This window comes from Lactuca saligna, chromosome 2 (assembly GCF_052625555.1).
Source record: "Lactuca saligna cultivar CGN05327 chromosome 2, ASM5262555v1, whole genome shotgun sequence".
Taxonomy (NCBI): Eukaryota; Viridiplantae; Streptophyta; class Magnoliopsida; order Asterales; family Asteraceae; genus Lactuca; species Lactuca saligna.
In genome coordinates, this window is record NC_136418.1 from 68,675,610 (window position 1) to 68,790,093 (window position 114,484).

At 39.3% G+C, this 114,484-nt stretch overlaps 2 protein-coding genes across 2 annotated transcripts; both read right to left on the minus strand.

The window, feature by feature from the left end:
* Positions 1–35,476: 35,476 nt before the first annotated feature.
* LOC145029802 (zinc finger BED domain-containing protein DAYSLEEPER-like) lies at positions 35,477–35,836 on the minus strand. The gene has a single exon (XM_078978260.1). It carries the CDS (start codon positions 35,834–35,836, stop codon positions 35,477–35,479), a length of 360 nt encoding a protein of 119 aa, XP_078834386.1.
* A 2,496-nt stretch (positions 35,837–38,332) lies between these two features.
* LOC145029803 (uncharacterized) lies at positions 38,333–101,903 on the minus strand. The gene is made up of 9 exons (XM_078978262.1): positions 101,398–101,903; positions 100,936–101,303; positions 100,787–100,881; positions 99,888–100,532; positions 99,372–99,629; positions 99,282–99,301; positions 99,082–99,226; positions 98,889–98,976; positions 38,333–38,604 (listed from the first exon to the last, which is right to left on the minus strand). Exons 1-9 carry the CDS (start codon positions 101,901–101,903, stop codon positions 38,333–38,335), a joined length of 2,397 nt encoding a protein of 798 aa, XP_078834388.1.
* Positions 101,904–114,484: the final 12,581 nt, after the last annotated feature.

Genomic DNA, 114,484 nt, shown 5'->3' on the forward strand with positions numbered 1-114,484 from the left:
TTTTGTTCTGTTCTACTTGAAGTTACGGATCACGACGGTTCGGTATACTTGTATACTTTTGAAAATACTTGTAGTTTGAAGATACTTTTAATTCAGAGCACTTAGGCCCTTTAGTGTTTATAGTTTTATACCATGTAAGGTTTGGTATACTTCATTCACTATAAACAAGGGCTCTGATACTAATCTTTCACATACGGTAACCAGCATTTAGGAAAGTATGGGACTTTCCTGGGAAACCTTGTACATAACCAGGTCTAACAGGAATACATCTTTTACGTACGGTAACAAACATTCAGGAAAGTATGGGACTTTCCTGGGGAAACATTTACATAACCAGAAAGGATAACAAACCGAATAACTTTACATCTTTCACAATTGGTAACACAATTAGGAGAGTATGGGACTTTCCTGGAAATACATTGGTACATAACCAGAACAGTATGTCAATCCAGATAACCTAACTATACACCTTTACAAGAGAAAACATGTTTTTTAGTGTACAACTTTACTTTACATGTTGATAAACGATAACCAACCTTTTTAAGAAAATATGGGATTTTCTTGGTGCATAACATTTCAGAAATAGAAAGGAAACTTGAACATTTTCACAAATAAAAACCGCTTATGAACTCACCAGCGTTATGCTGATTTTTCAAAACGCTTGTGTTCTCAGGTCAGCGTTAGAACAGGTACCCGAAGATCCTTTTTGTTAGAAGACGGAGTACTCAGAAGACCCATTTCATTTTGTTCACATATATATATATATATATATATATATATATATATATATATATATATACTGTGTATCACAATTGTACAAACTTTACTTTTGAAACAACTGTAAAACTTTTCATTATGTAATGTAATGGTTTAATATTCTTGGAAATATGGTTTGGAAACCATGGGACTACTGTCCCTTACTAAATACAGTATAGTTTGATATTCTTTGAAATATAGATTGAAAACCATGGGACTTCCGTCCCGTACTAGATATAGATTCAAAAACCATGAGATTATCATCTCGTATTAGATATAGTTTCAAAACCATGGGACTACCATCCCGTACAAGATATAGGTTGAAATCATGGAATTATTATCCCGTACTAGATATAAGTTAAAGACCCTACGACTACGATCCCACATTAGATATAAGACCAATAGACTGAGAACCATGGGACCATCATCCCGTACTAGACTGTCACACCCCGAAAACCGAAGGCGGAAACATTTCCGGGGTTGACTCCACGTTGAGTATCAAATCCAATGCACATAGTAAGTTAAGTAAAACAACCATTACATTACATAAGAAAAGTTTTACAGTTGTTTCAAAAGTAAAGTTTGTACAGTTGTGATACATAATATATATATATATATATATATATATATATATATATATATATATATATATATATATATATATATATATATATATATATGAACAAAATGAAACGGGTCTTCTGAGTACTCCGTCTTCAAGCAAAAAGGATCTTCGGGTACCTGTTCTAATGCTGACCTGAGAACACAAGCGGTTTGAAAATAAGCATAACACTGGTGAGTTCATAAGCGGTTTTGTTTGTGAAAATGTTCAAGTTTCCTTTCTGTTTCTGAAATGTTATGCACACCAAGAAAAATCCATATTTTCTTAAAAAGGTTTGTTATTGTTTGTCAACATGTAAAGTAGAATTGTACACTGAAAACATGTTTACTTTTTGTGAGAATGTATAGTTGGGTTATCTGAATTGACATACTATTCTGGTTATGTACCAATGTATTCCCAGGAAAGTCCCATACTTTCCTGATTTGTATGTTATCAATTGTAAAAGATGTAAAGTAAGGTTATCTGATTTGTTCCCTTTTCTGGTTATGTAATGTTTTCCCAGGAAAGTCCTGTACTTTCCTGAATGTTGGTTACCATATGTAAATGATGTATTCTTGTTAGACCTGGTTATGTACAAGGTTTCCCAGGAAAGTCCCATACTTTCCTGGATGTTAGTTACTATATGTAAAAGATGTTTTCCGAATACGTAGTTATGTTCAATGTTTCCCCAGGAAAGTCCCATACTTTCCTGAATGCTGGTTTCCAATGTGAAAGATGTATACTAGAGAACTGGTTATCTTGTGAATTGTATAAGGTTGTTCATTATTACCATAAGTAAATCTCTGTTATCCTAATTGCGAGTTCCATAACCATACAATGGACTAAACCTGTGGCAATAAGTAGTCCACATACTTATAACTTTCGCCACCCTTGAACCAATTCGGTTCGGCTATAGCTAGCAGCCAGGTGTGGGGTAGTCAGCCCCGTATAGATCTCTACACTCAAGTCACGCTCTCTAAATGTCACACCCCGAAAACCGAAGGCAGAAACATTTCCGGGGTTGACTCCACGTTGAGTATCAAATCCAATGCACATAGTAAGTAAAGTAAAACAACCAATACATTACATAAGAAAGTTTTACAGTTGTTTCAAAAGTAAAGTTTGTACAGTTGTGATACATAGTATATATATATGAACAAAAATGAAACAGATCTTCATGTACTCCGTCTTCTAGCAAAAAGGATCTTCGGGTACCTGTTCTAACGCTGACATGAGAACACAAGTGGTTTAAAAATCAGCATAAAGTTGGTGAGTTCATAAGCAGTTTTTGTTTGTGAAAATGTTTCAAGTTTCCTTTCTGTTTCTGAAATGTTATGTATACCAAGATGTCACACCCCGAAAACCGAAGGCGGAATACATTCCCGGGGTTGACTACCGTGTTGAGTATCAAATCCAATGTACATAGTAAGTAAAGTAAAACAAGCATTACATTACATAATAACAGTTTTACAGTTGTTTCAAAAGTAAAGTTTGTACAGTTGTGATACATAGTATATATAGACAAAATGTAACGGGTCTTCATGTACACCGTCTTCATGCAAAAGGATCTTCAGGTACCTGTTCTAACGCTGACCTGAGAACACAAGCGGTTTGAAAATCAGCATAAAGCTGGTGAGTTCATAAGCGGTTTTGTTTTACGGAAATGTATCGGTTTCCTTTCTGTTTCTGAAATGTTATGCACACCAAGAAAATCCCGTATTTTCTTAAAAGTTGGTTATTGTTTCACAAATGTAAAGTATAGTAAGTTTGTACACTGAAAACATGTTTACTCATGTGAAAATGTATAGTTGTTTATCTGACTGGTTAAACTGTTCTGTTTACTATCATGTGTTACCAGGAAAGTCCCATACTTTCCTTATTGTATGTTACTACTTGTAAAACATGTAATGTTATCCATTCAGTAACTCTTTCTAGTTATGTAAGTATTACCTAGGAAAGCCCCATGCTTTCCTGCATGTATATATCTTATGTAAACGATGTGAAAGATGTAAAAGATGTAATCGTGATTAGATTCCATGTTTTCCCCAGGAAGGTCCCGTACCTTCCTGAATGTTAGTTACAGTAAGTAAAAGATGTAAAAGATGTAAACGATGTATAAAGAAATCCATTATTACTGTAAGTAAATCTCTGTTATCCTAATTGCGAGTTCCATAACCATACAATAGACTGAAACCTGTGGCAATAAGTAGTCCACATGTGGCAATAAGTCGTCCACATACTTATGACTTTCGTCACCCTTGAACCATTTCGGTTCGGCTGTAGCTAGCAGCCAGGTGTGGGGTAGTCAGCCCCGTATAGATCTATACACTCAAGTCACGCTCTCTAAATACCAGAGATTCTGGTTATGGGTGTAGTCCTCCACTCGCGTAATCCAGGTGGAGTGTTCTCCGAGGACGTGTCTCCAATCGTACCGGAATAACAAATTTACTAGTAATAATATGAAAGTCCTCCACTCGCGTATGTGCGTGAAGTGTTACCGAGGACAAAACAGTGTACGGGTATTATATTCAAATGTTTTAATATCATGCCTTTAACTGATAAAATGTGGAAAACCATTTGTGAAATACATGAAAAACATACTAGTTTAAAGACTTATTTCACAAATATATATGTTACGTGATTTGTATGTTCGATCTGTTATCAGTTGTAGTCATCAGTTATAAAAGCATAAGAATATGAAACACACATTTGAAAACATGTTATGAGTACAAGAATTTCCTTGTACTTTGCTTGTGTTCCCCCCCTGAAAATAGTGAAAACAGTGAAAAAGGGTAGGGGTATGAACTTACCGGACTCGGAAACGTGTCGGTTTTGAATGCTAGATGTCGGTTCGGGGTTTGATTACTCGCGATGACCCTATGTAAAATGATATAATGTCCATACATATACAATTAGAGATACATTCACTAATCATATGGAACATTACACTCCAATGAGGTTAAATATCTCAAAACGAGCGTTTGGAGGGACCCGGGTGACATCTTTGGATTTGTAATGACACAAGGGACTTGGGACTTGAGTTTACTCCCCATAAGTAAACATTTTAAAGAGTTTACAACAATGGAACACCCACATACATGAGTTTACGGCCGTAAACTCATGTGGGTGAGGTTTTGGTGTTTTAAGGGCTCCATTGGACTTAGGGATTGCTAGGAATGATTATCTAAACACCTTGGAACACTTGAAATGGATTTAAGACACTTAAAACATGAGTTTACGGCCACACTCATAGAGTTTACGGCCGTAAACTCACAATGGCTAAGAAAAATTGTTTTAAGCTACTTAGGGCAATCACATGTGATTCAAACTAATTTTCTAAGCTTTGTTATGAATTTAGAACATCAATTAAGACCTTTGTTGGAGTTTACGGCCTAGAGGAATGTTCTAAGGCCGTAAACTCTCTTTTACCTTTGAAAAAGATAGTTTTTGGTGCTTAAAACAATCACATGTGATTCTAGAATTTTATACAAGCCATTTGGGTGTGTTGGATGCATCTTAAACATTGTTTTATGAGTTTACGGCCAAAGAGTATGCTCCTAGGCCGTAAACTCTCATAAATCATACTTTTGTTGTGTTTCAATCCTTTAAACCATTTTTAGATGCATCTAGATTTTACCACAAAGCCATAGATTGAGTTTGGAAGCATTTGGACATGTATATAGGCCTTAAATCACCCTTTTAGAGGAGTTTACGGCCCAAGAGAGTGTCTTGGCCGTAAACTCTTCTTTGTTACACAAAATTCAAGTTTAAAGTGTTCCAAGTCTAGATTAGCAAGTCCAAGGTTTATGTCTAAGTCCCAACTAGGTTTTGGAAGGGTTAAATGGCTTAAATACCCCTTGTATATGAGTTTACGGCCCAAGAGAGTTCCTTGGCCGTAAACTCACTTTTGTCCTTCTAAATCCATGTTCTACATGTTATAAGTTCATCCTTTTAAGCCCTTAAGCCATATCTAGTGTCCAACTATGCAAAGGAAGGGTTTTAGGGCTTAAAAACCCTTGAAATGTGAGTTTACGGCCCATGAAGGTTCCATGGCCGTAAACTCATGAATGTTGGTCTAATTCATGTATTAAACTCGAAATTGGATGCCAAATATGTTATAGATTAAGGCTAGGAAGGTACCTTAGAGATTGGAAGCCCTAAATTTTGAGTTTTGATCTCTTAAACTTGGATTAGGAGAGAGGTGGGTAATGTTTAGTGATAATTTGACCAAAGGCTTCAAATGAAGTCCTAAACACGTTTATATAGTGTTTAAGTTTTGGACACGGTGGAATTTTTACCCGATACCGGCGTTAGACGGGGTTTTTGGTCGTACCCGATTGAGTTACCGTAACCCGATACGGTAAATTCTAGAATTATTCCGATCACTAGAGTTGAGTGTTAAAATGATTTCTAAATGTATTAAGACACCCATTAAGTCATTTTAAATGTGTACTAATTAATGAATTAATTAAACTGAGAAATCGGAAATCGGAAATCGGAACGACGATCGGTTGCGCGAAAGAGTTACATTGAAATGATGCAGAAATTTCGGGTTGCTACATTATCCCCCCGTTAGAGGGAATTTCGTCCCGAAATTCAAGTTTAGAACATAAGACAAGATACAAATCATGGATAAGAAAAGAGTTGTGGATACTTCTGTTTCATTGAGTCTTCCCGTTCCCAAGTGAATTCCGGTCCCCGCTTGGCATTCCAGCGAACCTTCACTAACGGGATGCGACTTTGTTTTGTACATTTGACTTCTCGATCCATGATTTCGATCGGTTCCTCCACAAAGTTGAGGTTTTCATTGATCTCGATCTCGTCTAAGGGAATTGTTAGAGTTTCATCGGATAGGCACTTTTTAAGATTTAAAACATGAAAGACAGAATGAATGTTACTGAGTTCGTGAGGTAAATGAAGTTTATAAGCAACTGGACCAATCCTGGAGAGGATCTCAAAGGGTCCAATGTACCTCGGATTAAGTTTACCACGCTTGCCAAAGCGTACAGTGCCTTTCCAGGGCGAGACTTTCAACAGGACACGATCTCCAACCTGGAATTCTAGTGGTTTCCGACGATTATCAGCGTAACTCTTTTGACGATCACGTGAGGCTTTCAGTCGGTTACGGATTTGAATGATCTTTTCGGTGGTTTCGCGGATGATTTCAGGACCAGTGAGAGCACTGTCGGGGACTCGGCTCCTGGCTAACTGTGTATCCCCCACCTCGGCCCAGCACAGAGGAGATCTGCACTTACGACCGTATAGGGCTTCGAACGGAGCAGCCCTAATGCTGGTGTGGTAACTGTTGTTGTATGAGAATTCGATCAAGGATAGGTGTATATCCCACGACTTTCCAAAGTCAATGACACATGCCCAAAGCATGTCCTCCAGGGTTTGGATTGTTCTCTCACTCTGTCCATCGGTCTGAGGATGATACGCCGTGCTCATATCTAATTTGGTTCCAAGGGCTTTCTGAAGAGATTGCCAGAATCTGGAGGTAAACCTACTATCTCGATCAGAGATAATGGAAACAGGTACTCCGTGTAGCCGCACTACCTCCTGGATGTAGATTCGCGCGAGTCTCTCCATCTTGTATGATTCTTTGATCGGGATGCAGTGAGCGGATTTTGTCAAACAGTCGACAATTACCCAAATGGTATCGTACCCACTAGAGCACTTGGGTAGTTTGGTGATGAAGTCCATAGTAATCATCTCCCATTTCCATTCGGGAATCTCGGGTTGTTGGAGCAGACCTGAAGGTTTCTGATGTTCGACTTTGACTTTGGCGCAAGTCAGACACTTGCCCACGAATATAGCTATCTCAGCTTTCATGTTTGGCCACCAGTATTGTTTCTTGAGATCCAGATACATCTTGTCCGAACCTGGGTGAACAGAGTATTTGGTTCTATGTGCTTCCTCCATGACTAATTCCCTGAATCCACCAGATTTGGGAATCCAGATTCGATTCATGAAACAGTGAACTCCGTCACCTCTGATCTCAAGTTTCTTTTCCATTCCTCTCAAGGTTTCATCTGACACATTTTCGGGTTTGAGGGCTGCATACTGAGCTTCTCGGATTTGCGTAGGTAAGTTGGAATGGATGGTCATCGTCTGGTTCTTCACTTTGTGGCTTGTACTATCCTTTCGGCTAAGGGCATCTGCTACCACATTGGCCTTGCCGGGGTGGTAACGGATTTCACACTCATAGTCACTGAGTAATTCTACCCATCGCCGTTGCCTCATGTTTAAGTCTTTTTGATTAAAGATGTGCTGAATACTCTTGTGATCAGTGAAGATTGTGCACTTGGTTCCGTAGAGATAATGTCTCCAAATCTTCAATGCAAAGACTACTGCTCCTAGCTCCAAGTCGTGTGTGGTATAGTTGACTTCGTGTGTTTTCAGCTGTCTAGAGGCATAGGCAATCACCTTTCCTCTTTGCATAAGCACACAGCCCAAGCCTTGATTAGACGCATCGCAGAAGACAATGAAGTCCTCTGTCCCTTCAGGCAGAGATAGAACAGGCGCGCTGCATAAGGCCCTCTTCAACGTTTGGAATGCAGTTTCTTGCTTATCACTCCAACAAAAGGGTACACCTTTCTGTGTTAGAGTGGTTAACGGTTTGGTGATTTTGGAAAAGTTCTGAATGAATCGTCGATAGTAGCCGGCGAGACCCAAGAATTGACGAATTTCCGTGGGCGTTTTCGGTGCCGACCAACTCTCTATCGCTTTAATCTTGGAAGGATCTACATGAATACCCTCCTCGCTTACTACATGACCGAGGAAAGTTACCTTCCGTAACCAGAATTCACATTTGGAAAATTTTGCGTAAAGCTTTTCGGATCTAAGAGTTTCTAACACTAGCCTCAAGTGCTGTTTATGGTCTTCTTCACTTCGGGAGTAGACGAGGATGTCATCAATGAACACGATAACGAATTTGTCTAAGAAAGGACGGCACACCCGGTTCATCAGATCCATGAACACAGCCGGTGCATTGGTTAGACCGAAGGGCATCACTACAAACTCGTAGTGTCCATACCGAGTCCTAAAAGCTGTCTTGGGAACATCATTCTCCTGGACTCGTAACTGATGGTACCCTGATCGAAGGTCTATCTTAGAGAAGTAACTGGCTCCCTGGAGTTGATCGAAGAGGTCGTCTATTCTTGGAAGAGGATATCGGTTCTTAACGGTTAACTTGTTCAGCTCACGGTAGTCGATACACATCCGAAAGGATCCATCTTTCTTTTTGACAAACAGAATCGGAGCTCCCCAGGGTGAGGAACTCGGTTTAATGAATCCTTTACTGAGCAACTCATTGAGTTGACTGGATAACTCCTACATTTCTGCGGGAGCTAAGCGATACGGGGATTTTGCTACGGGAGTAGCTCCAGGAATTAGGTCAATATGGAACTCGACCTGACGTTCGGGAGGAATCCCTGGAAGTTCTTCGGGAAACACATCGGGAAAGTTACAGACTTCGAGAATGCTTGCGAGGTCTCTAACTTCTTGTTTCTCGTTGATCACATGAGCTAAGAATGCAACACACTCCTTTCGAAGGAGCTTTCGAGCTTTGATGCAAGAAATGATATGAAGGTTGGAACTGGGTTTATCGCCATAGATTACGAGAGTTTGATCCGAAGGAAGATTGAGACGGATAGCTTTTTCGTAACAAAGAATGTCAGCATGATTGGGACTCAACCAATCCATGCCAATGATAACATCAAAGCTCTTAATGGAAACGGGCATGAGGTCTATAGGAAATGAGTGATCATTTAGGGTGAGCGTACAACCTATGAATACGTCGATAGCGCTTTCTTTCTCACCATTAGCCATCTCGACAGTAAACGTTTCAGTTAGTGGTTGGGGATTTGATTTTAGATTACGTTTGAATGCATGACTAACAAAGCTCCTTTCAGCACCCGAATCAAAAAGAATACTAGCATGTGAATTGTCGAGAAGGAACGTACCCGAAACAACAGTGGGATCAGCAACTGCTTCCTCCCGTCCCATGGTTAGGACCCTTCCAGTGTTACCAGCAGTTGACTTCTTGGGACAATCCCTTTTAAAGTGCCCAACTTCGCCACAGTTGTAGCAGGATTGACTGACACCTGCTCCCGATGATTGGTTAGCTGATTGAGTAGGGGTTCTACAGTATCGAACTGTGTGCCCTTTCTTACCACAGTTGGAGCAAGACAATTCTCGACAGGGACCAGGATGATGGTGGTACTTACACTTGTCACACAGAGGAAGGTTACCAGCATATTTACTGGTAGGAGTTGAGGTTGTGGATCCCATAGCAGAAACAACAGCAACAGGAGTAGCAGTAGCAGCATGGACTGCTACCGTTTGTTGTTTCTTAGATGATCCTTCAGAAGATTGACCTTTCTTCTTTTTCCAGAATTTCCTCTTTTCACCACTCTTTTGAGTCGGCTCAGAAGTGGTAGTGATTTCCTTGACATCGTCGTTGTGATCAATCAGAATTTGTGCTAGGGTCTTGGCACTATCATAGGTATCCGGACGAGCAGCCAAAACATGACTCTTTATTGGTTGAGATAATCCCCAAACGAACCTTTCGATCTTTTTGTTTTCAGGAGTGACTAACCCCGGGCAGAGAAGTGCGAGATCATCAAAGCGGGAAGTATATGCAGCAATGTCGGAACCTTTCATCTTCAAGTTCCAGAGCTCGTGCTCTAATTTCTGCATTTCACCACGGGGGCAATACTCAGCAATGAGAAGTTCTTTCATGGCTTCCCAGCCCATGGCATTGGCTACGGGTAAGGTCAGAGATTTAACTCGGCCATTCCACCAAGTCAAAGCTTTATCCGCGAAGGTACAGGCTGCAAATTTGACTTTATCGGATTCCGCACAAGCACAGATTTCAAAGATGGACTCGATTTTCTCGAACCATCGAGATAAAGAAATGACACCTCCAGCGCCATTAAAGGATGTTGGTTTCGCATTCATGAAATCCTTATAGGAACCCCCTTTTTGGTGTCCCTGGCTACCCTCAGGGTTTTGAGATTGAGTACCACCACCCAAACCACTAGGGTTCATTTGTGACATAGCTGCTACTATTGCAGCTGTCATCATTGTCTGAACTGATGCTAGGTCAAACTGGGGAGGAGGTGGCGGCGAAGAAGGATTGTCGTTGTTCTTTGAGCTAGGTCTCTTTCGGGGAGGCATCTTGATCTAATAAGATCAAGGAAAATAGGATGGTAAGTCCTCTACATTGAATCGATAGATATGACAGTTATATGATTCGAGTAAGCGATAAAGGAGGAAAGAGTTATCAAACAGATAATTTATCGCTAAGAGTGATCACCGAGAACTACTCGAATGAGGATTATTACAGATGATTGGAATCGAGAAATACTCCCATAGTATTTCATGAATTGTTACGACAATGATTCGATGTTTGGGATATTAGGGTAAGTTTTAGGCATGCCACATACCACAGTCACTCCCAAGCACATGTTGGTCGTGTCTCGAATGAATATAGTTGGCCAGGCCATATTGATCCTAGACACGACTACATAACTGCCCAGGTTTAACCGTAGTACACAACACCCATTTACTTATGTTCTGTTCTATTTGTGGTTACGGATAGCGACGGTTCGGTATACTTGTATACTTTTGAAAATACTTATTTTTTTGAAGATACTTTTAATTCAGAGCACTTAGGCCCTTTAGTGTTTATAGTTTTATACCATGTAAGGTTTGGTATACTTTATTCACTATAAACAAGGGCTCTGATACCAATCTGTCACACCCCGAAAATCGAAGGCGGAATACATTCCCGGGGTTGACTACCGTGTTGAGTATCAAATCCAATGTACATAGTAAGTAAAGTAAAACAAGCATTACATTACATAATAACAGTTTTACAGTTGTTTCAAAAGTAAAGTTTGTACAGTTGTGATACATAGTATATATAGACAAAATGTAACGGGTCTTCATGTACACCGTCTTCATGCAAAAGGATCTTCAGGTACCTGTTCTAACGCTGACCTGAGAACACAAGCGGTTTGAAAATCAGCATAAAGCTGGTGAGTTCATAAGCGGTTTTGTTTTACGGAAATGTATCGGTTTCCTTTCTGTTTCTGAAATGTTATGCACACCAAGAAAATCCCGTATTTTCTTAAAAGTTGGTTATTGTTTCACAAATGTAAAGTATAGTAAGTTTGTACACTAAAAACATGTTTACTCATGTGAAAATGTATAGTTGTTTATCTGACTGGTTAAACTATTCTGTTTACTATCATGTGTTACCAGGAAAGTCCCATACTTTCCTTATTGTATGTTACTACTTGTAAAAGATGTAATGTTATCCATTCAGTAACTCTTTCTAGTTATGTAAGTATTACCTAGGAAAGCCCCATGCTTTCCTGCATGTATATATCTTATGTAAACGATGTGAAAGATGTAAAAGATGTAATCGTGATTAGATTCCATGTTTTCCCCAGGAAGGTCCCGTACCTTCCTGAATGTTAGTTACAGTAAGTAAAAGATGTAAAAGATGTAAACGATGTATAAAGAAATCCATTATTACTGTAAGTAAATCTCTGTTATCCTAATTGCGAGTTCCATAACCATACAATAGACTGAAACCTGTGGCAATAAGTAGTCCACATGTGGCAATAAGTCATCCACATACTTATGACTTTCATCACCCTTGAACCATTTCGGTTCGGCTGTAGCTAGCAGCCAGGTGTGGGGTAGTCAGCCCCGTATAGATCTATACACTCAAGTCACGCTCTCTAAATACCAGAGATTCTGGTTATGGGTGTAGTCCTCCACTCGCGTAATCCAGGTGGAGTGTTCTCCGAGGACGTGTCTCCAATCGTACCGGAATAACAAATTTACTAGTAATAATATGAAAGTCCTCCACTCGCGTATGTGCGTGGAGTGTTACCGAGGACAAAACAGTGTACGGGTATTATATTCAAATGTTTTAATATCATGCCTTTAACTGATAAAATGTGGAAAACCATTTGTGAAATACATGAAAAACATACTAGTTTAAAGACTTATTTCACAAATATATATGTTACGTGATTTGTATGTTCGATCTGTTATCAGTTGTAGTTATCAGTTATAAAAGCATAAGAATATGAAACACACATTTGAAAACATGTTATGAGTACAAGAATTTCCTTGTACTTTGCTTGTGTTCCCCCCCCTGAAAATAGTGAAAACAGTGAAAAAGGGTAGGGGTATGAACTCACCGGACTCGGAAACGTGTCGGTTTTGAATGCTAGACGTCGGTTCGGGGTTTGATTACTCGTGATGACCATATGTAAAATGATATAATGTCCATACATATACAATTAGAGATACATTCACTAATCATAAGGAACATTACACTCCAATGAGGTTAAATATCTCAAAACGAGCGTTTGGAGTGACCCGGGTGACATCTTTGGATTTGTAATGACACAAGGGACTTGGGACTTGAGTTTACTCCCCATAAGTAAACATTTTAAAGAGTTTACAACAATGGAACACCCACATACATGAGTTTACGGCCGTAAACTCATGTGGGTGAGGTTTTGGTGTTTTAAGGGCTCCATTGGACTTAGGGATTGCTAGGAATGATTATCTAAACACCTTGGAACACTTGAAATGGATTTAAGACACTTAAAACATGAGTTTACGGCCACACTCATAGAGTTTACGGCCGTAAACTCACAATGGCTAAGAAAAATTGTTTTAAGCTACTTAGGGCAATCACATGTGATTCAAACTAATTTTCTAAGCTTTGTTATGAATTTAGAACATCAATTAAGACCTTTGTTGGAGTTTACGGCCTAGAGGAATGTTCTAAGGCCGTAAACTCTCTTTTACATTTGAAAAAGATAGTTTTTGGTGCTTAAAACAATCACATGTGATTCTAGAATTTTATACAAGCCATTTGGGTGTGTTGGATGCATCTTAAACATTGTTTTATGAGTTTACGGCCAAAGAGTATGCTCCTAGGCCGTAAACTCTCATAAATCATACTTTTGTTGTGTTTCAATCCTTTAAACCATTTTTAGATGCATCTAGATTTTACCACAAAGCCATAGATTGAGTTTGGAAGCATTTGGACATGTATATAGGCCTTAAATCACCCTTTTAGAGGAGTTTACGGCCCAAGAGAGTGTCTTGGCCGTAAACTCTTCTTTGTTACACAAAATTCAAGTTTAAAGTGTTCCAAGTCTAGATTAGCAAGTCCAAGGTTTATGTCTAAGTCCCAACTAGGTTTTGGAAGGGTTAAATGGCTTAAATACCCCTTGTATATGAGTTTACGGCCCAAGAGAGTTCCTTGGCCGTAAACTCACTTTTGTCCTTCTAAATCCATGTTCTACATGTTATAAGTTCATCCTTTTAAGCCCTTAAGCCATATCTAGTGTCCAACTATGCAAAGGAAGGGTTTTAGGGCTTAAAAACCCTTGAAATGTGAGTTTACGGCCCATGAAGGTTCCATGGCCGTAAACTCATGAATGTTGGTCTAATTCATGTATTAAACTCGAAATTGGATGCCAAATATGTTATAGATTAAGGCTAGGAAGGTACCTTAGAGATTGGAAGCCCTAAATTTTGAGTTTTGATCTCTTAAACTTGGATTAGGAGAGAGGTGGGTAATGTTTAGTGATAATTTGACCAAAGGCTTCAAATGAAGTCCTAAACACGTTTATATAGTGTTTAAGTTTTGGACACGGTGGAATTTTTACCCGATACCGGCGTTAGACGGGGTTTTTGGTCGTACCCGATTGAGTTACCGTAACCCGATACGGTAAATTCTAGAATTATTCCGATCACTAGAGTTGAGTGTTAAAATGATTTCTAAATGTATTAAGACACCCATTAAGTCATTTTAAATGTGTACTAATTAATGACTTAATTAAACTGAGAAATCGGAAATCGGAAATCGGAACGACGATCGGTTGCGCGAAAGAGTTACATTGAAATGATGCAGAAATTTCGGGTTATTACACAAGAAAATCCCATATTTTCTTAAAGTTGATTGTTGTTTCACAAATGTAAAGTATAGTAAGTTTGTACACTGAAAACATGTCTACTCATGTGAAAATGTATAGCTTGGTTATCCGACTTGTTAAACTGTTCTGTTTACTTATCATGTATTCCCAGGAAAGTCCCATACTTTCCTTATTGTGTATTACCAATTGTAAAAGATGTAATGTTATCCAGTTTGTTACTCTTTCTAGTTATGTAAGTATTACACAGGAAAGCCCCATGCTTTCCTGTATGTTGGTTTCCAATATGAATGATGTAAAAGATGTAAAAGATGTAAACGTGGTTAGGTTCCATGTTTTTCCCCAGGAAAGTCCTGTACTTTCCTGAATGTTAATTATCGTACGTGAAAGATGTAAAAGATGTATAAAGTGGTTTATTATTACTATAAGTAAATCTCTGTTATCCTAATTGCGAGTTCCATAACCATACGATAGACGAAAACCTGTGGCAATAAGTAGTCCACATGTGGCAATAAGTAGTCCACAAACTTATAACTTTCGTCACCCTTGAACCATTTCGGTTCGGCTGTAGCTAGCAGCTAGGTGTGGGGTAGTCAACCCCGTATAGATCTATACACTCAAGTCACACTCTCTAAATACCAGAGATTCTGGTTACGGGTGTAGTCCTCCACTCGCGTATCTCTATGGAGTGTTCATCGAGGACGTATCTCCAATCATACAGGATTAACAAATTTACTAGTAATGATATAATAGTCCTCCACTCGCGTATATATGTGGGGTGTTACCGAGGACAAAACAGTGTATAGGTATTATTCAAATATCTAATGTTATGCTTTTAATTGATAAAATATGGAAAGCCATTTGTGAAATATATGTAAAACATAATAGTTTAAAGACCTATTTCACAAATATGTGTTACGTGATCTGCATGTTCAAATGGTTATCAGTTGTGGTAATCAGTAATAAAAGCATATGAAATATGAAACACACATTTGAAAACATGTTTTGAGTACAAGAATTCCCTTGTACTTTGCTTGTGTTCCCCCCTAAAAACAGTGAAAACAGTGAAAAAGGGTAGGGGTATGAACTCATCGGACTTGGAAATGCGTCGGTTTTGGATACTAAACGTTGGTTCGGGGTTTGATTACTCGCGATGTCCCTATGTGAAATGAAATAATGTCCATATATATTCAATTAGGGATACGTTCACTAATTATATGGAACATTACACTCCAACGAGGTTAAACACCTCAAAACGAGCGTTTGGAGTGACCCGGGTGACATCTTCGGACGTGTATTGGCACTAAGGACTTGGGACTTGAGTTTACTCCCCAAGAGTAAACATTTTAAGGAGTTTACAGCCATAAAACACACACATACATGAGTTTACGGCCGTAAACTCATGTGGGTGTGATTTTGAGTGTTTAATGGCTTAAATGGACATGGGGAATGTTGGAATGGATTTCTAAAATGCCTTGGAATGGATTACATGGAATTATATCACTTAAAAGGGAGTTTATGGCCAAACACTTGGAGTTTACGGCCGTAAACTCACCCATGGCCAAGAAAATTTGATTTGAGCTACAAAGGAGAATCACATGTGATTCTAGTTAATTTTCCAAGCCTTGTTATGAATTTAGAACACCATTAAACATACTTTTAGGATTTTACGGCCTAGAGGCATATTCTATGGCCGTAAACTCTCCTATACCCATGAAAAGTTAATTTTTGATGCTTAAAACAATCACATGTGATTCTAGAAATTTATGCAAGCCATTTGAGTGAATTTGATGCATCCTTTAACAAGTTTTATGAGTTTACGGCCAAGGGTATGTTCCTAGGCTGTAAACTCCTATAAATGACATTTTTGATGTGTTACAAACCCTTAAACTATTTTTAGATGCATCTAGATTTTACCACAAGGCCATTGGTTGAGTTTCAAAGCATTTTGACATGTTTAAAGGCACTTAATCCCCAATTTAATGGAGTTTACGGCCCAAGTTGGCCGTAAACTCTTGTTTGTCCCCCAAAATGTAAGTTTAATGTGTTCCAAGTCCAGATTTGCAAGCCTTAAGGTCATATCTAAGTCCCAACTATGATTTGGAAGGGTAATTTGGCTCAAAAATCCCCATTTTGAGGAGTTTACGGCCCAAGCATGCTCCTTGGCCATAAAATCATGTTCTTGGTCCCAAAACTAAATTTAAACATAAATTTGAAGGCTAAAGAGGTTGGATAACAAGTTAGGGGTGTTACCTCTTTGATTGGAAGCCTTAAATCTTTGTTTTGGACCTTTGATTATGGATGAGGAGAGAGGTTGTGAGAGTTCTATGAGAAAATGGCCAAAGGCTTCAAATGGAGTCCTAAAACACTTTATATAGTGTTTAAGTTTTGGACACGGTGGAATTCTACCCGATACCGGTGTTGGGTGAGGCTTTTGGTCGTACCCGATTAGGTTGCCATAACCCGATACGGTAATTTCTAGAAATATCCCGATCACTAGCGTTTGGTGTTAAAATGATTTCTAAATGTATTAAGATACCCATTAAGTCATTTTAAATACGTACCAGTTAATGACTTAATTAAACGGAAGATCGGAAATCGAATTTGGAAACGACGATTGGTTGCGTGAATTGTACTACGAAAGAGTTACAAGAAATGATATGGAAATTTCAGGTTGTTACACTAAATCCTAGAGATTCTGGTTACGGGTGTAGTTCGCCGAGGACGTGTCTCCAATCATACAGGATTAATAAATTTACTAGTAATAATATGATAGTCCTCCACTCGCGTATATATGTGGAGTGTTACCGAGGAAAAAACAGTGTACAGGTATTATGTTCAAATGTTCTAATGTCATGTTTTTAACTGATAAAATATGGAAAGCCATTTGTAAAATATATGTAAACATAACAGTTTAAAACTCATTTCACAAATATATGTTACATGATCTGTATGTTCAAATGGTTATCAGTTGTAATAATCAGTGTTAAAAGCATATAAAATGTGAAATACAGATATGAAAACATGTTTTTGAGTACAAGTAATCCCTTGTACTTTGCTTGTGTTCCCCCTGAAAACAGTGAAAACAGTGAAAAAGGGTAGGGGTATGAACTCACCAGACTCAGAATTGTAATGGTTTCGGACACTAGATGTTGGTTCGGGGCTTGATTACTCGCGATGTTCCTATGTAAAATGAAATAATGTCCACATATATTCAATTAGGGATACATTCACTAATTATATGGAACATTACACTCCGACGAGGTTAAACACCTCAAAACAAGTGTTTGGAGTGACCCAGGTGACATCTTCAGACGTGTATTGGCACTAGGGACTTGGGACTTGAGTTTACTCCCCACGAGTAAACATTTAAGGGAGTTTACAGCCACATAACACACACATACATGAGTTTACGGCCATAAACTCATGTTGGTGTGATTTTGGGTGTTTAATGGCTTGATTGGACTTGGGGATTGTTGGAATGACTTACTAAAATGCCTTGGAATGGTTTGAATGAATTAATACCACTTAAAAGGGAGTTTACGGCCCTAAACTTGGAGTTTATGGCTGTAAACTCTACTATGGTCAAGGATAATTGATTTGAGGTATAAGGGACAATCACATGTGATTCTAGTTAATTTTCCAAGCATTGTTATCAATTTTGGGCACCATATAACATACTTTTAGTAGTTTACGGCCCAAAAGCATGTTCTATGGCCGTAAACTCTCCTATGTTCTTGAATAATTAATTTTTGACACTTAAAACAATCACATGTGATTCTAGAAATTTATCCAAGCCTTTGGGGTGGTTTAAGGGCATCATTTCACACACTTATAGGAGTTTACGGCCCAGGAGATGTTCTATGGCCGTAAACTCACATATGTAGGGTATTTGATATGTTTAATGTCCCCAAACTATTTTTAGATGGTTCTAGGATTTACCACAAGGCTATTCGTTAATTTTCAAGGCATTTTAACATGTAAAAATGAGTTTATCCCCATGTTTGAGGAGTTTACGGCCCAAGCACATGCCTTGGCCGTAAACTCATGTTTGTCCCTTAAAATGTATGTTTAATGTGTTCCAAGTCCAGATTTGCGAGCCTCAAGGTCATATCTAAGTCCCAACTATGATTTGGAAGGGTTAAATGGGTCAAAAAAACCCTTTATTGTGTGTTTACGGCCCAAGCTTATTCCTTGGCCGTAAACACATGTTCCAGGTCCTAAATCTCATTTTGAACTCGGATTTGAAGGCCTAAGAAGTTGAATAACAAGCTAGGAAGGTTACCTCTATGATTTGGAGCCTTAATTCTTTGATTTTGGACCTTAATTTAGAGTGAGGAGAGAGGTTAGAGAGAGAGAGTAGTGAGATGAAGCCAAAAGCTTCAAATGAAGGCTTAGAACACTTTATATAGTGTCTAACTTTTGGACACGGTGGAATTCTACCCGATGCCGGCGTTAGACGAGGCTTTTGGTCGTACCCGATTGAGTTGCCGTAACCCGATACGGTAAATTCTAGAAATATTCCGATCACTAATATGGGGCGTTAAAATGATTTCTAAATGTATTAAGACACCCATTAAGTCATTTTAGATACGTACAAGTTAATGACTTAATTAAACAGGAAAAATCAGAATCGAATTTGGAAACGACGATTGGTTGCTTGAATTGAACTACAAAAGAGTTACAAGAGATGGCACGAAATTTCGGGTTGTTACATAGACATGGAAACTATAGATAGAAGGTAGATATGGAATCGAAACATAGTCAAAACCAAACCCAAAGCGATACTTTGATTAAACTTATATTAACACGTATTGTGAGTTGGGTAACCATAATGATACAACAAAGAGACTTCCTTGACGCTTGTCAGACGTCGAATGATATCCAGAAATTTGTCACCCCAGGCGTGCGCGCCTAACTGTAGCTAGCAGTTAAGGTGTGGGATTGTCAGTCCCGAATATATATATTCACAAATTCCTCGCTCTCCCTCTAGGAGACTCTAGTTACACTTCTGAGGAGGATTTACTGATCATCCATAAAGGGTAGTGACGAACTCACAAGGTAGTACTAAACTATCCACGGGGTTCTCATATGATTTCAAACATACAAAAGGTTATGAAACATAATACAGCGAATATAGATATATACAATGAAACTATCTGGCAATACATTCAAAATGAAACGGAGATAAACTAAACCGGACATATTTTATCTAATAACTTTGTATACATATCGGTACGTGATGAAACAAGAACTAAAGAACTCCAAATTATTCCCATAATAATTTGATTAATTTGGTTATTTCCTTAACTGAAATTCATATAGTTGTAGTTGATAAATCATCCCTTATGCTCAGCATAATACATAAGGGGTAATGGTATTTATAAGTTTGTCAGATATTATTTGAAATACATCAATGTTATGTATTGAAGACACTTATAGTTTGCTTGTATTCCCCCCCTGAAAACATTGAAAATCATTGAAAAAGGGTAGGGGTATGAACTCACCGGACGAGAAATGTGACGATTTCGGATGCTAAACGTTGGTTTGGGGCTTGCAAACATACGAGATTCCTATGTATAATGAAAAGATACACATTTGTATCTAATTAGGACTTAGATTACGTAATTGTTTGGGATAAACACTTCTAGTTTGGATTGTTCTCTCACTCTATCCATCGGTTTGAGGATGATACGTTGTGCTCATATCTAGTTTGGTTCCAAGGGCTTTCTGAAGGGACTGCCAGAATCTGGAGGTAAACCTGCTATCTCGATCAGATATAATGGATACAGGTACACCGTGTAGACGTACTACCTCCTGGATGTAGATTCGCGCGAGTGTTTCCATCTTGTATGATTCTTTGATCAGAATGAAGTGGGTGGATTTTGTCAAACGATCGATAATTACCCAAATGGTATCGTACCCACTAGAACACCTGGGCAGTTTCGTGATGAAATCCATGGTAATCATCTCCCATTTCCATTCGGGGATCTCGGGCTGTTGGAGCAGACCCGAGGGTTTCTGGTGTTCAACTTTGACTTTGGCGCAAGTCAGACACTTGCCCACGAATGTAGCTATCTCAGCTTTCATGTTTGGCCACAAGTATTGCTTCTTGAGATCCAGGTACATCTTGTCCGAACCTGGGTGAATGGAGTATTTGGTTTTATATGCCTCCTCCATGACAATCTCCCTGAATCCTCCGGACTTTGGAATCCAGATCCGATCCATGAAACAATAGACTCCATCATCTCTGATCTGAAGTTTCTTTTCCATTCCTCTCAAGGTTTTGATCAACACATTCTCAGGTTTGAGTGCTTCTAACTGGGCTCCTTGGATTTGCATGGGTAAGTTGGAATGGATAGTCGTCGTCTGGTTCTTCACTTTGTGGCCTGCACTTTCCTTTCGGCTAAGGGCATTTGCTACCACATTGGCCTTGCCGGGGTGGTAACGGATTTCACACTCATAATCACTGAGTAGTTCTACCCATCGCCGTTGCCTCATGTTCAAGTCTTTCTGGTCAAAGATGTGCTGCAGGCTCTTGTGATCAGTGAAGATCGTGCACTTGGTTCCGTAGAGATAATGTCTCCAAATCTTTAATGCAAAGACTACGGCTCCTAGCTCCAAGTCATGTGTGGTATAGTTGACCTAGTGTGCTTTTAGTTGTCTTGAGGCATAAGCAATCACATTTCCTCTTTGCATAAGCACACAGCCTAAACCTTGATTAGACGCATCGCAATAGACAACGAAGTCCTCTGTCCCTTCGGGCAGGGACAGAACAGGCGCGCTGCACAAGGCCCTCTTCAACGTTTGGAATGCAGTTTCTTGTTTATCACTCCAACAAAAGGGTACACCTTTCTGTGTTAGAGAGGTTAAAGGTTTGGCGATTTTGGAAAAATTCTGAATGAATCTCCGATAGTAGCCGGCGAGACCCAAGAATTGACGAATTTCTGTAGGTGTCTTCGGTGCTGACCAATTCTCTATCGCTTTAATCTTGGAAGGATCCACGTGAATTCCCTCCTCGCTTACCACGTGACCGAGGAAAGTTACCTTCCGTATCCAGAATTCACACTTGGAGAATTTCGCGTATAGCTTTTCGGATCTAAGGGTCTCCAACACTAACCTCAAGTGTTGCTTGTGGTCTTCTTCGCTTTGGGAGTAGACGAGGATGTCGTCAATGAACACGATGACGAACTTGTCTAAGAAGGGAGGGCACACCTAGTTCATCAGATCCATGAACACAGCTGGTGCATTGGTTAGATCGAAGGGCATCACTACAAACTCGTAGTGTCCATACTGAGTCCTAAAAGCTGTTTTGGAAACATCATTCTCCTGAACTCGTAACTCATGGTACCCTGACTGAAGGTCTATCTTTGAGAAGTAGCTGGCTCCCTAGAGTTGATCGAAGAGGTCATCTATTCGCGGAAGAGGATATCGGTTCTTAACGGTCAACTTGTTCAGCTCACGGTAGTCGATACACATCTGAAAGGATCCATCTTTCTTCTTGACAAACACTACCATAGCTCCCCAGGGTGAGGAACTCGGTCTAATGAATCCTTTACTAAGCAACTCATTGAGTTGACTGGATAACTCCTGCATTTCTGCTGGAGCTAAGCGATATGGAGACTTTGCTACGGGGGTAGCTCCAGGAATTAGGTCAATACGGAACTCGATCTGACGCTCGGGAGGAATTCCTGGAAGTTCTTTGGGAAACACATCTGGAAAGTTACAGACTTCGGGGATGCTCGCGAGGTCCATAACTTCTTGTTTCTCGTTGATTACATGGGCTAAGAATGCAATGCACTCCTTTCGTAGGAGCTTTCGAGCTTTGATGCAGGAAATAATACGAAGATTGGAACTGGGTTTATCGCCATAGATTACGAGAGTTTGATCCGAGGGAAGGTTAAGACGTATGGCTTTTTCGTAACAAAGGATATCAGCATGATTGGGACTTAACCAATCCATGCCAATAATAACATCAAAGCTCTTAATGGAAACTGGCATGAGATCTATAAGAAATGAGTGGTCATTTAGGGTAAGCGTACAACCTATGAATACATCGTTAGTGCTTTCTTTCTCACCATTGGCCATCTCGACGGTAAACGTTTCAGTTAGTGGTTGGGGATTACGTTTTAGATTACGTTTGAATGCATGACTAACAAAACTCCTTTCAGCACCCGAATCGAAAAGAATACTAGCATATGAGTTGTCGAGAAGGAACGTACCCGAAACAACAGTGGGATCGGCGACTGCTTCCTCCCGTCCCATGGTTAGAACCCTTCCGGTGTTATCAGCAGTTCACTTATTGGGATAGTTCCTTTTAAAGTGCCCAACTTCTCCATAGTTTTAGCAGGCTTGACTAACACTTGCTCCAGATGATTGGTTGACTGATTGGGTAGGAGTTTTACAGAATCGAACTGTGTGCCCTTTCTTACCACAGTCGGTACAGGATAGTTCTCGGCAGGGACCATGATTGGGACTCAACCAATCCATGCCAATGACAACATCAAAGCTCTTAATGGAAACTGGCATGAGATCTATAAGATATGAGTGGTCATTTAGGGTAAGCGTACAACCTATGAATACATCGTTAGTGCTTTCTTTCTCACCATTAGCCATCTCGACGGTAAACATTTCAGTTAGTGGTTGGGGATTACGTTTTAGATTACGTTTGAATGCATGACTAACAAAACTCCTTTCAGCACCCGAATCGAAAAGAATACTAGCATACGAGTTGTCGAGAAGGAACGTACCTGAAACAACAGTGGGATCGGCGACTGCTTCCTCCCGTCCCATGGTTAGAACCCTTCCGTTGTTATCAGCAGTTGACTTCTTGGGACAGTTCCTTTTAAAGTCCCCAACTTCTCCACAGTTGTAGCAGGCTTGACTAACACCTGCTCCAGATGATTGGTTGACTGATTGGGTAGGAGTTTTGCAGAATCGAACTGTGTGCCCTTTCTTACCACAGTTGGTACAGGATAGTTGTCGGCAGGGACCAGGATTGTGATGGTATTTGCACTTGTCACACAGAGGAAGATTACCAGCATATCTACTGGTAGGAGTTGGAGCTGTGGATCCCACAACAGAAGCAGCAGCAACAGGGGTAGTAGTAGCATGGACTGCTACAGTCTGCTGTTTCTTGGAAGATCCTTGAGAAGATTGACCCTTCTTCTTTTTCCAGAAATTTCTCTTTTCACCACTCCTTTGAGTCGGTTCAGAAGTGGTAGTGATTTCCTTAACATCATCGTTGTGATCAATCAGAGTTTGAGCTAAAGTCTTGGCACTATCATAGGTATCCGGACGAGCAGCCAAAACATGACTCTTTGTCGGTTGGGATAACCCCCAAATGAACCTTTCGATCTTTTTGTTTTCAGGAGTGACTAATCCTAGGCAGAGAAGTGCGAGATCATCGAATCGGGAAGTGTATGCAGCAATGTCGGAACCTTTCATCTTCAGGTTCCAGAGCTCGTGCTCCAGTTTCTGCATTTCACCACGGGGGTAGTACCCGACAATGAGGAGTTCTTTCATGGCTTCCCAGCCCATGGCATTGGCTACGGGTAGGGTCAAAGATTTGACTCGGCCATTCCACCAAGTCAAGGCCTTATCGACGAAAGTACAAGCTGCGAATTTAACTTTATCAGACTCCGCACAAGCACATATTTCAAAGATGGACTCGATTTTCTTGAACCATCGGGATAATGAAATGACACCTCCAGCGCCATTGAAGGATGTTGGTTTCGCGTTCATGAACTCCTTATAGGAACCCCCTTTTTGGTGTCCCTGGCTAACTTCGGGGTTCTGGGATTGAGGACCACTTCCTGAACCACCAGGGTTCATTTGTGACATGGTTGCCACCATTGCAGCAGTCAGGACCGTCTGGAGTGATGCAAGGTCAAATTGGGGAGGAGGTTGTGGCGAAGAAGGATTGCTGTTGTTCTTTGAGCTGGGTCTCTTTCTGGGAGGCATCTTGATCTAATAAGATCAAGAAAGAGAGAGGATGATAAGCCCTCTACATTGAATCGATAGATATGGCAGTTATATGTTCCGAATAAGCGATAAAGCAAGAAAGAGTTAGCAAAACAGATAATTTATCGCTAAGAATAATCACAGAAAGCCACTCGAATAAGGAGTTCTACAGAGGATTGGATTGAGAAATACTCCCATAGTATTTCGTGATTTGTTTACGACACTAGTTCGATGTTTGGGATATTAAGGTAAGTTTTAGGCATGTCGCACACCACAGTCACTCCCAAGCACATGTTGGCCGTGTCTCGAATGAATATAGTTGGCCAGGCTATATTGACCCTAGACACGACTACATAACTGCCCAGGTTTAACCGTAGCACACAACACCCAATTACTTATGTTGTGTTCTACTTGTGGTTACGGATCGCGACGATTGGGTATACTTTTATACTTTTGAAAATACTTGTAGTTTGAAGATACTTTTAATTCAGAGCACTTAGGCCCTTTAGTGTTTATAGTTTTATACCATGTAAGGTTTGGTATACTTTATTCACTATAAACAAGGGCTCTGATACCAATCTGTCACACCCCGAAAACCGAAGGCGGAAATATTTCCGGGGTTGACTCCACGTTGAGTATCAAATCCAATGCACATAGTAAGTAAAGTAAAACAACCATTACATTACATAAGAAAAGTTTTACAGTTGTTTCAAAAGTAAAGTTTGTATAGTTGTGATACATAATATATATATATATATATATATATATATATATATATATATATATATATATATATATATATATATGACCAAATTGAAAAGGGTCTTCTGAGTACTCCGTCTTCAAGCAAAAAAGGATCTTCGGGTACCTGTTCTAATGCTGACCTGAGAACACAAGCGGTTTGAAAATCAGCATAACGCTGGTGAGTTCATAAGCGGTTTTGTTTGTGAAAATGTTCAAGTTTCCTTTCTGTTTCTGAAATGTTATGCACACCAAGAAAATCCCATATTTTCTTAAAAAGGTTTGTTATTGTTTGTCAACATCTAAAGTAGAATTATACATTGAAAACATGTTTACTTTTGTGAGAATGTATAGTTGGGTTATCTGAATTAACATACTGTTCTGGTTATGTACCAATGTATTCCCAGGAAAGTCCCATACTTTCCTGATTTGTATGTTATCAATTGTAAAGGATGTAAAGTAAGGTTATCTGATTTGTTCCCTTTTCTGGTTATGTAATGTTTTCCCCAGGAAAGTCCCATACTTTCCTGAATGTTGGTTACCATATGTAAATGATGTATTCTTGTTAGACCTGGTTATGTACAAGGTTTCCCAGGAAAGTCCCATACTTTCCTGGATGTTAGTTACTATATGTAAAAGATGTTTTCCGAATACGTAGTTATGTTCAATGTTTCCCCAGCAAAGTCCCATACTTTCTTGAATGCTGGTTTCCAATGTGAAAGATGTATACTAGAGAACTGGTTATCTTGTGAATTGGATAAGGTTGTTCATTAATACCATAAGTAAATCTCTGTTATCCTAATTGCGAGTTCCATAACCATACAATGGACTAAACCTGTGGCAATAAGTAGTCCACATACTTATGACTTTCGTCACCCTTGAACCAATTCGGTTCGGCTGTAGCTAGCAGCCACCACTCGCATATCTCTGTAAATCTATACACTAAAGTCACGCTCTCTAAATCCCAGAGATTCTGGTTACGGGTGTAGTCCTCCACTCGCATATCTCTGTGGAGTGTTCACCGAGGACGTGTCTCCAATCATACAGGATTAACAAATTTACTAGTAATAATATGATAGTCCTCCACTCGCGTATATATGTGGAGTGTTACCGAGGATAAAACAGTATACAGGTATTATGTTCAAATGTTATAATGTCATGCTTTTAACTGATAAAATATGGAAAGCCATTTGTGAACTATATGTAAACATAACAGTTTAAAACTCATTTCACAAATATATGTTACGTGATCTGTATGTTCAAACGGTTATCAGTTGTAATAATCAGTGTTAAAAGCATATAAAATGTGAAATACACATATGAAAACATGTTTTTGAGTATAAGTAATCCCTTGTACTTTGCTTGTGTTCCCCCCTGAAAACAGTGAAAACAGTGAAAAAGGGTAGGGGTATGAACTCACCAGACTCAGAATTGTAACGGTTTCAGTCACTAGATGTTGGTTCAGGGCTTGATTACTCGTGATGTTCCTATGTAAAATGAAATAATGTCCATATATATTCAATTAGGGATACATTCACTAAGTATATGGAACATTACACTCCGACGAGGTTAAACACCTCAAAACAAGCGTTTGGAGTGACCCGGGTGACATCTTCGGACGTGTATTGGCACTAGGGACTTGGGACTTGAGTTTACTCCCCAAGAGTAAACATTTAAGGGAGTTTACAGCCACATAACACACACATGCATGAGTTTACGGCCGTAAACTCATGTTGGTGTGATTTTGGGTGTTTAATGGCTTGATTGGACTTGGGGATTGTTGGAATGACTTACTAAAATGCCTTGGAATGGTTTGAATGAATTAATACCACTTAAAAGGGAATTTATGGCCCTAAACATGGAGTTTACGGCCATAAACTCTACTATGGTCAAGGATAATTGATTTGTTGTATAAGGGACAATCACATGTGATTCTAGTTAATTTTCCAAGCATTGTTATCAATTTTGGGCACCATATAACATACTTTTAGTAGTTTACGGCCCAAAAGCATGTTCTATGGCCGTAAACTCTCCTATGTTCTTGAATAATTAATTTTTGACACTTAAAACAATCACATGTGATTCTAGAAATTTATCCAAGCCTTTGGGGTGGTTTAAGGGCATCATTTCACACACTTATAGGAGTTTACGACCCAGGAGATGTTCTATGGCCATAAACTCACATATGTAGGGTATTTGATATGTTTAAGGTCCCCAAACTATTTTTAGATGGTTCTAGGATTTACCACAAGGCTATTCGCTAATTTTCAAGGCATTTTAACATGTAAAAATGAGTTTATCCCCATGTTTGAGGAGTTTACGGCCCAAGCACATGCATTGGCCGTAAACTCGTGTTTGTCCCTTAAAATGTATGTTTAATGTGTTCCAAGTCCAGATTTGCGAGCCTCAAGGTCATATCTAAGTCCCAACTAGGATTTGGAAGGGTTAAATGGGTCAAAAACCCCTTTATTGTGTGTTTACGGCCCAAGATTATTCCTTGGCCGTAAACACATGTTCCAGGTCCTAAATCTCATTTTGAACTCGGATTTGAAGGCCTAAGAGGTTGAATAACAAGCTAGGAAGGTTACCTCTATGATTTGGAGCCTTAATTCTTTGATTTTGGACCTTAATTTAGAGTGAGGAGAGAGGTTAGAGAGAGAGTAGTGAGATGAAGCCAAAATCTTCAAATGAAGGCTTAGAACACTTTATATAGTGTCTAAGTTTTGGACACGGTGGAATTCTACCCGATGCCGACGTTAGACGAGGCTTTTGGTCGTACCCGATTAAGTTGCCGTAACCCGATACGGTAAATTCTAGAAATATTCCGATCACTAATATGGGGCGTTAAAATGATTTCTAAATGTATTAAGACACCCATTAAGTCATTTTAGATACGTACAAGTTAATGACTTAATTAAACAGGAAAAATCGGAATCAAATTTGGAAACGACGATTGGTTGCTTGAATTGAACTACGAAAGAGTTACAAGAGATGGCACGAAATTTCGGGTTGTTACATAGACATGGAAACTATAGATAGAAGGTAGATATGGAATCGAAACATAGTCAAAACCAAACCCAAAGCGATACTTTGATTAAACTTATATTAATATGTATTGTGAGTCGGGTAACCATACTGATACAACAAAGAGACCTCCTTGACGCTTGTCAGACGTCGAATGATATCCAGGAATTTGTCACCCAAGGCGTGCCCGCCTAACTGTAGCTAGCAATTAAGGTGTGGGATTGTCAGTCCTGAATATATCTATTCACAAATTCTTCGCTCTCCCTCCAGGAGACTCTAGATACACTTCCGGGGAGGATAAACTGATCATCCATAAAGGGTAGCGACAAACTCACAAGGTAGTACTAAACTATTCACGGGGTTCTCATATGATATCAAACATACAAAAGGTTATGAAACATAATACAGCGAATATAGATATATACAATGAAACTATTTGGCAATACATTCAAAATGAAACGGAGATAAACTGAACCGGACATAGTTTATCTAATAACTTTGTTTACATGTCGGTACGTGATGAAACAAGAACTAAAGAACCCCAAATTATTCCCATAATAATTTGATTAGTTTGGTTATTTCCATAACTGAAATTCATATAGTTGTAGTTGATAAATCATCCCTTATGCTCAGCATAATACATAAGGGGTAATGGTATTTATAAGTTTGTCAGATATTATTTGAAATACATCAATGTTATGTATTGAAAACACTTATAGTTTGCTTGTATTCCCCCCCCCCCCCCCCCTGAAAACATTGAAAATCATTGAAAACGGGTAAGGGTATGAACTCACCGAACGAGAAATATGACGATTTCGGATGCTAAACGTTGGTTCGGGGTTGCAAACGTACGAGATTCCTATGTATAATTAAAAGATACACATTTGTATCTAATTAGGACTTAGATTACTTAATTGTTACGGACAAACACTTCTAGTTGCGGAAACACCTCATTTCAAGTGTTTGGAAGGACCCGGGTGACATCTACGGACGTGTAATGGCACTAGGGACTTGGAATTTGAGTTTACTTTCCACGGCCGTAAACTCATGGTGGGGTGTTTTTGGTTGTTAAATGGCTTCATATGACTAGGGAAAATTTGCTAGGATTAAATCTAAGGCCTTGGAATGGATTGACTTCACATAGGGACCATTTATTGGAGTTTACGACTATAAACATGGAGTTTACGGCTGTAAACTCTCCCATACATAGAATCCTTAATGTTTTTGGTCCTTAAACAATCACAGGTGATTCTAATTATTTTTCCTAGCCTTGTATGGATTTTTGAGGGACTTTGGACAAGGTTTTTGGAGTTTACGGTCCATGAACACCCCTCATGGCCGTGAACTCCCTTGATGTGTGATTTAATATGTTTTAAGGTCCAATACTTGTTTGTAAACACTTCTAGAATTTATTCCAAGGCTTTAGGTGTGTTAAAGTGGCATTTTAACACATTTAGAGGAGTTTACTCCCCAAGAACATTGAGTTTACAACCCAAGCATGTGCCTTGGCTGTATACTCCCATTTACTCCTCAAAATTTATGTTCAAGGTGTTCCAAGGCCAAATCCATAATTCTACAAGTCGTATCTAAGCCTTGTTGGTGTTTTGGAAGAGTTTAAGGGCATAAAAACACCATTTATATGTGTTTACGGCCCAAGCATGCTCTAGGGCCGTAAACACATGAACAAGGCTCTAAATCATGGTTCAAGGCTCTAAATCCTGCTGTTGTACCCGTCATTGGTTCCTCAGCTCAAGCACCTATTACCGGATATGCCGGTGTTCTCCCGTGGTGTAACCAGTGCAGTTACCACCACTATATCCCCGGTCCCTGTCGTATAAAACTTTGCAAAAATTGTGGCCAAGAGGGTCACCTTGCGCGGAATTGTAGAGCACCAACAAACCAAGCTCCCGGAGCGGGCATCAGTCAGGTCTATTATGGTTGCGGAAAGGTCGGGCATTATAAGAGAAACTGCCCCAATGCAACAACAGCTGGCAACTCTGGAAGAGTCTTAGCTATAGGACAAGGTGAGACAACCACCGATCCCACAGTTGCCTCAGGTATATTCCTTTTCGACAACCATTTTACTTGCAGTTCTTTTTCAACTCTAATCTAGAAAGATAAACTGTTATCTATTCATTCGAATCTCTCCATAAATGTAGAACTTTTTGAAATCCTCATTAGGATTGATCCCGTAGCCTACAAACTTCGATTAACCTCGAAACTTAGAAACATTCCTATGGTACTTCACGTCTCGGTCTTTTATAAATATCTACTCAACGAAACCAAGACACGTCTTGAAAGTGAGGGTTCGCTGGAACATCAAGCGGAGACCCGATTCCACTTGGAAGCGTAAAAACCTGAAACAGTAGACTCATCCTCGATTCTCTTTTCAACTTGCAAATTGAGTTCGAATCTTTGAATTTCGGGACGAAATTCCCTCTAACGGGGGGATAATGTAACAACCCGAAGTTTTCCATCGTCGAAAACTTGTTCTACCCGTGAAATTTCGTCGTTAGTCGATTCGTTTCATTCTCGCTTTGGGTTAAACTAATTAAATTTATATGTTTATTATAATTGAATGAGTGTCCAAACCTCTTGGAACTCATGAAAATAACCCAAAAGTATTCATTTCAAAAAGTTAGAAATATTCCCATCGGGTGCGACCTAAAGCCCCATTTAATGCCGGTATCGGGTAGAATTCCACCGTGTCCAAGTTTTGGGAACTATATAAACGTGTTAAACCTTTCATTTGAAGCTTTTTCCTTCTCTCTCTACTCTCTCTCTAACCTCTCTCCTAAAATCCAAGATTAAGGGTCCAAAACTCAATTTTAAGGTCTCAAATCCTTAAGGAACCTCGTGTGTTTGCAAGCCCCGGACCAACACTTAGCATCCGAAATCGCCACATTTCTCATCCGGTGAGTTCATACCCCTACTCTTTTTCAACTGTTTTCACTGTTTTCAGGGGGGAATACAAGCAAAAGTACAAGGAAATCTTGTACTTAAATTTATTGTTTTCAGATTAATCATTTTCATTTTGTATGTTCTAATATCAATAACTGTGTTTATCAAATAGTTCGAATTACGAATTTAGCTTTCAAACTAATCATAGATTTCTTAATAAAATGTTCTAATCTAAACTATATTTCATAATCCACGAATAATTTATACTAATTTCCAATTATAACTAATTACGAATACGAATACGAACACGAAACTATAACTAGGAATAGAACGAATACGAAGCTATAACTAGGAATAGAACGAATACGAAACTATAATTAGGAACAGAACGAATAACGAAACTACAACTAGAAACAGAATGAATAACACATCTATAAGTAGGAACAGAATAGATAACGAAACTATAATTAGGAACATAACGAATACGAATACGACTGCGAATACGAATAAGACTGCAAATACGAATACGACTGCGAATAGTAATAGGAGTAGGAATAGGGAAAACGAATACGAATACAAATACGAATAGTAATAGGAGTAGGAATAGGGAAACGAATACAATTACGAAAACGAATAAGAACACGAATATGAAGATATGTATCTAAGTATATTTCGAGATAATACCATTAGGATATCAAAATACCTAGTTAATATAATAGGTACGAAAGGAAATAAATCAGTATATCTAAATTCAATAACTAAAATTACTTTTAGGAAAGTACGGGACTTTCCTAGGGAAACGTTACACAACTAAAAAGTAGTAATAAACCAGATAACTATGTATCTTTCACAATTAGTAATATACCTTCAGGAAAGTATGGGACTTTCCTGGGATCATAGTTAAACATAACTAGAATCGTGTAATTTAACAATCAACTAACCTTCTCTCTTAAGAAAATATGGGATTTTCTTGGATAACAACTTTTCGATAAACTAAAGGAAACTCGTACATTTTCACAAAGAAAACATCTTATGAACTCACCAGCTTTATGCTGATTTTCAAACTGCTTGTATTCTCAGGTCAACATTAGACAGGTACCTAGCGAATCTTTTGGAGAAGACAAAGCGTACAGAAGACTCATCTTTACTTTTGTTCATATGATATATGTGTAACACTTGTAACGCTTACTTTTGAACAAATGTAAACTTTGATATGTAATGTAATGGTTGTTTACTTTGCTTACTATGTACATTGGATTTGATACTCAACTTGGAGTCAACCCCAGAAACATTTCCGCCTTTGGTTTTCGGGGTGTGACATTCTTATCCCTCCAACCTGCAACATCCCTCAAATTATGATCAATACAAAACATAGGAGCATCCTTCAATCCAGAGAATTTGTTAACCTAATCAACCGGCCAAGAATAAGTATCATAGTCAAGAACATCACTGACCAAAGAAGAATCACTAAACCCATTACTAACCCAGTCTCTTCTAGATATAATTGAACAAAGAATACCTAATGGGTGCCACCAATCATGCCATACAGAAGTATTCCTCCCATTTCCCATACACGAAACAATATGGGGCCTGACAATTTTCCTCACCTCCAGAACCCTCTTCCAGGTCCAACTCATACTTTTTTTTGCAAAATATCCCAAAAATTTCTATTACCAATATAATTGACTCTCACCCACTGCACCCACAGGGAATTTTTGTTATTAATCACATTCCACACATGTTTTGCTAGCAAAGCATCATTCCATTTCCTTAAATTCTTGACTTGAAGACCACCATACTCCTTAGGCTTACAAATATCATGCCAATTGACTTTAGCTTTCCCTTTGACTATCTCACCATTCGCCCATAAGAAACTTCTGCACATCTTTTCAATCTCATTAATAGTAGCAATGGGAATTTTGAAGATCGAAGCCCAATAAACATGAATGGATGTTAAAACAAAGTTAATAAGCTGCAACCTGCCAGCAAACGATAAAGTCTTACTTTTCCAATTGAAAATTCTCATCTTAATCTTCTCAATCAACTTTTTACAATCTCTTTCAAACAGCTTAGTGACACACATAGGCACACCCAAATATTTAAACGGAAATCTCCCAACATCAAAAGGAAGGATACCCAAGATAATCCTTCTCATATTAGGCTTAATACAACTAAAATAAATCTGACTTTTTTCCATACTCACCTTCAACCCTGAAACTTTTTTGAATTCATCAAGGGCATCCCTTATAATTCTGATTGAATTCCCATTACCATAAGACAAAACCAACAGATCATCAGCAAAGCATAAATGGGAAATATTGAGGGCCACATACACTTACTATGGAACTTAAAATTCTGGGAATCATCAATAAGCTTACCAAGTATAATATAGACCTGGCAATCCGTGTCTGCGTGTCGTCTATTCGTGTCAGACACGAAGTTACACGACACGAATTTGGTAAACACGAACACGACACGAATTATAAAATGTGTTTGGGATATCAAACACGAACACGACACATAAAAAATTCGTGTGACACGTGACACGACACGAATATACACGTTTTTAACCGTGTTACACGATTACATGAATAAACACAAATAAACACGAATAAACACGCTTTTAATGCATTTTTTAAGCTAGGATGACAAATTGACAATAACATGCAATAATCTTAATCCAAAGTACAAAGTACAAAGTTCAAACTCAAAATTACAATCCCAAAATATTTTCAAACAAGTAAATTACTAAATTACTAACTATTAACTGTGCCAAAGGTTGAGCTTTTAACCGAGTTAGGCTCCTCATTATCATCCAAACTGACAACTTCGTTCACCACATCACCAACAATATAATTAGCTTATCCAAATAACCAGTCTTTGGTACAAATAATTGCTTCTGTAACATCGGATTTGAGGGAGCTTCGATATTGATCAAGAACTTTACCTCCAACACTAAATGCAGACTCGGAAGCTACAGTGGAAACGGGAATAGTCAATATATCTCGTGCCATAGCAGTAAGATCGGGATATCGAACCTGATGTCCTCTCCAATATTCCAAAATATTTATCTCTGTTGTTCTTGGCATTCGGGGCTCCTCCAAATATAAGTCAAGTTCGGACTTTTTAGTTGAAACAACATACTCGTAATCAAATGAGTCGAACTCCTATTAGTAAAATGAGAACATTAAAAACCTTGAATAAATATGATAAAAAATAATAAAAAAAAACAATTTTAATTTTCCAATTTTCATTTTTCATAATAAAAAAAACATTTTTCATTTTTCATAATAAAAAATAGTTTTCATTTTTCTTAAAGAAAAAATAGTTTTCATTTTTCATAATAAAAAAAACAGTTTTTATTTTTCATAATATAAAAAATAGTTTTTATTTTTCATAATAAAAAAACAGTTTTTATTTTTCATACAAAAAACAAAACAGTTTTCATTTTTCAGATTTTAGCTTTTCGGTTTTCATTTGACGAATAAATTATTGAATGTAAAATAAATATTAAACAAAAAGTTGTACCTTCCAAGCTTCATTGACATTTATACCGCTACCAATTTCATTCAAGCTTTCGTTAGGCTCATTTACATCATTTAAAGTTGAGCCATTATTTTTCTCATTGCAGAATTACTACAATAAATTTCAAAAAGAGACGATAAAGTATCTTTCACTTCATCAAATTGACTTGATTTCTCTCCATAAATCTTAGTGTAGCCCCATTCCACAGTTTGCAACTTGTATCGAGGATCAAAAACCACAGCTAGAGCCAAAATAAGCTAAACTTGGACCAATATTTCTCAAACTTTGCAAACATCAAATCAGCCATTTTTTTAAGTCTTGCATCATTGTTGTCCCTATGTTTCTCCAAGGTCAAACGGGCCATTAAAACAGAAGAAAAATACAAGTTAGATGTAGGATATTTTGACCCAGAAAATACACAAGTAATGTCATAGAAACTACATAAAAATTTGCTAAGGACTTCAATCCTATCCCACTTGTCATTAGTTGGACAAAATCTATAATTTGAATCACTTGCTTCCAAATGAGTAAAGGTCGTACGAAAGTAAAGTGCACTTCGAAGCATGAGATATGTGGAATTCCACCTTGTTGGAACATCTTGTCTTAACCCCCGTTTTGGATCCAATCTAACTAACTTCACACAATCCACAAATTGTCGTTTGCGAGCTTGAGATGCTTTGACATACTTCACACTTTCTCTTACTTTAGAAACACAACCATCAATCTCTTTCAACCCATCTTGAACTATCAAATTTAGAATGTGAGCACAACATCTTATATGAAAAAATTGACCATCTTTAATAAGTGCTTTCCTAACATTCAATTGCAACTTCAAGATATTAACGAAAGTATCATTTGTGGAAGCATTGTCTAATGTTATGGAAAACAACTTACCTTCTATTCCCCGATCCGCAAGCATAGAGTAAACTTTTTCACTCAATGAAATTCCATTGTGGGGAGGTGGCATATCAGAAAAATTCAACAATCTTTTCTACAAAATCCAATTTTCATCAATGAAATGAGCTGTAAGGCTAATGTATCCATCAGTAGTAATAGAAGTCCACAAATCAGAAGTTAAGCAAATACGACCCGGTGCTTCCTTTAGAAACGATTTTAACTTGTTTGTTTCTTTCTTGTGCATATTCACAATATCAAATCTCATAGTGTTTCTACATATTAAATTCAAATCTTCCGACACATATTCAAACAAGTCTTTAATACCACTATAGTCCACAAATGATAATGGTAAGTTGTGCATGACAATTGCTCTTACTAACTTCTCACGAAATATATCTTTGCTGAATTTTGAGGACTTCAACATCAAAGAATCTTTATCCTTCCCCAATAACATTTGACCTACAACAAGCCTATCCGGCCTATAACATTTATTTATATGTCGTTGTAAGTTCCGGTTCCATATCTACTGTCATAGTTCTTCACCTCATCACACCACCTGCATTTTGCTCTCTTAACTCCATCTTTTGTGACAACATCATTTAATAACTCGAATACACGCCATACCGCTGATGTTTGTTTCTTCTCCCTCTTACGGGTTCCTTTCATTTTCTGATTGTCTTCTCCCTCCTTCTTTACCTCCACAATCATCATTTGAATCATCCTTAGTATGGTCATCCATCTAAAAAAAGAATTAGACAAACTGATAAAGGAAACAAAACAGCCAACCATGCCTAAAAGAGTTACAAACAGATTTATTGGGGCTTTGTCTTCCAATTTGAGTCAACTAGAAACAAAATCCTACAAAGGAAAAGATTATATAACATCCTATGGTCTTAACAGTTAACAGTTAACATCCTATGGTCTTAACAGTTTAAATAGTCAATACGTGATCAAAGGAGACAAAACAATAAGTAGAAAAATCGCAGGTTGAATCTGTGATCAAAGATTCAAAGGAAACAAAAAATAAACAGAAAATAACAAAGGAAAAGATTATATACCATGTTTGTCTTAGAAGCCATAAACTCAGAAGAAGCTATGGTGACAGAATTAAGAGACTGGTGACTCACGAGAAGTCGAGAATCAGTGAGCACTGAGCAGCTTCGATTTCACTTCAGAAGCACCGATGGCGACTTGGCGAGCGACGGTGACTCGGTGAAAGGCTAAAGGATAGGCGATTGGAGAAGCTGTGAAGGTTGTGAAGCACGAAGATGTGGGACGACTCGGCCGATGATCGTGATAGATGGCGAGCGACGATGAAGAACTCAGATAGTGATTCGCATGAGATGAAGAACTCAGACCTCAGCTAAACGAAATTGAGATAGACTGATAGAGCATGTCGGCGATTTTGGAAACGAACGATTCAATTTAGGGTTATAAACTATTTATTAACTTTTACACAATCGGTCCCTGGTATTTTATAAATATAAAATTTAACCCTAAAATATATATAAGTGTATATATATGTGTTTATACCTATTTATACGTGTCACGTGTCAACACGAATTTGTATCGTGTCTTATACGTGTCTAAACAGGTAAATTCGTGTTTGACATGTGTAAGACACGAAACACGAATTTAAAATACGTGTCAGACACGAATAAACACGAAACACAAATTTCTAAAACACATACACGGAAAACTCGTATCGTGTTCGTGTCGTGTAAATCGTGTCGTGTGTCAAATTGTCAGGTCTAGTATAATATTAAACACCTCCATAACTATAGTAAATAGGTAAGGAGATAAAGGATATCCCTGCCTAAGTCCCCTCTTTCCTTCAAAATACCCATGATCTTCACCATTAAAATTAAGCATGAACCACGGAGAAGAAACACAAGCCATAATCCACTGAACCATTACTGGATGGAACTCAAACCCCTGCAGAATTCGATTAAGAAAACTCCAATCCACCGTATCATATGCCTTTTGAATATCAATTTTTATGGTGCATTTAGGAACTCCCCTCTTTTTTTTATACCCCACCATCAACTCCTGAGCAAGGAGAATATTATCCAAAATGGATCTTCCTGGAATGAATGTTGACTGATTCTTGCTAACAATATCACCCAAACAATTTCTGATCCTGTTCACTATAATCTTACTGATACACTTATAAAAAGTATTACAGCAAGCTATAGGATGGAAATCAGAAACTTTCCTCGGAACCTCCACTTTAGGAACCAGAACAATTCTCGTAGCATTGATCCCCTTCAACAATTTACCAGACCAAAAGAATTCCCTCACAGCCTTACACACCTCCGGACCAACTATGTTCCAAGAACTTTTAAAATTTTTTGAGGAATACCCATCAGGACCAGGGGCACGATTGTCATCTATATCAAACATCGCAGCTTTGATCTCTTCATCAGTAACCACTCTAATCATATTAACAACCACCCTTCTATCCAGTTTTTTATGAAAAAAATCATCATTTAATCCCGATAACTCAGTAACATCTTTACAACCCAAAAACTTATTAAAATGAGAAACAAACTTATCCTTCATAGCCTTCCCACTAACCCATCTACCATCTTCATCGAGAACCATCTGAATACGATTGATATTACCCCTACTCTTCACAATTCTATGAAAAAACTTAGAATTATTGTCCCCTTCTTGTAACCATTTAATCTTAGCACGTTGGGCAAGAAGTTTTTCTTCATTATTACAAGCAACATTAAAATCAAAAGAGAATATTAGCATTCTCCTCCCTGATCTTGCAATCAAACGGATTAATATCAATTTCATTTTGTTTACATTCCAACTCTCTTCTTAATTGTTGAATTTAGTTCCCAGCACCCCAATGCTTATTGCAAAGCTCCCTACAATGCTTTTTAAGAATCTTCAGCTTTTGACACACTTTGAACATAAAGAAACCATCAATATTAATATCTCAAACTTCCTTAACCAAAGGCAAAAACTCCTCCTTCTTAGCAATAAAATTAGCAAATCTAAAAGAAGGTTTCCATTTCAGTTTACCAACAGGAATATTTAAGATAGCAGGACAATGATCCGAATTTCTATAAGGTTTAAAAACAGCATGGGCTAAAGGATGATCCAAAATAAATTTCAAATTGACCATAACTCTATCAAGCTTCTTCAAAAGACCCTTATTCCCAGCAGGGTTTTTTTCCAAGTAAACTGAAACCCATAAGAATTCAGGTCCTAAACTTCAATAAAATTTAAACAATCAATTTGGGCATTTTAGAACAACCTTCAGAATATTCCGATGGCTTTAAAGCAACATTAAAATCACCTAATAAACCCCAAGCTTCCTTCTTAACAACCAAGCTATGTTTCTTCAAATTATCTCATAGCAATCTTCTCTTAAGAGAATTCGAAGCAACATATATAAAAGACAAATACATGCAAAAATCAGAATCACAAGATTTAACATAACAGTGGATAACTTGCTTGGACTGAGAAATCACCATCACATCATAGAGTCTAGGATTCCAACCCACTATATGTAACATCCCGGAATAGCAAGAGTAGAGTAGAAGGACTAAAAGTGTAAATTTTGAAGGGCAACTCGGCGAGTCCATGGATGGACTCGGTGAGTAGGGTCGCGACTTTGGTCGCGAGTCAGGTGGCCTACTCGGCGAGTCCAAAGATGGACTCGGCGAGTAGCTGTTGAGTGGAGAAAACCCTAAATCCGGGGAATGAGCCCTATTTAAAGAACATTATATCCTCTCCCCAGGCTCTTTGATCCCCCTTGAAGTCCAAAAACCCTAGAAAGCATGATTGAAGAAGATTGGAGTGCATTTGGAGCTTGGGGAGGTGTTTGTTGAAGAAATCTTAAAGGAGAAGAGGCTTGGATCAAAGGGCTTTGCTTGGATTCAGGTTTCATTGCAGTTGGGGCATTCTTTTGAGGTAATATCTCGTTCTTGGGCTATCGCCCATATGGATTCATCATTTTAGGGTTTGTGGAGAGTATATCTTGGTATGTTTTGGAGTTTGGAGGTTAGATCTAAGGTTGCTACCTCAGATCTGGAATATTGAAGGCCTAGAGTGCATTAAAGTTCCTGTGTTTGAGTGCTTAGTGAAGCCATCATGTCCTAAACCCTAGCTCTAAAGTGAATAAGGCCTAGATCTCTTTGGATTCACGTAAAGTTTGCCACTTTATGTGATGGATGGGTTGTAGGAGGCTAGATCTATGTTTTGGATCAATTGCATGGCCTGGAAATACTTCTATTTGGTTTCAAGTCGGTTGTACTCGGCGAGTCACAAGGGTGGACTCGACGAGCTGCTTGAAGATAAGCTGGAACTCAACGAGTTGGATGAACAACTCGGCGAGTAGATTGAAGATATCCTTAGACTTGGCGAGTCTGTTCTTGGACTCGGCGAGTCTTGTTGAAGAGTCCCAATATTTTCTGGTTTAGTCGAGAATCGGTGAGTCAAGGGATGACTCAGTGAGTTGGGTGTGAGTGGACTTCAGAGTTGTTGGACTCAACGAGTCTCGGGGTGACTCGGCGAGTTAGGTCGCGGGTTGAGGGAAGTTCTGAGCTTGGGGACTCGGCGAGTAGAGTCAGTCAGGGGTTGACTTTGACTTTGTCCAAGGTTGACCAGTTGTCATCCAGGGGTATTTTGGAAATTAAGGATATATATTGAGTTGAGTGTTTTGGTGTTCAATGGAGGAGTTCGTGTCGGAGTTCGGAGCAGCGGGATCTTATCCTTTCAGCCGGCAGTTCGAGATGAGTTATCCTCACTATATCAATAGGGTCTACGGCACCAAGGCCGACCCTTTACCGGATGGAAATCCGGGTAGTTGTTTGTTATAGTATTGCTTAATATGGGCCGGAAGGCATTCTACGTTATGTGGACCGGAAGGTCATGGCCTGGAAAGGCGTATGTGTGTAAGTAGTATCTTGACTGAGACGTAGGGTGATATATGCTAGTGATCGGCTAGGTCGGTATCCTGGTTAGGGTAATGATATGTTATGTGATCTGCTTGATCGATTTGTTGACTACGAACTGTTATATGATTGAATGTTATGTGCACAGGGTTGTTTAGACTGGAGTTTGACCCGATATGCATGGCTGTTCTATGTTATGTTATGTTATGTATGCTTTTTTATGTTATGGGTCGGAAGGCAATATGTTATGGGCCGGAAGGCAATATGTTATGGGCCGGAAGGCAATATGTTTTGGACCGGAAGGTCGTGGCCTGGAAGAGCGTATATGTGGTTGGTATTTTGGGGGTATCTCACTAAGCTTTCGAGCTTACAGTTGTGGTAACAATGATAACAGATCCTCAAATCCCTCAAGTGCGGAAAGGAGAGGCACTATGTGAGGGATTGTCGGCAGTCAGTACCGGTTCGGGATTTGAGGATCTGTTATCATTGTTATCAGGTTGGGCACTTGAGGGTCAACTGCCCAACCTGATAACAATGATAACAGATCCTCAAATCCCGAACCGGCACTGACTGCCGACAATCCCTCGCATAATGCCTCTCCTTTCCGCACTTGCGACATGCCCCACCGGACCTACAAACTCCGACGTGGCCCTTTTTAGGTTCTTCAGGAGGCTGTGGCAAGGCAAAGGCGTGATCGTACCGTTCCTCGCGTTTATGTTTTATGAAATGGACCTGGGAATATTCTGATAAGTAATGTGTTGAAAACCTTTTTGTAATAATGTTATTAAATGAATTGTTTGGAAAAGTTTAAATTATGTTGAAATTTTTGGTCGTTACAAGTTGGTATCAGAGCCTTGGTTTGAGCGAATTGGAGGAACACTCGTGTGACTCCAGTCTCAAATCGAGGAGGATTTTAAAAAGAGAAAATAAAATGGTTTTTAAATTAAGTAAAAGGAGGACGCGAAGGTACGATCAGCTGGAGCCAGTAAGTAACCCTAAATTACCATTCGTGACATTGTTTTATTGAGCTTTGATAGAACAGCATGCTAGTGTTAGGCTAGGGATCTTCAGGATTTCATGATAATGTTGCCTGTTTTATGATGCCTGCTAGCCTAGGGTTTTCTTCTGTTGAGATTTCCAGTGTTCCTCTAGGAGTGAGGATCAAGCGCTTGCTATGAACATTTGTCGCTAGGGTGTTGTGGTAGTACTTCATACAAATATGGGTAGATGTGGAAGGTAGTATGGGCCCATACTACTGAAAGCACAGGACCCATACGCGTATCAGGGAAACCATGACCTCTAGGGTTCGGTTGAGAGTTGGTTCCCAGGATAGTGGGAAGAGTCTGAGGTTTTCTGGTATATTTTCAGTATGGAGATTTCGAGACATGCTGGGAGTGGATCTGGGTCAGGATCGGGTGCAGGAGGAGGAGTTGCGGACGGGTCAGTACCGCTCGAGGTTATCAGTCAGATGAGTACGCACGAGTTGGATGCGAGGATTCGTGAGATCCTGCATGATGAGGTTGCTTCATTATTCCGGGCTGAGCTGCCGGAACTGTTTGGGTCGATCAAGACCGCCATGGTGGAGTATTTTGATGAGTGCTATGCGGCTCTCACGGAGATGGCTGTCGCGGCGGCTACGGCGGCTGTAGCAGCGGCAGAGGGAGGAGCTAGTAGGGGTTTTCAGTATCGAGACTTCATTAATACGGAGCCTCCTACCTTTGATGGAGTTCGGGATCCGATCGTTGCTATGAGATGGTTATCAGACGTGGAGGGGTGTTTCTTCACATGTTCATGCCCTGCTGATCAGAGGGTGAGGTGTGCTCGGAACCTGTTAAGGCTCGGGGCAAAGGATTGGTGGAGATTGACCACGGGGTCATACTCGAACGCACAGAGGGCTGCAATTTCATGGGATCAGTTCAGAGAGATGTTCAGCACTCGTTATGTTTCAAGAGTCGAGAGGGAGAGGTTGGCTCAGGAGTTCCTGGAATTGAAGCAGGACACGGAGTCGGTGATGGAAATCACCAGGATGTTTACCGAGAGGGCGATGTTTTGCCCTGAGTTCGCTTCGGAGCAGGCTCAGATGTCCCGATATCTGAGTATGCTAAAGGGGGATATCGGTCAGTTTGTGTCCGTGGAGAGGTGCGAGACTTTGTTAGAGTTGCACGAGGCCGCCAGGCAGCGTGAGTTAGAGATCGAGTTACAGTTGCGTGAGCTGAGGCAAGCTCCAGTTCAGTCGCAGTCGGCGGTGAAACGGTCTAAGACCGTTGATTCCAGGATGGGAGATCAGGGCAACCACGTTTGTGGAAAGTGTGGGAGGGATCACACCGGAGTTTGTCGGTCCGGTGGGGCATGCCGCAAGTGCGGAAAGGAGAGGCACTATGCGAGGGATTGTCGGTAGTCAGTGCCGGTTCGGGATTTGAGGATCTGTTATCATTGTTACCAGGTTGGGCACTTGAGGGTCAACTTCCCACAGCTTGTTGTAGGACCGGTGCAGGCTCCAACACCGGCCATTTTGAGGATTACAGGTAGAAGTCAGGGTGGAGCGGAGCCCCCAAGGGCTTGGGGTCGTGCTTTTCAGCTTGTAGCGGAGGAGGTTAGAGCAGTGACGAACGCAGCTACGGGTCTGTTTCGTCCTTGTTGTCTTGTTTATTTATGATTATTGTGGAGTATCGTTTATCTGCTAGTCTTGATGGATGGATATGGATTTGTGTTTCGGGTTTTCGTTTGGTATCTGTGTTCCTCGAGGGTTTAGCATGGTTATGGATTGTGATTCGGGTTCTCGTTTTGGTATCCGTTGTTCCCTGAAGGTTTGGTAAGGTTATAGTTTGGTGTTTTGTGCTATCGTTGGTTATCATTCGTGAGGGTGATTAGTGGAGATATGACGTTGGTTGAATGTCGGGTAGCATCTTCAGTCTGAGGAGTGGTTAGCTGAGGAATGAGTACTTTTAAATGGTTTTATCAGTATGGAAATGTGTTTTGCGAAGGTTGCTAGTGCTAGTGGAAATCAGCCTGCGTGCAAGCATTGGGTTTTGTGCAAGATTATTTTGGGAGGTCGGTGTTAGCGGCCGGTGGTTGATAGTCAGTGCCCTAAGTGGGGGAGAATTGGAAATTCTCCGGATGATCAATAGACTTGAGAGGTTGTTTAGTTGTTTGGGTTTCGGCGGTATTCCTTTCAGCCAAGAGCAGGCTAGTATAGGTAAGTAGCAGGCGCACGGGGCGGATTACAGACCTATAGCATTGATTGTGTAGAACCTAGGATCAGGTTGGGTTCGAGTATGTATGATAGAGATAGAGTTCGGGACCCCTGAGGGGCTAGAACAATATGCAGGGGAGGATTCCTGATCCATGCATGGATCATGAAAGCCCAAAATGTGATGGATTAGTGATTACTAGTGGGCTAGAAGGTGGTTTGGGCTCAATGGTTGGGTTGTGCATGGTAACCCACAAATTCAATTAAGGTTGCATGAAGACTAGGGCAACATTTTTAAGGCTTCATAAGTGCTAAAAACGTTACTATTTGCTTCATAAAGCCTCCTAGCCGTTTTTGACACTCTTTGGTGGATTAGGGTTACACTTTAATGCTTATAATGACTCCTTAATGCTTCTTATGGCTCCTTAAGCTAGCATAGCCGTTTTTTTTTTCATTCACAAGTCTCATGGACGTTTTTTTTGTGTTCTTTCAAGAGTTACCTTAATTTCTATTTACTAGTTTTAATGAATAATTGGTTGGTTGGCTTGTAACCACCAAATTTGTAATAAAGGCTTCATATAAAGCCAAATTATGCATGGAAAAAGTAAGACACGAATTTTAATCAAAGAACCATTATTTTCACCTTGAATTATTGTTATAATTCTCAAATTATCTTGTTGGGACGTGTTCTTGACTTGATACGAACTCAATCCAATAGGTCTTGGATTGTTTTCATCGGTATACAACTTAATAGGTCTTGAGTTGTTACTATACTAATCTATCTATTTCTTTCCATTCACATATCATTTGTGGTTGCTATTCTCTCTTAATTTACCTAAACACTACCCTACTCACTAAATCAAGCCCATACACGCATCAATTCCCCGGAGGGATAACTCAGATTGATGAATGCTAGTTGAGCAGTCAGATAGACTGAAGGCCGGAAGGCGGTCCAGCCAGACGGAAAGCCCTGGAGGGCGGCCCAGATTGGCTGAGGGTTTTGGGAGTGGTCCAACTTGACTGAAGACCTGGTGAGGTGGCCCAGTCATGCTAAAGACTCTGTCGGTATTATCGGATCGGTGCGAAGTAATGAATTGAGTATGCTGCGACGTGTTAGCATCAGAAGGTCTGGCCCCAGGTATTGACCTTGAGTAGTGGTGATGGTGCATGGACTCGAGAGTCCTTGCGAGCAGATTCAGGGCATATGTGTTGCATGGATAGCGGTTATGCTATAAGGAGGCAGTGTAGCATTGGGTGAGCACCGTGGCTCTTGTCATGGTGACGAGGTGGTCAAGCGGTTTTCCTTGGTAAGGAAAGAGGGAGGAATGTAATTCCAAAGGGGAGTGCAAATTCGCGGAAGTGAAAGCGGCAGTGTAGAGTTACGATCGGAGTGGTTCGAAGGTGGTTTTCGAGCAGTGTGTGCGGCGGCGGTTGGGATGACATCATGAGGGGATGTATGTTGGGGTCGTAGAAGGGAATTCCAGGGCTGTAAAGACAAGAGGCTTGTAAGGGATGTAGATATGGAGTTTTGGATTTCCATCTTGATTTCGGTAAAGGATTTGTGTATCGGTGGTTCATCTTGAGGGATGTTTTGAGGGTCGTCAGAGTGATGGGTTTCCTAACCCAAGGGTGCTAGAGCTAGTTCAACATGTGCATTCGATTGCAAGAAGAGAACTCATGGGATTTGCTCTGAAGAGTGTGTCTTTCTGTCAGCATGAGATGGATAGAGTTGGACTCGGATCGGGGATTCGGGTGGTGTATAGTTATTTATAGCTCATATGGGTCAAGTAATGGTTGTGATTTGGAGCTGTGATGCATCATGGGTGGTACTCAGCTGTTGTGTGTGGTTATCAGAGGGTAAAGCTGGTGCCCGATTTGAGATGGTGGTCAGGACACCGCAAGGAAGGAGAAAGTGATTTCGAGTCTCGATGGGTATGCCTTGAGGGACCTGGTCCTGTTAAGGCCAGGTGGCGCGTTGTGGAAGTATTTTGAGATGAGTTGTCGTAGGCTTCGAGGACGAAGCCTAATTTAAGTGGGGGAGAATTGTAACATCCCGGAATAGCAAGAGTAGAGTAGAAGGACTAAAAGTGTAAATTTTGAAGGGCAACTCGACGAGTCCATGGATGGACTCGGCGAGTAGGGTCGCGACTTTGGTCGCGAGTCAGGTGGCCTACTCGGCGAGTCCAAAGATGGACTCGGCGAGTAGGAGCTGAGTGGAGAAAACCCTAAATCCGGGGAATGAGCCCCAAGATAATGAGTTTACGGCCCAAGCATGATCTTGGATAGTAAACTCAAGTTTACTCCTCTAAATTAATGTTCAAGGTGTTCCAAGGCTAAATCCAATATTCTAAAATTCATATGTAAGCTTCAATGGAGTTTTGGAAGGGTTTAAGGGCATAAAACCCCCCATTTATATGAGTTTACGGCCCAAGCATGCTCTTGGGCAGTAAACTCATGTTTACTCTTCAAAATCCATGTTTAAGGCATTCTAAGTCCAGTCCATTAAGCCATTAAGTCATATCTAAGCTCCAAAGGTCGATTGGAAGGGTTTTTGGGCTCCAAAACCCATTTTATGTCAGTTCACGGCCTAGGACTGTTCTAGGGCCGTAAACTCATGAATATGGTCCTATTCCATGATTTGAACTCGAATTTGAAGGCCTAAGATGTTATACTAGGAGTTAGGGTAGTTACCTTGGTGATTTGGAGCTTAAATTTGATGATTTTGGACCCTTAAACTTGGTTTGAGGAGAGAGGTTAGAGAGAGAGAGTAGAGAGATGAAGCAAAAGCTTCAAATGAAGCTTGAACATGTTTAAATAGGTCTCAAAACTTGGACACGGTGGAATTCTACCCGATACCGGCATTAAACGGGGCTTTTGGTCGCACCCGATTAAGTTTCCGTAATCCGGCGGGGACGTTTCTATAATTTCTGAAATAAACATTTTGGGCTAATTTCATGAGTTCCTAAGGGGTTTGGACACTCATTAGATTATAATAAACATATAAGTTTAAATAATTTAACCCAAAACAAAATCGGAACGAATTGATAAACGGTGCATTTTTACGGGTAGAACGGGTTTTCGGCGTTGGACAACTTCGGGTTGTTATAGATTTTGAGTACGAGGATGTGTAATAATCATAAGAAAGATGATGATACTTACTAAGTGAAGGAGAAAAGTCTTGGAGTATGCCTTGAAGTTCTTGAATTTGAGAGAGAAACATGAGAGAGTTTGGAGTGTGGTTCTTGGTGGAAAAATGAGAGAATGAGTGAAGTGTGAGGAGAGAGGAGACTTTTCTAGCCTTTGACCAAATGTGAAGTTGGAAAAAGGTGGGAAAAGTACAATGAAGTGACTAGGTAAGGGCTGATGGTGAATAGTGACATGGAGTGGGTATGGGAGTGGTTGCTTGTGTCATAATGTAAAACAAAGTCAACACTCCACCTTAATTATTCACCCATTAGATTTTATTATTTAAATAAGGATTTCCATGAAAATATGTTTAAATTATGAATATTTAGTGTCTTTTATATTAAAATATGATTTTTGGAGAAAATCCCGCGTTATAATTACGAAAAACGGGCTCAAAATGTGAAAAATATTGAAAATGGGCAAAAAATGTAAAAAATCTGAAGTTCTGGCCGGAGGTTCGGTCCTCTGATGCTTGGAACCGAGAGGAGAACAGAAAGGCCGAGATGAGAAGAGAGGACTGAGAGGAGAAGGGAAGACCGAGAGGAGAAGAGAGGACCGAGAGGAGAAGGGAAGACCGAGAGGAGAAGAGACGACCGAAAGTAGAAGAAGGAACCGAGAAAAGGGGAAGGAATACCGAGACTCGGTCTCTGTTCTTGCCGGGTTCGGCTCTCGGGTTCGGTTCCAGGTCTCGGTTCTCAGGTTTTGGCTATAGGTCTCGGTTTCGGCTAGGGTAGCGAGGTTCGGTCTCGGCTGCTGGTCCCGGTTTCGGTTCTTTGCTGCTTTCGGTCCAAGGAGTTTGGCCCTAAGAGGCTTCGGCTCCTTGAGAGGGGTTTCGACTCCTTAAGTCTGTTTTTCTCGTTTTTACCCCGTTTTAAGCTATTTTTTTGACCCGGTTAAGGGTTGGGATGGCCCGAAAGACTATAAAAAGTTTAAGGAACTTTTGAGAGAGATTTGGGAGAGATTTCATATTCTTGGAGAGATTTCTCATACAAAGAGAGATTTGGGAGAGATTTCACATACTTAGAGAGATTTCTCATACAAAGAGAGTTTTGGGAGAGAGTTGACATATGTGGAGAGATTTGGGAGAGATTCTAAATAGAGAGAGATAGAGTGAATACGATTGAGAGAGGTTTCGTGTGTGGCATTTGTGAGTGTCTGACTTCGCCACACAAGGTTCGTAAACCATGTTAAGCCTTGTTTAAGGATCTTACACACTCCCGATGAGTATGCAACATTGTTTAATCGGTTTGGCTCGCCACGTACCACAGTTTTAGGTTATAGAGATCTAGATGTTCGCACTTTTTGACTTATGATCTCTCGTTAGAATAACGAGTTGTTTAGTATTTACTTAACATAAACTCTAGTACTCACGGGCAAATTGAGTCGAACGGTTTGACTTGTTGACTTTAGTTGACTTTGACTTGACTGAAAATTGATGGTTGTCAGATCATCCCCCCCCCCCCCCCGATTAGAGGGAATTTCATCCTGAAATTTGAATTTAGGCAAGGAGTAGGCATGAATAATTGAGCCAAGAAGTGGGGATACTTCCTAATCGACTGAATCTCGCGCTCCCAAGTGACTCTAGGTCCTTGGTTAGTATTCCAGTGCAATTTCACTAATAGGAAGCGGCGTTGTTTCATCCGCTTGACCTCGGTCCATGGTCACTACGGTTCTTCCAAGAAGGTGAGGCTCTTGTGGAACTCGATCTCATCGAGGGGAATTGCAAGAGTCTCGTCGGATAGATACTTTTGTGAGTTTGGGACGTGTTGGGTAGAATGTACTTTACCAAGCTCGCGGGAGTAGATTGAAGTAGTGAGTTACAGGGCTGATTCTGACAAGAATCTCGAAAGGCATAATTATCTAGGGTATTGACTTTCCATGCTTTCCGAAGCGTACTAAGCCTTCCCAGAGTGAGGCTTCCAAAGGAATTTGGTCTCTTATTTTGATGTTCTAAAGGTTTCTCCTCCTTGCTTCTCTTCCCGGTTAAGAGTTGCTCCCTTCAGGGTCAAAGTTGGGAGGGGGTTCCATATTATACGAGAAGTTCCAAAGGAACTAAGACGGTAGGTCAGCGAGACCCAGAATTTTGGCGTATTCCTGCTAACGTCTTTGGTGCTGCCTATTTCTCAATGGTTTTGACCAATTGAAAGGGTCCTTATGAGTTTCCACCTTGATAATGATGTGTCTTAGGAATTAGACTCCTCAATTCCAAAACTCGTATTTAGGGTAATGCTTCTTTGTCGTATTGCTTCCGTGGTTTGTTGTAGCTGCTCTCGTTGGTTTCCTTCTTACTACGAGGGTAGATAAGCAAGTCATTTATAATGACAATGACGAACTGATCCTAGTAAGAATGGCATATCCTATTTATTACGTTCATGAATTCTACGAGTGGGTTGGTCCTATCCGAGGGGTATCACTTCGAACTTTCAGCATCCGCATCGACATTGGAGGATTGTCCTCGGACATCCTTCTCCAATGCTCATGACTGGTGATATCGTTCCTTGCGGTTGGTCAGCCTATTCGTCTATGCGAGGCAGATAGTAAAGGTTTCTACTGGAGATATTGTCGGGGCCTTAGAAGTCGATGGAATTACGAGCAATTTGCCTTTATATTTGAAGAATAAGACCAGAGCTTTCCAGGGTGAGAAGCTTGGTTCTTCAATTTCATTGTTGAGTAGTTCGACAGGTTTGACCTGACAGTTCTTGTAACTCGTTAGGAAGCATGTGGGTTTGGTTTATGCGACTTGGCCTTTTCGGATGGTAGGACATTCACTCGTCCTCCTGGGCGACCTTGGCCCAAAGTTCCTGGCAGGACTCGCACCTGGTTGTATCTGTCCCAAGCTTCCGTGCTTAAACCTTGTCTGTTATATGCATGACATTCCCGAAAGGTCTCCTGTAAATATTTGTGATAAGGCTTCGGGAAGTATAACACTCCTTTGGTGTGTGTTTTGGAGTTTCATAGCGAGAGATGACCCAGAGGTTCGTGCTGGATGTTTATGAGACACGAAGGTTTCGATATTCGGGAGGTTAGGCGAAGGGTCCTTTTGTAGTTGTTAAACCGGGAAGATGAGGGCTATATCAATCAAAATTGGATAACGACAACAATATCGTTTTAGATAACATGAGATAAGTTGTATTCGTAAGAGGATATCACTAGAGTGATAGAGTGTCTTGTATTTCTTTTTCGTGTGTTCCGTTTTGTTTGATGTTATGATTATTGTAGATGATTCATACCACAGTGTCTAGCAGTGGTAGCGGGTGTGTTTCGATAGCTAGTAATGATACTTGATATCATGATCCCTGACAGGGCTCCTTACGATCGAGCGGTATATGAACGTCGTATGTAAGTTGATGTTGGTGAAATTGTCGAGTGGGTGGCCTCACTCAATTCCTACTACTGGACATGGAATAGGAGTCAAGATGGAATTATTTGTCTCAAGACTTCAGTATTTTGATTATAATTAACCCCGATGTATGTACGAAGTCATCACATCTTACAAGTAATGATCCTAAGGTCATATATGAATGTCTTTGGTTTGATTTGAATAAGAGAGAGTATTTTAACTACTTTTTAGAAAGACGGTTACTTTAGTAAGCGTACCAAATTCATTACAAACATATAGTACTTAAACGTTCTTGCCGTTGGGAACATTACAAAAGTCTTAACATGGTTCCCTTGCTGCTCCTGTTGGTGTGTTCATCACACTCCTCCTACTCCTTCGTCATTCTTCTCAGTTGGACATTCTCTCTTGAAGTGTCCCGTTTCACTACATAGATAGCATACTAGGTCTACTTTGGTGCAGGTGATTGAAGGGAGGTGTTGGGTCGGGGCCTTAGAGAAACGGATGGTATGCCCTTTCTTGTTGCAGTTTTTACAGTGCATCTCTCGGCAAGCCCCATAGTGATGAAAGCATCATTGGTTGCACTTTGGGAGTGATCCCTCATATGGTCTGGCCGGTGTTTGGGTGGCAGACCCCGTGGCTAGTGTTGAGGCATGTGTCTTGACTGTTGTTGTAATGGTAGGGGTGGCCATAGGTTGTTGTCTTTTAGTGGATCTTTGAGATTGGTGGCGCTCTTTCATGTTCCAAAACTTTCTCTTCTTGTTCGTAGGTTTGTGGCTTGAGGTATTTTCGTTGGTAGACACACATTGGTGTTCTTGATTGTTACCACAATTTGTATTGTTAGTACCGCTTCCACCCCTACTGACGTTGTTTGCATTGAATTGCGCCATGACGGCTATCACGGCTGCCGTAACTGCAGCCTGAAAAGTAGCAGCGTCTATCTGTAGTGTTGGCGCCTTGCTAGTTGGTTGGTTGTCTCTAGGTGAAGACATAGCTCTGTTTCATGATGAAAAACAACTTCGTTAGTGGAAATGACTGTCTTAAGTACATCCTTACAATTTATATTTACACATATAAATTTTTGCACATTACTGTACTATTCCTACTGTTTCCGCTAACGCTCCTGAGATGGAGTTATGGCAGTAGGTAGGAGTAGGTTTCATACGGGTGTGAAGCTTTACACATCTTAGAATCATGTTTGTCCGAACACACTTGGCTGAGGATTTTTGATGGGACCCGGTGTACAAGTGCCTGAACGTTCGCACTCCATGGGTTTACGAAGGAATCACCTCTCAACCAAGGTGTTTAAAGGTGAGACGGAAATGAGTTTTTAGAATGGCTATACGTGGCGAGTTTTCTAACTAAGTTTATCTCATATCAATTTGTAACGTAATTCGGTTGTTCAGGGTGTTCTGAAAACAATTTATAACGAGGTTCTTTATATGGTAAACTCATGTATTTTAGTAGCTCTGTATCCAAGTGAAACCTTATACTTGACCCAAGCTAGGTCCTTATCATGACCTATTGATGTATGCTTAGTTATATAATTAAGGCTAAATAGACCTTCGAGTCTGTTAGGTACATCCTAAGCCCATCTTGTTAATATGACTTTAGTAATCATCGTTTGAGTGAAAATTTTGACCTCGATGCAGGTCTATCTCACATTTGTGCATGGACAGGTTTTGATAGTAACTAGATCTCTCGATTAGTATGACCACTTAATTTGTAGTGTCGTTCTTTTACCTATAATAGAGTAGTACCAATGCATACTCATGAACCTAATTTACCAGGTCTGGTGAGCGGTATGAACTCTACTCACGACGATCCATCCCTTGTGATGCCTGAGGCAAGGTCGATGCAGTCTTGTAGCTTTGCCAATCAACGCTTGGTTGTAATTATCCTCTCTTTGAATGTTGTGTGTCTACCCTATTACTCTCTTTCCTCTTCACGAGCGGCGATAAGGTCTTAAAAAGAGAGTTGGTCTCAAGAATAGTAGTCTAATTCTGAGTCACGGGTACGCAAGATGGTAGGGTTCGTAGTAGCGCGCAATTTTCTGAACTCAGATTGTAGTCGTCCTGTATTAACCCCTGATGTTCGCGATCCGCTGGGTCCTCGTCGGGAGCGCTCTGTCAGTCGGTCCCCCGTGGTTGAGGTCATAGCACCCTCGTTGGTCTCTACATGGTGGTTGTTGACATTGTTGTCGACATTCAACCCTTGATCACGATTGCCCAACGGGGCACAGGTTCGATATAGTCAAAACGGTTCGCGGAACCCTTGCTATGCATGGAGGATCGATTACCTCCAGTTCCGCTTCCGATTCTTCTCATAATTATTCACCATTCCTCGAGTTCTGATTAGGAAAGTAAGGGTCATCCGGTAAGTAGGATCTTGCTATGCTGTACTTGCGAGAATAGGAGTGGAAGAGATAATTACTAGGCATCTAACTCTATAATCAATTACTTATAGGGTGATCCTTTTTAGTTACTTCTACAATGACATAGTGCATACTAATTACATATAACAAGATACGATAGACCTTCGAATAAGTGATCCCACCCTAGGTCCACATCCAAACAAGGAAAAGGAAGTAAGGTAATGACCACAACTTCTAAGTCTATGATTTCTAAGTTATACATAACCTTAAAGTATCCACTTAGGGACTCTAGACCTATTATTAAGGATCTATTTAGTTTTCATATAAGTTATGATATTACAAAATACTCCTATAGTATTTTAAACTCATGTTTTGTTCTAATGTTCTCATTGTGGTAGTGTTGGTAAGTTTTTAGACTTGTTGCCATATCACAACTATTCTTAGGCATGTGCTAATCACTCTTCGGACCATCATAGTTGATCAGGCTATGCCACTCCCAAGACTGACCATACATCCCCGAGTTTACCTGTGATATCCAACAATCCTTACTTTTGTTTTGTTCTAGAATGATGCTGACCTTAGTATGTATGTATGCATGTATACTTTTAATAAGAAACTACTTATTTCTAAAAGTATAGTTGTTTTGAAAACTTTAAATCAGAGACTCTAGTCCCAATGCATTTATAGTTTGTATATCTTATGTGGTTCGATATACTGAGTTCACTATAAACAATGCTCTGATACCAATCTGTCACACCCCCAAACCAAGGATGGCGGAAACGTCCGGGGGTGGACGACTTCATGTAGAGTATCACAACAACGAGTATAATAGTGCTCAAAGTAAATACAACCATCGCAAATATAATTGAAAAAGTTACATCAAAGTATATGTTTACATGATTCACATCAATTAAATTATGAAACAAAATGAACTGCTTGATGAATTATCGTCCCACCTTCAAAACGTTGTTGATTTCCTGTTTAACTGAATTCCTGAGAATACAAGTAGTTTTGAAAACGTGTCAACATAAAGGTTGGTGAGTTCATAAGAGATTTCGTTAGAGAAGTAAACCGTTTTCCTTGTAAAAGCGTTAGAATATGTATCCAGAAAATCCAATATTTTCTTTAAAATCTATGTAATGTAGTCTTATAACCGAAGACCAAAATGTATAAGCAACCTCTCTTACTAATAGAAAATGATATGTGTTTAAATCGACATAAACACACTTGAATTAAATGAAATTCCTGTAAATTCTTATGTTTGTTAATACTTTATGTATATGTAGTCCTAAATCCCAGGACCGAGAAATAACAAGTATTGACCATACTTAAAGATATAAATGTGGTTTCAAATGATGTGTAGTCATAAATACCAAAACCGAAAGTGTACAATAATATCTATACTTATTGACAGAAAAAGTGATTTTAAATCGACATAAAACCCATTTAGGTTTTATAAAAATCCCGTAAACTTTATGTATTGTTATCTCCCTATGTGAGTCGCTATAATCATACTATGACTGAATGAACCTGCCACGATGTTTCTCAGGCATCGCGAAATTGAAATGACATTTGTCACCCGTAGACCTGCAGGTCCCACTGTAGCTAACATCAAGGTGTGGGGTGTCAACCCCAATATAGATCTATACACAACTATCACGTTCTCCCTCCAGGAGACTCTGATTATAACTACCAGGAATTAGATCCCGCACTCGGACGTACGGAAAGAGAATGTCTCACAATTTAGGTTAACAAGTTTACGTGTGGTGTGCCTGAGTGTGAAACCTTTTTGTATGAATGTACCCTTTTGTACGAGTATGTTATGTGATGAATCATACACTATACCTATTATAGTTTATCCAAAACATTTGTAATATATAAGAACTCTTTTATGAAAATGCATTAGTGTTACGAATCCATTAAAATATGCTTATTATAGCTTAATATACGTGTTCTATATGAATGAATAATCTTATCATGAATGAGTAAGTTTCAGTTTATGATGATAAACTAACAAGGAAACACATTCAGTATTTAGAACTTATTGTTATAGACTTTGCTCAACATAATACAAAGTGTTATGAAATTTATATGTTGTTAACTAACTTTAACCTTTCTGCGCTGTTTTAGAAAAGTCATAGAAAAATCATACGAAATCAAAAACTAGATCCATAAATTCAAAGAGTTCTTAAAATGTTTCTAGTTTACTCATAATTTTTTATCTTGATTTTTAATGACCTCTAACTTGGGTGAAAAAGTCCATAATCACATATTGGTCCGGATTGGTGTTTGAAAAGATAGGCAGTTTTGTAAAAATCACCATAAATTGTAGAAAAATCGTATGAAGATGTGAAAGTAGTGATTTTAAAGCTAAAAACTTGAACTACTTGCACCTTGTACAGTTTTGAAAACAAAAATGTTTATGTTGCCCAAAACAGTCAGTGAATAGAGTCCAACTTTTCTGATTTAAGCTGTTAGAAATATTTAGTTGTGTTCTAGTTGATTTGACTTGTATTCTCCCCCTTAAAACATAAAAAAATATGAAAATGTAGGGGTATAAACTCACCTTGAGTGATTTCAGTAGATGAGTGTTGAAGAAGAGAAGTGCTCAACTCAAGAACACTTGAAGAATCACTTGAAGATTCGAAGATCTAACAAGAATGTGATGATGTTTGTGCAGCAATCTATGATTTTGAGTAGGAGGATGTGTAATAATCATAAGAAAGATGATGATACTTACTAAATGAAGGAGAAAATTCTTGGAGTATGCCTTGAAGTTCTCGAATTTGAGAGAGAAACATGAGAGAGTTTGGAGTGTGGTTCTTGGTGGAAAAATGAGAGAATGAATGAAGTGTGAGTAGAGAGGAGACTTTTCTAGCCTTTAACCAAATGTGAAGTTGGAAAACGGTGGGAAAAGTACAATGAAGTGACTAGGTAAGGGCTGATGGTGAATAGTGATATGGAGTGGGTATGGGAGTGGTTGCTTGTGTCATAAGGTAAAGCAAAGTCAACACTCCACCTCAATGATTCACCCACTAGATTTTATTATTTAAATAACGATTTCCATGAAAATATGTTTAAATTATGAATATTTAGTGTCTTTTATATTAAAATATGATTTTTGGAGAAAATCTCGCGTTAAAATTATGAAAAACAGGCTCAAAATGTGAAAAATATTGAAAATGGGCCAAAAATGTCTAAAATCCGAAGTTCTAGCCGGAGGTTCGGTCCTCTGATGCTTGGAACCGAGAGGAGAAGAGAGGACCGAGAGGAGAAGGGTCTTAGTGGAGAAGAGAGGACCGAGAGGAGAAGGGAAGACCGAGAGGAGAAGAGAGGACCGAGAGGAGAAGGGAAGACCGAGAGGAGATGAGAGGACCGAAAGTAGAAGAAGGAACCGAGAGAAGGGGAAGGAAGACCGAGACTCGATCTCTGTTCTTGGCGGGTTCAACTTTCGGGTTCGGTTCCAGGTCTCGGTTCTCAGGTTTCGGCTATAGGTCTCGGTTTCGACTGGGGCAGCGAGGTTCGGTCTAGGCTACAGGTCCCGGTTTCGGTTCTTTGCTGCTTTCGGTCCAAGGAGTTCGGCCCTAAGAGGCTTCGTGTCCTTGAGAGGGGTTTCGGCTCCTTAAGTCTGTTTTTCTCGTTTTTACCCCATTTTAAGCCGTTTTTTTGACCCGGTTAAGGGTCGGGATGGCCCAAAAGACTATAAAAACTTTAAGGAACTTTTGAGAGAGATTTAGGAGAGATTTGGGAGAGATTTCACATTCTTGGAGAGATTTCTCATACAAAGAGAGATTTCACATTCTTGGAGAGATTTCTCATACAAAGTGAGATTTGGGAGAGATTTCACATACTTAGAGAGATTTCTCATACAAAGAGAGTTTTGGGATAGATTTGACATACGTGGAGAGATTTGGGAGAGATTCCAAATAGAGAGAGATAGAGTGAATACGATTGAGAGAGGTTTCGTGTGTGGCATTTGTGAGTGTTCAACTTCGCCACACAAGGTCCGTAAACCCTGTTAAGCCTTGTTTAAGGATCTTATACACTCCCGATGAGTATGCAACATTGTTTTATCGGTTTGGCTCGCTACGTACCACAGTTTTAGGTTAAGGAGATCTAGATGTTCGCACTTTTTGATTTATGATCTCTCATTAGAATAGCGAGTTGTTTAGTATTTATATAACATAAACTTTAGTACTCACGGGAAAATTGAGTCGAACGGTTTGACTTGTTGACTTTAGTTGACTTTGACTTGACCGAAAATTGACGGTTGTCACATCATCTATTGCGATGCATCTAATCAAGGCTTAGGTTTTGTGCTTATGCAAAGAGGAAAAGTAATTGCTTATGCCTCATGACAGCTAAAGGCACACGAGGTCAACTATACCACGCACGCCTTGGAATTAGGAGTCATAGTCTTTGCACTGAAGATTTGGAGACATTATCTCTACGGAACCAAGTGTACGATCTTCACCGACTATAAAAGCCTACAGTACATCCTCAATCAGAAAGACCTAAACATGAGGCAACAGCGATGGGTAGAGTTACTCAGCAATTATGAGTGTGAAATTCGCTACCATCCCGACAAGGCCAATGTGGTAGCAGATGCCCTTAGCTGAAAGGAAAGTTCAAGTTGTAAAGTGAGGACACTAACAATGACTATCCATTCCCAATTATCCATGCAAATCTGAGACGCCCAGATAGAAGCCCTCAAACCCAAGAACAAATCAAGCGAAGCCTTAAAGGGAATGGATAAGAAACTTGAGATCAGCGGTGACAGAGTCTACTGTATCATGGACCGAATCTGGATTCCAAAGTCCAGAGGATTCACGGAGATTGTCATGGAAGAGGCACACAAGACTAGATACTCTGTTCACCCAGGTTCGGACAAGATGTACCTAGATCTCAAGAAACAATACTGGTGGCTGAACTTCATCACCAAATTACCCAAGTGTCCGAGTGGGTACGATACCATTTAGGTAATTGTTGATCATTTGACCAAATCCGCTCACTTCATCCCGATCAAAGAGTCATTCAAAATGGAAAGACTTACGCGGATCTACATCCAAGAGGTAGTTCGACTGCACGGTGTGCCTGTGTCCATTATCTTTGATCGAGATAGCAGCTTTACCTCTAGATTTTGGCAGTCTCTTCAGAAGGCTCTTGGAAGTAAACTAGACATAAGCACGACTTATCACCCTCAGACCGACGGACAAAGTGAGAGAACTATCAAAACCCTGGAAGACATGCTTAGGGCATGCGTCATCGATTTCGGAAAGTCGTGGGACACATATTTGTCATTGATCGAGTTCTCGTACAACAACAGTTACCACACCAGTATCAAGGCTGCTCCATTCGAAGCCCTTTACGGTCGCAATTGCAGATCCCCTCTGTGTTGGGCCGAGGTAGGGCACACGCAGCTAGCCAAGAGTCGATTCCCCGACAGTGCTCTCACTGGTCCTGAAATCATCCGTGAAATCACCGAGAAAATCATCCAGATCCGAGAACAACTGAAAGCTTTACGAGACCGACAGAAGAGTTACGGTGATAACCAACGGAAACCTCTAGAGTTCTAGGTTTGAGACCGTGTCCTGTTAAAGGTCTCTCCCTGGAAAGGCATGGTATGCTTTAGAAAGCGTGGGAAACTTAATCCGAGGTACATTGGACCCTTCGAGATCCTCGCCAGGATCGGTCCGGTAGCCTATAAACTTTGATTACCTCACGAGCTCAGTAACATCCATCCCGTCTTCCATGTCTCAAATCTCAAGAAGTGTCTATCCGATGAAACCCTTGTGATTCCTTTGGACGAGATCGAGATCAACGAGAACTTAAACTTTGTGGAAGAACCCATTGAAATCATGGATCGAGAGATCAAACGTATGAAACAAAGTTGCATCCCGATAGTGAAGGTTCGCTGGAATGTCAAGCGGGAACCTGAGTTCACTTGGGAGCGCGAAGACTCGATGAAACTGAAGTATCCGCATCTCTTTCCAAATCCATGATTTGTATCTTAATTCTGAATTCCGGGATGAAATTCTCTCTAACGGGGGGGGGGGGGGGGGGGGGGGGATAATGTGACAACCTGTAATTTATCTTCCTTCACAATAACTCGTTTTCGTTAATAAAGCCGTTAAGTTCCAAAATTTTCCGTTAACTTTGTTTTAAATAAATTATTGCGACTTCTATTAATGTTTTAAAAGTGTTGGAATACATTTTAAAACATTAAAATATTTTCTATTTCATTTAGAAAATATTTAGTTTTATTTAAGTCATAAATACGACAACTTAATCGGTTGCGACCAAAAGCATCGTATAACATCGGTATCGGGTAGAATTCCACTGGGCCACAAACTCAACCCCTATATAAGGGATTGAGTGACATCATTTTGAAGCTTTTTCTCTCTCTCTAAATACTTTCTCTCACTACTCTCTCTCTAAAATCCAAAACTTAGCAAAAATCATCCAAAACAAGCTTCAAATCATCAAGGTAACTATCCTAGCTCCTAGTTTAACACCTTTTGCCTTCAAATTCGTGATTTATATGAGGAATGGGACCATAAACAAGTGTTTACGGTCTTGGAACCTTCTTAGGCCGTGAACACATGTAATGAGGGTTTTGAAGCCTCAAAACCCCTCCAAAACACTTCTAGGGCTTAGATTCGACTTAGAAACTTGCATGCATGGACTAAGGACCCCAAAATCATGACATTTGAGGTATGAACATGAGTTTATGGCCCAAGAACATTCTTGGACTGTAAACCCCCATGCATGAACCCTAAACTCCTTTTAAGGTGTTAAAAATGCCCTTAAACACCACCACAAGCTTCTAAACGTGTCTAGGACCTTCTACTTCATCATTTGAAGCACCAAATCATACAAGAGGGGACCAAACATGATTTTACGGTCCAAGAACATGCTTGGACCGTAAACCCTCATTCTTAGACCTTAAACACCTTTTAGGGTGTTAGTTTGCCCCTAAACACCTTCAATGAACTTCCATGAGTGCATATAACCTTATAACCCTTCAAGAAATGCACCAAAACATTCATAAATGGGACAAACTAGAGTTTACGATCCAAGAACATTCTTAGACCGTAAACTCATCCTCTTAGACCATAAGCTCTTCAAATGGGTGTTTAAGTGCCCTTATCACCTTAAATGGCTTGTATGTTGGACTAGAATCACATGTGATTAACCTACAAATACCAACACCCATGAATCTTGGACAAACATGAGTTTTTAGTTGTAAACTCATGTGTTTAAGGTAGTAAACTTCCCAAGAACACCTTCATAGACCGTAAACTCCAAGTCCAAGGCCATTTCAAGTTCCAGTCACTTCCTAAGCCATGGAATCAACCCTAGAACTTTCCCGTGTGCATTGTAAGACTTTTTGGCATCCAAGAACACACCACCCATGAGTTTACGGCCGTAAACACATGGGGATATATCTAGGTCTTACACATCAATAGATGTCACCCGCGTCACTCCGAACACTTGAATTGAAGTGTTTTCACGTCTCAAAGTGTATATTCATATCTAATTAGTGGTTCAAAGTCTAATTAGATACAATTGTGTATCATTTCATATTACATAGGAACCTCGCGCGTTAGCAAGTCCCGAACCGACACATAGCATCCAAACCGACACGTTTTCTCGTCTGGTGAGTTCATACCCCTACCCTTTTTCAATGTTTTCACTGTTTTCAAGGGGGGATACAAGCAAAGTACAAGGAATACTTGTACTCAAAACTAGTTGTATATGTATTGTGTTTCATATTACATATGCTTTTAACACTGATAGTCGTAACAAACAACCGTTTGAACTTACAGAATGCATTATCATATTATTTGTGAAAACATTATAAATTGTTATATTTTATATTTTCACAAATGTTTTCCCACATTATAACAGGTAAAAGCATAACATTGAACTTTGAATATGAAACTTAGAACATTGTTTTGTCCTCGGTAACACTCCATAGAGATACGCGAGTGGAGGATAGTCATTTGATCTTTCAATATTATTACTAGTAAATTTGTTATTCTTAAAAATTGGAGACACGTCCTCGGTGAACACTCCATAGAGATACACGAGTGGAGGACCACCCCCGTAACCAGAATCTCTTAGATAGGGAGCGTAACTTGAGTGTATAGATCTATACGGGGCTGACTACCCCATACCTGGCTACTAGCTACAGCCGAACCGAAAGGCTCAAGGGTGACGAAAGTCATAAGGTCATGCGGACTACATATTGCCATATTTAGTCTATTATATGGTTATGGAACTCACAATTTGGATAACAGAGATTTACTTTTTAGTAATAATGGGTTTAGTAACTAGTTTACTTTGTATTTATTAGTTTTATAAATGTGTTAAAACTAATACATTTCAGTATACATCTTTTACATTACATTTCGGGTTGGTAAACTAACATACACTTTACAAGGATAACCAGGTTTTCAGTATACATCTTTCACATTAGGAAAATATGGGATTTTCCTGGGATAACAATTAAACATAACCAGAACCGTGCAACATAACAGTTAACCAAACATTACTTTTAAGAAAATATGGGATTTTCTTGGGTCGTAACATTTTCGGAAACCAAAAAGGAAACTCGTACATTTTCAGAAAACAAAACCGTTTATGAACTCACCAGCTTTATGCTGATTTTCAAAATGCTTGTATTCTCAGGTCCACATTAGATAGGTACCCGATGATCCTTTAGGCGAAGACGGAGTACGTAGAAGACACGTCTTGCTTTTGTTCATATATATACATATGTATCACACTTGTATAACTTTACTTTTGAACAAATGTAAATTTTCATATGTAATGTAACGGTTGTTTACTTTGCTTACTATGTGCATTGGATTTGATATTCAACGTGGAGTCCGCCCCAGAAATGTTTCCGCCTTGGTTTTCGGGGTGTGACATGTTGACTTCCGGTTCAGAGTCGGAGGTATCCGAAAAAACCCTCTGCATGGTGATCATCCAAAGGGATCAGGTGATCATCTTCTGGTTCTTCATCGAGCCATCCCCCATTGCCTTGGTTTGGATAGTACGGATCGCTGGGAAGGTTGAAACCAGCCATGCTATCTACACGGGAATGGGAAAAAGAATAGTTAATAGGCGTTTAAATCTAAGATACTTATAGGATGATCGTTGTTAGTCGACCCAATACCTACATAATGCATACCAATTACATGTAATCGAGGTAGGATAGAACTTCGAATAAGTGATCCTAACTCTAAATCCACAACCAAACAAGGAATAGGAAATAAAGCAAAGATCACAAATTCTAAGTCTATAGCATCTTAATCACATGTAACCGTAGGGTATCCACTTAGCAACTATTGTCCTACACGCAACGACCCTTTTAGTTCTCACATATGTAATTTAAAGAATTGCACAATACTCCTATAGTATTCTCGTTCTAAGGTTCTTGTGGTAGTGTTGGTAAGTGTTTAGACTTGTTGCAACATCACATTCACTCTTAGGCACATACTAGTCACTCCTAGGAAAATGTAGTTGATCAGGCTACATCCGCCCAGATGTAACTATATGTCTCTAAGCCCAATTGTGTTGTCCAACAATCTCAATACTTTTGTTCTATTCTAGTATGATACTGACCCTTTGTATTTATGGATGTATATATATATATATATATACTTAGTTAAATATTTTAGTATTTATAAGTATATATTCTTGGTTAGAGTGTTTTAATCCCAGTGTGTCTATAGTTCGTATATCTTTTATGGGTTGATATACTTGATTCACTATAAACAATGCTCCGATACCAATCTATCACACCCCAAAACCAAGAACGGCGGAATGCGTTCTGGTGTGGAGGTCGTTGTCACACCCCAAAACCAAGAACGGCGGAAACGTTCAGGGGTGGAGGACGTCATGTGAAGTATCATAACAGTGTAAAGTAGTAAACAAGCAACAAAATCATCCATTGCAGTAAAAGTAAAGTTTTAATACATGTGTGTTCTTTAATAGTAATAAGACACCAAAATATGTAATCAAAATAAAAGACGGGTCTTGTCTGTGCTCCGTCTTTGCAAAACCTGGTCATCCTACCTGTCTACTGGTGACCTGAGAATACAAGTTATTTTCAAAGAGAGTAGATCAACATAAAACTGGTGAATTCATAAGTATTTAAGTGTCCTTACTCTGTTTTGGAAAACTGTTATGAATGCCATGTAAATCTTTGAATGAACATTTGATATAAGTATGAAAACCCTAGAAAATCCCATATTTCCTTCTAGTATAAAAGTAGTCTTCTACCAAGACTTGAATGTTTTGAAAGTAAAAAAGATGGTTTTTCCCCTGTATGACTACTATTAGCAATATATAGTCTACCTCATCGTTTATGTGAACGTATCACAAAATAAAAGTAATAGGGAAATTATAGCCATATAACTATTATCCTTTTGCATTAGGATAAACCAGACATCGCGACTGCCGAATAGTATTAACCTTGAACCTCCGTAGATGTTCATTTTCCTCTTTAGCTAACAGCAGGTTGAAGGAATGGTTAGTCTTGTAAAGGTACCCCTAGTATAAGTATTAACCGTAGGCATCCGTAGATGTTCATTACCTCTTTTGCTAACAGGTGGGTGTCGGAATGGTTAGTCCCATATGATATCCTTTTGTACTAGGATAGACAGAACTAATCTACACGTATAATATGTAATAGTATCTCATTATATAGTATCTAGGTACAAGTATCCATGTAAGAGGATTCAGGTAAGTGTATCTCTTCATATAGCATTTAGTATAAACTCATGAATGAACTGACTCTGGTGTAATTCCTTTGTAATAGGAATAATGTTTAGTATACCCTAAACTATCCCTATGATAGTTTACTAGAATGTATTTGTCACACCCCGAAACCCAGGGCGGAAACGTTCTCGGGCGGAGGTGACTTCATGTTAAGTATCATAACCATTGTACATAGTAAGCGAAGTAAAACACAAAACATTACATTACATAGATTCATTACATCAGTTTGAAAGTAAAGTAATACGATAATGTGATCTGCAAGTTCAAACGGTTATCTGTTATGATTGTCAATGTTAAAAGCATATGTAATATGAAAGACAACACATATAAAACAAGTTTTGAGTACAAGTATTCCTTATACGTTGCTTTTATTCCCCCTGAAAACAGTGAAAAACACTGAAAAAGGGTAGGGGTATGAACTCACCGGACGAGGAATGTGTCGACTAGGATGCTAAACGTCAGATCGAGGCTTGAAAATGTGCGAGGTTCCTATGTAATATTAAATGATACACAAATGTATCTAATTACACTTTAAATCACTAATTAGCTGAGGATATACACTTCTAGTCGCGAAAACACTTCATTTTAAGTGTTTGGAGTGACCCGGGTGACTTTTATGGACATATATGGCTTGGGTATGGAGTTTACTCTTCAAGAGTAAACTCTTAGAAGAGTTTTTGGCCCTAAACACCACATCCCCATGAGTTTACGACCGTAAACTCATGGGTGGTGTTCTTAAGTGCTAAATGGTCTTATAATATTTGAAGGATGATGCTTGGTTTGGTTCTAGGGCATTAGAAAGCGGTTTAATCAATCATATGGACCATTTGATGAGTTTACGGCCATAAACTCTCACCCACTCAATCCTTATGTGCTATGATGGTCATAAGTTAATCACATGTGATTTAAACTAATTTTACAAGCCAATGGGTGAATTTAGGGCACCATTTAACCCATTTATAGGAGCTTAGGGCCTAGGAACCCATTCTTGGGGGGTTTACTGATGTGAACTCCTAAGGGAGTTTTTTTCATCAAGTTTAAGGCTTCTAATTCGATTGTGGTTGCTTCTAGTTATTAGTCCAAGGCTTAGGAGGTGTGTAAATGGCATTTTAACACCTAAAAAGGAGTTTACTACCCATGATATGGAGTTTACGGCCCAAACATGTTCTTGGGCAGTAAACTCATGTTTACTCCCTAAATGATGAGTTTAACGTGTTCTAAGTCCAATCCAATAAGTCCTTAAGCCATATTTAAGTTCCAATGGTGGTTTGGAAGGGTTTTAAGGCTCAAACCCCCCCCCCCCCTTTATATGTGTTCATGGCCCAAGAGTGTTCCAGGGCCGTAAACACATGTTTATGGTCCTAAATCATGATTTGAATACGAAATTGAAGGCTAAGGATGTTATACTAGGAGCTAGGATAGTTACCTTGGTGATTTGGAGCTTGAAATGAGTGATTTTTGGACCTAGATCTTGGATTGAGGAGAGAGGTTAGTGAGAGTGTGAAAAGGATTCAAATAAGGCTTAAACAACTTTAAATATGGTTTGGATTTGAGACACGATGGAATTCTACCCGCTACTAACGTTAACTGAGGCTTTTGGTCGCACCCGATTAAGTTGTCGTAACCCGATATGGTCGAAACTAAAATTTTTCTAATTACTAGTTTGGGACGTTTTCATGTGTTTCTAACGTGTTTGGATATTTACGAGGTCAAAATAAAAGTCTTAACTTAAATGACCTAATCCAAAAACGAAATCGGAACAATTCGCTTAAGACGAGTTTTACGGACTGAACGGGTTGCAGCGATGGAACAACTTCGGATTGTCACAGTATTTGATGTTCATGAAGGTTTATACACCTTGCTACTCAAGAGTGTGAGAACTGAATGAAGGATGAAAGCTATCATATCAATATATATATATATATATATATATATATATATATATATATATATATATATATATATATATGAACATAAGTGTATAGATATAGTTTTGATCAAGAAGATGAAAGGGGTTTTGTAAAACATTTAACAGTTTTGAATAATAAATAACAATGACTTGATGTCATTTTATAAAACATTTCAAAAGTAATTCGTTTTATAACAAAATATTTTAAGACATAAAACCTTTTCATGTATCACATTTTGAAGTATGTGAAATCAGTTTGTTGAAAACACAGTTATAAATCACATGTGATTGAATCTATAACATGTTGTTTTCTACTTGTATACCCCCCCCCCCCCATTAAAGCATTTAAAATCATTTAAAACATTGATTAAGGGGTATGAACTCACCTGTAGATGGTGGTTTGGATGAACTGAATGATGTAGGATTTCTAGGTGTCAAGTGAAGACTTGTACACACTCAAAGATCCTAGTTAACATATAATCACACATATATGTATCCAATTAGCCTTTAAACTACTAATTGACAATGTTAAGACATCCTAGGATATGCTAAACACCTTATATAAGTGTTATAAGTCCCAAGGATTGCATCTAAGTTGTTGTAGGACAAGGCTATTGGGTTTAGGGTTCCAAAGGACCCCTTTCTTGAGTTTACTCCCCAAACACCTTAACCCATTGAGTTTTGCGGTCATAAACCCTTGAGTTTAAAGTCGTAAGCTCTTAATCTTTTGCTCATTTGATATATTGAAGCCTTACATGTCCCTTAGAAGTACTTCTACTTGATGGTTTAGTCCTTGGAAGAGATTAGGGCACCATTTCCCCCCTTTGAGGAGTTCACGGCCCTAAGACCTATCCCCTTTGTGTTTGCGGCCGTAATCTCATATGGACCATGGTATTTTTGTGCTTTCAATTCCCATACACATTAAGGTATGAGTCGAGGCTAGTTTCACAAGGAAAGGAAGGGACTAGGGCACACTTTTGGCCCTTAAAGAAGGGTTTACGGTCCAAGGTGTTCTTGGGCCGTAAACTCTTTGATCTTGTTGTTTCCTCGTGATTTCTTGATGTATAGACATATAACAAGCCCTATTATACTCTAAGATAGAAGCACTTACGATTTGGGACGAAAGACTAAAGATCCTTGAGAGAGAATCGGGTTTTTCTCTAGTTGAAAATGGAACAAATGAATAAAAATGGCTAAGGGCCATATATATACCCCATGGGGTTTACGACCGCAAACTCCATGTTTGGGTCGTAAATTCCAATTTCTTTGAGTATGGAAAGTTATTGTTGCACAATAAACCCTAGGGCATCCTCTCTCCTCGTATCTCTTAAAGTGTTAATCATAGAATACTCAAACTTATTCCAAATAGTCTGAAAATTAACAGTAACTGATTTGACTTCTATTTACTTTATATGTTGTACAGAATGGAAATTTTGGGTTATCACATCATCCCCTCATTAGAAGGAATTTCGTCCCGAAATTAAAATTTAAACAAATAAGTAGTTACTGATAACTAAGTAAAAAGATGAGGATATTTCAGTTTCATCTGATCCTCTCATTCCCAAGTGAATTCAGGTCCCTGCTTTGTGTTCCAACAAACCTTCACTATCGGGATACGGCTCTGCTTTGTATGCTTGACCTCTCGATCTATGATTTATACTGGTTCTTCCACGAAGTTGAGGCTCTCGTTGATCTCGATCTCGTCGAGTGTGATAACAAGAGTCTCGTCGGACAAACACTTTTTCAAGTTCGAGACATGGAAGGTAGAATGTATGTTACTGAGTTCACACGGTAGATTAAGTTTGTAAGCTACGGGGCCGATTCGGGCAAGAATCTCGAAAGTCCCTATGTATCTTGGATTGAGCTTCCCACTCTTTTCGAAGCGTATCAAGCCCTTCCAGGGTGAGACCTTTAGTAGAACTCGGTCGCCCACTTGGAATTCCAATGGTTTCCTTTGCTTGTCAGCGTAGCTTTTCTGTCGGTCTCTAGAGGCTTTCAATCATTCACGAATTTGAACGATCTTCTCTGTCGTTTCCCGAATGATCTCCGGACCCGTGAGAGTGCTTTCGGGAACTCATCCCTTAGCTAACTAGGTATCACCCACCTCAGCCCAGCACAGAGGGGATCTGCAATTTCGGCCATAGAGGGCTTCGAAAGGAGCTGCCTTTATGCTCGTGTGATAACTGTTGTTGTAGGAAAATTCGATAAGGGTTAAATGAGTATCCCAAGCTTTCCCAAAGTTAATCACACAAGCTCACAACATATCTTCTAAGGTTTGGATAGTTCTCTCACTTTGTCTGTCGGTCTGTGGATGGTAGGTTGTACTCATGTCCAGCCTAGTTCCTAGGGAACTTTGTAGTGACTGCCAGAACCTAGAAGTGAATCTACTATCTCTATCTGAGATAATGGATATCGGAACACCATACAGTCGTACAATCTCCCTAATGTAGGTTCTCGTAAGTTTCTCCATTTTGTCGGTTTCTTTGATGGGTAGGAAGTGTGAAGACTTGGTCAATTTGTCAATGATGACCCATATGGTATCAAGTCCACCCATTGTCTTGGGGAACTTGGTTATGAAGTCCATAGTGATCCGCTCCCACTTCCATTCTGGTATCTCCAGTTGCTGTAGAAGACCGGAGGGTTTCTGGTATTCGACCTTCACCTTCGCGCAATTAAGGCATTTACTTACGAAGGTAGCAATATCTGCTTTCATGTTAGGCCACTAGTATAACTTTTTAAGATCTAGATACATCTTATCTGAACCTGGGTGGACGAAATAACGAGTGTTGTGTGCCTCAGTCATGATCAAATCTCTGTCGCACCCCAAAACCAGGAACGACGGAAACGTTTTGGGGCGGAGGACGTCATGTACAGTATCACAACAGTGTAATATAAGTAAACAAGCAACAACATCATCCATTGCATTATAAGTAAAGTTTTGATACATGTGTGTTCTTTCATTGTAGTAAGACACCAAAATATACCATCAAAATAAAAGACGAGACTTGTCTGCTCCGTCTTCTCAAAAACCTGGCCTCCGTACCTGCCTACTGATGACCTAAGAATACAAGTTATTTTGAAAGCGAGTATCAGCTTTAAAGCTGGTGAATTCATAAGTATATAAGTGTCATTGCCTTGTTTGTGAAAATCTGTTATAAAGGCCATGTAAATCGTTAAATGAAAATGTTGTTGTACGTATGAAAACCCTAGAAAAACCCTTATTTTCTATAAGTATGAAATGTAGTCTTCTACCATGACCCGAATGTTCTGTACGTATGAAATGTAGTCTTCTACCAAGACCCGAATGTTTTGTAAGTAAAATGATAGCTTTTCCTTTCTATTGACTAGTACTAGAGTACTTAGTCTAACTCCTCGTTTATGTGAAAGTATCACAAAATAAAGTAAATAGGAAAAATATAATCATGTAAGTGTTAACCCTGGGTGACCAGGATTATCACGACATCGCCGAAGCGAAAGGTATACCCGATGAACATCCAAAGATTGCCACTCACCCTCTGTAGCAGCAGCAGGGTGGAGGGGGGTTAATCCCATAAAAACGTTAACCTAATGATCGTCCGAAGAGTTTCATCTCATCCTCTGTTGCAACAGGGAATGGAGGAATGGTTAGTTCCGTAACTCACCTCTAATATCAGAAACAACCTTAGACACCCGTAGATGTTCATCACCCAGTGTTGCTAACAGCTGGGTTCCGGAATGGTTAGTCCCGTATAGACATCCCATTGAACTGAGATAGGCAGGAAAATTTACACAGAAAGTACGAATAAATCTTCCTAATAACTCTAGGTACAAGTATCCATGTAAGTGAGTACAGGATAATGTATCTAAGTAACAGTATTCATGTATGGTATTCATGTATCATGTAAGTATATGTAAATGTACGCATGTATCATGTAATCAAATGTAAAGGTACTCATGTATCAGGTAATGTACTGGTATAGACTCATGAATGAACTGACTCTTATGTGGTTCCTTGTAATAGGAATTATGTTTGATATCTCCGTATTATCCCTATGATAGTTTGCTGGAAGGTAATTGGTTGTTCAAGTAGGTTTATACACTCTTACTACTCAAGGGTGTGAGAAACTTAATGAAAATTGTAAACTATAACATCAATACATATATAAGAACATAAGTGTACATGCATAGTTTAGTTTAATAATGTAAAATGGTTTTATAAGACATCTTATGGGTTTTGAAACAATAAGTAACAATGACTTGATGTCATTTTTGATATACATTTCAAAGGTAAAACAATTGATAACAATGCATTTTTAAGATTTAAAACCATTTCATGCATCACATTTTGTAGCATGTGAAATCTGTTAAATGACAAACACAGTTAGAAAATACATAACAATGATTTAATAACATGTTTGTTTTCTACTTGTATTCCCCCCTTTAAAGCATTTAAAATCATTTAAAACATTGATTAGGGGTATGAACTCACCTGTAGTTGGTGATTGGGATGAAATGAACGGTATCGGATTGCTAGGTGTCAAGCGAGAACTTGTGAACACACTACGATCCTAATGAACATATAATCACACATATATGCACTCAATTAGACATAATTGACTAATTGATAATGTTTAAGACATCCTAGGCATATAAACACTTTATATAAGTATTTTAAGCCATAAGGATTGCATCTAAGCTATTGTGGGACAGGGTATTTGTGTTTAGGGTTTCCAAAGGACCCTATAATTGAGTTTACTCTCTATAAACAATCACACATGGAGTTTACGGTTGTAAACTCTTGAGTTTACGGACGTAAACTCCCAAACATGTGTGTTTGGTGTGTTTTGAAGTCCCAAATGCTTTCTAGAATTGTTCTAACTTAGTGGTTAAGTCCTTGGAAGGGTTTAAGGTCTAGAAGTACTCCAATTAGGAGTTTACGGCCTCAAGGCTATTACCCTTAGAGTTTACGACCGTAAACTCTAAGAAATGTGGGTTCTAGTTGCTTTCAAGCCTCTTGCACTTGTGGGATATGTTCTAGACAATTGTTTAAAGCTAATGAGAACCCTAGGCACACTTTGGTGCCATCCTTTTGAGTTTACGGCCCAAGAACATTCTCTTGGCCGTAAACTCACTTTGATGAGTGATTTTTATGTATTTAGGTTCCTCATTTTTGTAGGAAACAATTCCATGAAGGGGTCTAGGGCTTTAGGTGTCTTGAAACCACACTTTTGTCCATTCTTATGGAGTTTACGGCCTAAGCTTCTCTTGGGCCGTAAACTCACTTTGATTTGTGTCATTTGATGTGTTTAAGACCTTATTCTACTTGGGGAATTAGCCTAGATAAAAGCCTTTAAGTCTTATAGTCCTTAAATCACCATTTAGGGTTTGAATTTGGAGTTTACGGCCTATGATAATCTAGGGCCGTAAACTCCCAAACTTGGGTGGATTTTGGTTGTTTTCTTGTCCCTAACATGCATACACATGAGTCTAAGGCTTTATCATAACGCAAAGGTCGGTTTTGGCTTCGTTTCGGGAGTTTACCGCCCAAGAACACCTTGGGGTGTAAACTCCTAGATCTCATGATTTAGCCTTCTAAATCATGTTATAAACACATATAAAGCTTTCTAACATTATTATAAAGAGTTACTCACGTTTTGGTATAAAAACCCAAAGATCCATCAGAGAGAAAATGGCTTTTCTCTAGTTGGAAATGTGAATAATGAATAAATTTGGTTCAGAAAACTATTTATAGTCCTGAAATATTTTGGCAGAAAATATTTTTATTCCTGGAATGAACTCTAATGTCCTAGAGTGATGGAATAACAGTGTTGCACAAAACCCTAGTGCACCCACTCTCCTGATATTTCCTGAAGTGAAAACCCTTATTTACTCAAACTTACGCAAAAAGTCCGAAAATCAACCTTGACTGCTATAACTTCTATTGAAGTGATATTGTTTGTACAGAATGGAAATTTCGGGTTGTCACATCATCCCCCCGTTAGAAGGAATTTTGTCCTGAAATTAGAATTTAGGCAAGGAAGTATGCACGAATGATCGAGTCGTGAGGAGAAAACTTCCTAATCGATTGGTTCTAACGCACTTAAGTGAAATCGGGTTCTTGGTTAGCATTCCAACGAACCTTCACTAACTGGCGATGGCGTTGCTTCGTCCGCTTGACCTCTCGGTCGAGGGTCACTACGGTTCTAATACGAAGGCGAGGATCTCGACGAGTGGACTTGCAAGAGTCCTAACGGAAGGTATGGTTTCTCGATCGAGATGCGAAGAGTAGGAAGTATGTTACCGAGTTCGCGGAGTAGGTCTAGTTTGTGTGAGGCACAGGATCGATTCTGATAAGAATCTCGGAGGTCCTGTCTACCTTGGATTTAGCTTTCCACGCTTTACGAAGCGTATTAAGCTATTCCCAGAGTGAGTTTATCCTAAAGAACTTGGTCACTCACTTGGTGTCACACCCCCAAACCAAGGATGGCGGAAACATCTGGGGGTGGAGGACTTCATGTACAGTATCACAACAACGTGTATAATAGTGCTCAAAGTAGAAACAACCACCATATATATAATTGCAAAAGTTACACCAAAGTATATGTTTACATGTTTCAAAAGCAATTACATTATGATGACAAAATAAATTGTTGACGATTTAACGTCCCATCCTCAAAGCGATGAAGTTTTCCTGTTTCACTGATTTCCTGAGAATACAAGTAGTTTTAAAAAGTGTCAACACAAAGGTTGGTGAGTTCATAAGAGTTTTGTTTGAAGTAGAAACCGCTTTCCCTTGTAAAATCGATATAGTTTGATTTCCAGAAAATCCAATATTTCCTTAGTTAAGTATGAATAGAAATATTCCTATATGATGCATTAATGAACCCTAGAATGACCCGTAGAGTTCCTCTATAATCGTCAAGTGTATATGAGTTATATAAGATTTAAATTAGATAAAACGTTGAATATAGTGGGTCTGCCCTAGGTCCACAACCCAACGAGGAACAGGAAATGAGGCGGGCACCACCAATTCTAGGCCAATCAAGACTAAATTCTTATATGACTCAAACATATACGCTCAACGACTATCGTTGAAGTCTAACAATTTTAGATGAAAAATAGTTTGATTTCCAGAAAATCCCATATTTTCTTAGTTATGTGTGAAAAGAAATATTCCTACATGATGCATTAATGAACCCTAGAGTAACCCGTAGAGTTCTTCTATAATCGTCCAGCGTATAAAAGTTATATAAGGTTTAAATTAGATAAAACGTTGAATATAGTGGGTCTGCCCTAGGTCCACAACCCAACGAGGAACAGGAGATGAGGCGGGCACCACCAATTCTAGGCCAATCAAGACTAAATTCTTATATGACTCAAACATATACGCTCAACGACTATAGTTGAAGTCTAACAATTCTAGAGGAAGTATAGTTTTAATATCATAATAACTTTGTATAGAGACCCGACACTTTGTATTTGTACCCATAGAGATAAAAAGGTGATTTTAAATCGACGTAAAACTCATTTAGGTTTTAAAAATAAAATCCCGTAAACTTATGGATTGTTATATCCCTATGTGAGTCGTTATAATCATACTATGACTATGTGAACCTGCCACGACGTTCTCAGTGTCGCGAAAAATGAAATGACATTTGTCACCCGTAGACCTGCAGGTCCAACTGTAGCTAACAGCAAGGTGTGGGGTGTCAAACCCAATATAGATCTATATACAAGTATCACGTTCTCCCTCAAGGAGATTCTGATTATAACTACCAGGAATTATATCCCGCACTCGGACGTACGAGGAGAAAGAGAGAGAGAGAGAGTCTCACAATATAGGTTAACAAGTTTACGTGAAATGTGTGTGAATATAAATATTTCTTGTATGAATGTACCCTTCTTGTACTAGTGCGTTGAGTGATGTATCATAAACTATACCTATTATAGTTTATCTAAAATGTATGTAATGTGTATGGACTCTTTTATGGGAATGTATTAGTGTTATGAATTTATTCAAACTATACTTTTTATAGTTAAATAATACGTGTTCCAAAATGAATGAATAATATTTAATATGAATGTCTTAGTTTCAGTTCATAATGATAAACTAACAAGGAAACACATTCAAATATTAAAACTTATGATTATACACTTTGCTCAACATAATACAAAGTGTTATGATATTTACATGCTGTTGGCAAAATTTAGCAATTTTGCCCTGTTTTGGAAAAATCATAGAAAAATCATATGAAGTCGAAAACTAGATCCGTAAATTCTGAGAGTTCACAAAATGTGTCTAGTTTGCTCATAATTTTTATCACAATTTATAATGACCTCTAACTTGGGTGAAAAAGTCCAAAATCACAGACTGGTCCGGATTGTTGTTTGAAATGATAAGCAGTTTTGTAAAAATCACCATAAATTGTAGAAAAATCGTATGGAGATGTGCAAGTAGTCATTTTAAAGCTACAAACTTGAACTCTTTGCACCTTGTACAGTTTAGAAAAAAAAATGTTTAAGAGGCCCAAAACAGTCCGTGAATGGAGTTGAACTTTTCTGATGAAGGCTGTTAGAAAAATTTAGTTATGTTCTTAGTGTTTTAACATGTATTCCCCCCATGAAAACTTGAGAAAACATGAGAATGTAGGGGTATGAACTCACCTTGAGTGATTTCAGTAGATGAGTGTTGAAGAAGAGAAGTGTTCAACCCAAGAACACTTGAAGAATCACTTGAAGATTCGAAGCTCTAACGTTAATATGATGGAGTTTGTGTAAGATATTCATGATTTGAGTAGAATGAAGTGAAATAATCATAAGGAGGATGAATTATACTTACTAAGAGTGGAAGAACACTTGAAAACCAGCCTTGAATCTCGAAATTTGAGTGGGAAAAGTTTGAGAGAAAAGTGGTGTTTGATACTTAGTGAAATGAGGGCAAATGAGAGAAAATGAGGAGAGATGATGTTTGTTCCAGCTCTAAAAACGTGGGAATGAGGGTAAATTGAGTGTGAGGGACATTGATGTGACCTAGGTAAGGTGGGGAGGTATGGCTGGTCATAGAGTGGGTGTGGGGTGGTTGCTTGTGACTTTGGATAAGGCAAAGTCAACACTCCACCTTTAATAATTCACCCATTTGATTTTTATTGTTTAAATAATGATTTTCATCAAATATGTTTAATTTATGAATATTTAGGGTTTATTATGTTAAAATATAATTTCTGGAGAAAATCCCGCTTTAAAATCATGAAAAACGGGCTTAAAATGTTAAAAATATCAAAAATGGGCTAAAAGTGGCAAATATGCGAAATCTGGCCGAGGCTCGGCCTTCTGGTGCTGAACCGAGAGAGAGGGAGGCAGCAACCGAGAGACGAAGAAGAGAAAAGGGAAGGAACCGAGAGAGGGAGGAGAGAACAGAGGGCGCGAAGAGACAGAGCGAGAAGCGAGAGAAGGTGGGGGTTCGGTTCGGGAATAAGAGGCGAGAACGTGCGAACCGAACGGACTGTAGTGAACAGTAGTGAACAGTACCTTCGGTTCGCTTAGTGAACAGTAGTTTCGGTTCGGTTCCTCTTGAGCAGGGTTCGGTTTCGGTTAGTGGTGAACAGTACCTTCGGGTCGGGTGAACAGTACCTTCGGTTCCTCCTTTTCTTGGGTTCGGTTCCTCCTGGCTCGGGTTCGGTCCTCTCACTTTCGGTCGGGTGAACAGTACCTTCGGTTCCTAAGGACCTTCGCCTCTCATAAGAGGGTTTTGGTTCCTAAGGTCCATTTTTCTCGTTTTTATCCCGTTTTAAGCCGTTTTTGACCCGGTTAAGGGTCGGAATGACCCGAATGATTCTAAAAAGTTACGGGAAGCTTTTGAGAGAGATTTGGGAGAGATTTCACATACTTGGAGAGATTTGGGAGATATTTGACATTCTTGGAGAGATTTGTCATACAGAGAGATATTTGAGAGAGATTTCACATACTTGGAGAGATTTGGGAGAGATTTCACATATTTAGAGAGATTTGGGAGAGATTTCACATTCTTAGAGAGATTTTGGAGAGATTTAACATACTTATAGAGATTTGGGAGAGATTTAACATACTTATAGAGATTTCTCATACAAAGAGAGTTTTGGGAGAAGTTTCACATACTTAGAGAGATTTCAAATAGAGTGAAGACGATTGAGAGAGGTTTCGAGTGTGGCATGTGTGAGTGTCCGGCTTCGCAATGCAAGGTTTGTAAACCCTATTAAGCCTTGTTTAAGGATCTTACACACTCCCGATGAGTATGCATCATTGTTTTATCGGTTTGGCTCGCCATGTACTACAGTTTTTAGGTTAAGGAGATCTAGTTGTACGTACTTTTCGATTTATGTTCTCTTATTAGAATAGTGAGTTGTTTAGTAAATACTGAACGTAAGTCCAAGTACACAAGGGTTAGTTGAGCTGACCGGTTTGACTTGTTGACTTTATTTGATTTTAAATTGACTAGAATTTGACGGTTGTCACATCATCCCCCCGTTAAAGGGAATTTCGACCCAAAATTTGCACTTCGAATGGGGATCCAGGGATTTAGGGGAAAGATGGGGATGACTTTTCGTAGTACCAGAATTTGATTATGGTGAGGAATAACTCGCCCGATGTCACATGATTACTACTATGCATGCTTTAATCGATGCTAGATTTAGCATATAAAGAAATTCGGGATTTAAATGTCGATGTTAGAAACACGTACTGATATTTGCGGGCAGTTCCGGAGTGGTTTCTCCCTCGGTGATTGCAAGCACCCTCCCACCACCACCGGCATCTCTTGTCCTTGGGCATTCCCTTTTAAAGTGTCCCGTTTCTCCACACTCGTAACAGGTTGGGCTTACTCCAGAGCCGGGTACCTGGTTGATGGGTCGTGCTGGTGCCTTACAGAAACGAGTAGTGTGCCCCTCTCTGTCGCAGTTTTTGCAATGCAACTTTCGGCAAGCCCCAATGTGATGGAAGTTACACTTGTTGCATTTCGGAAGTGTTCCAGCGTATGGTTTCTTGGGAGTCGGCGTGGTGAGGGTTGTGGCAGCATGAATAGCAAGGATCTGTTGCTTCTTAGCGAGGCCTTGGGTTGATTGGTCCTTCTTGTTGTCCCAAAACTTTCTTTCGTTGTTCCCTCCTCTTGCTTGGGTAAGGGTGGTTGTCATAGTGTCATGGTGGACATGATGGTCAATGAGTTGTTGTGCTAACTCCTTGGCGCTGTCGAAGGTAGTTGGTCGGCCAGCACGCTATCTTGAATTTCGGGGGACAATCCCCAGAGGTAACGCTCCAACTTTTTATCTTCCGGGGTGACCATAGCGGGACAAAGGAGTGCTAGATCACAAAATCGGTTGGTGTAAGTCGTAAGGTCGGAGCCTGCCATTCTGAGATTCCATAGTTCTTGCTCCAGCTTTTGCACTTCACCTCTTGGGCAATATTCCTTCAGCATCATCTTCTTTAAGTCCTCCCAACTTAACGAGTTAGCCACTGCAAGCGTAAGCGATTTAACTTTGCCGTTCCACCAAGTGAGAGCTCTTCCGATGAAGGTGAATGTCGCGTACTTGACTTTGCTCGCTTCAGGGCAAGCACAAATCTCAAAGATTGCTTCGGTCCTCTCGAACCATTGAATTAGTGCGAGGACACCCCCACTTCCATCGAAGGAATCGGGTTTGCCATTTGTGAAGTCCTTGTAAGTGCATTCCCTTGTGCGTCCTGCACTATCCCCGTGGTTAGGGTTTGTGGCTCCAGATCCAACACCACCAATGCTATTTGTGCCAATTTGCGACATTGCAGCTACCACGGCTGCTGTTACTGCAGCTTGGAACATTTCGGGATCAAACTGGGGAAGTGGCGTCGGAGGTGGTGGCGCTGTGCTGCCCGAAGGTCTGGGTCTTTTCCTTGGTGGCATCGTTCTGTCACGAGTTTGCAAAAAGATCAGATGGTAAGTTTCTACTAGTAAAGACAAGTCAGTTGTTATAGAATTAGATTTTTCCTGTATTATTCTTCGATTTAAGAATTCCTTATATATAGTTCATAAAGGAAGTCCATATGAATGAACTTCACGAGTTAGTGGGTTTTGTGGTCTCTCTTAGATTTTTCACGAGTGTGCTCAAGGCGATTGGTGCGGATCGTATGTATTCTTGTATTTGCATCAACCTCTGCGATACTATGGAGAGTTGTTCTATCCTGAATCTCGTTTCGGGCAACTCTATGGACTAGGATTGGAAAAAAAATTATCTGCTGAGCTTCCTTCATTTATGTTGTAGAAGCTTCGTTCTCTATTAAACAACATATGTTGGTCTTGTTCTTTGCTCCAGGTTTCCAAGCACTCTACCCAAGGAGGCGTCGGGCCTTGAAAGCCGGTCGAGGGTTGGGATTCGGAACAAGAGTCATCGGGGTTAAGTTCTCCACTTCAGGGTCGGAGTCAGAACCATCAGCATAGCCTTCAGCTTGGTGACCATCTACAGGGGTTGGGTAATCATTTTCTGGCTCCTCTCTGAGCCATTTGGTATTGTCGTGGTTAGGGTAGTACGGGTCGTCGTGTGGATGGAATCCAGCCATGATATCTTCGCGAGAAATGGGGATATAAGAAATAACTAAGCAAACATACTAATTAGCTAATTATACGATGATCTTTATCAGGTACTTCAACATATTGTTTAGTGCATACTAGTTATATGTATTCGGGACAGGATAGACCTTCGAATAAGCGACCCTAACTCTAAATCCCCAATCCAACGAGAACATGAAGTAGAGCAAAGATTTACAGATTCTAAGTCTATGACGTCCTGGATGCATAAAATTTTAATGTATCCACTAAGCAACTATTGACCTATTGATAAAGATCTATTTAGTTCTCACATATGTAATTTTAATAATGCCAACATACCCCTATGGTATTTCATTGTGGTAGTGTTGGTAAGTTTTTAGTCTTGTTGCCACATCACAACCATTCTTGGGCATATACTAATCACTCCTCGGACCAGCATAGTTGATCAGGCTATGCCACTCCCAAGACTGACCATACATCCCCAGGCTTACCTGTGATATCCAACAATCATTACTTTTGTTTCATCCTAAAATGATGCTAACCTTAGTATGTATGCATGCATGTATACTTTTAACAAAAGCCATTTATTCTTAAGGGTATAGTGGTTTTGAAATCTTGAAATCAGAGACCTTAGTCCCAATGCATTTATAGTTTGTATATCTTATGTGGTTTGATATACTTAGCTCACTATAAACAATGCTCTGATACCAATCTGTCACACCCCCAAACCAAGGATGGCGGAAACGTCTGGGGGTGGAGGACTTCATGTACAGTATCACAACAACGTGTATAATAGTGCTCAAAATAGAAACAACCACCATATATATAATTGCAAAAGTTACACCAAAGTATATGTTTACATGTTTCAAAAGCAATTACATTATGATGACAAAATAAATTGTTGACGATTTAACGTCCCATCCTCAAAGCGATGAAGTTTTCCTGTTTCACTGATTTCCTGAGAATACAAGTAGTTTTAAAAAGTGTCAACACAAAGGTTGGTGAGTTCATAAGAGTTTTGTTTGAAGTAGAAACCGCTTTCCCTTGTAAAATCGATATAGTTTGATTTCCAGAAAATCCAATATTTCCTTAGTTAAGTATGAATAGAAATATTCCTATATGATGCATTAATGAACCCTAGAATGACCCGTAGAGTTCCTCTATAATCGTCAAGTGTATATGAGTTATATAAGATTTAAATTAGATAAAACGTTGAATATAGTGGGTCTGCCCTAGGTCCACAACCCAACGAGGAACAGGAAATGAGGCGGGCACCACCAATTCTAGGCCAATCAAGACTAAATTCTTATATGACTCAAACATATACGCTCAACGACTATCGTTGAAGTCTAACAATTTTAGATGAAAAATAGTTTGATTTCCAGAAAATCCCATATTTTCTTAGTTATGTGTGAAAAGAAATATTCCTACATGATGCATTAATGAACCCTAGAGTAACCCGTAGAGTTCTTCTATAATCGTCCAGCGTATAAAAGTTATATAAGGTTTAAATTAGATAAAACGTTGAATATAGTGGGTCTGCCCTAGGTCCACAACCCAACGAGGAACAGGAGATGAGGCGGGCACCACCAATTCTAGGCCAATCAAGACTAAATTCTTATATGACTCAAACATATACGCTCAACGACTATAGTTGAAGTCTAACAATTCTAGAGGAAGTATAGTTTTAATATCATAATAACTTTGTATAGAGACCCGACACTTTGTATTTGTACCCATAGAGATAAAAAGGTGATTTTAAATCGACGTAAAACTCATTTAGGTTTTAAAAATAAAATCCCGTAAACTTATGGATTGTTATATCCCTATGTGAGTCGTTATAATCATACTATGACTATGTGAACCTGCCACGACGTTCTCAGTGTCGCGAAAAATGAAATGACATTTGTCACCCGTAGACCTGCAGGTCCAACTGTAGCTAACAGCAAGGTGTGGGGTGTCAAACCCAATATAGATCTATATACAAGTATCACGTTCTCCCTCAAGGAGATTCTGATTATAACTACCAGGAATTATATCCCGCACTCGGACGTACGAGGAGAAAGAGAGAGAGAGAGAGTCTCACAATATAGGTTAACAAGTTTACGTGAAATGTGTGTGAATATAAATATTTCTTGTATGAATGTACCCTTCTTGTACTAGTGCGTTGAGTGATGTATCATAAACTATACCTATTATAGTTTATCTAAAATGTATGTAATATGTATGGACTCTTTTATGGGAATGTATTAGTGTTATGAATTTATTCAAACTATACTTTTTATAGTTAAATAATACGTGTTCCAAAATAAATGAATAATATTTAATATGAATGTCTTAGTTTCAGTTCATAATGATAAACTAACAAGGAAACACATTCAAATATTAAAACTTATGATTATACACTTTGCTCAACATAATACAAAGTGTTATGATATTTACATGCTGTTGGCAAAATTTAGCAATTCTGCCCTGTTTTGGAAAAATCATAGAAAAATCATACGAAGTCGAAAACTAGATCCGTAAATTCTGAGAGTTCACAAAATGTGTCTAGTTTGCTCATAATTTTTATCACAATTTATAATGACCTCTAACTTGGGTGAAAAAGTCCAAAATCACAGACTGGTTCGGATTGTTGTTTGAAATGATAGGCAGTTTTGTAAAAATCACCATAAATTGTAGAAAAATCGTATGGAGATGTGCAAGTAGTCATTTTAAAGCTACAAACTTGAACTATTTGCACCTTATACAGTTTAGAAAACAAAAATGCTTAAGAGGCCCAAAACAGTCCGTGAATGGAGTTGAACTTTTCTGATGAAGGCTGTTAGAAAAATTTAGTTATGTTCTTAGTGTTTTAACTTGTATTCCCCCCCTGAAAACTTGAGAAAACATGAGAATGTAGGGGTATGAACTCACCTTGAGTGATTTCAGTAGATGAGTGTTGAAGAAGAGAAGTGTTCAACCCAAGAACACTTGAAGAATCACTTGAAGATTCGAAGCTCTAATGTTAATATGATGGAGTTTGTGTAAGATATTCATGATTTGAGTAGAATGAAGTGAAATAATCATAAGGAGGATGAATTATACTTACTAAGAGTGGAAGAACACTTGAAAACCAGCCTTGAATCTCGAAATTTGAGTGGGAAAAGTTTGAGAGAAAAGTGGTGTTTGATACTTAGTGAAATGAGGGCAAATGAGAGAAAATGAGGAGAGAGGATGTTTGTTCCAGCTCTAAAAACGTGGGAATGAGGGTAAATTGAGTGTGAGGGACATTGATGTGACCTAGGTAAGGTGGGGAGGTATGGCTGGTCATAGAGTGGGTGTGGGGTGGTTGCTTGTGACTTTTATAAGGCAAAGTCAACACTCCACCTTTAATAATTCACCCATTTGATTTTTATTGTTTAAATAATGATTTTCATCAAAATATGTTTAATTTATGAATATTTAGGGTTTATTATGTTAAAATATAATTTCTGGAGAAAATCCCGCTTTAAAATCATGAAAAACGGGCTTAAAATGTTAAAAATATCAAAAATGGGCTAAAAGTGGCAAATATGCGAAATCTGGCCGAGGCTCGGCCTTCTGGTGCTGAACCGAGAGAGAGGGAGGCAGCAACCGAGAGACGAAGAAGAGAAAAGGGAAGGAACCGAGAGAGGGAGGAGAGAACAGAGGGCGCGAAGAGACAGAGCGAGAAGCGAGAGAAGGCGGGGGTTCGGTTCGGGAATAAGAGGCGAGAACGTGCGAACCGAACGGACTGTAGTGAACAGTACCTTCGGTTCGCTTAGTGAACAGTAGTTTCGGTTCGGTTCCTCTTGAGCAGGGTTCGGTTTCGGTTAGTGGTGAACAGTACCTTCGGTCGGGTGAACAGTACCTTCGGTTCCTCCTTTTCTTGGGTTCGGTTCCTCCTGGCTCGGGTTCGGTCCTCTCACTTTCGGTCGGGTGAACAGTACCTTCGGTTCCTAAGGACCTTCGCCTCTCATAAGAGGGTTTTGGTTCCTAAGGTCCATTTTTCTCGTTTTTATCCCGTTTTAAGCCGTTTTTGACCCGGTTAAGGGTCGGAATGACCCGAATGATTCTAAAAAGTTACGGGAAGCTTTTGAGAGAGATTTGGGAGAGATTTCACATACTTGGAGAGATTTGGGAGAGATTTGACATTCTTGGAGAGATTTGTCATACAGAGAGATATTTGAGAGAGATTTCACATACTTGGAGAGATTTGGGAGAGATTTCACATATTTAGAGAGATTTGGGAGAGATTTCACATTCTTAGAGAGATTTTGGAGAGATTTAACATACTTATAGAGATTTGGGAGAGATTTAACATACTTATAGAGATTTCTCATACAAAGAGAGTTTTGGGAGAAGTCTCACATACTTAGAGAGATTTCAAATAGAGAGAGGTAGAGTGAAGATGATTGAGAGAGGTTTCGAGTGTGGCATGTGTGAGTGTACGGCTTCGCAATGCAAGGTTTGTAAACCCTATTAAGCCTTGTTTAAGGATCTTACACACTCCCGATGAGTATGCATCATTGTTTTATCGGTTTGGCTCGCCATGTACTACAGTTTTTAGGTTAAGGAGATCTAGTTGTACGTACTTTTCGATTTATGTTCTCTTATTAGAATAGTGAGTTGTTTAGTAAATACTGAGCGTAAGTCCAAGTACACAAGGGTTAGTTGAGCTGACCGGTTTGACTTGTTGACTTTATTTGATTTTAAATTGACTAGAATTTGACGGTTGTCACACTTGGAATCTCAAAGGTTCCTTTTCTTGAGTAACTTCCCAGTCAAGGCCACCCCTTGCTGGGTCAAAGTCGTACGAGTTTCTGTAGTTTGCGAAGAGTTCTGAATGAACTAAGGTGGTAGGTCGGTAAGACCTAGAGTCTGGCGAAAGAATGTCGGCGTCTCTGATGTCGATAAATGCTCAATGGTTTTTGACAAATTGAAAGAGTACTCAAAATTTCCCACACTACTAATAGTGGGTCTTAGAAATTTGACTCTTAAATTTCAAAACTCGTGCTTTGAGAACATCGTTAAAAGTTCCTCTGAAGGGAATGTTTTCCCATGGGTTCCTTCTTACTACCAGGGTAGATAAGTAGTCATTAGATGGAGAAATGACGAACTGATCCCTGTAAGAAAGGCGTACTCCACTCATTTAGCTCATGAATACTATGGGCGTATTGGTCCTATCTGAGGGGCATCACTACGGGCTCGAAGTGTCCGTATCGAGTTCGGAGGGTAGTCTTTAGGACTTCCTTCCCTAACACTCGAACTGGTGATATTCGGATCCCAGATTCATTCCTGGAAGTAGTTTCTTTCTTTGCGTTTGCTCAACCATTTTTTCTACGCACGGCAGAGATAACGATTTCAAATGAAAAAATCTCGACGGAGTCCTTGATAACCGAGGTACATACAATGCGATCCGTCATTCTCTGGAAGAATATGGCCGAGGTTCTCTAGGGTGAGAAACCTAGTTTTCTAATTCTATTTATGTGTAGTTCACTAAGTTGTCCGGACTGTTCTTGTATCTCCGTGGGTGTTTAAACTATAGGGTGATCTGTTTACGAGAGTCGTACTGGGTTCTAAGTTTGTTCGCATGACGATGCAATTACTCGTAGGCTTAAGCAGTTCTCCGTCCTGAAGTTCATATTAGAATTCATACTTGGTTCACACTCACCATTTCGTGTATACGAGTCTTATATAATTAAGGTTGAAAAGGTAGTCGAATAACTGATTCTTCTATAAGTTCATATCCCATCGGGGAAAAAGAATTTAAAGTGGAATCATCAATTCTAAACCTGTAGAAGCTTGATTATATATCACTCTTATGTATACCCTCCTTAGTGATAGATCAATCGCATGAATCCTTGTATTAAACTTGACGTACTGTACAAGTGGTACTTCAGGGATTTCTTCGGAACGAAAATAACTAAGAGGTACTCCTAGCATGAGTACTTTGGTGTTCTGATGTGATGGTTTGGCTAAAATGACATTTACTGCTAAGGAGACGTAATTATGAAGGTGGTATTGCGAGGGTCGAATTGAATCGAGTCATATGATAATGTCGGAAACATATGGGAACTAAAGACATTAAATTTGAACATAAGGCGTTACAGACAAAACACAACAGCGCAACCATTAACAAGTTACTGTACTTAGGATTTATTACAAGACTACTGCTGCGAAACAAGGTATACTACAAACGACAAGTATACGCAGCACGAGCATCCTTAAACGGACGGAATCCCACAAAAGATAAGACTCTGGTTGCACTAGTTTTGGGATGGTTCATAAGTCTGTTACAACGAAACGCCTAAATCACATTAACGTGGGTCCGGAGTAGACTCTCCTGTGGTGGTGGTTGGTAGTAGACTTTCGTCTGTGCTAACAATTGCTGCCTCTGGGCAGTTCCTCTTGTAGTGACCTACTTTGCCGCAACCGTAGCAAGTTTGGTTTACTTTGGCGTTGGGTACTTGGTTGTTCAGCCTTGTTAGGCTCTTGCAGTAACGTTGGGTGTGACCCTTTCTGTTGCAGTGTGAGCACTGCATCTCCCCACAAGGTCCATGGTGGTGAAAAGTGCATCGGATGCATTTTGGGAGATTTCCAGCATAAAGCTTGGCTGGTTTAGGGACAATTGGGATGTACGAAGGGATGGTAGTTGGAGGTGCTGATGTCGTGGCTGTGAAGGTTGTCATTGGTGGTTGTTTGCTGTTCGCCCTTCGAAGCAACTTGTCCTTAGGTTTATTCCAAGACTTCCGTTTGTTACTTGGATTGGGATGATTGTTAGCAATCCCGCTAACACTCGTGTTGTTAGCGTTCAGGTGGGTCAGAATGGCTGACACGGCAGCTGTGACTGCAGCTTGAAAGGTAGCTGCATCAATCTGAAGAGTTGGTGGTTGGTTGATGGGTTGATCGTCTTTATTTGGCGACATGATTCTGTTTCATGGAAAGAAAATGAACTTGTGAGCGATTTTGGTTGACCCTGATGTACTTAGATTGTTCATGTAAAGAGTGCGACTATGTTCTCGAAAGTTCGACCTACATCCCTATGAGGCAGTCCTAACACAGAAAGGGAAGTATGATCGCGAAGGTTTGACCTACATCTCTATAATGTAGTCCTAGTACTGAGTAGAAGTGTGTTTATGAAAGTTTGACCTACATCCCTATGATGCAGTCCTAGTAACGGGCGGAAATAAGTTTGTAGAATGGTCTCAATATGTTTGTTGTTCGAGTTGAGGTATCGTGGGTTGGTGAATAACAATATCCAACCACTGAAAGAGGCTTGGAAATGTCTCCGGAGATAAATCACTATAGTCCAATGACTTGACTAAAGCATGATTCAGATATACTCTAATGAAAGAATGATAAGAGTACTTAAATGTAGAATGACACAGAAGTTAGCCGACTATCAATATCTTTGATATTCACGATGTAAGGATTCTGGAAAATAACCTTGTAAAGGTCTCACATCATATCCGTAGAAGATAGTTCCTGACAGCATAAAGACCTAGCTAAAGTACTTACGGAACAAGATAATTTCATAGAAAATGCCACATCAGGCATAGACAGAAAACACGATTCCTTTTTATAAGGGAAATAAAGTAAAGCGTCTACTACTGGCGACGATCATCCTCCTGGTGAACTCTCAGTTCAACCAGTTGACGTTCCATAACAAGTAAGTGTCTTTCGTGCACCCTAAGGCATACTCGAAGTTCCATGACTTCGGCTCGTGATTCAGCTAGTGCTTGCAGCAGGGTTCCATGGTTTCTTTCTGATTTCCTGTGAGCATCTTCTAGATGGATGGGGTGGAAGATATGCATTCTAGCATAGGCGACTACTTCTGTAATCTGATGTAGGGTTGTCCTGCCTTGAATCTCATTTCGGGCCACTCTGCGGACCAAGATTGGCAAGACTCTATCTGTTGAGCCCCCATTGCTCAAGTCGTAAAAGATTCGGTCGCCAATAAATGGCATAGACTGAGCTTGTCCTTGTCTCCATGTTTCCAAACATTCCACTCACTCAGGGTCGGGCCACGAAAAAGTCGGACGAGGGTTAGGAATTTGAAAAAGGAGCTGCTCGGGGTAGGTTTTCAACCTCTGGTTCGGAGTTAGCATCATACGAAAAGTCTTCGTCATGGTGATCATTCAAGGGGAAAAGGATGATCATTCTCTGGTTATTCTCCAAACCAACCAGCTATGACTTCATTCGGAAAATACTGGTTTGTCGAGGGGATGGAGTCCAATTATGGCTTCTATGCGAGAATTTAGGGTAAGAGGATAATTATTAGATGAACTATCTAGATAATTATTTAGAAAACCTTCATTAGTTACATTGCTATTTGTGAAGTGCATACCAGCTATGTGTAATCTAAACAGGATAGACCTTCGAATAAGTGACCTTATTTCCAAATTCACACAGAATAGGGGTAAGGCAAAATTATCACTGATTCTAAGTCTATATCATCCTAATTACATGTAGCCTTAGTGTATCCAATTAGCAACTATCAACTTAGAAATGAAGATCCCGTTTTAGTTCTCAAGTATAAAGTACTTATAGTAACAACAAATACTCATATAGTATTTTAATTTTAATGTTATGTTCTATTGTTCTCATTGTGGTAGGGTTGGTGAGATTTTTGCATTGTTGCAACCACACACTTAAACTTAGGCACATGCTAGTCAACTCTTGGATAATATAGGTGATCAGGCTATATCTTCCCAGTTTTGACCATATGTCTCTAAGCCCACTTGTGTTGTCCAACAATCGTAATTCTTTTGTAGTGTCCTAGTGACACTGATTTTAGTATGAATGCAATACGTATACTTACTTAAATATTTTATTATTTAAAGTATAAACTCTTAGTCAGAATATTTTTAATCCCTTATGTATTTATAACTAGTATATCTTTTATGGGTTGATATACTATATTCACTATAAACAATGCTCTGATACCAATCTATCGCACCCCAATACCAGGAACGGCGGAAATGTTCTGGGGCGGAGGACGTCATGTACAGTATCACAACAGTGTAATATAAGTAAACAAGCAACAACATCATCCATTGCATTATAAGTAAAGTTTTGATACATGTGTGTTCTTTCATTGTAGTAAGACACCAAAATATACAATCAAAATAAAAGACGAGACTTGTCTGCTCCATCTTCTCAAAAACCTGGCCTCCGTACCTGTTTACTGATGACCTGAGAATACAAGTTATTTTGAAAGCGAGTATCAGCTTTAAAGCTGGTGAATTCATAAGTATATAAGTGTCATTGCTTTATTTGTGAAAATCTGTTATAAAGGCCATGTAAATCGTTAAATGAAAATGTTGTTGTACGTCTGAAAACCCTAGAAAAACCCTTATTTTCTATAAGTATGAAATGTAGTCTTCTACCAAGACCCGAATGTTCTGTACGTATGAAATGTAGTCTTCTACCAAGACCCGAATGTTTTGTAAGTAAAATGATAGCTTTTCCTTTCTATTGACTAGTACTAGAGTACTTAGTCTAACTCCTCATTTATGTTAAATAATCACAAAATAAAGTAAATAGGAAAAATATAATCATGTAAGTGTTAACCCTGGGTGACCAGGATTATCACGACATCGCCGAAGCGAAAGGTATACCCAATGAACATCCGAAGATTGTCCACTCACCCTCTGTAGCAGCAGCAGGGTGGAGGGGGGGTTAATCCCATAAAAACGTTAACCTAATGATCGTCCGAAGAGTTTCATCTCATCCTCTGTTGCAACAGGGGATGGAGGAATGGTTAGTTCCGTAACTGCCCTCTAATATTAGAAACAACCTTAGACATCCGTAGATGTTCATCACCCAGTGTTGCTAACAGCTGGGTTCCGGAATGGTTAGTCCCGTATAGACATCCCATTGAAGTGAGATAGGCAGGAAAATTTACACAGAAAGTACGAATAAATCTTCCTAATAACTCTAGGTACAAGTATCCACGTAAGTGAGTACAGGATAATGCATCTAAGTAACAGTATTCATGTATGGTATTCATGTATCATGTAAGTATATGTAAATGTACGCATGTATCATGTAATCAAATGTAAAGGTACTCATGTATCAGGTAATGTACTGGTATAGACTCATGAATGAACTGACTCTTGTGTGATTCCTTGTAATAGGAATTATGTTTGATATCTCCGTATTATCCCTATGATAGTTTGCTGGAAGGTAATTGGTTGTTCAAGTATGTTTATACACTCTTACTACTCAAGGGTGTGAGAAACTTAATGAAAACTATAAACTATAATATCAATACATATATAAGAACATAAGTGTACACGCATAGTTTAGTTTAATAATGTAAAATGGTTTTATAAGACATCTTATGGGTTTTGAAACAATAAGTAACAATGACTTGATGTCATTTTTGATATACATTTCAAAGGTAAAACAATTGATAACAATGCATTTTTAAGATTTAAAACCATTTCATGCATCACATTTTGTAGCATGTGAAATCTATTAAATGACAAACACAGTTAGAAAATACATAACAATGATTTAATAACATGTTTTTTTTCTACTTGTGTTCCCCCCTTTAAAGCATTTAAAATCATTTAAAACATTGATTAGGGGTATGAACTCACCTGTAGTTGGTGATTGGGATGAAATGAACGGTATCGGATTGCTAGGTGTCAAGCGAGAACTTGTGAACACACTACGATCCTAATGAACATATAATCACACATATATGCACTCAATTAGACATAATTGACTAATTGATAATGTTTAAGACATCCTAGGCATATAAACACTTTATATAAGTATTTTAAGCCATAAGGATTGCATCTAAGCTATTGTGGGACAGGGTATTTGTGTTTAGGGTTTCCAAAGGACCCTATAATTGAGTTTACTCTCTATAAACAATCACACATGGAGTTTACGGTTGTAAACTCTTGAGTTTACGGACGTAAACTCCCAAACATGTGTGTTTGGTGTGTTTTGAAGTCCCAAATGCTTTCTAGAATTGTTCTAACTTAGTGGTTAAGTCCTTGGAAGGGTTTAAGGTCTAGAAGTACTCCAATTAGGAGTTTACGGCCTCAAGGCTATTACCCTTAGAGTTTACGACCGTAAACTCTAAGAAATGTGGGTTCTAGTTGCTTTCAAGCCTCTTGCACTTGTGGGATATGTTCTAGACAATTGTTTAAAGCTAATGAGAACCCTAGGCACACTTTGGTGCCATCCTTTTGAGTTTACGGCCCAAGAACATTCTCTTGGCCGTAAACTCACTTTGATGAGTGATTTTTATGAATTTAGGTTCCTCATTTTTGTAGGAAACAATTCCATGAAGGGGTCTAGGGCTTTAGGTGTCTTGAAACCACACTTTTGTCCATTCTTATGGAGTTTACGGCCTAAGCTTCTCTTGGGCCGTAAACTCACTTTGATTTGTGTCATTTGATGTGTTTAAGACCTTATTCTACTTGGGGAATTAGCCTAGATAAAAGCCTTTAAGTCTTATAGTCCTTAAATCACCATTTAGGGTTTGAATTTGGAGTTTACGGCCTATGATAATCTAGGGCCGTAAACTCCCAAACTTGGGTGGATTTTGGTTGTTTTCTTGTCCCTAACATGCATACACATGAGTCTAAGGCTTTATCATAACGCAAAGGTCGGTTTTGGCTTCGTTTCGGGAGTTTACCGCCCAAGAACACCTTGGGGTGTAAACTCCTAGATCTCATGATTTAGCCTTCTAAATCATGTTATAAACACATATAAAGCTTTCTAACATTACTATAAAGAGTTACTCACGTTTTGGTATAAAAACCCAAAGATCCGTCAGAGAGAAAATGGCTTTTCTCTAGTTGGAAATGTGAATAATGAATAAATTTGGTTCAGAAAACTATTTATAGTCCTGAAATATTTTGGCAGAAAATATTTTTATTCCTGGAATGAACTCTAATGTCCTAGAGTGATGGAATAACAGTGTTGCACAAAACCCTAGTGCACCCACTCTCCTGATATTTCCTGAAGTGAAAACCCTTATTTACTCAAACTTACGCAAAAAGTCCGAAAATCAACTTTGACTGCTATAACTTCTATTGAAGTGATATTGTTTGTACAGAATGGAAATTTCGGGTTGTCACAGTCTCTGAAGCCAATGTGTTTCGGTGTCCAGATCCGATCCATGAGGTATAAGGCTCCGCCAGCCTTGACTTCTAAATTCTTATCCATTCCTCTCAGGGATTCACCTGTCACATTTTCAGGTTTCAAAGCGTCGAGCTGAGCCTCTTTAATTTGCGTGGACAAGTGTGAATGGATAGTTATAGTCAAAGATTTGACTCTACGAACAGAATATTCCTTCCGACTTCGGGCGTCAGCTACTACGTTGGCTTTCCCCGGATGATAACGAATTTCACATTCGTAATCACTGAGTAGCTCGACCCACCGTCGTTGTCTCATGTTGAGCTCTTTCTGGTCAAATATATGTTGTAGACTTTTGTGGTCTGTAAAGATCGTGCTTTTTGTACCATACAGGTAGTGTCTCCAGATTTTCAGAGCAAATACAACTGCTCCAAGTTCCAGGTTGTAGGTGGTGTAGTTAACTTCATTTGTCTTCAGCTGTCTCGAGGCATAGGCGATGACTTTACCTCGTTGCATCAAAACACATCCGAGTCCTTGATTTGATGCATCGCAATAGACAATGAAGTCTTCTATCCCTTCGGGAAGGGATAGTATTGGTGCGGTGCACAAGGCTTGCTTGAGCGTTTGGAATGCTCTCTCCTGTCTCTCTTCCCAGTCAAAGGCCACGCCTTTCTGGGTCAGTGTTGTAAGAGGTTTCGCTATGCGGGAGAAGTTCTGAATGAACCTGTGATAGTAGCCAGCGAGGCCTAGAAATTGACGAATTTTTGTAGGTGTCTTTGGTGCTGACCAGTTCTCAATGGCCTTGATTTTGGAAGGGTCCATGTGTATTCCCTCTTTGCTAAAACGTAACCCAAGAATTTGACTCATCGGATCCAAAATTCGCATTTAGAGAACTTCACATAGAGCTTCTTCGATCATAATCTTTCTAAGACTCTGCGGAGATGTTGACTATGTTCCTCCTTACTTCGAGAGTAGATGAGTATGTCATCAATGAGGACGATGACGAATTGATCCAAGTAAGGACGACACACCCTATTCATCAGATCCATGAATATTGCGGGTGCATTAGTTAATCCGAATGGCATCACTAAAAACTCGTAGTGTCCATAACGAGTTCGGAAGGCTGTCTTGGGAACATCTTCCTCTAGCACTCGTAGTTGGTGATATCCGGATCGTAGATCTATCTTCGAGAAGTAGTTGGCTCCTTGAAGTTAATAAAATAAATCATCTATGTGGGGCAAAGGATAACAACTTTTAATGGTAAGCTTGTTGAGTTCCGTGTAGTCCATGCACATGTGAAAGGATCCATCTTTCTTCTTGATGAACAAGACTGGTGCTCCCCATAGCGAGAAGCTTGGCCTTATCAATCCCTTATTGAGAAGTTCGTTAAGTTGACTGGAAAGTTCCTGCATCTCTGTCGGTGCCAGATGATAAGGAGACCTAGCTATGGGAGTAGCCCCTAGCACTAAGTCGATTCTGAACTAGACTTGGCGTTGTGGTGGTAATCCTGGGAGTTCCTCTGGAAAAATGTCGGGAAAGTCGCGCACCTCTGGGATGTTCTGAATGTCCTTTACTTCTTGACTCGTATCAACGACATGTGCGAGGAATGCATGAAATTCCTTTCGTAAGCACTTCTAAGCTTGGATGCACGAGATGATGTGAAGGCTTGTACTCAGTTTGTCACCGTAGATAACAAAGGTTTCGTTGTTAGGAAGGTTAAGACGAACTACTTTCTCAAAGCACATGATGTCGGTGTGAAGAAGACTCAACCAATCCATGCCGATGATAACATCGAAACATTTAATCAAGACCGGCATGAGGTCTATCTTGGAAGTATGGCCATCTAAAGTTAGAGTACAACCTACGTATATGCAGTTAGTACCTTCCGTTTTCCCATTTTCCATCTCTACAATGAATGATTTATCTAAGGCACAAGGTTTTTGTTTAAGTAGGTGTGCAAATTTATGGCTTACAAAACTTTTCTCTAATCCACTATCGAAAAGTATGCAACCATATGAGTTATCAAGGAGAAACATACCAGTAACTATCGTAGGATCAGCTACTGCTTCCTCGTGGTCCATGGCCATAACTCTTCCTACTCCGCCAGCCATCCCCGCCTTAGGGCAGTTCCTCTTGTAGTGGCCTACCTCGCCACAACCATAGCAAGCTTGGCCCACACCAGCGTTAGGAACTTAGGCGGTCAGCACTGCTGGAGTCTTGCAGAAACGGGCAGTATGCCCCTTCCTGTTGCAGTTAGAGCACTGCATTTCATTGCAAGGTCCATGGTGATAGATGGTGATGGAAGTTGCATTTCTTTGCAAGTATGCCCACTTCCGTTAATAAAATTTAATTTAATTTACTTTTATTTAAAAAATTTTATTTCCGTTAACTTCTTGAGTTAAGTAATTCCATTTGGGTTATTGTCGTAATTTTATGTGTGACGGAAAACAAAATAAAAAATCACGCGAAAAACCCCGTTTGCGGTTAGTGTTGGGTGGACCTCCACCCTAGAAGTGAGCTCAACCCTATATAAGGGTTGAGTGGTCTTCACTTCCAACCTTTCCACACACTAGAACTTTCTCTCTCTACTCTCTCTCTTCAAAAATTGCAACTTAATCAAGGAAACACTCCTTCAAGCCTCTTATAAGTAAGTAAACCCTCCTAACTCATTGTTTTGCTTAGTATACATACAAATCTCGTGTTTAAACTCTCAAAAGCCCTAAGAATATGAGTTTACGGTTTGGGGAGCATTCCAAAACCGTAAACACCCAACAAAGGGGTTTTGGATGCCCCAAAACCCTCCCAATGCTTGGATTATGACCTAGAAACTTGCATAAATGACCTAAGGAACCCAAATCACGAAATGGATGGAGTAACCATGAGTTTACTACTGTAAACTCATGGGTTTACGGTAGTAAACTCCCAAGAAACATTCAAGAACCCTAAACACCCCAAAAAGGGTGTTTTGATGACCCAACTCCCTATCTAGCATGACTTATGGACTAGGAACTTGCTTAGATGATCTAGGAACCCCAAAATTCGAAGTGGATGGATAAACCATGAGTTTACTACCGTAAACTCATGGGTTTACGGCAGTAAACTCCCCAAAAATGGTCCAAGGACCGTAAACTCCAAAAAGTGGGCAATTCATGCCCTAACCACTTCCTAAACCCTTGAAATCAACCCTAGAACCTTCCTTGGTGAGGCATGAAGCTTAAAAGCACACAAATACACCCCTACCATGAGTTTACAACCGTAAACTCATGGGGGGAAATGGTCCCTAAACCGTAAACTCACCTAAGGTGAGTATTTGAGGAGTAAACTCCATAGTGAGGTCATATGATCCTTAGATGCAACCCTTGGCACCCCTACCAGCTAAAACAAAGTGTTTTCATGCATTAGGGTGTAATTACTTACTTATTTAGTGATTAAATAACTAATTAGACACCATTATGTGTCACTACATTTAGACACCATTGTCTGAATGTTCAAATCCTCATTTGACACCTAGCATCCTACCCGGCATTTTCATCCACTCAACTCGCTACAGGTGAGTTCATACCCCTTAATTAACCTTTCAAATGTTTTTTAGATGTTTTAAGGGGGGGGGGATACAAGTTAAATAGAACAAGTTATAGTATCAAATCATATGTGATTTATAACTTGCAATTAAAAAGGATTTCTATACTTTTAGCTACTTGTCAACAAAACTGTTTTAAATAATTATCAAACACATTTTTCTATGTTAAATTGTTATTAAACTATTTTCAAAATGTACTTAAACTACTTCTCTTTTAAACTATATCTATACCAATATATTTATATAAGTAAGACTTGAAGGACTTAGGACCGATAGCTCGCCTTATTTCCTGTTCTTGTTTGATTGTGGTCTTAGGGTATACTGTTATCCGTCTGACTGTCTTTGAATTCTTAGTTATATATCATATATATTTGTGTTAGATTTGAAAGTCTTCACCTTATTTAATACCTTTGTAGATCAAAGGCATGCAATCCCACACCGTATTTAACTATAGGTATAGTTAAGATTACTGCTCATTACCTCTATTACTATGGTACTCACTATAATTACTACTATTACAAGTTAATGCATGTTAAGGAGAACACTCTATATACTATACTAAAAGTTCACTATACTATAATACAAGAAAATACACTAATCCAGAATGTGACACACTATCCCTCTATACGGCACTCTACTGTGCAAATACCATGTAACCAGAGCTTCCCGGAAGGAAAGCAACACTACATGTATAGATCTATACAAGACGGATGCTATTACATCCCGACTGCTAACTACAGTCTGAGCCGACTAGGCCCAAGGGTGACAAAACATCGCTACACTACGTATGACCGGGAAGGTCATCGGACTCTCTATTATTACTCAGTTTGGTTACATGAGAGATCACATCCATATCCAAATTAACACACTAAGAACTAAAGTCTAAGCTAACTTCCCGAAGTAAATAAATATATATTACTAATTGAAGTTTGCAACACTACTACAGCCAGTCGGCAAGATCTTTCCTCATCTACTTTACTTGAATGAAATCTATTACCTTATTTTTATAACTGAAAGTTTCACTGGGAATACTTTTACACACTCAAAGGATTAAACTTACAAATGCTCGAATCTGGAAAATATAGGATTTTCTAGGGATTTTACTATTCTCAAACATTAATCACAACTTTTATATTACATGATTGTAAACACTTTTATACAAGCAACGACACTAAATTCTTATGAACTTACCAGCTTTATGATGATACTCGTTTTCAAAATAACTTGTATTCTCAGGTCAAAAATAGTCAGGTACTGGTGCAACTTTTGAGAATATGGAGTATCTACAAGACCCATCTTTTATTTTTTTATACTTTTGGTGTCTATCAAATTGTATAGAACACGCTTGTATTTACAATATATTAATGTAATGGTTGTTGTCACTTGTTTTTACTATTACGCAATTTTATGATACTGTACATGACGTCCTCCACCCCAGAACGTATTCCGCCGTTCTCGGTTTTGGGGTGTGACAGATTGGTATCAGAGCATTGTTTATAGTGAATCAGGTATACCAACCCATAAAAGATATACGAACTATAAACACTTCGGGACTAAAACACTCTAACCAAGAATATATACTGTTAAATAATAAAATATTTAATTAAGTATATAGACATTCATAAATACAAAGGGTCAGTACCATACTAGAACAGAACAAAAGTATTAAGATTGTTGAACAACACAATTAGGCTTAGAGACATATAGTCACATCTGGGCGGATGTAGCCTAATCAACTACATTTTTCTAGGAGTGACTAGCATGTGCCTAAGAGTGATTGTGGTGTTGCAACAAGTCTATATACTTACCAACACTACGAGAAGAAGGTTAGAACAAGAATATTGTAGGAGTATTATGCATTCTATTAACTACATATGTGATAACTAAAAGGGTCGTTACCAGTAGGGTAATAGTTGCTAAGTGGATACAACACAGTTACATGTGACTAAGGCGCTATAGACTTAGAAACTGTGACCTTTGCTTCATTTCCTGTTCTTGTTTGATTGTGGATTTAGAGTTAGGGTCGCTTATTCGAAGGTCTATCTTGCTTCGGTTACATGTAATTGGTATGCACTATGCAAGTATTGGGTCCGCTAGTAACGATCATCTTATAAGTATCCTAGATTAAGTATGTATATTAACCTTTCTTTCCCCATTCTCGCGTAGATAGCATGGCTGGCTTCCACCTTCCCGGTGACCCGTATTATCCGAACCAAGGCAATGGAGGATGGCTCAATAAGGAGCCAGAAGATGATCACTCGATCCCTTTGGATGATCACCGTGCTGAAGGCTTTTTGGATAGCTCCAACAACGAACCAGAAGTCAACAACCTGCCCCCAGTAGCTCCAAACCCTAATCCCCATCCGGCATTTCAAGGTCCCACCCCCATGTGGGCAATAACCTTGAACCGATGGAGCGATGAGCAGGGTCAGCCTTTACCTTTCAACGGAGACCGAAGCTTCTACAACATAAGCGAAGGAGGATCAGCGGACCGAGTCTTGCCCATCATGGTCCGTAGGATTGCCAGGAACACCGAACAAGGTCAAGCAGCCATTGGCAGAGTCGTGGAAATTGATGCAAACTCCAGCCTTAACACTATCCGTATCCGCCAACTGGAAGAAGCCATGAATAGGACTAGGAGGACCAATGAGGCTCTGCAGCAACAACTAGCTGCATCCCGAGCCGAAGTTAGGGAACTCCGAGCGCGTCAGAGGGTTCAGGAGAGACTTCTTCAGGAAGTTGTACGCCAACTTGCTGAACTTAGGGTTCGCCCAATGAGTACCCGTCGCTAGTAAAAGATATCTACTTATCTTTCCCTTTTGTTTAAGGAATAGCCTTCCTCTTTCTCTTCTCGGGTAGAGAACTTGTCTATAAACTTTCCTCTTTTAAAAACCCTGGTTAGACCTAGAGAAAACGGTCATGAACTAAGTCCTGACGGTATTATTAGTAATACTCTCCAGTAATCTATCGGTTATTACTTTGAGGTTAGTTAATTTGATTCATTATTACAAAAGTAAATCTCTGATACCTATGTTTTGAGTTTCATGACCATAACTGATTGGATATAGCCCGCAACGGCCTGTATCCTTAATTACTTTGTCACCTACAGACCTGCCGTTCCAATTGTAGCTAGCAGTGAGGTGCAGGATTGTCAGTCCCGTATAGATCTATACACAACAGTCACGCTCTCCCTACAAGAGACTCTGGTCACAAGTGCTAGTCCTACACTCTGATTCTGTGGGCGTGTTACCAAGGACGTGTCTCAAACTTAGCCTAACAAATTTACAAGTAATAATACAAAAAATCTTGTTTATGATTTGCATGTATCCTTTATAAAATAATACATATTACTACATGATTCAGAAGTTTATTGTTCTAGTTTTGAAAAGTGTTTCTACGTGTTGATTTCTTAATCGGTTGGTAAAAATATTTTCTGTGTTTAAAAGCATACTAAAAATATAATTATCTTAAACAAAATAATATATTTGAGCACAAGTTTCCTTGTACTTTTGCTTGTATTCTGTGACAATCCGAAAACTTTCCGTCACTGTAACCCGTTTGTATTTCAATTTTTCCAATAACTTTTGGATTAAGTTAATTAAATTGAGACTTTTATTATGACCTCATGACTGTCCAAATGCATTAGAAAACACGAAAAACACCCTCGATATTCAGTTGGAAAATTTTTAGTTACGACCACATCGGGTGACGACAACTTAATCGGGTACGACCATAAGCCCCGTTTAACGTCAGTATCAGGTAGATTTCCACCGGGCCTCAAACTCAAACCATATATAAAGTTGAGAGGACTTCATTTGAAGCTTTTTCACTCTCTTTCAGTGCTCTCTCTCTCTACAATCCAAGTTTTGATCCAAAATCACCCATTTCAAGCTCCAAATTGGTAAGTATTCCATCCTAGCTGATAGTGTAGCTTGATTAACATTCAAATCCGTGTATAAATCATCCAAAAGGACCAAAGACTTGTGTTTACGGCCCAGGAACAATCCCAAACCGCAAACACCCATAAATGGGGTTTTGAAGCCCCAAAACCCTTCCAAATCACTTCTGGTGCTTAGCTATGACTTAGGGCTTACATGTACGAACTTAGAACACAAAAATCTTGACATTTGAGGAGTAAACATGATTTTATGGCCCAAGATCATGCTTGGACCATAAACACCCCTTCTAAGGCCGTAAACACCATTTAAGGTGTTAAAATGCCCCTTAAACATCTCCTATGCCTTGGAATAATGTCTAGAACTAACCACCATTGTGTTAAGGACCTTAAACATGAAAGTAACCACCTCCTTAGGAGATTACGGTCGTAAACCCCCCAAGGAATGGTTCCTGGGCCGTAAACTCCTCTAAAGTGGTCAAATGGTGCCCTAACTTCCTTCCATGGCTTGTACTTTGGACTAGAATCACTTATTCTTAACCCAGGACCATCAAAACACAAAAGGAAAGGTTATATAAGAGTTTACTGCTGTAAACTCCTTGTTTACAGCCGTAAACTCCATAAAATGGTCCATATCTTGATCAAATCACTTCCATTGCCTTAGAACAAAACCTTGCATAAATCCACAAATGTTGTAAGACCTTTAAGCAACCAAGAACACACCGCCCATGAATTTATGGCCTCATGGGGATATGGTCATTGGGCCGGAAACTCCCTTAGGAGTTTACTCTTGAAGAGCAAACTCCATATCTAGGCCTTACACACCCTTAGATGCAACCCGGATCACTCCTAACAGTTGAAATGAAGTGTTTCCGCGCCTCGGAGTATATATTCTTATTTAATTAGTAGTTCAAAGTCTAACTAGATACAATTATGTATCTCTTCATATTACATAGGAACCTCGTGTGTATTCAAGCCCCAAACTGACACTTAGCATCCTAACCGACACATTTCTCGTCTGGTGAATTCATACCCCTACACTTTTTCCATGTTTTCAATGTTTTTGGGCGGGGGGGGGGGGGGGGGGGGGGAATACAAGCAAAAGTATGAGAATATCTTGTACTCAAACTTATTATTTCATATGAAATGTTTCATATTCCGTATGCTTTTAACACTGGAAATCGTATTAACTAACCATTTGACTTGCAAAGTTTTTTTTTTTTTTTTTTTTGAAAAGAGCCAAAGCTCGGCAAACTTTATTAAAAAGAATAAAAGAATACAAACAAAAGAAATTATCCAGAACTAGCTAAAAACATCCAACCTATCCATAATCAACTTCCTAACCATTTTCTCAACACCATAACTAAAATCCTTTTACTCCAATAAACCCTATAATCCATTAGACTAACCCAAGGACTTACTGAATTTGGGAAAAAAAGGTAACTTTAGCCCCTTGCAAAATCCGTACCACCCATTAACCTCTAAACAAATGCAAGGGGTAAGGCCCTTAAAAAAACCCACAGTCCAAGAACTAAGTCTAATGACATACACCCATAAATCCATCATTTTCAAAAAACCAAATTGAAATTTACAAATAAAACAAATAACTCTCATCAAATTCCATGGCAAGTGTCTTAAAGACATAATCCGAAGACTCCTACTACATTTTAGCAAATCAATCCAGCAGCTCATCATGATACGCATCTGCACAGCAACCAATAATAATATCCTACTATTCTTCACTTTCCATTTGTTCAGCCTCAGCCCATTATGCACAGGAATATTCCACTAAAAAGAATTCCTGCAAAAAATGAACAAAACTCCACTGATCCACCAAACTTTCAATTCAAGTTGCATAATAGACATGGCATCAATCACATGTACAGGACTCACCATTTGAATAATCTCAAGAAAGATCATATCCAAATAGGAAGTCTCAAAGGTACCAGTTACATGGTTCAAGAGCAAGCTCTCAAACCAGTAACTTAAACCGTCGATTCCTTTAGTGAAACATTTATTCCAAAACTGCCCCCACCAACTGAAACAGAAAAGAACGGTGGCACTGGACAAAGAATTAAACCATCCCCAATTACCAAATTTGACCTTCAACCATCTAAAACACCACAAAAAGAAATCCATGATTACAGGTTATGCATTCCATGAATATCCCAAGCCTTACACACCTTGTCACTGAAACCCACAACCTTTTTCCTCAGACCCAATATCTTTAACTGTATCTCATTCTCAATACAGGAAATCAGACCAATTTGCGAATTCCTTAATCTACTAAAAAGTCTGGCATTTCTTTCCTTCCATATATGAGCAACACAGCTAGCTAAAACCCATTTATCAATTAGTATCTTAACAGGTTTTCCTTTAAGGAGACCAACCAACTTTTGAATTAAATCATTCCAATCATCACAAGAAACATTTAGATCCATCTTTTTACAAAAATGATTCAAAATAAAGCAAGAAAAATCATGTTTGAAAAAAAGATGGTCATGGGAATCCGGAATCATAGAACAAAAAGGACAAAGAAGGTTACCTGATTTCTCCCAACAATTGACTCTGTCTTGGGTCTGCAACTTATTCAGGATAGCAAGCCACAACAGGAAGGAGTTCCGATGAATGCAATTACCATACCACACAATGTCAAACCAATAAATTTTATCACCAAAATTATTTATATCTTTCCAAACTTGTTTACTGGAAAATTGTCTTTTCATTCCTTTTTTATCTCTCCACATCACAACATCTAACTGATTAGCCATACTGCAGATCATAGGAGCATCCATCAATCCAGGAAATTTATTAACCCAATCAAATGGCCAATTATAAGAATCATTAATCATAACATCACTGACCAAGGATTTGTCATTAAAACCTTCTCTAGCCCAATCCCTTCTAGGTATAATAGTACTTAAAATACCAATTGGGTGCCACCAGTCATGCCAAAGAGAAGTGTTCCTTCCATTTCCAATACAGGACACAACATGGGGTCTAATTATTTTCCTTTTCTCCAAAAACCTTTTCCAAGTCCAATTCATGCTTCTCCTTTGCCAAATATCCCAAAAATTCTTGTCACCAATATAATTCTCTTTCACCCATTGAACCCAAAGAGAATTCTTATTATTGACCACATTCCATACATGTTTAGCTAACAAAGCATCATTCCATATCCTTAAATTTTTAATTCCAGGTCCCCCATTGATCTTTGGTTTGCAAACATCACTCCATTTGACTTTGGCTTTACCTCTAACTAACTCACCATTTGCCCACAAAAAACTTCTACAGATCTTCTCTATCTCTTTAATAGTAGCAATAGGAATTTTGAAAATAGAAGCCTAGTACACATGAAGTTAAGTCAAGATTGAATTGATGAGTTGTAATCTCCCAGCAAAGGATAGCATCTTATTTTTCCAGTTAAGCACTTTCACCTTTATCTTATCGACAAGCACTTTACAATCACTTTTAAACAACATATTAATACACATAGGAATTCCAAGGTATTTAAAAGGAATTTTACCAATGTCAAAAGGTAAAATACCCAAAATAATCCTTCTCATATTAGGGTTGACACAACTGAAAAAGATTTGACTTTTTCCATACTAGCTTTCAGCCCAGACACAGATTTGAATTCTTCAAGAGCACATTTAATCACTCTAGCAGAATTCCCATTTCCATGAGAAAAAACTAACAAATCATCAGCAAAACACAAATGAGTAATTTTTTGAGATTCACACTTACAGTGGTATTTGAAATTTTGACTTTCTTCAATTTTCTTCAAAAGAATTAAATTGAATACTTCCATAACCACAGTAAACAGGTAGGGAGAAAGAGGATCTCCCTGCCTAAGTCCTCTTTTGCCTTCAAAAAATCCATGACCTTTACCATTAAAGTTCAACATAAACCAAGGAGATGTAGTGCAAGCCATTATCCAATTGACCATAATAGGGTGAAAACCAAACCCCAAAAGAATTCTATTTAAGAATTTCCAATCCAAAGTGTCATATGCCTTTTGAATATCAACTTTTAAAGTATACTTAGGCACACCATTTTTACGTTTATACCCCACCATCAGCTCTTGAGCAAGCAATATGTTGTCTAAAATTGATCTTCATGGGATAAAAACAGATTGCTTATGACTAACAATATCACCCCAAGCTATTCCTGATTCGATTAACAATTATCTTACTGATACACTTATACAAAGTATTACAACAAGCAATAGGATGAAAATCAGTGGCTTTCCTTGGGCATTCCAGTTTAGGGACTAAAACAATTCTCGTGGCATTCATACCCTTCAACAGTTTCCCAGTCCAAAAGAACTCTCTAAGAGCTTTACAAATCTCAGGCCCCACAATGTTCCAAGCACTCTTAAAAAACTTAGAAGAGAATCCATCAGGACCAGGGGCATGATTATCATCAATATCAAACTTAGCAGCCTTAACTTCTTCATTTGTGACCACCCGAATCATACTTAAAGCCACTTTTCTATCTAATTTTTTCTGAAAGAAATCATCATTAAGAATAGATAAATCAGTAATATTTTCACAACCCAAGAAATTGTTAAAATGATTAACAAGTTTCTCTTTCATAGCATTTCCCCTTATCCATCTTCCATCCTCATCAAGAATCATCAAAATTTGATTCCTGTTATTTCTACTTTTCAAACAGCTGTGAAAAAACTTGGTATTATTATCTGATCCATGCATGGATCATGAAAGCCAAAAATGTGATGGAGTAGTGATTACTAGTGGGCTAGAAGGTGGTTTGGGCTCGATGGTTGGGTTGTGCATGGTAACCCACAAATTGAATTAGGGTTGCATGAAGACTAAGGCAACATATTTAAGGCTTCATAAGTGCTAAAACCGTTACTTTTTACTTCATAAAGCCTCCTAGCCGTTATAAAGCCTCCTAGCCGTTATAAATCCTCCTAGCCGTTTTTATCACTCTTTGGTGGAGTAAGGTTACACTTTAATGCTTCTAATGGCTCATTAATGCTTCTTATGGCTCCTTAATGAAGCATAGATGTTTTTTTTTCTTCATCCTCAAGTGTCTTGGACGTTTTTTTGTGTTATTTCAAGAGCTTCCTTAATTTTCATTTACTAGATTTATTGCATAATTGGTTGGTTGGCTTGTAACCACCAAATTTGTAATAAAGGCTTCATATAAAGCCAAGTTCATGCATGGGAAAGATAATGGACGAATTTTAATAAAAAGAACCCTTTTGTTCACTTTGAATTATTGTCATAGTTCACAAATTATCATTTTTTGGACGTGATCCTTGAGTTGATCGAATTCAAACTAATAGGTCTTAGTTTGTCTTCAGATTTACAAGCTATAGGTCTAGTTTGTTTATCAAATCTATCCTTTTCATTCCATATAGTTGTGGTTGTTATTCTAGCTTAATTTACCTAAACACTACCCCACTCACTAAATCAAGCCTATACACGCATCATAAGTGGCATCAGAGCACATAATGGATTTTGATGATCCGGAGTTCCTACAAAATCTTCGAGAAGCATTGAGAAACATCCAAGAAGGTGGGAATCAAAGGCAACCCTGCCATGGTGAACATAGGGTTGTGGAAGAATTCAAGGTGTCTGAATTGCCTGAATTTTTTGGTGGAACCGATCCTGAACGCTACTTGGAGTGGGAAAGGAAGATTGAAAGAATGTTTGAGTTCAAGGAAGTGGATGACGAAAAAAGCTGCAAGTATGGCATTCTCAAGCTAAGTGGTGGTGCTTCACTATGGTTTGAAGGGGTTAAGGCCAAGAGAACCCGTGAAGGCAAAGAAAAAAAATTTGTTCTTGGCTTTCTCTAAAACGAAAGCTAAGAAAGAGATATGTTCCTTCTACTCATAGAATTACCACTTACAAGAAGATTGCTGATTTGAGGTAAGGAAAAATGAGTGTTGGAGAATACATTGATGAATTTGAGAAGTTGTCCTTGATGGGGGATATTGAAGAAATTGAAGAACAAAAAATGACTCGTTTTCTAAAAGGGTTGAACTACAACATTGCCAATGTTGTGGAGTTGTATCCTTATGTTGATTTTGGAACTCTTTGTGGTTTGTGTTTGAAGTTGGAGGGGCAAGCCAAAGCACGTTATGGTGGAAGTTCAAGTTCAAGTCTCGAAAGTCCCAAGTCAAAGTTGTGGTCCAAGCCCGAGTTTAGCAATAGACAAAATTCTGTTTCTACTCCTTCTGGTTCTAGTAATGTTCCCGTTGCTCTGAAACCTACTAGTGGTACCAAAGAAACTAGTTTGGTGAAAATTATATGTTTCAAGTGTCAACGTTTTGGTCATTACCAAAATGCTTATCCAAACAAAAGGGTGGTGACTTTAAGGGAGGCCACTGAATGTTGTGAAGAGTTGGAGGAAGAAGAGAGGTTGGCGGGTATTTTTCATGATATACAAAAAGAAGAGGAAGAAGAGGAGGAGGTAGAGTCTGAAACACCGATGTATGATACAGTTTTGGTGCTTAGAACCCTTAAAACTCAAGGGGTTCAAACTGTGGCTGATATGGATCAACGAGACCAATTGTTTCACACCAAATGTTTGGTTAGAGATAAGTGGTGTAGTTTGATTATTGATGGTGGAAGTTGTACTAATGTTGCTTCTAATGAAGTGGTGACCAAATTGGGTTTGTCTATTACAAACCATCCAAAACCATATGTTCTTCATTGGTTGGATGATGGAAGCAAAATAAAGGTGACAAAACAGGTTAGAGCTGGTCTAACTATGGGGTCTTATGAAGATGAAGTGTTGTGTGATGTTATTCCTATGGATGCATGTCATATTTTGTTGGGTGTCCTTGGCAATTTGATAGGGACGTGTTACATAGAGGGAGGAGCAATGAATATAAGTTGAAACACAACAATAAAAAAATTGTGTTAAAACCCATGTCCCTAACGACGATAAGGTCCATGAATTCTAAACAAGTAAAAAAACCTAATCTTTCTGTGTTTGCTAGTGAAAGGTAGGTGGAGCAAGTTCTTGACAAAGGTGATGTGATTTACATGCTTGTGCCCAAAGAGCATGCAAAGGTGGAGAAGATGGTGCATGGAGAAAACGCTATTGCTGATTTGCTTTTAGAGTTTCTAAATGTGTTTCCAAGCGAATTACCATCGGGTTTGCCTCCAATCTGTGGTATCGAACACCAAATTGACCTTATGCCGGGTGCCCCTTTGCCTAATAAAGCTGTGTATAGATGTAATCTCCGGAGGTGAAAAAGGAGTTGCAAAAACAAATTGATGAACTCATGAAAATGGGTTATGTTCGTGAAAGCCTAAGTCCTTGTGTTGTTCCAGTTTTATTGGTTCCAAAAAAGATGGTTCTTGGAGGATGTGTGTTGATAGTAGGGCTATTAATAACATCACCATAAAATACCGATTTCCTATTCCTAGAGTTGATGATTTGTTAGATGAGTTACATGGTTCTATTGTGTTCTCAAAAATTGATTTGAGAAGTGGTTACCATCAAATTTGTATGCGTGAAGGGGATGAATGGAAAACAACCTTTAAAACTAAACATGGCTTGTATGAATCGACCGTGATGCCTTTTGGTCTAACTAAGCCCCTAGCACTTTCATGTGACTGATGAATGAAGTGCTAAAATCTTTTTTGGGAAGGTTTGTGGTGGTGTACCTTGATGATATCTTGGTATATAGCAAGAGCTTGGAGGATCATTTGGTGCACTTAAAACAGGTTTTCGAGACGCTTAGAGCTCAAAAACTCTATGGGAAGCAAGAAAAATGTTCGTTTTTGGTGGAAGAAGTGGGATTTTTGGGTTTTGTGGTGTCAAGAAATGGTGTGTTCGTAGACCCATCCAAAACTGAAGTAATCAAGTCATGGCCTATTCCTACTAACATTTATGAAGCTAGATCACTTCATGGTCTTGCTTCTTTCTATAGAAGATTTGTTCGTGATTTTAGTACCATTGCAAGTCCCATAACAGGTTGTTTGAAGAAAAGAGTCTTTGCATGGGGAGAAGAAGCTCAAAAGGCGTTTGAGAAACTCAAGGAATTGTTGTGTGATGCTCCTATTTTGGCTCTTCCAGATTTTTCTCAACCATTTGAAGTAGAGTGTGATGCAAGTGGAGTTGGTATTGGGGTTGTTTTGATCCAATCCAAACGTCCTATTGCTTATTTTTCTACAAAGTTGGGTGGTGCTCGTTTGAATTGTTGTACTTATGATAAGGAATTTTATGCTATTGTTCGTGCTTTAGATCATTGGAGTCATTATTTGCGTGCAAATCATTTTATTTTGCATTCTGATCATGAATCCTTGAAGTACATCAATGGGAAACAAAAGTTGAGCACAAGACATACAAAGTGGGTTGAGTTCTTGCAATCCTTTCATTTTTCATGCAAATACAAGGATGGCAAAAGCAATGTGGTGGCTGATGCACTCTGGAGGTGTTACTCATTATTCGTGACTTTGGATGTTCGTTTCTTGGGATTTGAAACTCTAAAGGACCATTATCAATCTGATATGGACTTTGGAGATATGTTTTTGAAATGTGCAGGTGGTCCTAATGGTGAATTTGTGATTCAAGATGGCTTTCTATTCAAAGGCAATCGCCTTTGTGTCCCAAAACATGTAATATGGGAGTTGCTGATTCGTGAAGCTCATGGCGGTGGTTTGGCTGGTCATTTTGGCATTACCAAAACTTTGGAGGTGCTTAAAGAACATTTCTTTTGGCCAAAAATGTTGGGGGATGTAACCAACATAGTGGGCAAGTGTGTTACATGTCACATGGAAAAAACAACTTTCAAGCATGGTGTTTACACTCCTTTGCCGATTCCTATTCGTCCTTGGGAAGATGTGTCCATGGATTTCATTATGGCTTTGCCTAGAGCTCAAAGGGGGAAGGATTCCATTATGGTGGTGGTGGATAGGTTCTAAAAAATGGCTCACTTTGTGCCATGTCATAAAGCCAATGATGCATCTAATGTGGCTGATTTGTACTTTAAAGAGGTGGTTCGTTTGCATGGTATTTCTAAAATAATTGTTTTTGATAGGGATTCCAAGTTTCTACGTTACTTTTGGAACACTTTATGGAAGAAAGTGGGTATTAAGTTATTTTTTAGTACATCCCATCATCCACAAACGGATGGGCAAACGGAGGTGACTAATAGAGCTTTGGGTACTTTGTTGAGAGGGTTGGTTAGCAAAACTCAAAAAGATTGGGACATCAAACTTTCACATGCTGAATTTGCCTATAATCGTTCTCCTACTTATGCAATAGGTCATTCTCCTTTTGAGGTTTTGTATGGTGTGAATCCTTATATGCCTTTGGATTTGATTCCATTTCCAAAGAATGAATTGGTTCACAAGGATGCTAACGACAAGTTGAAGGCCATGATGAAACTACACCAACAAGTTCGTGAGAAGATTGAAACTGTGAATGAGTTGTACAAATAGAAGTCAAACAAGCATAGGAAACCACGTGTCTTTCAAGATGGTGACTTGGTGTGGGTGCATATGAGGAAAGAACGTTTTCCTAACAAGATGGTGACTTGGTGTGGGTGCATATGAGGAAAGAACGTTTTCCTAACAAAAGTAAAAACAAGTTAATGCCAAGAGTCGAAGGTCCTTATAAAGTGGTGTCACGTGACAATGATAATGCTTATAAGGTAGATTTAGGAGGAGACCATGGAGTGCATGCTACCTTTAATGTGGGAGATCTTTCACCTTATCTTGATGATGATGGACTTGATGAAAAAAGGTCAATTCCTTTCAAAGGGGGGGGGGGGGGGGGATGATCCATGCATGGATCATGAAAGCCAAAAATGTGATGGAGTAGTGATTACTAGTGGGCTAGAAGGTGGTTTGGGCTCAATGGTTGGGTTGTGCATGGTAACCCACAAATTGAATTAGGGTTGCATGAAGGCTAGGGCAACATTTTTAAGGCTTCATAAGTGCTAAAACCGTTACTTTTTACTTCATAAAGCCTCCTAGCCGTTTTCATCGCTCATTAATGCTTCTTATGGCCCCTTAATGAAGCATAGACGTTTTTTTCTTCATCCACAAGTGTCTTGGATGTTTTTTTGTGTTATTTCAAGAGTTTCCTTAATTTTCATTTACTAGATTTAATGAATAATTGGTTGGTTGGCTTGTAACCACCAAATTTGTAATAAAGGCTTCATATAAAACCATGTTTATGCATGGGAAAGATAATGGACGAATTTTAATAAAAAGAACCCTTTTGTTCACTTTGAATTATTGTCATAGCTCACAAATTATAATCTTTTGGACGTGATCCTTGAGTTGATCGAATTCAAACTAATAGGTCTTAGTTTGTCTTCAGATTTACAAGCTATAGGTCTAGTTTGTTTATCAAATCTATCCTTTTCATTCCATATATTTGTGGTTGTTATTCTAGCTTAATTTACCTAAACACTACCCCACTCACTAAATCAAGCCCATACACGCATCATTATCCCCTTCCGTTAACCACTTGATCTTGGCCCTTTGCGAAAGCATCTTTTCTTCATCATTACAAGCAACATTATATTCATAAAGAATATTAGCATGCTCCTTCCTATAATTCTCATTATGAGGGTTCAGATCAATTTCCATGTGTTTATTCCCCAATTCCTTCCTTAATCCTTAATTTTCTTCCCTAAACCTCTGTAATTATTACATAGGTCCCTACAGTGTTTTTTTTAATAACTTCAGCTTTTGAAATACCTTGAACATAAAAAAACCCATCAATTTTAGAGAGCCATATATCTTTAACCAGGGGTAAAAATTGTTCCTTATCTGTAATGAAATTAGCAAACCTAAAAGAAGGTTTCCAACTCATTTTACAAATAGCAGGGCAATGATCAGAAGATAGATATGGTTTAAACACAGCATGAGTAAGGGGTTGATCAGATATTGTGACAATCATCAATCTTGAGTCAAGTCAAGTCATCAAGTCTAGCCGGACAACTCGATTAAACCTTGTGTATTTGGGTTTGTGTTATGTTCATACTGTATAACTTGCTATATTAATGGGAAAACATCACTTGAGAGAAGTCTTGTGTTAAAATTTCCTAAGCCCTAGTGCTAATCAATGAACTAAACTGATAAAAACCATGTTGCATACTCATCGGGAGTGTGTGGGATCCTTAATCATGACTTAACGGGGCTCAAGAAACTTGCATTGCGGAGCCAAACACTCACAAATGCCACACTTGAAATCTCTCTCAAATATCACTTTGTATGAGAAATCTCTCCAAGAATGTCAAATCTCTCCCAAATCTCTCCAAGTATGTGAAATCTCTCTCAAATATCTCTTTGTATGAGAAATCTCTCCAAGAATGTCAAATCTCTCCCAAATCTCTCCAAGTATGTGAAATCTCTCTCAAATATCTCTTTGTATGAGAAATCTTTCCAAGAATGTCAAATCTCTCCCAAATCTCTCCAAGTATGTGAAATCTCTCTCAAATATCTCTTTGTATGAGAAATCTCTCCAAGAATGTCAAATCTCTCCCAAATCTCTCCAAGTATGTGAAATCTCTCCCAAATCTCTCAAAAAAGTTCCCGTAACTTTTTGGAATCATTCGGGTCATACCGACCCTTAACTGGGTCAAAAACGGCTTAAAACGGGGCGAAAACGAGAAAAATAAGCTTTAGGAACCGAAACCAGGAAGAGAGGCCTCTTAGGACCAAAACCGAGCCTCTGTTGGCTGAGGCATGCGAGACCGAGCCTCGGTCTCTGCCTCTCTCGGTCTCTCTTTTGGTCGCTCGGTCTCTGCCTTCTCACTCTCTGCCTCTCTCGGTCTCTCTTCTGGTCGCTCGGTCTCTGCCTTCTCACTCTCTGCCTCTCTCGGTCTCTCTTCTGGTCGCTCGGTCTCTGCCTTCTCACTCTCTGCCTCTCTCGGTCTCTCTTCTGGTCGCTCGGTCTCTGCCCCTTCTCTCCCCTCTGTCTCTTCGCGCCCCTCTGTTCTCTCCTCCCCCCTCTCGGTTCCTACCCTCTCTCTTCTCCCCTCTCGGTTTCTACCCTCCCTCCTCTCGGTTTCAGCATCAGAAGGCCGAACCTCGGCCAGATTTCGGAAATTTGTCACTTTTAGCCCATTTTTGATATTTTTAACATTTTAAGCCCGTTTTTCGTGATTTTAAAGCGGGATTTTCTCCAGAAATTATATTTTAACATAATAAACTCTAAATATTCATAATTTAAACATATTTTTATGAAAATCATTATCTAAATAATAAAGATCTAATGGGGGATTTATTTAAGGTGGAGTGTTGACTTTGCCTTAACTTATGACACAAGCAACCACCCCACACCCACTCTATGACCAGCCATACCTCCCCACCTTACCTATGTCACTTCAATGTCCCTTACACTCAAACTACACTCACTCCCACGTTTTTTTTGAGCTGGAACAAACACCCACTCTCCTCATTTTCTCTTATTGCTCACATTCCACTAAGTAACAAACACCACTTTTCTCTCAAACTTTTTCTACACAAATTTTGAGATTCAAGGCTGATTTCAAGTGTTCTTCCACTCTTAGTAAGTAAAAATTCATCCTCCCTATTATTATTTCACTTCATTCTACTCAAATCTTTGATTTCTTACACAAACTCCATAACTATAATGTTAGATTCTCGAAAATCTTCAAGGCATCTCCAAGTGTTCTTGAATTAAACACTTCCATTCTTCAACAATCATCTACTGAAATCACTTAAGGTGAGTTAATACCCCTACATTTTCATGTTTTCTCAAGTTTTCAGGGGGGGGGGGGGGGGGGGGAATACAAGCTAAAACACTAAGAATATAACTAAAATTTTCTAACAGCCTTCATCAGAAACGTTCAACTCCATTCACGGACTGTTTTGGGAATCTTAAACATTTTTGTTTTCAAAACTGTACAAGGTGCAAATAGTTCAAGTTCATAGCTTTAAAATGGCTACTTGCACATCTCCATACGATTTTTCTACAATTTATGGTGATTTTTACAAAACTGCCTATCATTTCAAACAACAATCCGGACCAGTCTGTGATTTTGGACTTATTCACCCAGGTTGGAGGTCATTAAAAATCATGATAAAAATTATTAGTAAACTAGACACATTTTGTGAACTCTCAGAATTTACGGATCTAGTTTTCGACTTCGTATGATTTTTCTATGATGTTTCCAAAACAGGGCAGAATGGCTAAAGTTAGCCAACAGCATGTAAATATCATAACACTTTGTATTATGTTGAGCAAAGTGTATAATCATGAGTTCTAATTATTGAATGTGTTTCCTTGTTAGTTTGTGATCATGAACTGAAACTAAGTAATTCATAATAAATATTATTCATTCATTTAGAACGCGTATATTAAACTATAAAAAGTATAGTTTGATAAATTCATAACACTAATACATATCTATAAAAGAGTTCATACATATTACATACATTTTAGATAAACTATAATAGGTATAGTTTATGATACATCGCTCAACACACTCGTACAAAAAGGGTACATTCATACAAGAAAGATTTATATTCACACACATTTCACGTAAACTTGTTAACCTATGTTGTGAGGTGTCCGAGTGCGGGATATAATTCCTGGTAGTTATAATCAGAATCTCCTTGAGGGAGAACGTGATACTTGTATATAGATCTATATTGGGTTTGACACCCCACACCTTGCTACTAGCTACAGTGGGACCTGCAGGTCTACGGGTGACAAATGTTATTTCATTTTCACGACGCCTGAGAAACGTTGTGGCAGGTTCACATAGTCACAGTATGATTATAGCGACTCACCTAGGGAGATAACAATTCATAAAGTTTACAGGATTTCATAAAACCGAAGTAGGTTTTAGGTTGATTTAAAAATTTACTTTCCATATCATTTCAAACTCACGACATTTCTACTAAGTAAGGATGATTTCTTATACATTTTGGTCTTTGGTTATAAGGCTACATTATACGGATTTTAAGGAAAATATCGGATTTTTCTGAAACAAACGCGACATTTATATGTGAAAGACTTCTACTAAGTTTTATAATAAAAGCTTATGAACTCACCAACCTTTGTGTTGACACTTTTCAAACAACTTGTATTCTCAGGAAAACACTAACCAGGTAATCAAGTGCTTTTGAGGATGGGACATTAAGGCGTCAAACTTTTCATATTTTGTCTACATATTGTAATTGATTTCGAATAATGTAATTCATACAAGTGATGTAACTTTTTCAATTATATATATATGTTGGTTGTGTTTGCTTAAATTACTATTGAAATTGTGGTTATGATACTATACATGAAGTCTTCCACCCCCGGACGTTTCCGCCATCCTTGGTTTGGGGGTGTGACAGATTGGTATCAGAGCGCGGTTTATAGTGAATTAAGTATGTCAAACCACATAAGATATACAAACTATAAACACATTTGGGACTAAAAGTCTCTGATTCTTAAAATGCTTTAACGAGTTGTACTTTTAGAAAACAAATAATTTCTTGTTTTAAAGTATACTTACATGCATTCTATACTAGCATGGTGTCATAACTTAGGAGAACATAAATTGAAAGAGGAGGAGTCGAACATTATTAGTATGCCTTAGCATGTGTAATCAGTTCTGGGAGGGATATAGCCTGATCAACTATATCCGTCCAAGAAGTAACTTACGCACACTAAGGAATAGTCGTAATGAGCAACAAATCTGATAACCTAATTACACTCCATAAAGAACACGCTAAGAATCAAATATAAACATTTAAAAATACTATAGGAGTATTTGTACGTTTCTATAGCGCCAGTTTATTATTTTCCGATATGTGCTTCTTAACCCCGTTTCTCGTGCAGACGACATGGCAGGATTTCACATACCCGGGGACCCCTATTTTCCCAATCAGGGAAACGCAGGATGGATCGATGATGAGCCCGAGGAGGATCCCGAAGAGGATCCCGAGGAGGATCCCGAAGAGGATCCCGAGGAGGAGCCCAAGGGGAAGACGAACAAGAAGAAGAGGAAGACGACCAAGAAGAAGAGGAAGACGAAGAGGAAGAAGAGGAAGGTGATGAGATAGTCATGTTTGGGAACGAAGCGGAGGAACCACCAGAAGTATTCAACCCTCCCTACATCGCGATGGTACCCGCGCACCGTTTTGGATACAACGGACCTGAACCCCCTTGGGTAACAACGATCGAAAGATGGAGCCGACAACAACGCCAGCGGTCACCATATGGCTACCAACGAGGTTACTATGATCTCACTCATGGTGGACCGGCTGACAGAGCTCTCCCCGTCACGATACAATGAATAGCAAGTATGGATGATCGTGGTAGGACGACGACCGATCAGGTCCGGGAGTTAAGCGCCATCGTACAGTCTACTACTGATCGCACCAGAGACCTGGAACGAGACTCCCACCACAGAGACCAACCCATTCAAGACCTTCTCGCAGCTCAAGCAGAAACAAGAGAGTATCGGGAAAGATACATGGCACTCGAAGAGAGAATGGTTGCAGCCGAACGCAGATTGGCGGAACTACAGGGCGCATCGACATCATCGCAGCCTCCGTCAAAGAAGGGTCGCAGTGATTAGAACTCGTTACTATTCTCACGTCTTGGTAGTAAAATTTTATGAGTACGCGTTGGTGCTACTTTTTGTATGTAGGTCGACCCTGCGACTAAGTGATTACACTATTCAAAGGGCTTTTGTAATGCCAAAACTATCTTTTGTAACGATGTAATGTAGACCCTTATGAGGTCAAACTTTTCCCTCTAAACGTTATGTACTAAAAGTTATCAATGAAATTTAGCATGTGTTTTATTTATTGAATGTTTGGCACTATACATCATAACCTGATCACACAAACAGTTTACGAATAATAAAGTTTTGATAAAATACAAGAGGGATGAAACCAGTAACACTCGACTCGTTATCACTATTGAAGTCTTACCGACTGGTCATTTTTTTTTATGACAGAACCATGCCACCAAGGAAAAGACCAAGGCCTTCCAACAACACAGTGCCGCCTCCACCACCACCTCTGCAGTTTGATCCTGCGATGTTCCAAGCTGCAGTAACGGCAGCCATGGCGGCAGCAATGTCGCAAATGGGAACCAATGGTTCTGGCAGTTCTGGATCCGGAGCTACCAATTCCATTAATGGGGACAACACGGGGCGTACGAGGGAGTGCTCTTACAAAGACTTCACGAATGGCAAACCCGACCCTTTCAATGGAAGCGGGGGCGTTATCACGCTGGTGCAATGGTTCGAAAGGACCGAGGCAGTTTTTGAAATCTGCGCTTGTCCCGAAGCGAGCAAGGTCAAGTATGCGGCATTCACTTTCACTGGAAAAGCACTTACTTGGTGGAATGGACGAGTTAAATCACTTACTCCTGCAGTAGCTAACGTAATCAGCTGGGAGGATTTGAAAGCCTTAATGTTAAAGGAATACTGCCCGAGGGGCGAAATACAGAAACTTGAAGAAGAACTTTGGAACCTCAGAATGACAGGCACTGATCTTGAAGCATATACTGCCCGTTTCAACGACCTAGCACTTCTCTGTCCAACAATGGTCACTCCAGAAGAGAAGAAGGTGGAACGATACCTCTGGGGGCTGTCATCTCAGATTCAAGATAGTGTATTGGCCTCAAAACCCACTACCTTTGAAAGTGCCAAGGAATTGGCACAACAACTCATAGATCACAGGACTAGCCGTGGTACCGTGATAACCACCACCAACCGAACAAAAGGAGGAAACAATAAGAGGAAGTTCTGGGGCAATAAAAAGAAACAACCAATGCAGGACCCCGCCAAAAAGCAACAGATTGTTGCTGTCCGTGCCGCCACTACTGCTGTCACTTCAGCGCCGCCGAAACAGTACACGGGAACTCTTCCCAAGTGCAACAAGTGTAACTACCACCATAACGGTGCTTGTCGAGAGTTACACTGCAATAAATGCAACAAGAAGGGACACACCGCACGATTCTGTAGAGCGACTACCCAACCCGCCGCACAAGTCGCTACGACCGCCAACACCGGAGCAAGCCAAACCTACTATGGATGTCGTGAAACGGGACACTTCAGGAGGAACTGCCCCAAGGCATGAGCCCCTAATGCTGGGGGTGTAGGGAGAGTCCTAACTTTAGGGCAGGGAGAAGCAGTCAAGGATCCCTCTGTGGTTACTGGTACGTTCCTCCTCAATAACTCTTATGCATGCGTACTTTTCGATAGTGGGGCAGAAAGAAGTTTCATAAGTCACCAATTCAAACATATACTTAAGCAAAATTCTCAACCACTAGAAGATTCTTACATCGTAGAAATGGCAAATGGAAAGGTTGAGCGCGC

What these genes read in the sequence shown, in the direction of transcription:
- LOC145029802 (XM_078978260.1), bottom strand. Translation starts at nt 35,836, where the DNA reads ATGTTATTGGGGAAGGATAAAGATTCTTTGATGTTGAAGTCCTCAAAA.
- LOC145029803 (XM_078978262.1), bottom strand. Translation starts at nt 101,903, where the DNA reads ATGCATGGATCAGATAATAATACCAAGTTTTTTCACAGCTGTTTGAAA. An exon ending in ATTGCTTGTTGTAATACTTT is followed by an intron (nt 101,304 to 101,397) that starts GTATAAGTGTAT and finishes TATCCCATGAAG; the next exon opens with ATCAATTTTAGACAACATAT. An exon ending in TGAAAGCTAGTATGGAAAAA is followed by an intron (nt 100,533 to 100,786) that starts GTCAAATCTTTT and finishes CATGTGTACTAG; the next exon opens with GCTTCTATTTTCAAAATTCC.